General features: G+C 49.4%; 2 protein-coding genes across 5 annotated transcripts in view; both read left to right on the top strand.

The window, feature by feature from the left end:
• The first annotated feature begins 47,851 nt into the window (after positions 1-47,851).
• On the top strand, positions 47,852-101,927 carry Slc6a5 (solute carrier family 6 member 5). Its single transcript, XM_004650816.2, has 15 exons — positions 47,852-48,376; positions 50,730-50,868; positions 52,943-53,074; positions 53,356-53,529; positions 65,667-65,808; positions 67,365-67,497; positions 75,429-75,563; positions 77,958-78,061; positions 81,265-81,389; positions 86,155-86,267; positions 89,239-89,370; positions 90,334-90,433; positions 95,173-95,273; positions 99,150-99,317; positions 101,772-101,927. The coding sequence occupies exons 1-15, from the start codon at positions 47,867-47,869 to the stop codon at positions 101,925-101,927; spliced, it is 2,364 nt and encodes a 787-aa protein (XP_004650873.2). The 5' UTR covers positions 47,852-47,866.
• Positions 101,928-118,052: 16,125 nt separating this feature from the next.
• The window catches only part of Nell1 (neural EGFL like 1), a 916,515-nt gene continuing 891,447 nt past the window's right edge, over positions 118,053-143,120 (top strand). For all 4 annotated transcript variants that reach the window (XM_045145536.1, XM_045145534.1, XM_045145535.1 and 1 more), the window contains exons 1-2: positions 118,053-118,183; positions 130,765-130,893. In XM_045145536.1, the coding sequence (XP_045001471.1) occupies positions 118,096-118,183; positions 130,765-130,893 (217 nt within the window). In that variant the 5' untranslated portion in view covers positions 118,053-118,095. The remainder of the gene's footprint in view (positions 118,184-130,764; positions 130,894-143,120) is intronic.

Below are 143,120 nucleotides of genomic sequence, written 5' to 3'. Positions count from 1 at the left end.
AATACAATTTACAGTATGTAATGGTTTTAAATCTACTGGGGGCCAGGGGTGGAATGTGGTAGTTTGACTAGATGGCCCCCATATATTCAGTGTTTTATTAGTTGGCAGTTTGCATTTATAGCCACCTGGCAGGGGCAGTGTCTCTGGGTGGATTGTAAGGTGTGGGCTGGGGTTTGAGATTTCGATCTAAAGACATACAAAGTGTGCTGTGCTGTGTGGCTTCTCTCTCTCTCTGTGTTTGGTTGGACCTGTGAAAGCAGGCCATCTTCTGCCATTATAGAACTTCCCCTGGATCTGTAAGCTAATAAGTATCTCTTTCCACATAACTGCCTGGTCTGGAAGTTCATCACAGCGAACCTGAAGTTGCCTGCTGCAATATGCTCACCGTCCCAATGTGATGGCTATAGAATGTGTAATGAATGAAGCATCGCAGTACACCCCATAAGTCTGTGCGCTTACGATGAAAATAAATGGAACAAATGCCTTCCACTAGATCACACACTTCATGAAACTAATACTCTGGCTTACAACTGCATCTCTCTTCCTAGAACAATTGTGGAAGGCCACGGCCTGGAGGAGGGTACATTCCATCCGTCTTGGTTCTCTGGGGTCTTATCCTTCAGGGATGTACTTTTTGCCTCTCTGAGTTTGAGCCTCCATGGTAGCAAGCCAGAGTTGCAGGATGAGTGGCATCCCAGAGTGACAGGCTGTGGATACATCGAGGCAGGGTCAAGATGTGGGCACTTGCCCGAAACTTCTGGGGACTGTGGTGGTTTTCATCTAATTTACTGCATTTGTAATAAGTGGGCCACAAACCCAGAGAGGGGTGGGGGCAAGTGCTGCAGAGTCTGCAACCCGTAGCAGCCACTGTCAACACTGTCGTGAGCATCAGGCATTTCTCTGCATGGGTGCCTATGTGTGCATGTGTTAGGTTAGATTTACAGCCCTAAGTGACAGCAAGGATGTGGCTGTCAGTCCCCTCTCCTATAACAGTTGGGCATCAAATTCTCCACAGGACCTGTTCCCATTCTATTCTGTCTTATTCCTCTACCTCATAGTCCAGAGGACACTTCATTCCAAGAAACAGAGGAGGGAATAAAATGAGGGTGCAGGAGGCATGCAGAAGGAACCATCTGCAGAATAGGTCACCTATCATCTCATTGGCTTGAACTAAGTGACATGGCCATGCCTGGCTGCTAGGGACTTGGGACATGTAGCTCTTGTTCTGGAAGCCATATGTCCAGGTAAAACTCCAGTTACCATGAAAAAAGGGAGGAATCAATATGCAGGGACAACAGGAGTCTCTGTCACAGTGTATATGCAATAATGCAAAATAGGAGCATAGAGACAATGACAGAGATGAAGGTACACCTACGCTCTATCTGAGCCACTTATTCCTCACTTCCCCTGTCTGCAAAGTAGGTAATAAACAGAACAAGCGGGTAGGAGGGATGGCTTAGGGGTTAAGGCATTTGCCTGCAAAGGCAAAGGACCCAGGTTCAATTCCCCAGAAACCCATGTTAGCCAGATGCACAAGAGGATGCATGTATCTGGAGTTCATTTGCAGTGGCTGGAGGCCCTGACATGCCCATTTTCTCTCCCTCCCCCCCCCCTCTTTCTCTGTCAAAGAAATTAATAAATAAAAATAAAAATGTAAAAAAAAACAGAGCAAGGCTTTCTTAGGATTGCTGTGATGATGAATGAGTTAATGCTTATAAAGGGTCAGAGTGGTGCCTGACGCAGGCAGTGCGCTGTCAGAAAGTGAGCTGTTGTATTCTTTTCGTTGTTGTTGTCTATATTTGCTTGCTTGTTTGTTTGAGAAGGGATCTCACTCTAGTCCAGCCTGACCTGGAACTTATTCTGTATCCCAGGCTGGTCTTGAACTCATGGTAATCCTTCTTCCTCACCCTCCCAGGTGTTAGGATCAAAGGTGTGAGCCACCATGCCCAGCTTGAGCTATTACCTTTTCTTAGCATTTCCATTATTTTATATGCTAACAGAGGAATAATTTTTTTTCTTCTTGAGGTAAGGTTTCACTCTAGCTGAGGCTCACCTGGAATTCACTCTGTAGTCTCCGGGTAGCCTTGAACTCATGGCAATCCTCCTACCTATGCCTCTCGAGTTCTGGGATTAAACGTGTGTGCTACCACGCCCGGCTTCAAAGAAGTAATTTTATAAAAATATTTCCTGTGCTAGAGGGATGGCTTAGTGATTAAGGCATGTGCCTGCAAAGCCAAAGGGCCCATATTTGATTCCCCAGGACTCATATTAGCCAGATGAACAAGGGGGCACACACGTCTGGAGTTTGTTTGCAGGGGCTGGAGACTCTGGCACAGCCATTCTCTCCCTCTCCCTCTCCCTCTCCCTCTCCCTCTCCCTCTCCCTCTCCCTCTCCCTCTCCCTCTCCCTCTCCCTCTCCCTCTCCCTCTCCCTCTCCCTCTCCCTCTCCCTCTCCCTCTCCCTCTCCCTCTCCCTCTCCCTCCCCTCCCTCCCTCTCTCTCTCTCTCTCTCTCTCTCTCTCTCTCTCTCTCTCTCTCTCTCTCTTGATGTCCCTTCTCTGTGTGTGATAGTGTAGAGTTTAACTCGGCTTTATGAATTTGAGGCAAGTGCTCCACCACTGAGCTACATTCCTAGCTCTGTTTAAGTTGCTTCACAGGATTGGCTCTCTAAGTTTGTCAGGCTATCCTTGAACTCAATATGCAATCCAGGCAAGCTTCAGACACACCATCTTTGTATGTTGGTGTCCCAAGTACCTAGATTATAGCTACTCCCCCCGCCACACTTAAATATACATCTCAGGTTATCTATTTTTCTCTTTTTTGACAATTTCATGTCATAATGAATGCAGTGTATTTTGATCATATTCACCCCATTACTCTTTTACCTCCTCCCACACCTGCTGAGCCACTTCTCACCTAGTATGGCTCCTACTTCCGTGTTGTGTGCACACATGTGTGTGCATGTGTGTGTGTGTTTAACTATGGTTGCTTTCATTTGCATGAATATGTGCCACATTTTCATTATATGGTCATCAGCTGAGGAACATCTAAGCTGGTGCCATTTCCTTGCTATTGTGAATAGAACAGCAATGAAAATGGAGATGCAAACATCTCTCTAATAGGATTTGCCCAACTTTGGGAATATGCTCTGGAGTGGTATATTTGGGTTGTATGATGGTTGTTTGTGTGCATGCATGCTCAGGCATGTGTGTATGCAGAGGTATGTGCCCTTTGCATGTGCATGCAGCAGCCAGGTGGACACGTGATGTCCTTTTCTGAAGCTCTTCCACCTTATTTCTCTGAGGCAAAGTCAGGAAACTTGGGCTCCCTGGTTTTCAATTAGAGTGGCTGGCCATGGAGCACCAATGATCCTCCTGCCATCACCTCTTCAGAGCTGGGGTTACAGCTATGTCTGGCCTTTGCCTAGGTTCTGGTGATCAAACTCAGATCCACGTGCTTGCACACAAGAGTTCTTACCCTCGGAACCATTTTGTCAGCCCCAGGAGTTCTATTTTTAGCTTTCTGAGAAAACTCCACATTGATTTCCATAATGGCTGCACAAGTTTACACCCCTATTATCAGTGAATAGGGGTTCCCCTTTTCTGCATCCTTACCAGCATTGGTTGTCATTTGTTTTCTTAAAAGTAGCTGTCGTGGTCAGCTTCATGTTGCTGGGATGAACTTCCAAATCAGGCACACTTTATGAGAGCAACAGGATTTCCTGAAGCTTATAGATCCAGGGGAAGTTCCATAATGGCAGAAGAAGCTGGCCCCCTTTCACAGGTCCACACAGAGAGAAATACCACCACCAACACTATAAGCAAGCACACCCCAGGAACCCTGGGACCCTGGGCAGAGCTCAAGCGCTCTGCATACTTTTAGGCTGGAATTCCAGATTGGTCCCCAAACACAGCTTAGGGCTCGACACTAGGATCCGCCCACCGTGACTTGTGTTTTGTGGGGTGGAGAGAGTCAATGCACTTGTGTTCTCCCTGTTAGTAGGAGGCCTGCTCTGAATGTGTCTCTTCTTATCATGTGGGATGTCGGCTGTAGGTTTGTCTGGCATAGCATGTCTGCAATTAATCCAATCTGATCAGTGAGTGATTTTGTCTGTCTCATGAGTGATTTTTTTCAAGGTAGGGTCTCACTCTAGTCCAGGTTGACCTTGAATTCACTCTGTAGTCTCAGGGTGGCCTCAAACTCACAGTGCTATTCCTACCTCTGCCTCCCAAGTACTGAGATTAAAGGCATGTGCCACTACGCCTGGCCTGAGTTTTTTGATGTATTCTTAAATTCAGTTTTCAAGCATCTTATGGAGAATTTTTATATCTGTGCTTATTAGAGAGATGTGTCTGTATTTTTTATGCATGCTTATGTCTGGATTCAATCGGAGGCTGTCGGGTTCCTGGTGGTTCCCACAGTCGGAACCAGATCCCCACTCTGCCTGGTCCCGCAGGCTGGTGCTTGTCAGCGCACATCCAGGGGTGATCCCCTGCCCTCCCTGACGCAGCTTGTTTCCTCCAGTCAGAGTTCTCAGTTGGTGACATTTTGTATTGTTTTGTGCCTGCTTCTCTGGTGCTAAGTTTGTTTGCAGAGCTGTTTCTTCCGGGAAATTGATGATCATGTACAGTCTTGATTGTGTTCTTCCACCAGATTTCACTGGTGAAGCTTCTAGTCCACCTTCTTACCCACAAGTATTCTTTGAATTCTTTGAATATTTAAAATTTTGTTTTTGTTTTTGTTTTTCAAGGTAGGGTCTCACTCTAGCCCAAGCTGACCTGGCATTCACTGTGTAGTCTCAGGGTGGCCTTGAACTCATAATGATCCTCCTATCTCTGCCTCCCAGGTGCTGGGATTAAAGGTGTGCACCACCACGCCTGGCCTCAAATATTTTTTTTTTTTTGAGGTAGGGATTCACTATGTAGTCTCAGGGTGGACTTGAACTCATGGTGATCCTCCTACCTATGCCTCCTGAGTGCTGAGATTAAAGGCGTGAGCCACCACAGCCAGTTAAGGGTTTGGTTTTGTTTTGTTGGGTTTTTTTTTGGGGGGGGTGTCTAGATTTTCATCTAATTCTCACTGAGGTCATTATGATGGAGTTGATAATTTTGGGAGAAGACACATTCTCTTGGCTTTTCATGTTACTTGTGTTTTGCATCGGGGCTTGTGTGTCTGGAGTGACCCCACTGCTTGAGTCTCTGGCAGAGTGAAACTTTGCATTGGCGTTTGGTCTTTTCTCAGCTCAGCATTCCTGAGCTGTTTGAGCAGCTGCTCTAGGCTAGCCTTGTGCATGATGCTAAATGAGTCTAGAAATAATCCCAACCTGCTCTGCTGTAAGGGGAGAAATAACTGCCAGAATTTGTGGAAACAAACGTCAGATGCCGGGGAGATGGCTGAGCAGCTAAGGGGGCTTGCTTACAAGCCTGCTGGCTTGGGTTCAGTTCTGCAGTCCCCATGTCAAAACTGGCGCATCTGGCCTTTGATTGTAGCGGCAAGAGATCTAGGCTTACCCACACCCACACACATGTGCAAATAACTAAAAATATTGAAAAGCAAAACAACTTCAGGATTCTGGGTGCTGATGACCACAGCTTGATCTAGGTGTGTGTCTGGGTTTGTATGAAGTCACCTGGCCTGTAGATCTAAAACAGGTGCAAGGGGTGGGGATGTGGGTCCAAGAAGACAAGCATGTACTAGGGAATGTGTTGGTAAAGCAGGGCGTGGGAGGCTAGACCACATATCCTGAAGCCAAAGCATTTAGGCCTAAATCTTGGCTATGCTTATCCCCAGAGAATGGCCTTTCTGGGCTTCCGCTTCCTCACCTTGAAGACGTAGGAAGAAGGAACACAGCAGTCTGAGGCCAGGCTCCTGGAATGCAGAAATCACAGGGTGCAGCAACACCAACGGCCTTTGCTTAGAAGTCTTCAACCAAGACTGAGGTTCTCCAGCCAGTATCATAACACCCTCTGCCCAAGGCATCCCTATTCAGCATTCAGCAAGGTCACTGACAACCTCCAAGGAGACAGGGCTAAACAACAGCCCTGTTCAGGCTTCAGGGAACAAGGCAGGGATTTCCCATTAAAATCCTACACCAAGAAGCCAGTCAAGCTACAAGCTAACCTGTGCTGTGCGGAGAAGCACGGAGTGATCCCAGAGGACTTGTCAGGTACACTTGCAGAGAAGAGGATCACAGAGAGTGACAGGTACAGACCTGAAATTGAGGCTTCCAGGAGGTGCAGGCATTGGGCAGGGGCAGGAAGAAGCTGGAAGGGCAAAGAGCTGTGCACAAAAGCCAGAAGAGGGGCTGGAGAGATGGCTTATTGGTTAAGGTGCTTCCTGTGAAGCCTAAGGACTCATGTTCGAATCTCTACGTCCCATGTAGCCAGGCATACTGTGACATAAACGTGCAATGTTGCACATGTGCATACATGTCTGGAGTTTGTTCACAGCTGCTAAGGCCCTGGCATGCCCATTCTTTCTCTCTCTCTGTCTCTCTCTCTCTCTCAAAAATAAATAATAATATTAAAAAGCTGGAGAAGGGGGCTGGAGAGATGGCATAGTGGTTAAGCACTTGCCTATGAAACCTAAGGACCCCAGTTCAAGGCTCAATTCCCCAGGACCCATGTTAGCCAGATGTATAAGGGGGCACATGCGTCTGGAGTTCGTTTGCAGTGCCTTGAAGCCCTAGCGCACCCATTCTCTCTCTCTCCCTCTGCCTCATTCGCTCTCTGTCACTCTCAAATAAAGAAAAAAAAGTTTTTTTTTTAAGCCAGAGAAGGGTAAATTCCTGGAGGAGGAAAGGAAATGAGAGCATTATACAGCGAGGGTCCAACTATGTTCTCATCACTGAGACTAAATACCTGACCAGAAGCAGCTTGTGCAAGAAAAAGGGTTTGATTTGGCTTATGGTTAGAGGGTATCATGTCAGGGGCAGCATGGCAGGAACAGAACGCTGGAGTTGCATCGTCATCAGCAAGGAGCAACTAGAGAATTCTGACTGCTTAGCTAGCACCCTCTTTAGATAGTCCAGGGACCCAACATACGGGATGGTGCCACCCACATTGACCATGGATCCTTCCACTTTAACCTAATCATCTACAAAATTACAGACATGACCAGAGATTTGTTTCCATGGTGATCCTGAAGTCGGTCAAGCTGGCATCCAGAGACTAACCCTCACAGAGGGTAACAGGACGCTTGGAACGGAGAGGCAGACAGGGCTCTGGAACAGAGGTTCTCTGTCCCACATAAAAAGTATGGGGACCAAGTGTCATCGTGGATACCTTTGTGGCTTCTCCAAGGCCTCCGATTTTGCTCATCACAAAGTGCTTCTCTCCCAGCCAGCATACTCAAAGTTGTCCTTGGACGTGTCCCCCAAACTCTCCTGAGACTCGGAAACCCCCTACTTGCCTCCTTACTAGGACTGTTTCAAATAAACAGCGTTGGCTGAGCTCCTTTGACAGGCCAAGCGATGTCTGAGCCTTTGACCCCCGTGTCTCCACTCCGAACTGCCCAACACTGTGAGGTGAGTAGCGTGTTCCTCTGTCACTTAAAAACTAGAGACTTGGGCCTCAGGCAGCTATGGAATGCTGGAGTGGGGCTTCTGAGCCCACAGCCCTGATCGCACCCTCATGATGCCCAGACCACAGAAGGCCTGCTGACCCTGCCTGCGCTCGCCGCAGTCGCCAGCAAGCCTCTGCTCTGTGCAGACGCAGCTTCAAGCAGCAGAGCTGAAAATGGCAGAAACTTCTCTTCAACCCAGTGAGGATCATTATGCCGCAGGGAGCTCGAAATGTTGCCAGCACTGCAAGGCAGCGCTGTGCTCCCTGAATAAAGGTGGGGGCCAGCGCCCATTCCTGAGAAGGTGAGTGAGTCTCCACTGCCTGAATGCTGCGGAGAAGCATCCTCCGCATTTGGCTTCAGTTGCCTCAGTCCCAAGTTACATCACTGCTAGTGAAATGATTAACAAAATCATGGTAATGATACCAATGGTAAATTAAACTGAAATAAAAGGAGCTCCGCATACTGTCAATTTCCCCCATGGGGACGACTCCTAAGCTGTGCTCTTAGCTTTCCAGCAAGAGTCCCCCGTGGAAATAAACATGCCTGGTTGAAACCCCAATGCGTGTGTGGTGAGGGCCAGAAGATTGTCTTGGGGCTGCTTCCGCCCCAACACACAGGTAGAGAGTTCCCAAGGCGAGCATCACCGAGGACAGATTTCCCTTCATCAAATGTTCCAGTGAATTATGTAGATGGAGACAGACACCTTCCAGGACTGACCTCGGCCACAGATTTTGACATCCCTCTGGCCTTGCCAGGCCAAGTGGAAAATTGGATTTAAAATAACAGCCAGGAACTCCATTATAACCCAGATGCTTCATGGTGCCTGGACTCTGACTGCTGCAAATCAGCACAGCCCACGGAGGGACACCTCCACAGACGTGACAGGAGTTGACAAGGCTGCTGGGGTCCAGGTCACACCATCGGTAGGTTCTTGTTTCACCATAGCCCTTTATTAGGATTTCACTGACGATCATTTATTTCCCTAATCAGATATCTTGTGATGAGAGTGAGGGCCTTACATGTAAAACCCAGCACTGTCTCTCATCTTTTGGATTTTGGTTTTATTGCTGATTTATGAAATAATCTGAGCTAAATAAAGTTCTAAAACCCTCAGAAGAATATTAGGAACAGATTTTTCTAATAATTAGGCAACACGTTTTTCAATACAACAATAAGTTCACAAGTGATAAAAGACAGACAAGTTGGGATTTGTCATAATTTAAATTTTTTTATGCTCAAAGAAGGCCATCAAGAAAGTAAAGGGATCCAGGGCTAGAGGGCTGGCTTAGCAGTTAAGGAGTTTGCCTGCAAAGCCAAAGGACCCAGGTTCGTTTCCTCAGGACCCACGTAAGCCAGATGCAGAGGGGGGTGCATCCCTGTTTCTCTCTCAAATAAATAAATAAATAAAATATTTTTTAAAAAAGAAAGTAAAAGGATCCAGGCATGGTGGCATACACCTTTAATCCCAGCACTTGGGAGGCAGAGGTAGGAGGATCACCATGAGTTGGAGGCCACCCTGAGATTACATAGTAAATTGCAGATCAGCCTGGGCTAGAGGTGAGACCCTACCTCAAAAATCAAAACAACAACAACAAAAGAGAGAGAGAGAGTAAAAGGGCTAGAGAGATTGCTTAGTGGTTAAGATATTGGCCTGCAAAGCCAAAGGACCCAGATTCAGTTCCCCAGGACCCATATAAACCAGATGCACAAGGTAGTACATGAGTCTGGAGTTCATTTGCAGAAGTTGGAGATCCTGGTGTGTCCGTTCTCTCTCTCTCTTTCAAATAAATGTATAAAAATAAAAATTTAAAAAGAAAGTAAAAGACAGGAGCCAGGTGTGGTGGCACATACCTTTAAAAAAAATAAAAATAAAAATTTAAAAAGAAAGTAAAAGACTGGAGCCAGGTGTGGTGGCACATACCTTTAATCCCAGCACTTGGGAGGCAGAGGTAGAAGGATTGCTGTGAGTTCAAGGCCACCCTAAGACTACAAAGTGAATTCCAGATCAGCTTGGACTAAAGCAAAACCCTACCTCAAACAAACAAACAAACAAGCAAACAAAGACCGAGCCGGGCACGGGCATGGCGGCATGTGCCTCTGCTCTCAGTCTAAGGAGATTGAGGCAGGAGGATTTTGGCAAGTTCAAAGCCAACTTGAACTACACAGGGAGTCCTCCTGTCTCAACCTTCTCTACCACATCAAAATAAACAGGTATGGTGCTGCACACCTGTAATCCCAGCCCTTGGGACATGGAGGCAGGAGGATCAGGAGTTCAAAGTCAATTGTAGCTAGTTAGCAAGTTCAAGGCCAGCTAGAACAACCTGCAGAATGGTGAGGAGTGTTTATAAATCACAGAGATATGAAAAGTGCTTGACTCTGGAATAAAGAACATTTATAACCCAACCCAAAAGACAGCTCATTCTAAACATGGGCAACAGAAATGAACAGAAATGGCTAATGAACACATGAAAAGATCACTGAGGTCACGAGTCATCAGAGAAAGGCAAAGCCAGGCCCTACTGAAGAGCACCTCGCAGTGATTCCACCAGGATGCTGTGACAGCTGGGGGAGAATGTGGGGACGTGGACCTCCCCCCCACATTGTTGGTGTGCCTAAAACAGTGCAGCCAACACTCATGCATTGCTGATGTGTGTGCAAGAGTGTGGCTACTGTGGGAAAGCCCGACAGGTCCTCACAGGTTAAATACAAAGTTATCACATGATCCCACCCTCAAACATGCTAGTGTGTGTGTAATGTGTCACTATAGAAAAGTACCGCAGGTTAAACATAGAATCATCACATGGTCCAAAACCCCACTCCTAACTCACTGAAATGAAAACATGTTCTCTTAAGAACTTTGATCACCCAGGCCCAGAAAGCCAAGGGCCACATGTTCTCCCTCATGTGTGGATCCTAGCTACAGATGACTGGGCTTCTGCGTGAGAAGGAAAATACTTAGTAACAGAGGCCAGTAAGTTAAAAAGGAGATATAAAGGGAAGAGAAAGGAAGGGAGGAGGGTACTTAATAGGTTGGTATTATATATATGTAAGTACGATGATTGAGATGGGGAGGTAATATGATGGAGAATGGAATTTCAAAGGGGAAAGTGGAGGGGGGAGGGAGGGAATTACCATGGGATAATTTTTTATAATCATGGAAAATGTTAATAAAAATTAAAGAAATAAAGAACTTTGATCATTACAGCCCACAGACAGGAGCTCCCCTGAGGTTTGTCAGCTGATGGCAGGCTTTGACAGTCTTAGGCTGACCCTCCACACAGTCTGTGGTCATATTTTTGGAAAATGTTCAGCACTGGCAAAGCCACAGAGACAGGAAGTGGGTTAGCATCCGACTTCAGGTGGGGAGGAAAGGCCGAGGAGAATGAAGAATAGTTGATAACAGCTCTTTGGGTGGTTGTCAGTGGAATGCAAGTTGATCATGTAATGATGGGTTTAGTAAATATACTTTAAATGCAGAACTGTACACTTAAAAAGTTACCAGTTTAAACAAAATGCTTTACTTGGACTTGGCCCACGTTGACGTCTTACAGGGCTGAAGCCCACGTGCTGTGGGGCGGGGGCCGCGGGCAAGCGGGACTGCGCGTGTTAGTGCCCTTGTGGGGAAGGGGTCACGCTGCTCAGCCAGTCCGCACTGGAAATAAAGTTCACGGAAGCCATTGTTCTCCTTCCCACACCGGGCCCAGGAGAGCAGGGCAGACCCTCACGGGGTCAGTCACACTCGCTGGGTTCTTATGAGGGTTACTTGCCATGTTTCTGCCACCATGACTTCACCACAGCAATGACTATATTTTCAAACCGTGAGTCACAGTAAACCCTTTCTTCAGGGGCTTTCATTGGGTAATTTGGCACAACAATGAAAAAGTCACTAATACAGTTCCTTGTAATTGAACTCTAAGTCAGATCAATTAAAAAATTATAATAACCCCCCCAATAACTGACTGCTGGTCCCACAGTGTATAAACTACAGCCCCATGAGGAATACCTGCAACCCACTGAGGAGCACCCCCAATGGAATGGGGGCAGGGATGAGGGAAAAGAGGGGAGCAACACATGATGTATCCACATGAAACATCTTACTAATGATAATAAACATTAAAAGATCATAATAAGCCGGGCGTGGTGGCGCACACCTTTAATCCCAGCACTCGGGAGGCAGAGGTAGGAGGACTGCCATGAGTTCAAGGCCACCCTGAGATGACAGAGTTAATTCCAGGTCAGCCTGGACCAGAGTGAGATCCTACCTCGAAAAACCAAAAAAAAAAAAAAAAAAAAAAAAAGATCATAATAGGGACTGGAGAGATGGCTTAGCAGTTAAGGCATTTGCCTGCAAAGCCAAAGAACCTTGGTTCAGTTCCCCAGGACCCACATAAGCCAGATGCGTAAGGTGGAACATACATCTGGATTTCATTTTCAGTGGCTGGAGGCCCTAGTGCACCCATTCTCTCTCCCTCTCTGTCTCTCTTTCTCTCTGTCCCTCTTTCCCTCTCTCTCTCAAATAAATAAGGAAATAAAATTTTAAAAAAGATTATAATAATCTACCTATAGAATCCAAGCATAGTGAGACCCTGTCTCAAGAATAAGAGAAAAGAAGAAGAAATGATGTAGAATATTTAAAACAATCAGTTAAAAAGGAGTCTAAGCCAGGTACGGTGGCACATACTTGGGAGGCTGAGGTAGGAGGATCATCATGAGTTTCAGGTCAGTCTGGGCTACACTGAGACAATGACTTGAAAAAGATAAAAATTTAAAATAAACAAATAGAGTTCTGGCTCATAGGCATGAAGATATCATGATGAAACTCATTATTTTGTGTTCAGATCTAAAATATTAGTGAAATAAAAAGCCAGATTATTACTGGAAATTTTTCAGTGCCAAGGATGAGATACTCAACAGTGGATAATGCGAGCCTTAAATTTGGCCAGCCAGGCCAAATGAGCCGATGGCTTGCAATAGTGGCACATCTGTTATGGGGGAAACCAATGGCTCTCTCAGTGGACTGGAGGCCCACTCCATGGGAGGGACTAACATCCCTGATACTGAGAACCTACAACAGGAGTAGTCATGAGCCCTAGGGGTGTAACGTCTGCTGCTGTCTGGCTAAATGTATATATACTATGCTCACCAAACTGCCCAGTAAGCACTTCTTTTAATGTTCATACCCATATATTAATGCCACTCTCACTTGAAGAACCTTCTCTTTTCAGATGGCAGTAACCTTGGGATGACTCCGAAGGCACCATGGTGCTGAGAAGAAGTGACAGAGGAGTGCTTAGCACTGAAATATCTCTATCACACCTTCCAAAGCTCAGGGTGGTTGAAAAACTGTAAGAGCCAAAGGAAGGGTAGGACTCCTTACAACGTGCTCTTCCAGACACAAAATGGCCTGGATATCCATGACCTCATAGTGTCTGACACTACCTACACAAGATAAAAATAATAGAAGGAAAAGATCATGACATCAAAATAAAAGAGAGACTGACTGAGAGGAGGGAGGAGGGGATATGATGGAGAATGGAGTTTCAAAGGGGGTAGGGAGGACGTTACCATGGGTTACTGTCTATAATTATGGAAGTTGTCAATAAAAAATAATAAATTTAAAAAATAAAAAGAATTAGTGGAGTGAAAACTAGAGTCTTGTTTGTTGGCAGGATATTCACCAGTTTCAAGGAAACTAACTGAAAAAAACAGTCCATTTTTGTTCTCTGCTCTGCTCTGCTCAGCCAAGAGGAACACTGATTCCATTTTAAGAAGATGTTGCTTGATGGCAGAATTATAAATAGCAGCCAGGTAGACTCTTGCTTTTTTTAAATTTTTTTGTTTATTTATTTGAGAGTGACCGAGAGGGAAAGAATGGGCATGCCAGGGCCTCCAGCCACTGCAAACAAACTCCAGACACATGCACCACCTTGTGCATCTGGCTAACGTGGGTCCTGGGGAATTGAGCCTTGAACTGGGGTCCTTGGGTTTCACAGGCAAGCACTTAACCACTAAGCCATCTCTCCAGCCCCAGGTAGACTCTTGAAACCAAGTTTGTTGTGATTTTGTCTTTTAACAATGGTCACAAAACCTCAACAGTCTATTATGGAAATCAGCTAGCTCTCACATCAGCTCCACATCACCAGCAGATAGTTGCGTGTTTCATAGCTTCTGAGGCTGTATTGTTAGTGTGTGCCTGGCCTTGCCCTGAGCGCTTTCCGTGGATCTCATTTCACTCTCACGGCAGCCCCATGGGGCTTCTGGGCTCAGAGCATTACAAAGCCAGGAGGCTGATGCCAATGCAGGTAGCCTGGTGCCCTGGCTCAGACCTTTTCCTCTGCCACGTGCCCCCCTCTGCCTCCCGTTGCTTTTCCCACAGGGCCACTTGGGTGTGTGATTTGTCAGCAGTGAGCAAGCATTTAAACAACGCAATTCAAACTAACCTCATCATTTCTTGTTCTGTTTCTTAAAAACATAGGTTGTGGATTTTTTTTTTTAAGTTCCTCAAGGTAGGGTCTTTCTGTAGCCCAGGCTGACCTGGAATTTACTCGGTGGTCCCAGGCTGGCCTTGAACTCACAGCAATCCTCCTACCTCCTGGGTGCTGGGATTAAAGATGTGAGCCACCACACCTAGCATGATCATTTTTTTTAAATCCTGAATTCAGATTTGCCTCTTGCCCAGGCTTCCTGGGCAGATGTGCTTGTCTTATCTAAGCCAGTCTGGCTGGATTTCTTCTCTGTGGCTGACATCCTGCAGCTTCCCAGCAGGATTCTGGAGCCCTGCACAACTCTATACCTGAGAAGTCTGCTGCAAGAGCTCTGAAGATTCCACATTCCAAATGTCTGTTATTTGTTTTTCCTCTTGCTTCTGGCCATAACACTGTGTGCAACATAGTAATTCTCCACAGCTCATGATTCCTTCATCATAAACGCAGGGGATGACTCCAGAAGTGTGCAGTGGTAGATGACGAATGGGCAGCGCGGCCGTCACCGCGGGCTGGTCCCCACAGGCTGGTCCCCAAAGCAGCCCCAGCTCCTCCCGCACCCGCTGGCAGCCCAGCTGTGATGTTGCTCCCGAGTGGAGGCTGCCCAGGAGCAGCCGATTATCTTCTTTTAACTCAAGTGACCTCAATTCGACCTTGGAGCTCACCATGGGAATATATCAGGTCAGTGTCCAGCTTTGGACAAGGTCTCTCAGGCCCCATAGTGGACCCAAGTCTTTCAGGGAGACACTCAGCTGGCCAGGTGGATCTCATGAGCTCTGTGTGGACACAGCTCAGACGTGTTCTGTCTCCTCCTGAGTGTTGGACACAGGCCAATCGCGGAGGCGACCGCAGGCCAAGGAGCAGGGTGTGGGCAGCTTGGCTGGACGGCGTGCTGTCGGTCCTGAAAGTCACTCTCAGGAAATTCAGACAACGGGAGATTGCTGGTTAGATGAGTCCCGGTTTTGAAGGTGGGGTGTCTGGCTCCAATATCCAGTACGCAGGCTATGGTTCTACCCAACCTGTGACAGACGCGGGTGGGGGTTGGGGGCTTCCCTCTGCAGTGCGACGCTGCTGAGCCCACAGCAGAGACGGTCACCGTGCCTGGCACGGGCCGGAGGAAGGGCCAGGCTTGGTGCAGGTCTGGGACAAAGAACCACGGGAACCCAGAAAGTTCAACCTAGGTGAGACGCCAAAGGAAGACAGAAGCAAGAGGCCAGACAGGGACGTGGTGCTGATGGACAAGTCCCCAGACAACAGATGCCCGGCTGTGCCTGATGAATGGCCCTGACCAGTGAGCAGGGGTGCGCTGCCCTGGCTGGCACCAACACCTTGCCAGTACTGGAGCAGGAGTGTGCCAGTCCCTGAAGGAGGCTGGAGCCCAGCAGCCTCCCAAGCCTGTTGTATCACCTGGTCTCCTGAAGCACCCATTGCTCTGATTGAAGGGATTGAGCCGGGGCACAACGTGGTCTTCACATACCTGCCTCCTGATCACAAAAGCATGCTTACCTGAGAGGGGCGGGCAACCCCATGGGGCTCACACACTATCTAAGATCCGGAGCTGCGGAGTCTAGTGACCAAGAATGGGGAGTCAGACAGGCCTGGGCTTGGATCCTGGGGGTTCTGATTCTTGGCCTTTGGGTCCTGAGAAAGTTGCTTTCCCAAGGTCATCGTTCTCATCTCTCCATGGAATTTCATCTATGGGATGTTGTAAAGAGCAAGTGAACATTTATTTGGCTTTTCAACATCTGTTCATTTCTTCCTTCACTGTGAAGTAGCCATGCAATTTAGAAAGAATCGCTTGTGCCAGTGGCTGTATCAGTTGGAACATACCAAATCTTATGTGACCTTGGGAGCTGAGAGGGCTGGGTTTGGTGAGGGGGAGGGAGGGAGGAAGGGTAGCCCATATGCAAAGTCCAGGAGCATGTCTTGGTTGTCCCAGTCAGGATAACTCCAGTCTTGTGGCTATAGCAATGGTTTAAGGGTAAGCTGCCTGAGCGGTGCCTGTCAGCGTGATTAGACAGCACCCGCTTAGCCCATTCTGTCTGGTCAAAGCTCAGAAATGCTTGGTGCTGGAGCTCCTCTCTCCCCTTCCCTGGCCCATCCCTCTCGTCTTCCTTTCTCTTTCCCTCCTTATAAAAATGAGGGATTGTGTGGCCCTAGCTTCTGCCACAGACGAAGTAAAGCTAAGTCATAAAACAGGGCAGCCAGCCCACAGACACTAGTCACCCATTCTGCCTGCTGGCATACCCAGCCTGGCCCTGCTGCAGGGCCTGAGCGCAGTTTCTTCATTCTGAACTCTTGCTTCATGCCTGCCTGGGATCCCACCACCTGCCGGAACTCTAAGCAGTTCACTTGGTCCTTGCCTGGTGCCAACACAAGTCGCCGTTCACACAAAGGTGAAATGATAGCTCCGTCTGACTTCAGGGTACAAAAGGAGAAAGAAACCCTACACCTTCCTACCACAGCTTTGCTAGCCCTGCTTTCCCATCTTTTCACTTTTATTTATTTATTTTTTTTTAAGCAGAGTAGTATTCACTTAAGAGAAAAAGTGACAATGTGGCACTGGACAAGTAGAGGTGACAGTCTTCCCTCCACTCCCTCAGCCCCGCCCCAGGCAGACAGCTGGAGTCCAGCTGATGGAGGGCGTCACCGTGTCGCACAGGCACAGGAGGCAGTCACCGGATCCAAAACTCAGCCTGCTGCTTACTTAGCTATGGGCTTTGAGCACCCAGCTAGGCTTCTCTACAGAAGTAAGTCCTGGCGACAGTACAGGAGTTACAAGGCAACGGCCCCACTTGGAACAGTGGCCAGCACTTGGCTGGAGCTTAATGAGTTCCGTAATCACGCCAAGTGTGGCTCCTGCCTGTCATCTGATGAAAGATTCTGAATCTAGAGAAGGGTTTGATCCCACAAAGATGCAGGAGATCCCAAGTCCATGGACCCTAACTTTTAGGTCCTTGTTCAAGTTATCAAAGAATTGAAAATGCAGACTTAGAAAAGGGCAAATTATGAATTATAAGGTTTATTTTGTTAGGTCCAGAGGGAAGGCTAGCAGGGAGTTCAAGCCAAAACAAGTTTTCACCCTTCCCAGCTGGGAATGGAGAGGGGAAGCAGAGAACACCTTCCTTTACCTCTCTGAGCAGACACCTCTGGGGAAGGCATGGATACTGGCGTACACACACACACACACACACACACACACACACACACACACACACGAAAAGCAAAGCAAAGCAGGACAGTCCAGGCCTTGCACAGGATATCACAGAAAACTAAGAGATAGAAAAGAACTTAGAGATTGCATACGTAGCAAAGCAGGAAACGGCCCAGACAAAAAGAGATCTTGCCCTTCCTACCCAGGCTGGGGCGGGGTAGAGGAAAATGAGAGAGCGGGCCCACATAGGGAAGAAGCTAGGGCAATGAGGCAGGAAGAGGCAGAGAGACTTATACATGTGGGGAGAGAGAATATAAGTGAGAATTCACACACGGGGTTGGGCTTATGACCAGACTCAGGTGTGCAAGGAAGAGACCTGATTGGTTGGCGGACTCAAGAGGCTGACTCAGCAAGAGCCAGCCCACAAGTATGCTAAGCCTGGGACGACTTGAAGAAGACAAGGAAGCTGTCTCGGGAGTGGACGCTTGCAGCCATCTTGGATGAGGCTGAGTCACACACCAGCTCTAGGCCTGCCAGGGCAGGCGAGGTGGCGTTGCCTTGGGCCTCTGTCCCTGGTTCACTGCCTATTTAAAAAGCTACTTTGCCTCTATTCTGTATCAATCCCAGCACTCAGGAGGAAGAGGTAGGAGGATTGCCATGAGTTCAAGACTACCCTGAGACTACATAGTGAATTCCAGGTCAGCCTGGGCTAGAGTGAGACCCTACCTCGAAAAACCAAAATAAATAAATAAATAAATGAAATTAAGGGCTGGAGAAGTGGTTTAGCAGTTAAGGTGCTTAACTGCAAAGCCCAGGGACCCAGATTTAACTCCCCAGAATCCATGTACGCTAGATGCACATGGTGGCACATGCATCTGGAGTTGTTTTTTTTTTTTTTTTTCAGTAGCTAGAGGCCCTGGTGTGCCCACTCTCTCTCTTGTAAATAAATAAAATAAATAAATGAAATTAAACTCACTTTTATCATTATCTACCTTACTTCTAGAAACAGCTCTAGAATTCCAGTGTGGATGCATTTTAGTTATAAAGTCATGTATAGATTTTCTGTCCTGCTACTCTGAATGCATGATCCAACACCAAGTGTTTGCAACCTGAGCAAGGAACACCCAGGACATCTGGTTCGGTTTTCTTATTGGGGTCTAGTGACACTGCACACCATGGGGCTGGTGTCCATGTGCTGGCTGGATGGTAGTCATCCTCTCTCCCTCCCTCTCTCTCTCTCTCTCTCTCCCTCTCTTTTTTGAGGTAGTGTCTTGATCTACCCCAGGCTGACCTGGAATTCACTATGTAGTCTCAGGCTGGCCTCGAACTCACAGAACTCATAGTGATCCTCCTACGTTGGCTTCCCTAGTGCTCAGATTAAAGGCGGGCGCCAACGCACCAGGTGATGGTTATTTTCTAATGAAGGCCATTTTTTTTCTTCCAAGCTTACTACCTCAACCTGGCCACCTTTTCCTTCTTCCTGAGTCCTGACAGCTGGTGGCCAAGGCACTGACATCTTCGAGCAGAGATTACCAGCAGCTATAATGAGAGTGGTTTGCTGTCTGATTTTCAACATGCCTGGCTGGCACAAAGCCTGGCTTCCTCAGAGTTTAAAGTGACTGCCCAGTGCCTCAGTGTGAATAGTACTCTCTACTTGAGAAGAAGGGAAGGAGCCAGATGGATCTAAATTGAACACGCTTTTCTCGGCACTTAATTCCCCTTACGCAAAACACAAGCAGCCTTCTGGGAGTACTTCCCAGCAGTGCCTGGAGTTGTAACCGTCCAAGAGCCATTAACCACGCTGTATCTCGCAGGGCTCCGCTCCCCACCACCACACAGGAGCCCAGTCAGAGCTGCCATTTTCCCTGGTAAAACGTCCTGTAAGTAGTGCCAACCAATCTTCCCCGTACAAGCAGACCGCAGGCAATGCTAGTGCCGCACAGCCTGGTCTGCAGAAGCAGCTGTGGGCAGGACAACTCGGCGCAGTGCCTCGCCAGCCAGTGTGCCCTCTGCCGATTAAGACGTGCATCCCTTCTGTTAGAGGTGCTGTTCATTAACCATCGCGGGGTCAAAGCAGATCAATGGGAGGTGGAGTCCTTGGACAGCGGTCCTTCCCATCCTAAATCCAATCAAGTCTACTCTGTGTTGGGTCTTCATTTAGTCTTTTAAGACACAGTCTCACTGTGCCATCCAGAGTGATCTTGAACTGGCATCCTTGAGCCTCCGCCTCCCAAGCGCTGGATTTCAGGTGCACATCATCACACTTGGTTGTGAGCACATGATATAGTTTGTTTGGTTTTTTGTTTTTATAAACACAAAGGAAATAAAAGAGAAGTTTCAACATATGTGACATATGACCTCTGTAGAACATCACTTGTTGGAATCTATGCTAAACCTATTGACTCGAAAACCAAAACTAGGACAGAGAGATGGCTCAGTGGTAAAGATGTTTGCTTGCAAACCATGACAGCCTGGGTTCAGTTGCCCAGGACCCACGTAAGCCAGATGCACAGGGTGGTGTGTGTCCTGAACTTATTTGCAGTGACAGGAGGCCCTGTCATGACTATACTCTTTCTGTCTGCCTCTTTCTCTGTCTCTTTCTGTCTCAAATAAATAAATACTTTTTTTAAAAGAGAAAACTCAAAACCAAACAATCATTTGCTCGCAATGGTGTGAATCTATAATCTGGGCTGCCTTCAGGTGGCCGGGTCTGCTGGAGTATTAATGGAGCTGGCTCATTTCCAGTCAGCTGGAGGTTGTGGGCTCAGCTGGGATGGTGGCTTTCTTTCTCCATGTGATCTCTTGCCACTCAGAAGGGTAGACTCTAGCTCCATGGTAGAGAACTTGCCTTCGCATATGCAAGGTGTTGCATTCAATCTCTAGCAACACACACACAAGTTGCAGAAGACTAGAATTGTCATCATATGAGTCTCAGTGTCTCATCTAGGAGTAACTGTCACATGATCACAGAGGAGCAAACATAAGGTTGTAACAGATACACACTGACACAGGAAAGCTCAAAGGAGGGATTTGTGTACAACTACAATGCAAAGTAAAGTTACACAAGGAGAAACCTAGGTCCTACCTTCCTTAGAGATCAAGAAATCACAGGATAAGCCAGGCGTGGGGGTGCACGCCTTCAATCCCAGCATTCAGGTGGCAGAGGTAGGAGGATCACTGGAGTTTGAGGCCACCCTGAGACTACATGGTGAATTTCAGGTCAGCCTGGACTAGAGTGAGATCCTACCTCAAAAAAAAAAAGTTTTAAATTTTATTTTAGAGAGAGCAGGAGAGAGGGAGAAAATTGGTGTTCCAGTGCCTCAGCCATTGCTGTCAAATTCCACACACACCATGTAGTGGGCATATGTGACCTTGTGCTTGCCTGACCTTCTGGCTATGTGGGATCTGAAGAGTCAAACCTGGGTCCTTAGGCTTCTCAGGCAAGCACCTTAACCACTAATCTATCTCCCTAGCCCATGGTCCACCTTTAATCCCACCATACTTAGGAGGAAGAAACGGGATCCTCAGAGCAAGTTGGCTGGATAGATTAGCCCCATCAGTGAGCTCTGGGTTCAACTGAGACACTTTTCCTCAGCAAATAAGGTGGAGAGCAATTGAGGAAGACACTCAATGCCAATGACAGTCTGGCCTGGGCATGCACATGCACCTGTAAACACATCTGCCCCCCCCACACACACACATGCACACCGCATACCGCCCACATGCGCACATCAGATGAATTGTGTTAGTTAGAAGTATGAAGCTAAACGTGCCCAGAAGATCAGGTGGATGCCTTGGTTAAGCAGCAACTGTCCCCAGGCAGCGGGTCTTGTGACCTCTGTGTAGACACTCCTGGACTTACTGGTTCTGGCTATGATTTTTAACTCCACCATCATAAACAGCAACATGCATTCAGTAGAAATGTGTTTCAACTTTGAGTTTTGATTGCCCTCCCCCAGGGCTAAGGGGTAGGGGATATGCTTGATAAGGTGGGCACTTGCCTCCAGGACAAGGCAGAAGCTTCCAGCTGCAGCTCCAAGTCAGCACATGATCCCAAGGTCAACAACAGACCCTCCACAGTGATTGTGTGGTAAGATGATGATAAGCTGACAAGCTTGGCAACTGAGCTGCATTAAATGCATTTGGCTTCCAAGATTTTCAACTTAGGTTCAACATGTAACATATGCCCATGATAGATTGTTGAACATTTATATAACAGAATAAAATTCAAGTTAAAAAATAAGGGGGGACTGGAGAGACAGTTCAGTTGCTTTCCTCACAAACCTGAGGACCTGGGTTTGAGCTCCAGAACCCATGTTAAAAACAAAACAGATGAGCATGGTGGCACCAGTTTATAATCCAGGAAGAAGAGACAGGAGGATCCCTGGAGCTCACTGGTCAGTCAGTCTAGCCTAACTAGGTAAGTTCCAGGCCAATGGGAAATCCTATCTCAAAAAAAAGTAAGGATGGGGCTGGAGAGATGGCTTAGCACTTAAGGCACTTGCTCTGAAGCCTTCTAGTCTTCAGATCCCCAGACGCACAAAGGTGAGGCAAGTGCAAGGTCGCCAATGCCCACTAGGTGGCTCAAGTGTCTGGAGTTCGGTTGCTGTGGCTGAGGCCCTGTTATAGCAATTCTCTCTCTGTCTCTCTGTCTCTTGATCTTTCTAAAAAAAAATAATAATAAGGTTAGGAAGTGCCTGAGGTATGACACCTGAGGCTATCCACACACATGTTCACATGTGCGCTTGCACATACATACACAGACACACACAACTGGATTCTATGATTTTTCTTCTGTAGTAATTGCCAATTCAGTCTCATGGGCTTGAAATTCAGGCCTGTAACTCAAGGTCCTCCTGCTCCAGTCTCTTGAGTGACAGTCACGTGTCACCAACCCTGGTTTAGCAGCCATGCTTTTTGTTGACATTGTTTTTATCTTTTCTTTTTTATAATGCAATTTTTTTATTGACAACTTTCATAATTACAGACAATATGCTGTGGTAATTCCCTCCTCCCCCACCTTCATCTTTGCAACTTCACTTTCCATCATACCCCTTCCCCTTCTCAATCAGTCTCTTTTATTCTTATTGTTGACATTGTCTTCACTTGCGAAAATGCAAACAATATTTATCAGTGTTTCTCAAGTTGCTTAGACCCTTGTTGGCCAAACCCACCATCAGGTCGTTGCTTTGAACTCCCAAAATGGCCGTCCTTTCTATGCATCGACAAGCCTCAGTAGGAAACCAGGAATCCATTCTGCTCTCCTGGACCTTCCCCTCTGCAGCTTCTCTGCCTTGCATCTTTCTTCCTGTTTTCAAGCATTCTTCACAGAGCTGCTAGAGTAACGTCTCTTTTTTTTTTCTCAATTTTTATTAACATTTTCCATGATTATAAAAAGTATCTCATGGTAATACCCTCCCTCCCCCCACCCACTTCCCCCTTTGAAATTCCATTCTCCATCATATCCCCTCCCTATTTCAATCAGTCTCTCTTCTATTTTGATGTCATGATCTTTTCCTCCTCTTATGATGGTCTTGTGTAGGTAGTGTCAGGCACTATGAGGTCATGGATATCCAGGCCATTTTATGTCTGGAGGGAGCACATTGTAAGGAGTCCTACACTTCCTTTGGCTCTTATATTCTTTCCGCCACCTCTTCTTCATTAGACCCTGAGGCTTGGGAGGTGTGATCGAGATGGAGTAACATCTCTTTACCAGATGCCTCAAGTCCTTGCCCTGTCTAAGGCCTGTCCTGCTTCCCATCATCTTCAGGGTCAGGGTGAGCTTAAGATGGGGGTCATACCTTCATGCTCTGAGCACCCCGTCTCATGTGACCTCCACCTCTTGCCATCGCTCCTGCTTGTTTCTGCCACTGGCATGTTCTGGTTAATCACCAAGTCCTCACATGGGTGGCTATGTAGAGCTTTTTGCCAACAGAATCCTAGAGATCCCTTGGTCTTAAGGAAGGAAGGCCCACCCTGGTCTAGCAGTGAGTAGATGACACAGTTTCAGATCATGTCTGTCTCCTTTCACATCAGAGCATGGTGTACAAGCTAACCCTTCAGCCCTGTGAACCCCCAGTTTTGCCAAGGAACTGGTGAAAGAGGAGGCTACTGGGAAAAGCAGCAAGAGAAAGAAAGAGGCTGCTGCCCAGAACCCAATTCCTGCGTCATTTCTAGGACCAGAGCTAGAGATTGCTTGCCACCAAATATTTGCTATGTAGAAAAGACCCCTTAGTAACCTGTGTAGAAAATGTCCCTCAGTCACTTGTGTAGAAGATGTCCCTCAGTCACCTGTGTAGAAGATGTCCCTCAGTCACCTGTGTGGAAGATATCCCTCAGTCACCTGTGTAGAAGATATCCCTCAGTCACCTGTGTAGAAGATGTCCCTCAGTCACCTGTGTAGAAGTTGTCCCTCAGTCTCCTGTGTATAAGATGTCCCTCAGTCACCTGCGTGTAAGATGTCCCTCAGTCACCTGTGTAGAAGATGTCCCTCAGTCTTCTGTGTAATCGATGTCCCTCAGTCACCTGCGTAGAAGATGTCCCTCAGTCACCTGTGTAGAAGATGTCCCTCAGTCACCTGTGTGTAAGATGTCCCTCAGTCTCCTGTGTAGAAGATGTCCCTCAGTCATCTGTGTAGAAAATGTCCTTCAGTCTCCTGTGTAGAAGATGTCCCTCAGTCACCTGTGTAGAAGATGTCCCTCAGTCTTGTGTGTAGAAGATGTCCCTTAGTCTTCTGTGTAATCGATGTCCCTCAGTCTCCTGTGTAGAAGATGTCCCTCAGTCACCTGTGTAGAAGATGTCCCTCAGTCACCTGTGTATAAGATGTCCCTCAGTCTTCTGTGTAATCGATGTCCCTCAGTCACCTGTGTAGAAGATGTCCCTCAGTCACCTATGTAGAAGATGTCCCTCAGTCTCCTGTGTAGAAGTTATCCCTCAGTCACCTGTGTAGAAGATGTCCCTCAGTCACCTGTGTAGAAGATGTCCCTCAGTCACCTGTGTGTAAGATGTCCCTAATCACCTGTGTAGAAGATGTCCTTCAGTCACCTGTGTAGAAGATGTCCCTCAGTCACCTGAGTGTAAGATGTCCCTCAGTCTCCTGTGTAGAAGATGTCCCTCAGTCTCCTGTGTAGAAGATGTCCCTCAGTCTCCTGTGTAGAAGATGTCCCTCAGTCACCTGTGTAGAAGATGTCCCTCAGTCTTCTGTGTAGAAGTTGTCCCTCAGTCTCCTGTGTGTAAGATGTCCCTCAGTCACCTGTGTAGAAGATGTCCCTCAGTCACCTGTGTAGAAGATGTCCCTCAGTCACCTGTGTAGAAGATGTCCATCAGTCTTCTGTGTAATCGATGTCACTCAGTCATCTGTGTAGAAGATGTCCCTCAGTCACCTGTGTAGAAGTTGTCCCTCAGTCTCCTGTGTATAAGATGTCCCTCAGTCACCTGTGTAGAAGATGTCCCTCAGTCATCTGTGTAGAAGATGTCCCTCAGTCACCTGTGTAGAAAATGTCCCTCAGTCACCTGTGTAGAAGATGTCCCTAAGTCTCCTGTGTAGAAGATGTCCCTCAGTCTCCTGTGTAGAAGATGTCCCTCAGTCTTCTGTGTAATCGATGTCCCTCAGTCTCCTGTGTAGAAAATGTCCCTCAGTCACCTGTGTAGAAGATGTCCCTCAGTCTTCTGTGTAATCGATGTCCCTCAGTCACCTGTGTGTAAGATGTCCCTCAGTCTTCTGTGTAGAAGATGTCCCTTAGTCTTCTGTGTAATCGATGTCCCTCAGTCTCCTGTGTAGAAGATGTCCCTCAGTCACCTGTGTAGAAGATGTCCCTCAGTCACCTGTGTATAAGATGTCCCTCAGTCTTCTGTGTAATCGATGTCCCTCAGTCACCTGTGTAGAAGATGTCCCTCAGTCACCTATGTAGAAGATGTCCCTCAGTCTCCTGTGTAGAAGTTATCCCTCAGTCACCTGTGTAGAAGATGTCCCTCAGTCACCTGTGTAGAAGATGTCCCTCAGTCACCTGTGTAGAAGATGTCCCTCAGTCACCTGTGTGTAAGATGTCCCTCAGTCACCTGTGTAGAAGATGTCCCTCAGTCACCTGAGTGTAAGATGTCCCTCAGTCTCCTGTGTAGAAGATGTCCCTCAGTCTCCTGTGTAGAAGATGTCCCTCAGTCTCCTGTGTAGAAGATGTCCCTCAGTCACCTGTGTAGAAGATGTCCCTCAGTCTTCTGTGTAGAAGTTGTCCCTCAGTCTCCTGTGTATAAGATGTCCCTCAGTCACCTGTGTAGAAGATGTCCCTCAGTCACCTGTGTAGAAGATGTCCCTCAGTCTTCTGTGTAATCGATGTCACTCAGTCATCTGTGTAGAAGATGTCCCTCAGTCACCTGTGTAGAAGTTGTCCCTCAGTCTCCTGTGTATAAGATGTCCCTCAGTCACCTGTGTAGAAGATGTCCTTCAGTCATCTGTGTAGAAGATGTCCCTTAGTCACCTGTGTAGAAGATGTCCCTCAGTCTCCTGTGTAGAAGATGTCCCTCAGTCTTCTGTGTAATCGATGTCCCTCAGTCTCCTGTGTAGAAGATGTCCCTCAGTCACCTGTGTAATCGATGTCCCTCAGTCATCTGTGTAGAAGATATCCCTCAGTCACCTGTGTAGAAGATGTCCCTCAGTCACCTGTGTGTAAGATGTCCCTCAGTCACCTGTGTAGAAGATGTCCCTCAGTCTTTTGTATAGAAGTTGTCCCTCAGTCTCCTGTGTATAAGATGTCCCTCAGTCTCCTGTGTAGAAGATGTCCCTCAGTCACCTGTGTAGAAGATGTCCCTCAGTCTCCTGTGTATAAGATGTCCCTCAGTCACCTGTGTAGAAGATGTCCCTCAGTCTCCTGTGTAGAAGATGTCCCTCAGTCTCCTGTGTAGAAGATGTCCCTCAGTCACCTGTGTAGAAGATGTCCCTCAGTCTTCTGTGTAGAAGTTGTCCCTCAGTCTCCTGTGTATAAGATGTCCCTCAGTCACCTGTGTAGAAGATGTCCCTCAGTCACCTGTGTAGAAGATGTCCCTCAGTCACCTGTGTAATCGATGTCCCTCAGTCATCTGTGTAGAAGATGTCCATCAGTCACCTGTGTAGAAAATGTCCCTCAGTCACCTGTGTAGAAGATGTCCCTCAGTCACCTGTGTAGAAGATGTCCCTCAGTCTCCTGTGTAGAAGATGTCCCTCAGTCTTCTGTGTAATCGATGTCCCTCAGTCTCCTGTGTAGAAGATGTCCCTCAGTCACCTGTGTAATCGATGTCCCTCAGTCATCTGTGTAGAAGATGTCCCTCAGTCACCTGTGTAGAAGATGTCCCTCAGTCACCTGTGTGTAAGATGTCCCTCAGTCACCTGTGTAGAAGATGTCCCTCAGTCTTTTGTGTAGAAGTTGTCCCTCAGTCTCCTGTGTATAAGATGTCCCTAGGTCACCTGTGTATAAGATGTCCCTCAGTCACCTGTGTAATCGATGTCCCTCAGTCATCTGTGTAGAAGATGTCCCTCAGTCACCTGTTAGAAGATGTCCCTCAGTCACCTGTGTGTAAGATGTCCCTCAGTCTTCTGTGTAATCGATGTCCCTCAGTCACCTGTGTAGAAGATGTCCCTCAGTCTCCTGTGTATAAGATGTCCCTCAGTCACCTGTGTGTAAGATGTCCCTCAGTCACCTGTGTAGAAGTTGTCCCTCAGTCTCCTGTGTATAAGATGTCCCTCAGTCACCTGTGTAGAAGATGTCCCTCAGTCTTCTGTGTAATCGATGTCCCTCAGTCACCTGTGTGTAAGATGTCCCTCAGTCTCCTGTGTAGAAGTTATCCCTCAGTCACCTGTGTAGAAGATGTCCCTCAGTCACCTGTGTAGAAGATGTCCCTCAGTCTCCTGTGTAGAAGATGTCCCTCAGTCTCCTGTGTAGAAGATGTCCCTCAGTCACCTGTGTAGAAGATGTCCCTCAGTCACCTGTGTGTAAGATGTCCCTCAGTCACCTGTGTAGAAGATGCCCCTCAGTCTCCTGTGTAGAAGATGTCCCTCAGTCTCCTGTGTAGAAGATGTCCCTCAGTCTCCTGTGTGTAAGATGTCCCTCAGTTACCTGTGTGTAAGATGTCCCTCAGTCTTCTGTGTAATCGATGTCCCTCAGTCACCTGTGTAGAAGATGTCCCTCAGTCTCCTGTGTAGAAGTTGTCCTTCAGTCTCCTGTGTAGAAGATGTCCCTCAGTCACCTGTGTGTAAGATGTCCCTCAATCTTCTGTGGAATCGATGTCCCTCAGTCACCTGTGTAGAAGATGTCCCTCAGTCTCCTGTGTAGAAGATGTCCCTCAGTCTCCTGTGTAGAAGATGTCCCTCAGTCACCTGTGTAGAAGATGTCCCTCAGTCACCTGTGTAGAAGATGTCCCTCAGTCTCCTGTGTAGAAGATGTCCCTCAGTCTTCTGTGTAATCGATGTCCCTCAGTCTCCTGTGTAGAAGATGTCCCTCAGTCACCTGTGTAATCGATGTCCCTCAGTCATCTGTGTAGAAGATGTCCCTCAGTCACCTGTGTAGAAGATGTCCCTCAGTCACCTGTGTGTAAGATGTCCCTCAGTCACCTGTGTAGAAGATGTCCCTCAGTCTTTTGTGTAGAAGATGTCCCTCAGTCTCCTGTGTATAAGATGTCCCTCAGTCACCTGTGTATAAGATGTCCCTCAGTCACCTGTGTAATCGATGTCCCTCAGTCATCTGTGTAGAAGATGTCCCTCAGTCACCTGTGTAGAAGATGTCCCTCAGTCACCTGTGTGTAAGATGTCCCTCAGTCTTCTGTGTAATCGATGTCCCTCAGTCACCTGTGTAGAAGATGTCCCTCAGTCTCCTGTGTATAAGATGTCCCTCAGTCACCTGTGTGTAAGATGTCCCTCAGTCACCTGTGTAGAAGTTGTCCCTCAGTCTCCTGTGTATAAGATGTCCCTCAGTCACCTGTGTAGAAGATGTCCCTCAGTCTTCTGTGTAATCGATGTCCCTCAGTCACCTGTGTGTAAGATGTCCCTCAGTCTCCTGTGTAGAAGTTATCCCTCAGTCACCTGTGTAGAAGATGTCCCTCAGTCACCTGTGTAGAAGATGTCCCTCAGTCTCCTGTGTAGAAGATGTCCCTCAGTCTCCTGTGTAGAAGATGTCCCTCAGTCACCTGTGTAGAAGATGTCCCTCAGTCACCTGTGTGTAAGATGTCCCTCAGTCACCTGTGTAGAAGATGCCCCTCAGTCTCCTGTGTAGAAGATGTCCCTCAGTCTCCTGTGTGTAAGATGTCCCTCAGTTACCTGTGTGTAAGATGTCCCTCAGTCTTCTGTGTAATCGATGTCCCTCAGTCACCTGTGTAGAAGATGTCCCTCAGTCTCCTGTGTAGAAGTTGTCCTTCAGTCTCCTGTGTAGAAGATGTCCCTCAGTCACCTGTGTGTAAGATGTCCCTCAATCTTCTGTGGAATCGATGTCCCTCAGTCACCTGTGTAGAAGATGTCCCTCAGTCTCCTGTGTAGAAGATGTCCCTCAGTCTCCTGTGTAGAAGATGTCCCTCAGTCACCTGTGTAGAAGATGTCCCTCAGTCTCCTGTGTAGAAGATGTCCCTCAGTCTCCTGTGTAGAAGATGTCCCTCAGTCTTCTGTGTAGAAGATGTCCCTCAGTCACCTGTGTAGAAGATGCCCCTCAGTCTCCTGTGTAGAAGATGTCCCTCAGTCTCCTGTGTAGAAGATGTCCCTCAGTCTCCTGTGTGTAAGATGTCCCTCAGTTACCTGTGTGTAAGATGTCCCTCAGTCACCTGTGTAATCGATGTCCCTCAGTCATCTGTGCAGAAGATGTCCCCTCTCTGCATAGTCACCTGTGTGCTAGGTTTCTGCTGCTTACTTTATGTTGGGTGCACTGCTTGTCTTGCAGGGTTTTGCAGTCACACCCTGGACCCACCTTCACCAGTCTAAAGAAATCTGTCCTCCCTTATCATGTACCTGGACCACCTTTAATCATAGCAAAATGACTGAATGTATCTGTTCCAAACCAAATCATGCAGATTCATAGCCCATCATGTCCCGCTTGTAAGCTGATGACCGTGGACAGGTTACTAATCTCTCTATGCTTCATTTTAAAAATCTTTTTATAGAAAACATCAGCATTATGGTGGTTCACATTAGATGTCCCTCACCAACTCACAACTCATGTGTTCTGGATGCTAGGTCCCCAGCTGATAGCAATTTGGAAATTGGAGCCTTGCCGGAGGAGATCGATTGTTGGGGGAGGGCTTATGGCTGTTACAGCCAGTTTCTTCTTGCCAGTGTTTGGCACACTCTCCTGCTGCTGTTGTCCACCTGGTGTTGGCTAGGAGGTGATGTCCACCTTTTGCTCATGCCATGGTTTCCCCTGCCATGTGGAGCTTCCCCTCGAGTCTGCAATTCAGAATTAGCCCTTTCCTCCTACAATATACTTTTGGTCAGGAGCTTTGTGCAGCAATAAAAAAGAAACTGCAATATGTACACATGCACAATGTACCACAATCATGATTCCTTCTCCCCACTCTCCCTTCCCCTTCTGAATCCTCCCCGCTGAATCCTTTCTTCTTTCCAACTAGTCTCTCTTCATTTTGATGTCATTTTTTCCTTCCTATGCTGCAGGTCTTGTGTAGGTAGCATCAGCCACTGTGAGGTCTGTGCCTCAATGTTAAATGGAGATAAGTATATGAGCAACCTTATCTTGCTGTCATAGGGATTAGGTGTGCTAATGTATGTTAGTGTACTTTGTACCAACTCCTAACAGCCATCAGATTACTGTCTGCTGCTGTCACCTGGAGCCTCATTGTACTCTTAACACAATGGCCTCTGGTTCTCCCTGGTAATCATGAACTTAACGAAGGCATCAGCTGCATCTGTCCACTTTATTGGTATATCCTCAGAGACACCTGACCCAGAGATACTGCCCAGTAAATGTTTGCTGAATAAATAAGCATGTTATCACATGATGTGCGTAGTGTCTGTAAAGTCCAGCATGATCCCAAATAGGACAGATCTTGTGTGTAGGAAACTAGTGAGGGGAGTGAGTTCTAGAAGGTAGTGGCAGGAAAATTCCCCATGGTTGGCTCTCAGAACAAAACTCCCATGTGTGGGCTAATGAGCTTTTATCAGGAAAAAACCACTGAGCAGAAGACGCTCCGTGCCAGCATCCACCGCCTCAGCCTTGTCCCGGCCTGGCCTTGCAGTGGCTGGAATCAGACAAGACAAGGGAACTGGTGATCAACAGTGTGCACCAGACCCAGATACGTGTCCTTCTGCGACTCTCATCTTATTTTTATTTACCCAGATTTGTCTTTCCATTAAGCAGGGCAGCTGCTCTCTTGGCCTTCTAGCCCAGCCTTGCACACCCTTGTCTGGAACTTCGTGACTCAGTGGTTCTTTGCGGTGGTTGTGGACGGGGGAGGGCGGGAGAGAATGGCTGTGGACCGGGGGAGGGCAGGCCGGCGGGTGGGCGGCTCAAGACTGATTGTCCAGGACTGTGTTCTGGCAAGCAAGCAGTTTTGTTCTGTCAGGCCTGGCAGGTAGAATGGGAAGCACGTTCCTGCAGTTTTGGACCCCCTTCCCCCATTGGTCCTCTGGATAATTGTTTCCTTACCTGTCCCTTTGCCTCCCCTTGCGCAGTCGTGGAATCTCTCTTGGAAGAAATTCAGTCATTGGAAAACTGGCTTTCAAAACTGGTTAACTTTTTCTTCCCTAAAGGATTTTTTCTTTTCTTATCACACAGAAGGAGGAGAGCAAAGGTATGCATTTTAGTGAGATTTCAAGTGTGAAAATTGAATCTAACATTCCCATTTGTTACCTGTCAGGCAGGATTTGAAGGACACAGGAGGAATTTGACTTTTTGGTTATTACAGAGCTGATTTTCCCTTATACTATATTTAAAAATAACTTGTATCATCTGAGCTGCTTTTAACATACCCATGTGAGTGAGTGTCAGCTACAGAGATCACTACACAACTAGGAGAAAGGGTAATTCTGAGGGCGGCTCACACTTCCTAAGGAGTGGACTTGGCATGTTAGTTCATTCTCTCCTAGTTAATCCACGAGGTAGCTTCATGCTATAGATAAATGGGGTTGCCTTCTCCAGTGCTCATGCTGGGGTTCAATCTTTATTGTGAAGTATTACTAGAATAAAAACAATACAATTACAGTGTTTACAGGTGGAGCCTTTTCAGAGGTTCTAAGGCCTCTGTAAGACCATAGGGAAAATACACTGTGGTTGAATTCTGGGGTCTATAAGAAGAGGGGTAGTGGGCTGGGGAGAGGGCCATACTTGCCATGCAAACATGAGTATCTAAGTTCAGATCCCCAGCATTCACATAAAGCCAAACACTATGGCACAAGCATCTGTAATCCCAAGTTCCGGTAAGAAGGGAGGAGGAGACAAGAGAATCTCTGGAAGCTCAAAGGCTAGTCACCTGGCAAACACATCAGTGAACAAGAGACCCTGCTCTGCCTCAAACAAGAGGAAAGCCAGGACTGATGCATGAACTTGTGCTCTGGCCTCCATATGCATGATGTGGTATGCACTCACCTGATAATGCAAATACACATATAATACAACACAAATACCAAGAAGAAGTAAAACAGGAGAAGGAGGAAGGAGGGAGCAAACAGACCAGAGGAAACAAATATGAGGGCGTCTCCTGTCCATCTCTTGGCATGTGATGGAAGTATCATCCTAGGATTGTAGAAAGCAGGCAACTGCCAGGTGCAGCCTTTGGACCTTGGACTTCCCAAACCAGGAATGTGGGTAGAATGGTATTAGTAATAGAACATGGCCTTGGACTTCCCAAACCAGGAACGTGGGTAGAATGGTATATTAATAGAACATGGCCTTGCTGCCTCACTTACAGAACAATGGGCGGAAACTTAGAGAGATAGAAAGCAGCTAGCTCCCCTAGTGAGGACAGGAACTGAGGACCCACCTAAATCTAGTGAGGGCAGGAGCTGGGAACCCTCCTAGATCTAGTGAGGACAGGAGCTGGGGACCCACCTAGATCTAGTGAGGACAGGAGCTGGGGACCCACCTAGATCTAGTGAGGACAGGAGCTGGAAACCCACCTAGATCTAGTGAGGACAGGAGCTGGGGACCCAGCCTAGGTCTAGCTCAAAACCCACAGTCTTCACCTCTGTGGGAGCTGGCAGAGCTTTCAAAGCTGCCTCTGGTTTTCTCTGGGATTCTCTTTCCTAATTGTTTGTGTTTTGGGAAGCTCTTTGGTTCAATGAGACAGTTCAGCTGGCGCAAGCATCCTGCTTTATGTGGGAATACAGGCATGCAGCTCCACACCCTTCCACAGAAGTATTTCCAGGCCATGTCTCAGGTGGGTTGTGTACTTCCCAACAGTGCTTGGAGTGCCCTGTTCATTTCTTTTCCCCGCATAACCGCTGAGGGTCCTTCAGTTTGCACTGTTAGATTCTCACTCTGCCCAACAATGGCACGTTAGGACCCAACACCCTCAGGGCCAGTCCTCAGCTAGCAAGGTTTGCGAGTGCCAGGATAAATCTCCAAGCTGCCCTACCCTTTGGAGGACAGTTCCAACATGTTCCCTTCTAGATGGTAATTGGATATTAGAAAAAGGCTCACAGAGAACTCTTAAACTGATTTCCGGTTGTGTACATCACTTACATCACACATTTGCCCCGCTATCTGCAGCAGCTGCTGCTGAGCTGGGATTACCGTGTGTGTGTGTGTGTGTGTGTGTGTGTGTGTGTGTGTGTGTGTGTGTGTGCGCGCGCGCGCGTGTGCGCAGTGCACACCCAGCCCCTTCCTGAGGCTGCATGCAGGTATGCAGGCTCCTTCCGGATTCAGTCCCTCCCTCCATGAACTAAAAGGCCTGGCTTCTCTCAGGGGTTTTGGGGTTTTCCTCTTTTCAGCTCTTGGGCTGTTCATCTCCCGTAGCTGAGGCCTTAACCATGGGTAAGGCTTTGTCCAGCAGTCAAGCTGCCAGGGAGGAGTAGGACTGGACCATGTGGAGGTTTCCACTCTTTTTTTGTTGTTGTTTTTTTTTGGTTTTTCGAGGTAGGGTCTCACTCTGGTCCAGGCTGACCTGGAATTAACTCTGTAGTCTCAGGGTGGTCTTGAACTCGTGGCGATCCTCCTACCTCTGCCTGCCGAGTGCTAGGATTAAAGGTGTGCACCACCACGCCCGGCGGTTTCCACTCTTTACCCTTTGGTTCCAGGACTTTTCCTTTGAAAGTCCCTGAAAGGGAATCAATGTAGTGATTTACAAAAAGCACCCTCAGTTTGTTTTCTCAATTCTTTGTTAGAATAGACACGAGCTCAGGTGTGGAGTTTGCATAAACCTCCCCCCCCCCCAAAAAAAACCCTGTCACACCGTGGTACCTCAGAGAGCCCCACTTGCCCCTGACTAACACTGTCTTCATGGCCTCTCTCCCTGGTGTTTCCTGGGAACCCTGCCTGACCATCTAACCACACCCACAGCCTCATCTCAGGGTCTCTTCCCAAAACCAGCTAGAGCCAAGTTGTGCTCCCCTGTAATGTAATCTGTAATTGTTTGTTTTCCCAGGTAGGGTCTCACTCTAGCCCAGGCTGACCTGGAAGTCACTATGTAGTCTCAGGGTGGCCTTGAACCCATGGTGATCCTCCTGCCTTTGCCTCCCAAGTGCTGGGATTAAAGATCTGCACCATCACACCCGGCTGTGATCATTGTTTAAAAATATATTTTATTTACTTATCTGTAAGCAGAGACAGAAGAGAATGGGTATTGTAGATGCTGCAAACAAACCCCAAAGGCATGCGCCACTCTGCATCCAGCTCTACGAGGGCACCGGGAGTCAGACCTTGTTTGCTGTGTTTTGCTGGCAAGTGCCTCGACGGCGGAACCGTCTCTAGCCCTGCAGGTGTCATCTGAGCATGGGAACCCACAACTCTGACAGGAATCCTACGACCCACACAGAAGAAAGTGTGAGACAGAAGAAGTAACAAAGTTGACACAAAGAGAGGCTCCTGATGCTATGGGCAGCTTGGCATCCAGCTACCCTAACATCAGCTCCATTTTCACCTTGGCTTGTCCACTATGTGGTCCCCTCAGAACTGGTCGGCTTCAAATTGGATTTCTGTCCCTTGTCATCAGAAGAGTCCAGATGAGGGGTGTTTCTTTTCTTTCTGCTTATAAAAGATGGTGATACCAAACATAATGACAGGGCTCTATAAGCAAACAAAGCATCTGGAAAACCCTGGCCAGCACTGCATTGAATAGCCCATGTGGGGCACGGCCTACCTTTTTCTTAGTATCAGTGAGAACAGGCCTTCACGAGACAATGGGAGCGCTGAGCCGTGCCCTGTCGCAGGCTCTCACTCCCGCAGCACTGCCACACGGTCAGGACAGGGGCTTCTCCTTTGTTGGCTCCACCAATCACTCAGACCCTGGAGAGGCTGGTGTGTAGCTCCTCATTCGGTCTCAAAGCTGTGCTCAAGTTAATGACGTGGAAAACGTGTCGTCATCACAGTCTCCAGACAGCAGAGCCGGGGGTCGGGCATCTCCACTGCAGAGGGCACGTGCACAAATCCTGCATATTTCCACAGTGTTTGCATTATTTCTCAAAACTTTAATTAAATCCTGTGTAAATAGATGGGCTCATTTGTTTGGCCCTAATAGCTGTAAGTGTGTGTATTGTGCATACTGACACTTACAAATATTTATATTTACCTAGTCATATTCTTTCCATTAAAAATTCTTTTATTCTGAAGAGAAAATGGGTTTACTCTTCATGGAAACACTGAGGCTTTTTGTTCCCACAGCCTTTTGCCAGGCACAGATATTCACAGGCTGCTCACATCTCTGGGAGGAGGAATGAAAGAAAGTGAGTCACAGAGCCCTGTGCCCCTCGGGGCTTGGATGCATCTCCACACATGTCAGCATCTGGAGGCAGACATCAGAACACACTAACAAGATGGGCTCAGCTAAGAGGGATCCAATGACCAAGTGTGTTGTTTCCACAAGTAGTCGTTTCATGTTTAGGGTCCTGTGCTCAGGATCCAAGTCAAACATGGGAGCAAAGGTGCATATGGCTGGGGCTCAGGAGGTGCCCAGTCAGCAAGGGCATGAGGCCTGGAGATTTGAGCTTCGGCACCCAGGTGAATGCCAGGTAGGCCTGACAGAGATGGGAGATCCCTGGCGCAAGCTGGCATCTAGACCCAGTAAGCTAGAGAGCTCTGGGTTCACATCAGAGAAGCTGTCTCAATAAATAGGATAGAGTATGAATGAGGAACGCATCTGACCTCAACCTCTGGCCTCCACACATGTGCCTACACACACACACACACACACACACACACACACACGTGTATGTGTGTGTGTGCTCACTCATGTGAACATGCATACATGGCATACATATAAGACATAAGTAGAGATATAAAGGCATAAAATGCAGTACTATTTATGAGAAGTATTGGGAACAGTCCTACTGCACAGTAACCAGCTAAACCATGGTCTGTTACTGCCATGAAAATCTACTGGCAATCACAAATGACAGTGCAGGGCTGGAGGTGAGGCTCAGTGGTAGTCAAACATATATAAGGCCCTAGGGTCCAGGATCCATCTCTAACTGCAGGGGAAAAGAAAAGTATTTACATTTCATGGCACTGAGATAGACCTCTATCAATATATTGTAAGTGGGAAAAATGGTTAGGAAAGACTATGGGTAGCATGGCCTCAGTCTTGGGGAAACAAAGCTATGTCTCTGCATATATGAAGGCCTAGAAGAGTTGCTATGAGGATGCTCCACAGGGCTGGAGAGATGGCTCAGTAGTTAAAGGCACTGGTTTGCAAAGCCTACTGGCCCAGGTTCAATTCCCCAGTACCCACATAAAACCAGATGCACATAGTGACACATGTGCCTGGAATTTGTTTGCAGTGGATAGAGGCCCTGGAAGTCCCCTTATGTCTCTGCTCACAAATAACTAAAAATATTTTAAAAACATTAATCAGATACAAATTTAAGGGTACTATAATACATATATACGTACACTCATACATACATCTTTCTCTGAGCTTTTTCAAACTTTTCATATTGAATAGATATTACCTTTAAAGTCAGATAAAAATGAAACTAATAGTAAAATATGGTTTAGTGAAGGCAGTAAGATGACATAAAAATCTAGGAGGTGTTTTATTCAAATCATTCAAAAATATTGAATATATGGGCTGGGGAGATGGCTCAGCAGTTAAAAGCACTTGCTTGCAAAGCTTGGGTCGAATTGTCTAGGGCCTATATAAAACCAGGTGTGAAGTGACACATGCATCTGGCATTTGTTTGCAGTGGCAAAAGACTCCTGGTGCACCTCCACATACATACATGCATACGAATAAATAATAAAAATTTTGAGGACCCACTTACATGTGAGTACAAATTGGAAATATGAAGCTCAAAAACATCATGCCCTCTATCTTTGAAGGAAGTTTAGACTGGGACTGAACAATAGTTTTCTACAATGTCAGAAATGTTCTCTGCACTGCCTAGTGTGGATAGCTGTTGGACATCAGGAGCTTATTTACTATGACTGAAGGCTAGGATCTTACATCTAATTTTATTTTAATTAATTTAAATGCAAGTAGGAAAAGACACCCCTGGGAGTGAATCATTAGGATGTAGTAGATACCAGAGAGACTCGGAGTCTGGATGAAATAACTGATCATGGGAGACTTCTGTGAGCTGATGGACTTGGACAGTTAGTCTTGAGGTGTGGGTGGGAATTCCCTCTGGAGGGAGGAGTGTTTCAGTGGTTCCTGAATTTCAAAAACTCAGAGTTAAGGCAAGGCCTGGCATTTCAAGGAGGATGAAAGACATGACAGAAAAGCAGTAAACCTTACATCTCATTGAGAACGATCAGGGGCTGCTAGGGCGTAACTCAGTCGGTAGAGTGCTGGCTTAGAATCCATGAAGCCCTGGGTTCAGTGACGAGCACTGAACAGAACCTCACATGGTGGTGCACGTCTATAGTTCCCGGATTCAAGTGGTATAGGAAGGACAATCAGAAATGCAAGGTCATCCTTGGCGACACAGTGAGTTCATAGCTAGCAAGGGCTACATGAGACCCTAACAAAAGGAAGGAACAAGGGATAAAAGGAGGACAGGAGGGAGGAAATGAAGGAGGAGTAATACAACACAGCTCTGAGGAAACGGTAACTTCCAAATCCATTATGTCAGGGCAGGAAATGCCTTTATTTGATGGAGATGCACACAATCCATCTTATTTGCGCACAATAGTAAATCTATTTTGCTGAAAGAAAAGCTATGACATTGTGACTGCTGATCTCAGTTGTCAATTAACAGTATTTAGAATCAATATGCAAACGAATCTCTGCACCTGTTTGTGGGTCAGTTTCTAGATTAGGTTAATTGAAGTGGGAAGATGTTCGTTACATGTGGGTGCTACCAGTCAACGGGCTGGGGTACCAGACTGAATACAAAGGAGCCAGTGAGCTGAGGACCAGCATTCATCTCTCCTTGCTTCCTGGCTGGGTATGCAATGTGCCCAGCTGCCTCACATTCCTGCTGCCAGGCCTTCCGCAGCCAGATGGACTGTGTCCCTGAAATTCAAGTAAGCCCTTCATCATCATTATCATCATTCATTTTTCAAGGTAGTCTCACCGTATCCCAAGCTGACCTGGAAGTTACTACATAGTCTCAGGCGGGCCTCCAACCCACATTGGTCATCTTACTGTGGCCTCCCAAGTGCTGGGATTAAAGGCGTGTGCCACCACACCTGGCCTTCCTTCTTTAAGTTGCTTTTGTCAGGTAATTTGTCACAGCAACAAGAAAAGTAGCTAAGTGCTGAACTTGGTTCAAATTCATCACTCCTCCCTAAGCTTGAAGCTTTGTTCTTACTAATGACAAAGAGATCTAGATGAAACAGATTTCAAACCCAGACATTGTTCAAAAAGATGTCATTATCATTCCCAAGCTCTGCTGGTGACCCCTGTGGGGACAACTACCACCTCTATGATTAACTGACTCTAGGTGTCCATCAAAGATGGAGGGTCTGGCTGGACTTCTGGGCCATCTCTCATTCTATGGCATGCTGCAGATTATCAGAACCAACAGGCCCCAATTTGGTCCTGGTTTCCATAGCCCCACAGGTCTCATCTACAAGAGCATTTATTAGTTTTTTTTTCAAGGTAAGGTCTTGTTCTTGCTCTAGCCCAGGCCTACCTGGAATTCACTATGTAGTCTCAGGATGGCCTTGAACTCACAGTGATCCTCCTACCTCTGCCTCCTGAGGGCTGAGATTGAAGGCATGTGCCACCACTCCCGGCCTACAAGGGCACTTCTGTTGACAAGATGACAAGGTCCCGAAGCCCAGTCAGTGCTGTCTGACAGTTCCTGGGGAACTTCTAAGGCCCTGGCCTGGAGTGCACTGTCCTGTCCTTCCCACTTTTCTGAGCCTTCTTCAGATTTCCTGCAGTCTCCATGGTTAGCTCCATACATAGCCTGTCCACTGAGGCCTCCCGATATCCGTTCTGCTCTATTTGGGGGAATTCCTGTGAGGTTTGCCTAGTGGTGAACTCAAAGTTTTCCCCAGATAACTAGGACAGCAAGAGAAGACCAGTAATGGCTGGGGAAGGAAGCGTGCTTACAGTACTGCAGACAGCAGTATTGCTGATGCATTAGAGATTAGTAAGCATGAGTGTGACTGAGATGCAGTCTCTTCTAGAAGGTGCTTCCCTCTACTTTTATAGTGGGGAATTGAGTAGATGGGTCTTCACAAAGGACTTACAACAGGAAAATCACTAAATAGTTACCAAAGTAAAGCAGTGATATAAAAAAAATGCTAAGAAAATGGAGCAGAGCAAGGAGTTCAATATATGCTACTTACCAAAAATTGGTCAATGTGATCCTTATGGAAAAAGTATAGAAATTTTTAGCAGAGGGTGGCCTTAATTTAAATTGTTTTTGTAGTTCAGTGTACATTAAAGGGTAATGGGAAGGGAGCACAGCAAAGGCTGGCTTCCTTCATAGCAGAGCCAGGAGATGGGACAAAAGGACTTAAAGAAGTGAAGTTAAAAAAGAAGAAGCAGACTTAGGGCTGGACTGGTGCTCAGAGGGCACAGTGTTTGTTTAGGGTACAGTGAGCTCGGGGCTCAGACTCCAGCGCAACACAAAACTGTGAGCAGTGGTGCATGCCTGGAGCCCTGTGCTCAGGAGGTAGAGGCAGGAGGGCTAGTAGTTCAAGGACATCTTTGGCTACTTAGTGGGTTCAAGGTTAGCTTGGACTGGGGTAGCAGAAATTCAACAAAGAATCTAGTTCCAGATTATACTCTAAAACACAGTTTCTATTGTACAAGCTTTCCCAGGGAAACAGCATGACTCTGTCTCCTCCGTATCTATGCAGCTGCCCCCTGCTTGTATGCTCTCTGCTTAGTGCAGCCATAGACACAAACACCCCTGAGCAAACCATTCTCTGGTCTACATTTGAGCTTTCTTATCACTGACTGATTGCTAAGGAATTTTCTGTTTGTGCCCCAAAATCATGTAACCTTAGAAACTTATAACCCCCCAATAGTGCAAAGAATTCAAGGTGACTTTGGGTAGAGAATCTTCTCTTTTCAGATGGCAGTGACCTTGGGACGACTCAGAAGGTATCATGGTGCTGGAAAGAAGTGACTAGAGTACCGAGTAACATCTCGATCACACCTTCCAAGGCTCAGGGTCTAATGCGGAAGAGGTGGCAGAAAGAATGTAAGAGCCAAAGGAAGGGTAGGACTCCTTACAACGTGCTCCCTCCAGACATAAAATAGCCTTGATATCCATGACCTCACAGTGCCTGACACTACCTACACAAGACCATCATAAGAGGAGGGAAAGATCACGACATCAAAATAAAAGAGAGACATTGAGATGGGGAGGGGATATGATGGAAAATGGAATTTCAAAGGGGGAAAGGGGGGAAGGAGGGTATTACCATGGGATATTTTTTATAATCATGGAAAATGTTTTTAAAAATTGAGAAAAAATAAAATAAGATTATAAAAAAAAAAAAGAATTCAAGGTGACATCAAACTGCCTGCCATACTGTCTATAAAACCTCTTAGCCATCAGAGCTCAGGACTCAGGCATTGGAAGCTATTCCCCTGAGACCATGTTGACATGAATAAGTTTTATGATTCTCCACTCTGTCTCTGGTGCCATCTGTGTGTGACTCAGTTTCCCATAACAGAACTGCGTAAAACCCTGCCTCAAAAAAAAAAAAAATGAAATAAAAGAAAGAGAATGGGTTAAGTGTGGTTCTTTGGGGACCATAATTAACTGACTTCACTTTTCTGACCTCTACGCCTTGGAGAAAGACATGGAAGTGGGTGTAGCCTGGGACTTCTCAACGACAGCCACTGTCTGGCGAGTGTTCTCACTAGATGCAGTAGATTTTACTGCTGAATTTATTCTTTAAAAGTTGCATATAACATTTTTGGCATCAATCTGTAAATGTTATAAATATGTGGGCTGGGGAGATGGCTCAGTGATTAAGAGCATTTTCTGCTTAAGCGTGAGGGCCTCTGAGACTAGAGACCATCAAATATGACTCTCTAATGTCACAAAAAAAGGGCTAGAGAAATTGCTTAGTGGTTAAGGCACTTGCCTGCAAAGCCTAAGGACCCAAGTTCAATTCCCCATGACCCACATAAGCCAGATGCTCAAGGTGGGGCATGCATCTGGAGTTCATTTGCAGCAGCTGGAGGCCTTGGCATGCTCATTCTCTCTCTCTCTCATCGATCTATCTTATCTGCCTCTCTCTTTCAAATAAATAAATAAAAATAATTTTAAAAATAAAAAATAAGCACATAAAAAGTTAGGTATGACCATGCATGCCTATAACCCCTGCTCATGGTGAACAGAGACCTGAGAATCATTGGAGTTTCCTAACCAAAAATGGCCAGTCCAGGTTCAGGGTGACACTCTGTCTTAAGAAGTATGAGGGTAAATTTTAAAAGAAGGACACTCTTTTGGCCTCCATACACATGTGTGTGCTACACACACATGGGCATACATCACATATCACACACACCACATCACACACATTCTCAACACATGTGTACTCAAAAATATTAATGATTATTTAAGTTCAGTCTTTTGCCTCTTTGGGGGGAGATTGGCCCCTTCTTCTGTCCCCTCCTCTCTTTTCATAACAATGCCCACATTATTCACCAGCCATCCTAAGTGTCACCTATTATGTGTGCATCCACATCTTGCATCAAAACACACACTGAAGACTATCACTTATTTTGACAAAAATTAAGATAATTTCTTTTTCTTTTCTTTTCTTTTTTTTTTTTTTTTTTTTTTTTTTTTTTGAGACAGGTTCTCATGCAGCTCAAGCTGACCTCAAACTCACTACCAAGGATGGCCTGGAACATCTGATTCTCCTATCTCACCTCCAAGTACAGGAGTGTACCACCGTGCATGCTTAATTATTTTCTTTTGGTTTGCTGAAGTAGGGTCTCGCTGTAGCTCAGGCTGGCCTGGAAGTCACTATGTAGTCTTAGGGTGACCTCAAACTCTGCAATCCTCCTACCTCTGTCTTCCAAGTGCTGGGATTAAAGGTATACGCCAGTACGCCCAGCTCCCCTGCATGATTTTTATGTGGTGCCGGGGGTAGAACCCAAGACATCATGCATTCTAGGCAAGCACTGTACCAACTGGGTTACATCCTAGCTTCCAGAATCACCTTACCCATGTTAGTTTGCTAAACTCTCCTGTGTGTGCACTGGCACCCACCGTCCTGGGAGTTACCACAATGCACTGGTTCTCCCCTCTGCTACAGACTCAGCAGCGAGTCTCTGGATTTTGGACCTACACTTGGCACACAGATGAGTTCTTTAGCCGGACCACTGATTACTATGCATGGACACCTCTGGGATGCTGTGGAGAAGAAAGCTTGCCTTCGTGGGCTCGTGTCCTCTGGCATCTGGAGTTTCAGTGAGAACTGACTGCTGAGCTGCAAGTATCTGCTCACGTTGAACTGCACCTTAGCAGAACATGGTATGGGAAGCTGGATGTGTGAGACTCTGTCCAGGGTGAGTGCTCCCAAGTTTTAAATTACAAACGTTTGATTATTATAATGACCAAGCAGGAAATGGGTGCATAGTAAGTACTATTTTTCAAAGGTTTGTGCTCTTCATGTGTCTAACTAACAGAACCTTCTGAACCTGGAGCTGGGAGAGAAGCTAAATCTTTGGGGCTTCAAACATGCCATTCATCTGAACAGAATCATCTCTGTGCTTACTGGAAGCAGAGCAGGCAGCCGGCTTCAACCCAGGCACTACATGTGCACAATCCTAAATCCTGCCCCTCCCCCATGCTCATTCTTGAGATCTTTTAACAGATCAGCAGTGTCCTTCAAGGTCACAGAACCAGGCGGTGCAGTTTGTCTGCAGAACCCAGCACCATGCTGCCATGGAGGTGAGCCGTGGTAGACAAGTGAGACCGCAGCACAGCAGGCAGCGTACCCGAAGCCCACCCTGGGCCCTCACGTCTATCACCCAGCCATACTTTATGGTAGCGTTCTCATGTCAAAACCCACTAAACACAGGCCGGCCGGCCTCACGTTTAGCTGTTCCTAGGTAGTGGAGCAGAGTCAGCAGACTTGGGCTATAATCTTGGCCGTGGCCTGTGGACCTTAGGCCAAATCCCTTGCCCACCTTTCTGTCCTCTTTCCGGCATGCTGTCCTGAGGACCAGCAAAAGCAGCTGGCCAAGTACAGATCAAGTCTTGCAATAAAACACCCTTTCAGGCCAGGGGTGGTGGTGCACGCCTTTAATCCCAGCACTCAGGTGGGAGGCAGAGGTAGGAGGATCGAGGCCACACTGGGACTACACAGTAAATTCCAGGTTAACCTGGGCTGGAGTGAGACCCTACTTCACAGACAAACAAACAAATGAAACAAAAACAAAGCACCCTTTCCCTGCTCTCTCCTTCCCTAGGGCAAGGGAGGGCAGCAACTTGACTGAGCATGTTGCCCCAGGCTCTTTGGGGCAGTTTGCAGCTGTCTTGGTACTTCATGGCCAGGGCTTTTTTCCATAGGTTACCCTGAATAGTCTAGTGAGTGGTGGATTCACTCCATCTTTCCAAATAGCTATTTATTTGCTTATCTTCAAGGAAGGGTGAGGAAGGGGGGTGATGGAGGACAAAATCAATTACTATTTTTCATCTTTGACAAAGTAATTAAGGCCGTAGTGACTGGCTAATTCTGACCGAATGGCTGCGCACGGTGATGGATGCAGATTTACAGTCTGCCCAGATTATCACTCCAAACAGGCGGCCAGGAGCACCGCGCCGCGCCTGCCTGTGCGTGGGAGGGCGATAGCTGCTTTCCTCCCCACATGCCTCCCTCCCCACTCTTTCCATTTTTTTTCTCTCTCTCTCTCTCCCTTCCTTCCTTCCTTTTCTCTCTTTCTTTCTTATTAGTTATGGACATACTCAGTATGTAAACAGTTCTTCTTGGTAACATCTTTACCCTCATCCCTGCCCCTCCCCTCCAAAGGGACCCTTTGGGGAAGCCAGTTATCCCCATGGGGATTGTGGGTTGCATTGTGGGGGTAGCCATCAGTTACCGGGGACAGGCACTATCTCTGTGACCCATAATGTCCCAACTTGTGGCTCTAACAATCTTTCTGCCTCCTCTTCCGCGAAATTCCCTGATGTATGTTGGATTCGTGTTAGGTCTACTTCAGTGATGGGCTCTTAGGAGCCTCTGGTCTCTGCTTTGGTCGGTGTTGAGTGTCCTCAGTGTCTGTCTCCTTCACCCTAGTGCTGATATCAGGTTCACAGAGAAAGCAGCACTCTCGCTCATTTCCCCAATTCCTCTATGGTTTCAGCTGGGGTCTTTCTTCTTTTTTAATGCGCCTGCGCTATCCTCGGCTTGGCAGGCTTGAACACACCACTGGGCGCATGACGAGCCGCCCTAGGGCCTGGCTCAGGTGTCCCTGGGGCCTCTCGTCTGATGCCTGTCACTGCCCTCCGCGGACATCAGGACGACAGCTCTGGGCCTCTGGGCTCCAATCTCTCTCTTCGCTCTCCCTAGACCCCTCCTTTCCAGAATCTTGCGGCTGGAAGAGGGGCGGTTGATGCACCACGCACGTCACCCGCCTCTGCAGGGCCTGACGCACCGGGCCGCACTCGAACCCAAGTGCGCACTTGGTGAGCAGGGTCCGCAGCTGACGCGTCCTGTCCAGAGACGGAGTGGGGGCATCGCTCACGCCCTGCGACGCAGCTGGGGGGAGGCGACAAAGCCAGCACGACTCTGCCACCTCGGGGCTGCCCTCCTCCCACACTGGCCACGCGCTTTCGTGCGTCCTGCACCACCTCGCGCAGTCTTAGGCGGGGGATGCTCAAATTCAAATCTGGAGATGGTCCAGAACCCTTAAAGTCGTGACCGTCTCCCGTGGAAGTGAGCCAGGGGCCGCAGATGGAGGCTGTCCTCAACTAGGGGCACGAGTCCAGGCCAGGCTGGGCTCTGGCCTTGCCTTCCACACCTCTCCATTCCCGGCCCCAGTCTTCCTTGAAATTGAAATTCACGAAGAAAAGCCAGGGTTCTGGGGCGGACCGTTGGTAGCCCCTGCCAGCCAGCCTGGCGTGCTCCCCTTGGCATCCCTACCCCGCTCCCCAGCCTTCCCCGGCTGCGCTCCGTGGCGGGAGAGCGAGCGGACCACGGGAGGAGTAGCTGGCTTCTTCGGGGTTCCACGGAGAACTGGCCCCGCTTTAAATTGGGGTCGATTCTGAAAGGCTGCGGCAATTTCAGCGGGAGTCCCTCGCACAAGGCGCGATTTAACGTTAGTTCCAAAGTGTAATAAACAGAGCGCCTGAAAACCCACAGGGCGCTGGACAAGCAGGTCCGGGGGGGCTTCCCACGCACCCCCGAAATCGTGCAGTCCTGGGGTCTCTACCTGGCTGTCCCGGGAGGGAGGGAGGGAGGGAGCAGAGGCAGGCAGAAGCATCCGGCACTCTCGGGGTGTCGGGGCCGGCGGAGCGGGAGCCCCGGCGCTCCGCAATCTGCTCTGCGGCCTGCGCGTGGCCGCCGGGCATTGTCCTCCGCCGCCCGCGCGGCCCGACGCCCAGCCAAGTGCGACGGCCGACCCCGAGGCGGTGGGCCGGGCTGCGGGCCGCCCGGATGGCACCGCGCACTGCAGACCTCCTCAACCCCGAGGCCAGGCGTCCCAGAGCGGGGCCAGGCAAGGAAGGAGAGTGGGAAATGACATCTCTGAAAAGGCATTTTCAATTCCCTTATGATCAGAACCATTGTTGTGTGAGGGCACGAAAACCCACAGTTCATCTTTTAGCTGCCCAGCCCGCGGTGCGGTGCAACCTCTCCTGACGATTTTACAGATGGCCTGCCCTGCCCCTTGGTTGCTAGGGAACCTGATTTGGGGTGAGACCCTGCTTTCCAAACATGCCTGGCTCTGGAATTTTATTAAAAGCATTATGGGAGAAAGAACGGGGTTTCTGTGACTTTGAAAGTGGCTGGAGTAACTAAGTCAATGTTAAAATAATTTCTTAAAAATCTTTCAAAAAACCTAAAATACAATGAGAAAACATCAATTGTACTTAAAATTTTCTGATGGTGTCAGGAGAGTCGAAATAAGAATGCAAATATCTCATTGTTTAAACAAAAATCCAGGATCCCTTCAAGACTGGTTTTCTGGAAGGGTAGAAACACAGGGCTCTGAAGTGCACCCACTGGGCAGCTGGGCACACCCTTACCCATACAAGACCGGTGCGTGGAGCATTACAGAGCTCGACCCGCAGACAGACCCACCATCGTTCTCTTGGTCACATTTTGGAATTGGCCGAACATTTAGGGAATTTAGTGGAAGAGAGAGAGAGAGAGCTGTGATTTCACCCACTCCCTGCACCAACGGAGCACTCATTCCATTCTGCTGGCCTCTGAGCCTCGCCTTGGCCGCAGTGGGACGTGTCCCTCCCATGTCTCTTTTAGTTAGGAGCAGGCAAACTTCCCTCGTCCCCTCCCACTGGCTTTGGTTTAGTAATCAGACCCACATGAGTCACACCAAACACACAGCCCCCTCCTGCCAGAGTGACAACTGGCCAGCGTACTCCAGGCGGTTGTCCCTTTAAAGCCTGAACCAAAGGGGTAATGATTTATCAAACTTGTGTTATCAAGACGATGTCAACCGAAGGGCACCTTGCTTCGCACTGACGCAAAACCCGGCCTTTCCCAAGAAGATATAGAAAGCGCCTCTCCTGCCAGAGCCAAATCTAGCCTTCTCAACACCAGGTTGTACTCAACTGGTTCACTCTGGCTGATGTCAGACATGGTAAGTGGTCGCTTTTGTTCTTCTAAGAGGAAAGGGGGCTGCAGGCATGGGGGGTGGCAAGCTCGTTCTGGATAGTTCTTTCTTTGGAATGTCTGTGTACTTGGTGAGAAGGTAGGGGGACAACGTGGGAAGGCTCGGGTCCTGTTATTTGTACTTGTGATCACAGAGCTCCGCCAGAGGCGAGGAAAGCTCTCCTGGGTTGTGTAGTTGAGAGAGAGGTCTCCAGGTCCCAATCTAGATTCCGGGCGCTGTCCTTGGTGCTGGGAGGCGAGATGCCAGCACACGGGCGAGTCGTGCTGGGCTCCGAAGGCTGGGAGGATGCGGGCAGAGGTATTAGATTCGGTACAAATTAATATGCTCTGGTCTGTCCGTTTTGTGAAGTGGGTTAGATGATAGGTGTGGGGCCGAGGTCAATGTAATCTATTTCTAAAGGATAATAACTATTAGTGTGTGGAATGCGTGGAAGCCTTAAAAGATAAGAGGAGAAAGTATATGCAAAAAGCCCTTGCATCTAATTCTTTTTATTTAAAATTCAGTTGGGAGGAAGCAAATGAAAATTATTTGTGAGTTTTGGTCCCCAGTCAAGAGTAGAGAAAAGGAGGATATCAGACGTCTGGGGGTAGGCATCAAAACCACATAAATACACTTTGCAAGACCCTTTCACATTTCTGGGTATCTGAACGAATGGGCGCAGGCCGTGTCAGGTATCAAAGCCAGTCTCTCCTCCGCCTTGAAGTCTGGTTTTGTCGCTGCGGTGGTGGGTTTGTGGGTGTAGGTGGTGTTTCTTCCGTAATCCCCAGCCTTGCCTCCGCTACCTGGCCTGCCCCTGTGGGACGCGAGCGCAGAGATTTGCACAGGCCCCCTGGTGCCAGGGCATCAGCTTTGTGGTCACAGCTTGTCTATGGGGGAAAAAGAGCAATGTTCATTGTTGAATGACAAAGGAAATGGGGCGGAAAATTAAAGAATCTTTCCACAATGGTGATGGGAATGAGGGCACCCCACCGTCTTGATTTGAAATCCAAAAAAGGTAGGGAGCTCGTGACCGTAGGGCTGTTTCCAAACTCCTTCCCCAAACATCCCTGCCTCCTTTCTTCCACCGCCCTCCGTCAGGGAGGAAGAATTCGCTGCTCACGCCGTCTGATTACCGGCAGGACTGGCAAATTAAGAAACGCGATTGCAATGATTGTAAAAGGAAAAACAATCCAGAGTCCATTTGTTCCTTTGGCTATAAATTGTCTGGACCTGGCATGTGGACGTTTCCGTAGGTAGATGCAGGTATTTTTTTTAAAGCCATTGTGACTTTTTCTTTTTTCCGCACGAACTTGACATTGTGTTTGCAGGACTGCAGAGCTCCCAAGGACATGAATCAACAATCAGCTAACAGCCTGGAAGCCTCCGCGCCACCGCCGGGCCAGCGGGATAGCCCGAGCGCGCCCAGGACGAGCCCCGAGCGGGAGCTGCCCGCCTCGGCCGCCGGTCCGCCGCCGCCACGAGTGCCCAGGTCTGCCTCCACTGGCGCGCCAACTGCCCAGCCCGCGGGCGCCAGAGCCTGCGAGGCCGAGCGGCCCGGCGCGGGATTTTGCCAACCGAGCGGCCCGCTGGTGCAGGCGACCTCCGCGGCCCTCCGGGACTTCGGCCAAGGTCACGGAGCGCAGGCCAGCCCCCCTTCGGCGGGCAACGCGCTACACTGCAAGATCCCAGCCCTGCGCGGCCCCGAGGAGGATGCGAGCGTGAGTGTGGGCAAGGGCAGCCTGGAGCGCAACAATACCCCGGCTGTGGGCTGGGTGAACATGAGCCAGAGCACCGTGGTGCTGGGGACCGATGGCATCGCGTCGGTGCTCCCGGGCAGCGTGGCCGCCACTGCCACCCAGGTAAGCAGGACGCACGCTGCCTGATGCTCTGCAGCCGCGCGCGGGCCGAGAGGAGCCCGGCGTGGCGGGTGCACGTGTGCTGATGGGGGACGGGTTGGCCATGCCAGGTGGCGGGTGCTGGAGGCAGCTTTGGGGCTTCTGAAGCTCGCGCTGCGCTGGGGTGGTTTAGTTCAGTGTGAGAGGGCCAGCGTGACCCCGCCAGAGGTCCTCAGTGTAGTGGGAATCCAGGTGCAGATCCCAAAGGAAGCAGAGAGATGCCTACCTTTAAGCCACATGGCTCCCCATGCTATCAATGGCTAGGTTTCCCCTTCCTTGAACACAATGCCTCAATTTAAAGCAGCAGAGAAGAACCCCATGTGTGGGTGGGAGGTGGACGGTAAACGTTCGGAGTCCTGTCGCTGTCATTAGCCTTGCCACTGGCGAGCACATTCCGTGTGAGGCAGGTTTGCATGGGGCTGTTGAATCTTAGGCTTCAGGGCATCTTATCCCGACCCTTCCCAAACTAAATCTCTAATTTCACCATCATAATTCTGTATTTTCCCCCATGGTGTCCTTCTCACCCCCACCGTGCATGTGCCCATCCACCACGTACATGAAGGCCACACGGAGTGACCCCACCTCTGCACTGCGGATCCCCGCACTCCCCGCCCCGCCCCAGAGTACGCCTCTGTTTCCACGTCTCTAACTTCTTTCTTCCGCCCTGTTTCACCCACTTCATTGCTTCCCTTCCCATTTCTGCTCTCCTTTTCCTCTCTAACCCTGGTCTCAGGGTCTAGGCCCTGTCCACAGTGGAGGCAGGGGTTGGACCAGAATATCTACTTGGTACTTGGCGCCATGTAGGGTTATGTGGCCCTCTGTTCTTATCTGTTCTCTAACATTTACACACACACACACACACACACACACACACACGCCCGCTCTCTCTCCCTCCCTCTCTCTCTCTCTCTCTCTCTCTCTCTGTCATTCTCTCAGTCTCTCTCTCATTTACCCACAGGACCACATAGCAGGAGCTCAGCTATTGGGACAACTAGAAGCAAACATAACTTTATTTATTCCTTTCAAGCTTTAGGGGTTTGTTTCTCAAGCATCGTTCTTTGTGTGTCTGGTGCTTTTGACAGGGTGTCCCTAATAGCACGTTCCCAGGCAGAGTGAAACACGTGTCCCCTGCTTTACCTCCGCACTGCGGCAAAGTGCTGCCTCAGCCTTCAGCCCTGCAAGGCCTGGGGTGGGGTTAGGGGCTGAGGCAGTTTTCCTGGGGAGGCCGAGGTGATTCCTGCTGCACTTATTGCTCAGCCCGCCCTGCTTTCTGATGTGGACCAGCCCTTCTTCTCCCACCCCAAGGCCTCCCTTCTCCTGTCTGGAGGGCCCCGTGGGACATCTCCAGGTGTTGCTGGTTAGGTGAGGGGAGGCTGAGGAGGCCGAAGGGTCTGGGTGTGTGTCCTAAGCACTTCAAAGTCCATCTGAGGTACCCTGACCCCAGCTACTGCTCCAAGGAGCATCTTTCTGTGAGCGTGGAGAAGTGCGCCCCAAGGGCATGAGCCTCACAGGACAGGCATTCCGAAGCTCACATTCCAGGGACAGGATGTGACACCCCAGTGATGGCTTTCCTGGGATTGTCTCTGTTCATGGAAACATCTCCCCAGAGCTCAAGGTTTCGGTCTGTCCCTCACATCTCAGCCTCTCTGCTCTTTCTGGTTTCAACTCTATGTTGCCCGCCTCCCCAGCACTGAAGAATACCTCCCCTAACTTAGGACGAGGTTCTGCCTGCCCATAGGCCTTGGCAGAGGAAGTGAGGGAAGGGGCTCTGGCTGGCTTTGAGCATTGTGGCCTTTTTTTTTTTCTTTGTGGCATTGGCACATATTTCAAGGGAAAGGGCTGAGAAAGGGGCTCAGTGAGGGCTTTGGGGGACAGTGGGGGGAGCTGGCTAGGAACTTGCTTGCTCGGAAACTTCAGGCATGATGTGTGTGGGGGGGGTCTGCTTGCCAAATGAACTCTGGTGAGGGGTTGGGTATGGAGGGACTTGCTTGCCATCAAACTACAGGAGGAGCGGGGGAGGAGGCTGCTTGCTGGTGAGCCCCAACTATAGAATTTGGGAGCCTGGGTCCAGGTGTTGAAGTAGGGTGTTTAGATAACAACTGGGGCCTGCTTGCTGAGACATTCACGGTTGAGGGTGAGGGCTCTGCTTGTAGATGCATCCTTCTTTAAGACTGGGATCCTGCTTGCCGATGCATCCTCTGTGGAAAACTGGGGGTCTGCTTGCTGAGAAGGACCCTCCGTTGGGTGGAGGGAGGAGTGGGGCCTTCTCGAGGAGCTACTCGGGTCTGCTATCGACAATGTGCTTTTCCGCCCCCAGGAGGACGAGCAAGGGGATGAGAATAAGGCCCGAGGGAACTGGTCCAGCAAACTGGACTTCATCCTGTCCATGGTGGGGTACGCAGTGGGGCTGGGCAATGTCTGGAGGTTTCCCTACCTGGCCTTCCAGAACGGGGGAGGTATGGCTTTTCACCTCTTTCCGCCTGCGGTGTGGCTGGCGGGCGGGCGGGCGCTGGCGGGGTGCGGGGACTGGAAGGAGGCCGGCGGCGGGGCTGGGGCGGGGGAGCGCTGAGCGGCCTCCGCAACGGAGGGCGCGACCCGGAAGGCTCCCGAGCAGCCTGGACCCCACGGGCACTGGCCCACAGGGCAGGCTCTTCGGGGGTACGGGCCCTCCCTGGAGCCCCCCCGATCCAGCTTGGAGAACTGGCTCCCCAGCCAAGTGGATACGACGCGGGGAAGTTCGGACTCTAGTTAGAATCAAGCGCAGCACCCCCTTGCAGCTGAACCACCCGCGGCCTCTTAAGGTTCTAAGTTGCAAGTTGAGCCTGCGAATGCGCATTGGGTCTGTGCGGAATGCAGGGAGTCAGTGAACTGCAGGGGGGGCGCGGAGGTCCTAACTCGAGCCGCCCCGCGGAGCCACCCCACCCCACCCACCTACCGCTCCCCTTCCCGGGGGAAGCAGAGGTAATTCTCAGTGGAGCGAGGTCATCGAGCAAGGACCATTTCCTTGTATGTGGCCGCCCTGGGTGAAAGCTGCGGGACCGCCAGGGACTTCGGATTCCCTGTCGTGCACGCGGAAGGGACCCAGTGCATTCCGAGTCCCTCGGCTAGCCGTCCGAGGGGAGTTGTCCAGGGGCTGGCTGCCGGCCCCACGAGTGGACAAGTGGCCCTCTGGGAACGGAGACCCATTCATCAGAGCCCATAGCTCCCTCCCCGTCTTGGGTTGCTCCAGGCAGGGGAAATTCGAACCGAGGAAAAACCTAAGCTGCAGCCGGGAACGATTAAATTACCAAGGAAAACAAACGAGCCCCTCCCCCAGCGCCCAGTTGGACGCGGTGACAAGTACTGATGAGCGCCGCGGAGCCTTCGCAACCAGGGGTGTCCTGGGAACAGGAACAGTGCAGAGGCACCCCAGCTGGGTTTCCATTGCGCAGGAGTCCTGAGTCCCGACGCAGCCGGCGGGTGGAGGTGCCCGCCTGGGGCGCTGGGGGTGGAGGTGGGCAGGGCTGGCGGTGGGGGCGGCGCGCGGGAACCCACCACCACCGCCGCCGCCGCCACGGCCATCGGCCATCGGCAGCGCAGAGGCTCCAGCAGGGGAACGCACAGGCGGGATGCGGAGCGCAGGGGCCGCGTTGACGTACTGAGGCTGCGGTGTCGCGCAGCCCACAGCGGGTGGAAGGGTTCTCGAAACCCCATGTAGAGAAAGGAGGTGAAGCAAGACCCCTTGCCCCGGCCGACTCCCCAGGGGCCCGTGGTTACTGCTGGCCGTAGAGAAACATCTCCAGCCTGGCCTCTGGTGTCCCTAGACCCCGGACCTCCCCTGCACTTCCTGGAGGCTCCCCAGGCCCCTCCGGAGCCGGAGAACCCTGATGGGCTTGAAGGGAAAGAGTAGCAGAGGAGCCGGGAAGCCCACCGAGGCCCGCCGGGTGCTGTGGCCCGGACTGAGCCTCCTGAAGAAAAGGCTCTCCTGGGGCTCATGGTCAGACCTGAGGCCCACGGACTTTATGGGGAGACTGGTGTCCCGGTCAGGCTAGCGAATCTATGAGGAAGCCATAGCAACCGTCTCCCCAGAGGAGGGCTGACCCTGGAGGACCCTGTGCGATGGCAGGGGTGGGGCGTGGGGGGCACCACCTTGCCTGGCTGAGGGCGTCCCAGGAGGGCGTCCGGGCTAGCAGAGCAAAACTAAGGTCCCTGGAGGGCCTAGACCTCCCTGGCTGGTACTGCACCAAAAGCTGGGGTTTACCACCCCACCTCCCCCCTGACTTTCCCCCGCCCCCCAACCCCCTCCAGAGCTGGAGACAGCAGCGGACCACTGCATGTGAGCCCCGCCTTCCTGTCTAGTGGAAAAGGTCAACAAAGACCACATTCTCCCACGTATCCTTATGAGGTTTGGAGGGAACCCTAACACGTCCCGTGGGTGCCCGTTTATCAGGAGCTCTTCCAGAAAAGGAGCGAACTCCGCCTCGAGCTTTCTGAGTGGGAGCCCAGCCCCCAGGGCTTTGCCTGAGTCTCACTTGCTGCTCTCTCCCCAAGGCGCTTTCCTCATCCCCTACCTGATGATGCTGGCCCTGGCTGGCTTGCCTATCTTCTTCCTGGAGGTGTCACTGGGCCAGTTCGCCAGCCAGGGACCCGTGTCTGTGTGGAAGGCCATTCCAGCTCTGCAGGGTGAGTCCAGTGGTCAGCCCCTTTGGCCCGTTCTTGGCCACCACCAGCTTGAGGGGGGGAGAACTGTTCGCGTGGTGCGCAGAACGCCTGCCCTTATTTGATCAATGTCCTGAGATTACCTCTGCCATTGTGAAGTTCTTGGCAGAATGCCTCATTGTCCTTGTTAGACAGATCCACTCCCCTGTTAGGCCGAGAGTCAAGACCTAGGGCCCCACTCTGCCTGAGGTAGGCAGTAGGCGTGTATGGATCTCAGGGCCGATGTCAGGACTTTGGTCTTGCAGGCTGTGGCATCGCGATGCTCATCATCTCCGTCCTCATTGCCATATACTACAACGTGATCATCTGCTACACACTCTTCTACCTTTTTGCCTCCTTTGTGTCTGCGCTGCCCTGGGGCTCCTGCAACAACCCTTGGAACACGCCAGAATGCAAAGACAAAACCAAACTCCTGTTAGGTGAGTGCTGTTTGCTTCACACACGCTGCCCGTCCTGAGCTGCTCATTCACCTAAGGCTTGCCAGGCTCCCTACTAGGTTCTGGGGCAAGGAGTTGAACTCACACAATCAAATGTGCATTTAAAAGGCTCATAATGATGTGGGGCTGGAGTCCTGGGGGGATTAGATACTCATACAAATGCAGGAGACCTCTGGCCAGTGAACCCCAACTTTACATTGTTGTCCAAATTATCAAAGAATTAAAGTGCCAACTCAGAGAAGGGAAAATTATAATTATGAGATTTATTTTAGGGAGAGTTAGGAGGGAAAACAAAGCAGGGAAGTCCAAGCCCAAAGCAATGCCTCCCTCCCTGCCCAGCCCGGTTGCATAGACCCAGGGGAGCTGGAGAAAATGCCACTCACTTGAGGAAGGTCCCTATCAGGGAAAGCCTCTGGGGAAGGGACACATACACACATACACACACATGAAGCAAACAGAAAAGCACTCAAAAAATCAGAGAAATGGGCTGGAGAGATGGCCTGCTTAGTGCTTAAGACACTTGCCTGCAAAGCCCAAGGACCCAGGTTCAATTCCCCAGTACACATGTAAGCCAGATGCACAAGCTGGCACATGTGTCTGGAATTCATTTGCAGTGGCTAGAGGCTCTGGCCCACATCCATTCTCTATTTACCTCTCTGTCTAATAAATAAAATGTGAAAACATAAATTAAAATAAAAATAAAAAGCAGGAAAATGCCTAGGCAAAAGGAAGTTCTCCCCCTTCTGGTAGGGGAGACCAAGAAGATTCCCCTCCCCTAGGGAAAGAGCAAGCTAAGAGAGCAGGGGATTGGCCAAGAGGGCAGGCATGCGCACGCACACAGATGCACACACGCACACGCACACTTGTGCCTGAGGTCCATTGCTATTACTCAAACATTCACTTAGGATGAGCCTCCTCAGCAGACAGGTGTGATTGGTTGGTGGACTCCAGAAGGCCAGGCCACAGGTGTGCTAAAAAGAGAACCATCTTGGATTAGGGTGAGTCCCATGTGGGTGTGGTCTTGCAGAACAGGCAAGATGGCATCCATGTTCTGTAGGCCAGGCCCTGGCTAACTACCTATCAGAAAAATGGTTCCCTTGCTTCTCACACATATCAGTAGCTTCAGTGGGAGAGGAGGCCAAATTCTTGTTGGCTCATAAATAATGGTTTTTTTTTTTAAAATGCAAATTCACAGTCCTACCCGAGATAGAGTTGGCTTTATTAGCTCGTGAAGGGCCAGGAAATTTGCCTTTTTACCAAGCCATGTAGGGTCTTGTTTTACCCAACAGACTGTTTGTCAGGCTAGTCGTGTGTCCTAGGAGGTAGTTGGAAGTCCTTCCTGTAAGTTTCCCAAAGCCACAGTGCAAGTCCAAGAGAGGGACACACTGATGCTTTAAGCCTAAGGTGAATATAAGACCAGACGCCAACCTCCACCTGTGCCAGGAATTCTCATGGGGCAGGCCTGGGGAGAGGGCGTTCTGCTGGGGAGCTGAAAGTCACTGTAGGGGTGCAAGCCACTGGGTGTGTGGGAGCCAAGGAGAATGCTAGAGTGAGCAGGGCAGAATGGGGGAAGTCTGTGTGACCTAGAAGTTGTGTCTTCCAGTGACTGTATGTCTAGACCAAGTAACTCCTCTCTGCATCTCCATTTTCCTCCAGAGAGATGCAGAAAAGATTATAATCTGCACTCTACCTATCTCTCCTGGCTGTTGAAAACAGGAAAGACAGGAGGCATACAACAAGTGCAAACGCTCTACAAATAGGATGTGGTAGCATCAGTCAGTATGGGAACTCTGGTCATTGAATAGGGACCTATAAGGAAGGGACCTCCCCCAGGAGGCCCAGTGTTCCCTGCAGGCAGGCGGGAGCCAGCTGCCCCAGAGCCCTTGGGACGGGCTCTTCATGGTCACCTTTCAAACTGCTCTTCCCCTATAGTCTGCTCCTGGCAGAATCTGACCCTGTGGGTGTGGTGATAGTAGAAGATGAATTCTTCCCCTCCCATAGTCCCACGAGAGTCATACCTAGTGACAGTAACTCAGTTCACTGCATGTACACACCACGTCCATCTTCCACCTGGAGAAACTTTGAATAGGCTGAAAGAAAACGCAAACTAGAGACAGGTGCACACTGCGCGTGGAAGTGCTCAGGAACGGGGTGAGGGCTTACGATGGTCACCCAGGGGAGTCTTTAGCTTCATGACCACGAGTAAGTGTCCCTCCACCTCTGGGTCCTTGGGGTCCTCACTTCAGTTTCTCTCCTTTATTTTAAAATATTTCATTATTTGGAACTGGAGACATGGCTTAGTGGCTAAGGCACTTGCCTACAAAGTCAAAGAACCCAGGTTGATTCCCCAGGACCCATGTAAGCCAGAGGCAAAAGGTGGTGCATGTATCTGCAGTTTGTTTTTAGTGGCTGGAGGCCCTACCAGGCCCATTCACTCTCTCTGACTCTCTCTCTCTCTCCCTCAAATAAATAAAAACAAAATACTTTAATAAAATATTCATTTATTTGATAGAGAGAAAGAAGGAGGGAGGGAGGAAGGGAAGGGAAGACAGAGGAGAGAATAATAGGAATGTCAATATGAATAGATACACCAGGTCCTCTTGCCTCTGCACACGAACTCCAGACACATGTGCCACATTGTGCCTCTGGCTTTACATTGTCCTGGGGAGTCAAGCTGGAGCCTTCAGGCTTTGCAAGCAAATACCATCAATCGTGGAGCCATCTCTCCAGCCCGACATTCCATTTTGATGGTTTCTCATGGTAGAGCAGTGGTCTGCCTGGTGGATACAAAGCCTGGCTGCAGCACAGGACAATCACCTGGAAATCAAAAGAGCATCCTTCACTTGGGGTACTACTGACCAGTTAAATCTAGACACTGGGGAGTGGAGGTTAGAAGTACTTGTTTGAAAGGTTTTTCATGTTTGAATCTGTGTGGGAATCTCAAGGATGGAGAGTGCCCACATCATTTTTTCTTTTTTTGAAGTAGGGTCTCACTCAAGCCTGGAATTCATATGTAGTCTAAGGATGGCCTCAAACTCATGGTGATCCCTCTACCTCTATCTCCAAAAATGCTGGGATTAAAGGAATGCAACACCTTCATTTAAAAATTTTTTCTTGGTGCCAGCGATTGAAACCAAGGCCTTCTTCGTGTTAAGAATTTGGGCTACCACTGAGCCACACCCCAGCCGCTCCAGAGCCCTTCTCTACCACTGAACCACACCCACCCCTCCAGAGCTCTTCTCTACCACTGAGCCACACCCACCCTTCCAGAGCTCTTCTCTACCACTGAACCACACCCACCCTTCCAGAGCTCTTCTCTACCACTGAGCCACACCCCAGCCGCTCCAGAGCCCTTCTCTACCACTGAACCACACCCATCCCTCCAGAGCTCTTCTCTACCACTGAACCACACCCATCCCTCCAGAGCTCTTCTCTACCACTGAGCCACACCCACCCCTCCAGAGCTCTTCTCTACCACTGAGCCACACCCACCCCTCCAGAGCTCTTCTCTACCACTGAGCCACACCCACCCCTCCAGAGCTCTTCTCTACCACTGAGCCACACCCATCCCTCCAGAGCTCTTCTCTACCACTGAGCCACACCCATCCCTCCAGAGCTCTTCTCTACCACTGAACCACACCCATCCCTCCAGAGCTCTTCTCTACCACTGAGCCACACCCATCCCTCCAGAGCTCTTCTCTACCACTGAGCCACACCCACCCCTCCAGAGCTCTTCTCTACCACTGAGCCACACCCATCCCTCCAGAGCTCTTCTCTACCACTGAGCCACACCCACCCCTCCAGAGCTCTTCTCTACCACTGAACCACACCCACCCCTCCAGAGCTCTTCTCTACCACTGAGCCACACCCACCCCTCCAGAGCTCTTCTCTACCACTGAACCACACCCATCCCTCCAGAGCTCTTCTCTACCACTGAACCACACCCATCCCTCCAGAGCCCTTCTCTACCACTGAGCCACACCCACCCCTCCAGAGCCCTTCTCTACCACTGAGCCACACCCATCCCTCCAGAGCTCTTCTCTACCACTGAGCCACACCCATCCCTCCAGAGCTCTTCTCTACCACTGAACCACACCCAACCCTCCAGAGCTCTTCTCTACCAATGAGCCACACCCATCCCTCCAGAGCTCTTCTCTACCACTGAGCCACACCCACCCCTCCAGAGCTCTTCTCTACCAATGAGCCACACCCATCCCTCCAGAGCTCTTCTCTACCACTGAGCCACACCCATCCCTCCAGAGCTCTTCTCTACCAATGAGCCACACCCACCCCTCCAGAGCTCTTCTCTACCACTGAGCCACACCCACCCCTCCAGAGCTCTTCTCTACCACTGAGCCACACCCATCCCTCCAGAGCTCTTCTCTACCACTGAGCCACACCCATCCCTCCAGAGCTCTTCTCTACCACTGAGCCACACCCATCCCTCCAGAGCTCTTCTCTACCACTGAGCCACACCCATCCCTCCAGAGCTCTTCTCTACCACTGAGCCACACCCACCCCTCCAGAGCTCTTCTCTACCACTGAGCCACACCCACCCCTCCAGAGCTCTTCTCTACCACTGAGCCACACCCACCCCTCCAGAGCTCTTCTCTACCACTGAGCCACACCCATCCCTCCAGAGCTCTTCTCTACCACTGAACCACACCCATCCCTCCAGAGCTCTTCTCTACCACTGAGCCACACCCATCCCTCCAGAGCTCTTCTCTACCACTGAGCCACACCCACCCCTCCAGAGCTCTTCTCTACCACTGAGCCACACCCATCCCTCCAGAGCTCTTCTCTACCACTGAGCCACACCCACCCCTCCAGAGCTCTTCTCTACCACTGAGCCACACCCACCCCTCCAGAGCTCTTCTCTACCACTGAGCCACACCCACCCCTCCAGAGCTCTTCTCTACCACTGAACCACACCCACCCTTCCAGAGCTCTTCTCTACCACTGAGCCACACCCACCCCTCCAGAGCTCTTCTCTACCACTGAGCCACACCCACCCCTCCAGAGCTCTTCTCTACCACTGAGCCACACCCACCCCTCCAGAGCTCTTCTCTACCACTGAGCCACACTCATCCCTCCAGAGCTCTTCTCTACCACTGAGCCACACCCATCCCTCCAGAGCTCTTCTCTACCACTGAGCCACACCCATCCCTCCAGAGCTCTTCTCTACCACTGAGCCACACCCATCCCTCCAGAGCTCTTCTCTACCACTGAACCACACCCATCCCTCCAGAGCTCTTCTCTACCACTGAGCCACACCCATCCCTCCAGAGCTCTTCTCTACCACTGAACCACACCCATCCCTCCAGAGCTCTTCTCTACCACTGAGCCACACCCACCCCTCCAGAGCTCTTCTCTACCACTGAGCCACACCCACCCCTCCAGAGTTCTTCTCTACCACTGAGCCACACCCACCCCTCCAGAGCTCTTCTCTACCACTGAGCCACACCCACCCCTCCAGAGCTCTTCTCTACCACTGAGCCACACCCATCCCTCCAGAGCTCTTCTCTACCACTGAGCCACACCCACCCCTCCAGAGCTCTTCTCTACCACTGAGCCACACCCACCCCTCCAGAGCTCTTCTCTACCACTGAGCCACACCCACCCCTCCAGAGCTCTTCTCTACCACTGAGCCACACCCACCCCTCCAGAGCTCTTCTCTACCACTGAACCACACCCCAGCCCCTCCAGAACTCTTGTTGACCTCTGAGCCACACTCCAGCCCCTCCATAACTCTTCTCTGCCCATGAGCCACACCCCAGCCACAACAGAGATCTTCTCTACCACTGAACCACACCACAGCCCCACCAGAGCTCTTCTCTATCAATGAGACACACCCCAGCCCCCGCAGAGCTCTTCTCTACCACTGAGGAACACCCCAAGCACTCCAAGCTCTTCTCTACCACTGAACCACACCCCAACCTCTGCCGAGCTCAAATCTACCAATGAGCCACACCCAGCCCCTCCAGAGGTCTTCTCTACCACTGAGCCACACCCCAGCACCTCCAGAGCGCTTGTCCACCACTGCATCACACCATTGCCTCTCCAGAGCTCTTGTTCACCGTGGAATCACACCGCTGCCCTGCCAGACCTCTTGTCTACCATTGAACCACACCGCTGCCCCTCCAGAGCTCCTCTCTACCAATGAGACACACCACAGCCCCTCCATAACTCTTCTCTGCCAATGAGACACACCCCAGCCCCTCCAGAGTGCTTCTCTACCAATGAGACACACCCCAGCCCCTCCAAGCTCTTTTCTACCAATGAACCACACCTCAGCCCCTCCAGAGCTTTTGTCTAAGTGGTCCTTAGCCACTTGGGACTGGGTTAACCTACCTTCTTTGCTCTGCACAGCTGTCAGCCCTGAAAAGCTGCTGGCTGGGAGAGGTCCACTTGGATTCTCTTCACGGAATCCTAAACAACAGTCAGTTGCCAGAATAGCTTTTTGCCAATGATTGCCAAGTTTAGGCCAATTGCATTTCCAAGGAGTGCAGTCTGGCATGGGTTGTACCAAATCACCCCCGAGCCCTGCTTGTCCTTCCAAGATTGTGCCTGGTAGGGAAGTCATTTTCTGAGTGTGTCTGCTGGAGCAGGATGCTGCTTCGATTGGGCCTCCAATCAGATGCTCCTGGGAACTTGCCTAAGGGCCCACACACATCAATGTTCAGTGTCCAGCAACTGTCCTCCAGGAGGGAGCCCTTCAGAAACGCCATTCTCCTCTACCAATAATGTCGTCTAATATTTGTGCAGCACTGAGCACTTGTTAATAATCACCAGTGCCATGCGTTGAGCTGGGTGGAGCCCTCTCATTGGTTTGCCTATGTTCAGATGGACACTCAGGGTCTTAGAGACAGCCATCTGGTAGATCTGAGGCTTGAACCCAAACGTGCCTTCCTTCTCACGCTGTGGCCCTCACACTTTGCTTCATGCCACCCAGTCTGCAAGTAGCTTCATAAATGATGTCATGCTTTAAAGGAGCCCCATGAGCTCCAAGTGGCAGGCGACACGATCACTATTTCAGGCCATGAAGCAGACTCTGAACTCAACACTTAAGCTCTAACTTGCAAGAGAGGTCCAGGGCTGGAATTGGGGTCTTGTGACCCAGATTTTCTGCTTATCTAGGGTCCTTAAAGAATCACTGGCCCATGTGTTCTATCCCATACATCCCTGCAAAGGGATATCATTTGGGATGCTCTCTCGTTGATGTTCATGGTTGAAGTTCCATGGGACAAAAAGAAAGCAAAAAGAAAACAGTAGTTTAAATTAGCGATTCTACTTCTAGGAGTCTGCATTAGAAGAAAATTAGAGGCTGGTAAGCACTAATCACAATTGCTAATTGCAACCATGTTCACAATTCTGTAAAACAGTAGGAACACTTAAATGTATGATAAAAATTTACTTAATGATTGCGAGTTCTACAGTTCAAATGAATTGTGGTTCATTCATAGAATAAAGTAGTGTATAGTCCCTAAAATATTCATAAAGCATGGGAAAATCCTAACCATATTATTTTAAATGTAAGATCAAGATATGTCTGTAGTATTCTTCCATCTTTACTAGCAATATGTATGAGAATAGAAAGCCCAAGAATATTAACAATGTTGGATTTGAGGCCATTCTTTTCCATATTTTCTGTCATGGTCAATTATTTATTTTATAGTTTATGCATGTACTTACTTTTGTGTGTGCATGTGTGTGTGTGTGCACATGCATGTGGAGACTAGAGGTTAAGGTTGGATGGGTGTCTCCCTTTATTGATTTCCACTTTTTTTTTTTTTTCGAGGTAGGGTTTCACTGTAGTCTAGCCTGACCTGGTATTCACTATGTAATCTCAGGGTGGCCTTGAACTTATGGCGATCCTCTTACCTCTGCCTCCAGAGTGCTGGGATTAAAGGTATGTGCCACCATGCCCAGCCACCATATTTTCTGAGACAGGGTCTCTCACCGAACCCACACCTCACTGTTTCAGCTGCACTAGCTTGCAAGCCCAGGGACCTTCCTGTCTCTGTAACCCCAGGTACTATAGGAATGCACCCATGCCTGGCTTTTCCATGGCTGCTGGGGGTGTGAACTCAGGTTCCCCATAGCAGACGCTTCAACTGGACCATGTTCCCAGTGCCCTATTTACCTTCGTAACAAGTAACCTGAGCAGGTTGATGACAGGCAATGGGAGAGGTCCCAGGAGACAGGAGACAGGGTCTCGTGTGTCTCCAGTCAAGCAGACTGGAAGTCAGAGTGACCACTAGCACAGCTAAGCTCGTGGTCCTTGAGGACTCACGGGAGAACTGTGAGCTCAGAGTACAGAGACAATTGGCACTTTTCACCCTGACTGTTACCTCCGAGCAAGCAGACAGGCTAGTAGATCTTATCCTATGCTTAGCCAATATTTTATTTTTTGTATTAAACTAAATGGGGTGTCAGCTGCCATCTGTCACCTCTGTTATCTGCACTCATATGTGCTCTGTTCCTGGGGTCAGGTTTGCTCCTTGGCAGTGTTGATCGTGTGTGTGTGTGTGTGTGTGTGTGTGTGTGTGTGTAGTATATGCACAGTGTGTACCCTGGGTTCACACATATGGAGGCCAGAGTAGAATATTGACTGTTCTATTGTTTTCCTTCTGTGTTTGAGAGTGAATGAACTTGGACTCTTTTGGTCAGACTGTCTGACCAGAGAACCCCAATGATTCTCCTGTCTCCATCCAATTCAGGACTGGGGTCTCAGACGTGTGTGACCATGCCTGGCTTTTTATGTGGGTGCTGGAGAGGGAACCCAAGTTCAATGGCTCTTCCCAGACGGGGTCCCCTGTGGTGAACGCACTGGGTGAGGCTTCTTGGGAGATGGAAGCCTTCCTTCCGGGTGTACCCTCCTCCTCAACCCTGCAGTGAGCACGACCCCCCCTCCCCAGCCAAGATCCTCCCAGGAAATGGGATAAATGAATGTCCTGCCATTGTGACCTTTAAACATAGTGGGTGAATGTCCCATGTCGCGCCCAGTATTGCTGGGAACACGCAATCTGGGAGATGTCTCCACTTCAGACCTACAGACTAGCCCCAGGTTCCCAGCTCTGCCCCTCTCCCCACCCGCTCTTTCCCTTCCCGCTACTCCCCTCCCCGCCTTTCCCTTCCCTCTTCTATCCTCCTTTCCCTCCTCCAGGCCTCGCTTCTCTTTGCCTGGTATTTTCCAAAGTTCAGGTTTCAGGAGAGGTAGTCTTTAAGACTGCTAAACCCTCCGGGTGTCTGCAATGGAGAGCGATCCATCCGTGCCCTGCCAATGAGACCAACTCGTTTGGAGCTGGGTCAGTTCAAATGGGAACAGCATAAATACCATTTCTATTTCTGGACTGGCTTAATTTTCATTAGAACTTTAATTAAATGATCCCTTTTCTCCCCGGTCTTTCATGTGCTTTCATTTATTAATAATTGCCTTAGTAAAGAGAATCCCGTTCCAACAGCTTTCCAATTTAGCACGATCATTATCGCTGTCCTTTGTTCGGGGTTGCTGGGCCGCAGCGCTCTGATGAGAGCCCGTCCTTCCTTCGCTGGCCAATGAAGGGCCAGCTCTCTGCAGCGTGCGCCCGCCGCCCGGTGGTGGGAAGCGGTACTGCACGGCGGCGGGGACCAAGCGGAGGTCTGAGCTGCGCGGCCCGCCTTGAACTGCGCGGCTGGCCGTGGGCCTCAGCCCTCCTCACTGCGGACCAGGGAGCTCTCCACTCCACTTTTCGCAGGAGCTGTAGAAATAACCTTCATCCAGGTTGCTTCTGGGCGAAACGAAATCTTCCCTGGTAAACACTTGGTAGCTGTTAGCTAAAGAAGACAACATTGGGGCTGGAGAGATGGCTTAGCCGTTAAGCGCTTGCCTGTGAAGCCAAAGGACCCGGGTTCGAGACTCAGTTCCCCAGGACCCACGTTAGCCAGATGCACAAGGGGGCGCCCGCATCTGGAGTTCCTTTGCAGTGCCTGGAGGCTCTGGGGAGCCCATTCTCTCTATTTCTCTCTATCTCTCTTTCTCTCTCTGTCTCTTTCTCTGTCGCTCTCAAATAAATAAAATTAACCAAAAAACTTTAAAAAAAGAAGACGACATTGACTAGGAAGGTAGAGACAGCGAAAAATGTTCTCAACCAGCGATTTGACGGGTGTGTGTGGGGGGGCACACAGCAATGTCCAGTGGCATTTTGTGGTTATTGCAACTCAGAGAAGGGGGCGCTCCTGGCACTTAGTGGCCAGTGGCCAGGGGTGCTTGGCACACAGGACCCTGATGGTCATTAGTTCTTCCCACTACTACTCGAAGAGCCAAACAGGCAGAGATTGGTGAGTGCTGTTTGAAATTTTGCCCAGTGTTCTGAGCTACTCTTGGGTGGTGTGGGAGGCAGCATGGACTTACTTGCCGGCCAGTGGGCTTGGAAAGGTGACAGTAGAGAGGAGAGTTGTTCACACCATGAAAAGGTGTTCTCTCCTGAGTTCTTGGGACCAGGGGAAACCCACTGTGTTCCCCACCTGCTTCTGCATTCCACTAGAGGGCATGAGATGGGAGACACACACACACACACACACACACACACACACCAAATCTTCTCTCGCACATGGGGAAACACTTGAAGGAAAGACTTTATCTCTGATTCTTATGCATCTGCTGACAAAGCGTCGGGACTAGCCTGGCAGCAGTTGCCCAGATCACTCTGTCCCCACTTGTCCCATCCTTCCTCGCTCACGTCAGCATCCTGGAGTGTGAGCTCATGGTCCCCTCTCTCTACTTCAGGGCAGGGTGGATATGGGCATGGGTTCCAAAGAGAGGGTGCTGTGTCCGTCCCAGCTGCAGCTTCTGGTGCCCCGGTTTTCTCTCTCTCTAACATAGTGATGGAAGTACAACCCCGAACAAAGAGGGGTAGTGCCAGGCTTCAAATTCTCAACCCATATGAAGAATTTAAGACACGGGACATGTCATTTGCTATCACTATTTGCTACCTTATAACAAGTAGTTTTTAGGTGCCCTGAAGGACTAATTAAAATATCTGTCAGTTGTCTGTATTTAGTATACTCTTTTGTGTGTGGGGGGCAGGGCTGGGCTTCCAAGTGGAGCCTTGTGCGTGCCAGACAAGTGCCGCACCACTGAGCACGTGCCCAGCGATGGGTCAGTGTTTGCTGTGCAGTCACAGAGCACCGCACTGTGCTCAGAGGGACGTCAGCTTCTTCCTGCTGAAGGGAAGATAGCAGCATACACCTGCCGAACATCTCAGCAGCCATAATCCCACATACTAACACTCACGGGGCCGACTTTCCTTACCCCTGGCCTTCTCAGCCTCAGCACTGTTGGTGTTTTGGACTGGGGATTTTCTTTTTTTGTCATGGAAGATGACTTGTGCCTTGTAGGATGCTTAGATGCATTCCTGGGCTCTGTTAGTTATTTCTTTTTAGAGAGTGAGAAGAAAGAATTGGCATGCCAGAGCCTCAAGCCACTGCAGCCGAGCTCCAGACACTTGCGCCACCTAGTGGGCATGTGTGACCTTGTTGCTAGCCTTGTGCATCTGGCTTACATGAGATCTGGAGAGTCAAACATGCGTCCTTAGGCTTCACAGACAAGCGCTTTCACCACTAAGCCATCTCATCAGCCCTCTGTTAGTTTTTTGATTCCAGTAGCACCTGGTTGCTTTGATGTGAAAGTTAAACATGTCTCAAGATGTCACCAAATGTCCTAAGGAATCAAGTTCACAGAGATCAAGTTCACAGAGAAACACTGCTAGGCGTTGTCAGAGGCTTGTGGGCACATGGTGTGGCCACTGTGTCCGCTATCCCATGTGTGAGCAGGATGTGCACAGCACAGGTGCCTCAGAGGAGGACATGCACACAGGTATTTGGCGTACTTCCTGTGGGTCCACGTGATACCAGGAAGTGGGGAACGTGGAACTTGTTTCAGACAGTGGTCTTAATGTTGCCCATGCTGTCCTTGACAATTCTGTAGTTCTTTTGCACCTGGGCTTGCTCTGTTAACCCTTTCCCAACTCGTACTCCCCAGTACTGACTGTTTTCAGACGCCATCTGTAAGTGGACAGAGAGACATGTATATTTTCTGCACACACCTCACCATTTCTGTTCTGTCCTCTCCCAAACAGATTCCTGCGTGATCAGTGAACACCCCAAAATTCAGATTAAGAACTCAACTTTCTGCATGACAGCCTATCCGAACTTGACAATGATTAACTTCACTAGTCAGGCCAATAAGACGTTTGTCAGTGGGAGCGAAGAGTACTTCAAGTAAGATGGCTGACTCTGGGGAGTTTTCGGAGAGGCCTGGTGTGGGGGTAGGAGGCGCATGTGAATGACTGGGGCGGGGACTTTGCCCAGGTGCGGCCTCCAGGAGAAAATGAGGGGTGGCCATGGGATGGCTTTGGGGACAAAATCAACGCTGCTAGAATCCAGGTCACAGCCCTGCGACCTAAGCACAACTGCAGTTCACCAGGTCATCTACACTTGACTTTCTACAGTTCACCAGGCCATCTACACTGGACTTTCAGGGAAGAGAGGTTAAAAGTAAGAGAAGAAGCAATGGCCAAACTTATATTTGAAATGAAAAGACATTTCTCTCTCTCTCTTTTTTTCCTTGAGATGGGATTTCTAATAGCCCAGGCTTGCTTTAAACTCACTATGCAGTTGAGGATGACCTTGAACGTTTAAAATTTATTTATTTATTTATTTGCAAGGAAAGAGAGAGAGAGAGAGAGAGAGAGAGAGAGAGAGAGAGAGAGCGAGCATGCCAAGGCCTCTTGCCAACCACAAACAAGCTATGCTACTTGGCTTTATGTGAGTACTGGGGAATCGAACCCAGGCCAATGGCTTTTCAAGCAAGTGCCTTTAACCACTGAACAATCTCTCTTGACCAGCCTTGAGCTTTTGATCCTCCTCACTCTACCTCCCAGGTGCTGGGATAACAGTGTGGGCCACCACTCCTGGTTTATGCAGTGTTGGTGTTGAACCCAGAGCTTCGCATGTGCTAGGCCAACACTGTCTATACTGAGCTACATTCCCAGCCCTGCAGTTTCCATTTTATGAGAGAAATTTGATTTTGATGTGATCTCTCCCATTTTAACTGTTGACAAAAGAAATTCAAATGAAACACTGGCACCAAATAGAACATCCATGCTCATGGACTCCAAGCTTGAGACCTTCACTGAGATAGTAAATGGTCCCCTGACCTTACTCTCCCTCCTGTTTCCATTACCTCTTATTTTGGGGGATCTCTTCTTTATGGACTCTGAAGGTACATCGTTGCACCCCACTGGGCTGGATGGAAGGGAGAATAAGGCTGAAGGATGAAATAATCCTTTGGAAGATCTGTGCTATGAGAGGTAGAGTGGATGTGGTATGAATTCCCCCTGAGCTAGTCATTTTGCAGAAGGTCAACCCCACTCCTATTTATTTTTAAGATTTTTAAGTCTACCAAACACTGCCTGAATACATCCTAGTGGATCAGAGCACTGCAGAGAAACTTGAAACCTCTGGCTGCTTAGACTTCTGCTATAACGACTCCAAATGATGTGTGCTGTCTCCCACAAAATCCTGCCCTGGGCTCACATAGCTCCCAGCGTGTAGTCGAGAGTAGAGGGAGACGCCTTGGAAGGCCACTTGCGAGCCAGGCTAGAGCCCTCAGTCCTGTCTGCTTGGGTCCCGGGTAGGGCGGCTGTGGGAGGTGTTGGGTGGGCTTCAAACTCCTGAGCCTGAGGGGACATTAAAACCTGCAGACCCTCATGTCTTCTCTCTCTTCCCTCTTTCTGTTCCTTCCCTTCTCCTCTTCCTCCATCTTGGATTCTTAGGTACTTTGTGCTGAAGATTTCTGCGGGGATTGAATATCCGGGTGAGATCCGGTGGCCCCTGGCCTTCTGTCTCTTCCTAGCATGGGTGATCGTGTACGCATCCCTGGCAAAAGGAATCAAGTCGTCAGGAAAAGTAAGAACTTGGGTTCATCTCAGCGTGCTCTGAGAGCACCGTGTGTGGTTGTATCATGGGGCAGGTGACAGAGGCCTGGGAAGGGTCACCTCAGGGTTTATCTCATTCCACGGGTCACCAGCATCCTACGGGTGACCAGCAGCCCCTGATCCACCTGCGTGCCGTGGGCACAGCCCCTGCTCATCATGTATAGTTGTATCATAGGGCGGGCAGCAGGGGCTTGGGAGGAGAGTCCATCCTGTCCCTGACCCTCAGCGGCTGTGGACTGCGGGAAAGTGGCTTTAATGTGTGACCTGGAAAGTGGGGAGGGTGAGATCCTTCTCACGCGTGTTTTAAGGAGTGAGTACAGACAGAGCTTGGGGGGCGCCCAGACTAGCCCCCCTCCTCTCCTGCGAGGTCTGGACGCCCAGGAGGTTTGTCACTGCCTGTGGGTGCACTCAGGCTGCAGCGTCTGCATCTTGGCCGCCAGGTCAGCTCAGGCTTCTGTCAAGAGGCCAGGGGAAGATGAGAACGAGGGAGTCTGGCTGCTGGCTGTATTGTTTCACAGCCATCCTCTAGTCCCTAGCCCAACCTTCCTCCAGCCCTGTGGCCCAGCCCTGAAGGACAGCCCTGCAGCGGAATTTGGCCGGCAAGCACGTCACTGGTCTTTCAGCTGGGCCTTTTGGGGATTGGTGGAACTCCCTTTCCTGCTCACTTCTGTCAAGGCAAGCTGTCTGGCCAACTCCAGACCACACAACTCATTATTGTTGGGTCACCTCAATCCTTTCCACCTTCTTGCTGTCTTAGAGAACTCCACTAAAGAGCGAAACCATCACTTTTGTATCAGTTCTGCTGGCTGACCCAAGAGGACTTTGCATGTTTCAGGATGAGAAGGAGTGTCTTTAAGGCTCCAGCACACGGGTGCAGTGGAGGGAATTGAAGGCATAGTTTGTGCAGTTGGATTTGGTCCAGTTGGCCCATCCAGGGTTTTCTGTGGTTATTCCACAACTAACCAGCTGGGAAGAAACAGGTCTCATGGGCAGCTGGTCTTTCTGCCTGCACCCCAGAGTGCTTTACACCTCACACTGGGCACTGCTTAACCTCATGGATCCTTTTGTCCCCCACCAGGCACATGGCTGTGTGGCAGGTGCCCTTGTCACGGTCTTTCTGGTGTTTTCCAGAGCCTCGCACTCTAGTGTCACGGGGACTTGAGTGGTGGACGCTGGCAGGCTGGTTAGCGTGACCTGAGGTGGGTGCTGCAGCTTAGATCACAGAGCTAGGGAGCAAGGAGTGAGGTGACCTGGACTCCTGTCTTCAGGGATGACAGTAACCACAGCAGCCTGCTCCTCCCCTCTGCCTCCTCCTCCTCTGCTCTCTTCTTACTTCTTCTCCAGACAGAAATGCGCTGCACGCCCCACGCTGGGCTCAGACTCATGCTTGCACGCAGCTCCCCAAGTCCCCAGTGGCTTCTGGTGATATTGCAGGGGGTGCTTGCACTTACAGGCAAGGGACCTGGTGGAGCTTTTGATCTTCTCTGAGCTTTTCTTTAGTATTTCACCCCCTAAAAAAACTGAAAAGCAGATTTCCTCATCTCCGCTATTTTGGGAGATGTGTGTTTGCTCATTTAAAGGTGATGGTCACCGGAGGGGTGATGTCTTGTGCCTGTGTTGAGGCAGCTGTCAGAGCGCCTGGGCTTTCCACTTTCCAGCCTCCGTGGGTGTCCCCATCTGTACAGTGAGAGTCAGGATCAACTCCGAGGACCCTGCCTCTCAGAATGAGCATGTGGGGCGGGGCTGGTTGGTTTACTGAGGCTGCAGAGGGAAGGCCTGTGCTGCAGGGCGGGGGAGGGGGTTCAGCATCCCTAACACAGCCAGGAGACTGCGTCGTGCAACCAGCCAAGTGCCTGCTCAGATTTCCATGAGCAGAACAGCCTCTTATGGCTGGAGACGGAGACAATGTGGTCTAGCCATGGTCCAGTGACAAGGCCAGAAGGAGTTTGGCAGAAGAGGTGATGGCAGCCTTTTTGGTGGCATGAGGAAGGAGACCTGGTGGATCCAGAACCAGGTTAAGTGTTGGAGGGATGGCTCATTGGTTAAATAGTGCTTCCTTGCAGTCTGACTGATTTGACTGATTTGATTTGATTCCCTAGCACTCATGTAAATTGTAATACAGAAAGTAGCACATACGGCTAGAGTTTGTTTACAGCGTAAGGAGGTCCTTGTATGTTCATTCTCTCTCTCTCTTTCTCCCTCTCTCCTTGTCAAATAAACCAAAAACAAAAAACCACTGGGGATCAGATTAATCTCAGTTTAAAAACTGGCTTTATCACTTTCTAGTTGTGTAACTATGGCCAAGCCACTTACTCTTGGAAGCTGTTTATCACACTAACTGGGGAGAGCAGTTTGTGTTGTACAGGATGCCATAGGAGTAAGAGAATACATGGAAGACGCCTGCATATGGCCGGTTCTTTGTTGATATCCGTGCCTTTCGTCTTCCTTATCATGAGTGCCTGATGGGTCCGGTGACAGCTCGAAGGAAGTGGCCTTGTTGGATGGTGGGAAGAGCTGGCAGCTTTGTGCCAGGCTGTGCTGACTGCTACACAGGCATTGTTGATTCCTCTTCACAGACCTGCTAGGCCAGCCCCCTGGTGGCCACTTGACAGGCAGAGGGGCCACCGCTCATGGAGTGAGAGCAAGCTGCCTGATGTCACGCAGCTTTTATGTGTCAGGGCTGGGATTTGAACCCAGGTCTGGCTCACTGTAAAGCCTGCTGGGAATGGGTGGGAACATGAACCGAGTTATCATTTGCCTGAAGTCAGGAGCCTGCACTCCGCCCAGGCTCAGCTGTGTCTAACCACAGGCCTGTGGGCAAGGCCTAGATGCACCACAGTTTTATTTTGCTTATTTGCTATATGCAAGGCTAAAGTAAATATTTTACAACATACTGTGTGTGTGCGTGTGCCAAAGGTCCACACAGACATCTTAGTCATTCTCTACCTTAGCTTCTGAGGCCGCAGTTTCTCTGGGTGAACCTGCAACTCATCGATTGGACTGGACCATGTAGCCAGGGAGCCCCGAGATTCCACACCTGGCATTTATGTAGGGTCTGGGAACTCAAACCAAGCTCCTTATGTTTGTATAGCAAGTGCTTTATCTGCTGAGCCATCTTTCCAGCCCTTCAAAATTCTTCTGAACTTTGTTTTCTTTTGGGTTGGCATGGCATTATAGACAACTCTTTAAAATGACTACAATTTAGTCTGAATACTACATTTCATAGGCTCTTTGGAGCAGGAGGCTTAACACAGTCTGGAGTAGTAAGTTTGGTAAGTTTGCCATTAACATCTCCAGCTTAATTCCTCATTCATGAAGAAAGGCTTCCAACCAAACGTCAATGATAACTTTATCTACCACCAGAAATAATGACCCACAAGTTTTCAATCTGCCTGGGCTGCAGGGCTCCTTGGAAAGCTACCTGAGAGCCGCAGTGGGGCGGAAGAGGGTCTGCGGTGGGCACCTGAGAGCCGCAGTGGGGGGAACAGGTCTGCAGTGGGCACCTGAGAGCCGCAGTGGGGCGGAAGAGGGTGTGCGGTGGGCACCTGAGAGCCGCAGTGGGGGCAGCAGGTCTGCGGTGGGCACCTGAGAGCTGCAGTGGGGGGAGCAGGTCTGCTGTGGGCACCTGAGAGACAATGAGGCAGGAGCAGGTCTGCGGTGGGCACCTGAGAGCTGCAGTGGGGGGAGCAGGTCTGCGGTGGGCACCTGAGAGCCGCAGTGGGGCGGGAGCAGGTCTGTGGCGGGCACCTGAGAGACAATGGGGCGGGAGCAGGTCTGCAGCGGGCACAATGGTGGCTCCTCTTTGATGGGACTCCCACACACTCTCCCACGCGTGTGCAGCAGAGATGGCCTCCTGCTCCCACAGTGTCCTCAGTCACCCTAATGACACTGGTGGCACCTGAGGGGACAGAAACGGTCCATTGCTCCCCTGGAGACAGAGGCCTCTGAGCGGCTAGAACTACTGGCAGCTGAATGTCATATGAACCACCTGGCCTTGGGGAGGCTCTGCCTCAAAGTCCTGGCAGCAGCGTGAGGCTGACCTAATCAGCCAGGGCCTTGACATGTGCGCAGGGCTCCTGCTGTGCGGAGCGTCTCAGTGCCCCTCCTGCCAGACATAGTTCATTACTGCTCACGTTTAATTCCTCTGACAGCCCATCCTGAAGCAGGTGCACTCACAGCCACCCGACACAGGGAAGCAGCAGGCCAGAAAGCCTCTCGCACACCTCGGGCAGCCCCAGGGTTTACAAGCCAGAGGTCCCTTTCTCAGTTCTCCAAGAGGACCATCTGCCCCTGCACAGGAGGCACACCCAGGGTGAGGCAGGCAAGTTCCTGAGGTGAGGATTTAAGGCAGCACTCACTCTCAAGCCCCACAAGTGCAGGGACAGCATCTGCAAGTAGTACCTCCTTAAATCTCACACCCACATACCTCACTGTGTCCTCTTAGCATTCACCTAGACTTTATGACCTTTAGCCCATAGAATTTCACTAGAGAAAAGATGGCCTTGCAGTGACTTCAGGTTTTGATCTTGGCGCAGGCTGGGAGTTTGTGAATGAGATATTGAAGCCCTTGTGAATTGTCTTGAGCCCAATTTTTCTCTGCAAAATGGGACCAATGTACATACTGTACTATACTATATTAATATAAGTACCATGCTAATGTACCTACCACGCTAATACACCTACTATGCTAACACACCCACGATGTGGATACTAATAGACCTACTATGCTAACACACCCACTATGTGAATACTAGTACATCTACTATGCTAACACACCCACTATGTGGATACTAATACACCTACCACACTAATAGACCTACTATGCTAACACACCCACTATGTGGATACTAGTGCACCTACTATGCTAACACACCCACGATGTGAATACTAATACACCTACTATGCTAACACACCCACGATGTGAATACTAATACACCTACTATGCTAACACACCCATTATGTGGATACTAGTACACCTATCACGCTAATAGACCTACTATGCTAACACACCTACTATGTGGATACTAGTGCACCTACTATGCTAACACACCCACTATGTGGATACTAGTACACCTACCACGCTAATACACCCACTATGAGGATACTAATACACCTACCACGCTAATAGACCTACTACGCTAACACACCCACTGCGTGGATACTAGTGCACCTACCACGCTAATATACCTACTATGCTAACACACCCACTGTGTGGATACTAGTGCACCTACCACGCTAATAGACCTACTACGCTAACACTATACTAATATAACTACTATGCTCATGCACATACCTACTATACTAACTCACCTATCATATTAATACACCTACTATACTATTGTACCTATTATACCAACACACCTACTATGCTAATATACCTACTTGTTGTAGTTACTTTCTTGTTGCTGGGAGAAAATACCTGACCAAAAGCAGTTGATGGGAGAAAAGATTTGATTTTGGCCTCCAGTCTCAAGGGGAAGCATCATGGTGGCAGGGAAAGATGGTAGAGCAGAGGCTGACAACACTTCTTGCCTTGGCAGGTGGAAAATAGCAAGATAGTGAGCTGGTTGAGCTCTGGCAAGTTGGAGCTGAGTGTAACTCCCCAAAACCCATCCCCAGAAATGTTCGTCTTCCAGCAAGGTTCTCTCTCCCAAATAGCCATCGGCTGAGGACCAGGCCTTTAGCAGGCCTGGGTTTCGGGGAGCCACCTGAGTCAGACCACCACACTGCTGCCCTGCTTCACTAATCACAGGCCCGCCACACAGGGGGCTCTAAGAATGGGGAAGCCGAAAGTCACTCACAGTCCCATGGAAGCAGCTGGCTGCACTGGCTGTAGGAGAGAGGGAGGAAGGAGTCTCAGCAGCTCTTTGGAGGCTTCTGTAATCTAGGGCAGCTCTCCCCGACTTCCTTCTTCCATAGCTTTATGTTCCCATCGGACCCCAGTCAGGTGGGCCTCAGTTTCTCCTCCCTCCTCATTGTCTCAGTGGGATGGGGAATCAGCCTGATCAGACCATGCCCACCTTGTAGGTCTCCTCTCCCAGCCCCATCTCTCAGCTGGGTGGGCCGCCTGGGGTTTGGTGAGATTCCAAATGTCCTTGGGCTTAGCAAGAATGTCTCTGTGTGCAGAAGGTTCACTTTTCATTCAGATTTTAAGGGGACATTCTTTGGGACCAGGAGGAAGGGGAGACTGCTGTCTTATGGGTAGGACAGAGGCATCCTGGTCAGTGTGAAGAAAAGCAGTGGCCAGTTCTCCTTTGTCTATAGTCCGAAAGTGAGAAGGCCTTGAGTGTAGCTTGAGAAGAGAAGTCGCTTCCCCATTTCCGTGCTTGGCAGCTCCTTTTCGGTATGAGGAAGGAACTTTGGAGCCTCCTAGATCCCCTCTGTGTCTCATACTGCTTAGTGTCCCCAGTCCTGTTTCTCTTTGTGGGTCACCCATTGAGCCCCTCCAGCCAACTATGAGTAGCACACTGCTGTCACCTCTGACGCATGAGTGGGTAAGCAAGCCATTTCCCAGTATGGCCCAGCTCACAGGTGGAGGTGTCCGGATTTGAACTTGGGCCCCTGTGATTGTAGAGGCTGAGCTCTCAAAGCTGACAGTTTCCCCATCTACCGAGTCTCCATCCCCTGCCCTTCCTTCACCCTGAGGCAGGGAACAAAGTGCCTCCCATCAACTCCCAAGACAACCCGTCCTCAATTCTACTGATGTCTCCACCCAGGTGTTCCTGGACCCAGTCTCCCCCTCTTCCAGAAGAGTTTGGGAGTCTCTTCTGTGTGCATGCAGGGCCTCCCATGCTAGGACCTCCCCAGGGTCTCAAGCCACCCTGTGCCCACCCTTGGCTTATCTTTCTACTCTCTTGGTGGTGAGTGGATGTTGCTTTGCCTTCACCCTCCCACCTTGCCCGCTTTCTCCGGTCACCCACCCGCGTTGCCAAACACCTTGTAGCTGCACTCATCCTCCAAGACCCAGCTCAGGAGTCCTTGTTCCACACTCCCAGGACAGGCAGAGTGTCCTTCCCTGAATCTCCTGTGTGCAACTGCTTTAGTCCCCTATTCAGACATTGGCCCTGGGTCTTCTCCACATGAGTCCTTTTTTTCTCTCTGTGGCTCATCCCTGGCAGAGCAGCTGCTCAGAGGAAGTCCTCAGAGGAAGCCCATGGAACATAGCTGCACTTAATGATCATCATCAGCTCATTGACTATGCACACAGCATCTCAATCCTTAGGGCTGCTTCTAGAAAAGGGTTTTTTATCCCCCCTTTCCAGCTACAGAAATGGACGTTCAGAGAGCTTAAGAGTCTGTCAAAGGCCACCTCCACGTCAGAGGTTTGGTGCCATTTGAAGCCATGTGTCTACTTTTAAGATCATGGTCTATTTCTTCATGAAGCTGCTTCACTTAGGGGGTCTGTGTTAGCAAGGATCATAGGTTTAAGCTGAAAGAGTCAACTCTAATGGTGAAATATGGATCTCCCCCAGAAGCTGGGGAAAGTTTGTACACAGAGCCTCCCTCCCTCCCTCCCTTGTGGCTGCTCATGTAGTTGTTCACTCAGGGGCTATGAAGGGAGATATCTCTCCCAGCCTCCTGCCTGTAGACCGCATCACCTGCAGACCTGTCCTTCTTAGAGTCTGAATTTCTGGCTCTCACCTACCTTCTCATGTCCTGAGTCCTGATCCCAATCCCTTCCTTCACCTTAAGGCTCGATAGACAGGTAAGGGTGAAAAGTACTTCTAAACTTGTCCCTACCTGACCCTGGTCCCAGCACCTTCCCTGCTTTGTTTCCTAGCAGAGCCTGCAGGGAGCTCTTTCTCTGGATTGCGTGCCGGGTGACACAACCCTGTCACCTGGGGCAGTGGTCTCTCCCAGGAACGTGTGCTCAGCTGCTTCCCTCTGTCCTGGCTCCTGTAGGTGGTGTATTTCACGGCCACGTTCCCGTACGTCGTGCTGGTCATCCTCCTCATCCGAGGGGTCACCCTGCCCGGAGCTGGAGCTGGCATCTGGTATTTCATCACGCCAAAGTGGGAGAAGCTCACCGACGCCACAGTAGGCTCCCTTTCTGTCAGCAGGCCTGGGAGGGCTTCCCCACAGTAGGCTCCTTTCCCTCACAGCAGGCCTGGGAAGGCTTCCCCACAGGAGGCTCCCTTTCCCTCACTTCAGGCCTGGGAGGGCTGTGCCCACAGTAGGCTCCTTTCCCTCACAGCAGGCCTGGGAGGGCTTCCCCACAGTAGGCTCCTTTCCCTCACTTCAGGCCTGGGAGGGCTTCCCCACAGTAGGCTCCCTTCCCTCACAGCAGGCCTGGGAGGGCTTCCCCACAGGAGGCTCCTTTCCCTCACTTCAGGCCTGGGAGGGCTTCCCCACAGTAGGCTCCTTTCCCTCACAGCAGGCCTGGGAGGGCTTCCCCACAGGAGGCTCCTTTCCCTCACTTCAGGCCTGGGAGGGCTTCCCCACAGTAGGCTCCTTTCCCTCACAGCAGGCCTGGGAGGGCTTCCCCACAGGAGGCTCCTTTCCCTCACTTCAGGCCTGGGAGGGCTTCCCCACAGGAGGCTCCTTTCCCTCACAGCAGGCCTGGGAGGGCTTCCCCACAGGAGGCTCCCTTCCCTCACAGCAGGCCTGGGAGGGCTGCTGCGGCTGGGGTGCTTGGGGTTGGGCTGCGCTCCAGGGGGCCGCTTGGCAGAAGAGACTTGTCTTGCTCTCCCGGGGAACCCTCTGCTCTCGCAGGGTTTTGGTGGCCTGGGTGAATGATGCTCCTAGGATATGCTTAATGACAAGTGGGCAGCAGAGCGATTTTGGGTCCCGCGCTGGTGGCTCTGCAGCTGGAGTAGTGGGACAGGCGCTCATGAAGACAGAATCCCATCCAGTAGCTCTGGTTGGTTATGGTCACAATCCTCATGTGTTGGAAGGAGGGTTTTACTGTTTGGAAAATAACAGCACAAACAGTCTTAGCCCTTTAAAGGCCTCAGATACCTTCGAAAACATCTTGCTCTTGGACCAGCAGACCCTTGAACTTTGCATGTTCATCAGAGGAACATGCTAATCATCAAATTCACAATCCAAAAAGCTCCAAACAAGAGTGTGAGTAATGAGAGACGGATCTTCTCGCTGCAGTGAAAGCTGTGCCTTCGCACAGCATGTGAAGAGCGTTGACTAGGGCTGAGCTTAGCCGCTCTGAACAAAGCATTTCCGTTTAGCGTCAGCCTACACAAGGTGACAGTTTACTTCACGCTTGCGGCAGATAGTCAAGGACAAGTTGAGTGGCCCATGATGTCCCCACAGACTCAGGCTGCGATCCTTCTGACCACCATCCTTAGAGAACAATCTCCCTGGAACTGCCGGTGCCCAGTGCATCGCACCAGCATTCCCAGGAGCACAAAGGGGCGAGGGTAGAGGTGGAGAGAAGGACCCTTCCTCTTTTAATTAAAAAAAATATATTTTATTTATGAGATAGAGAAAGAGGAGGAGAAGGAGAGAGAGAGGCAGATAGAGAATGGGTATGCCAGGGCCTCTAGCCACTGCAAGTGAACTCCAGATGCATGTGCCACCTTGTGCATCTGGTTTTAGATGGGTACTGGTGAGTTGAACCTGGGTCCTTAGGCTTTGCCGGCAAGTGTGTCAACTGCTGAGCCATCTCTCCAGCTCTCCCTTCCTCTTTTGCAGAGGAGAGATGGCAGAAGTCCCACCTGAGTTGTTTTCCCACAGTTGGCCGGACCCCGTGCTGTGACATCTCCCGCTAGCTGCGCTCTTCCAGCTGGAGAGGCTGGACGCGCAGCGGCCTTTCAACCTATCACAGCTTTGTTTCTAGGGGACGAGGAAGAATGCGGCCGGATGGGCACAGACCCTGCCAGCCACACACTTGAACTCTGCCTTTGTGTTATTCTAAGCACCATTTAAAAACCAGATTCAATTTAAAAGATTGGAGGGCCATTATCTATACTGTGCACATCTGCAGCTCGAATGCTGGGTGACCTGGAGTTTGAGGACAGTCAAGGGATCGCCAGGTTGAGCGGAGCTGGGGAGGGCATGGCGGCGTGGCATGAAGCTTGCTCTGCTGGGATGAGGGTCCAGGGACTTCCGGTCTTCAGTACCAGCTGCTGTAATCCACTGGAAAGTCAATTGAAAAGATTTTTACTTTTATGTTATTTTCATTTGTACTTTGCTGCTGTAGATTGTGCCTTAGTGTGAGTCGAGAAAAAGGGCTCTCCAGTGTGCACACACAAGGCAGGACAGGCAGGACACGGGCAGTACTTACTGCACCCCTCACTTTGCATTGGCTTCTCCAGGTCATTTACTGACTTTGGTTCAGGCACAAGGGAGGCGCCTTTTCCATTTGTTTCGGTGTCCAAAGCCACGGTGCGCCTGATTGTCCAGGAAGCCGGTATGATCTTGTCCCTGAGGTCCTCGCCTTCAGTGACCTCACCTGTCCTCTCCTGTTGCTCTCAGGTGTGGAAAGATGCTGCCACGCAGATCTTCTTCTCCCTGTCTGCGGCCTGGGGAGGGCTCATCACCCTGTCTTCTTACAACAAGTTCCACAACAACTGTTACAGGTGCGTGCAGCCTCCCGAGACCTGGGGGCATCTTGGAGTCACACAGAAGGCATTTGATGTTGACTCTCCTGCAAGGTGCAGGCAAAATGTCTTTCTCTGGGCATCGTCTTGACATCTATAAAACAGAGTATGAGATTCTTGTTGTGAGGCAGGAAGTGATGCAGGCAAGGTTCCAAGAGCAACATTTAGCCCCTAGTAGGCATATAATAGTTTGCACATAGTAATGTGTAATATTCAGAGCAGGTACTCAGTAAGTGGCATCAGCTATTATCATTGTTAATGCTATTATTATTTAAAAAAAATTTGTAGGAGATATTTTGTTAACCAAGAAAAAGACAGGAAAGTTACAAACTTGTCCTTTTCTTCAAACACTTGGTGTCCAGGTGATGAGTACGGTTTTTTAGCTCAGATTGTCACATTTATAAGAGAGTGTATTGAGCAAGTTTACTTGGTATTAAGGAAGAATAAAGGGCTAAGGGAGATGGTGTAGTGGATCAAGGGCTTGCTGTGCAAGCATGTGTGCCTGACCTTGAATCCTCCGGGCCCACGCACAAGCCGGATGCTGCAGCAGGAGCCTGCAATGCCAGCATGCCTATGACAAGGAGTGAGCTGCAGACAGGAGAATCATCCAGAAGCTTGCCGGCTGGTTAGCCTGGCAAACACAGCAGTGAATAATGAGAGACCCTCCTCCAATAAGGTGGGAGGTAAAGACCGACACCCTAAGTTGGTCTCCGACCTGCACATGTACGCTGAGCCTTTCAGGCACCTACCTGTACCTGCATGCATGAACGTGAACACACACGCGCACACACACACGAATGTAGAACTGAGAACGTGCTCCGTGCATACTTACTGTACTCTGCAGACATCGGTCCCCCAGACTCAGTGTCCCAAGCACTCGATAACACACCTCTGGGAGTAAAGGGCTGTGCTGAGAGCCAACACAGCGCTGGCCACATTAGATCAGGGCTGTCCCTAGGCTCACGTGCCTCACGCCATCCATGTGGACTGGTCAGCCCTGCTTCCGTTGGTTAGGGCAGCCATGGCTCACGCATGTGGGGTCACGTGAAAGCAGTCTGAGCCGCCAGGCACGCCTGGCTGGACGGTTCGTGTGGGCTGCCACCACAGCAACGGTGTGTTGTGGGAGATTTCCAGAGCGTTGACAAGGGAGGGCCGAGCTTTCCTCAGGCATCTCTGAAGCCACAGCAAGGGCCGCGGAGGCAGCGCTGAGGTGAGGTGCATAGTGGGCGCACTCCCAGAGCAGCGAAGGGAGGGGAGTGCCTTTCCCACGGCACCAGGGGCGCGTGGAGGGCGCAGGCTCGTCGAATGGGGCAGCCGTGTGCGTGCGGGGCCGAGGGCATGGGCCCCAAGGGGCAGCTGAGCTGGGCTGGAGAGAACCTGTGGCCAACACTGCAGCCTGGCAGGCTTGTCACCCACACTCGGTGGTTCCCGGTTTGGCCTAGAAGTCTGAGAGCCAGGGTCAGAACCGGCTTGTCCGGAGATCTCTCTTCTTGGCGTGTGGGTGGTTTTCTTCTAATGTCCTCACCTGGGCTTCCCTCTGCCCGGCTGCACCCTAATCACCTCTTCTTATGGTTGGTGGGACCCCACTGTGGCCTTGCCTTAACTTGGTTCCATTTTAAAGACCCTCTCTCTTAGTGTTGCCTCGCTCTCTGGTATGACATATTCTACATATGACATATTCACAGCAGCCTCGAGCCTCCGATGCTAGACTTAGTGTTTGAACTGCTTTGGTCACATCTCTCAGTAGCTGCCAAGGCCGAGAGGACTGAGCCCCACCCAAGGGTGATGGAGTGTTGTGTTCCTTACCAAGAACGAGGCTGTGTGGTGTGGCGGAAGAACCCAGGCTGAGAACTGGGAAGTTTGCATTCAAATTCCAACCCACCATGAAGTAGTCATGGTCTTCCCCTGAGCCTCAGTTTCCAAATAAGTAAAGTCAGCAAGTGTGTGCCCCTTGTGGGTGCTCCCTGCACACCTGCTCAGTGCCAGGCTGAACAAGGGGCAGGCAACGTTTTGTTCTGTCTCACAGCAACCTAAGAGAGGAAAGGCCGCCATTCAAAGTCAGATGTCTGAGGACCGAGCCAGCGATGAGGAGGAGGGCGACTGTGGCGGAGATGCCAGCCTCTTTCCTCTCCCCCTTGTCAGCTACTTCTCTTGTTGCTGTGACAAAACAGATGACAAGAGCAATGTAAAGAAGGAGTGCTTATTTTGCCTCACAGTCCATCACCGCATGGCGAGCGCATGGCAGGAGCTTGGGGCAGCTGGTCACTGCGCCCACACGGGCAGCAGAGAGACCCCCACGCTGGCGCTCCGCTCATGTCCTCCTCCATATGTAACCCGGGACCCCAGCTCATGAGACGCTGCTGCCCGCATTCAGCATGGCTCTTCCCGCCTCAGTTAAGCAAATCTAGAAACTGCTTCAAAGACATGCCCAGAGGTTTGTCTCGGAGATGATTCTAGATCCTGCCAGGCTGACAATGGAGATTAACCATGGCGCCTCACTTTTCCATCTCCACCTCATGTGTCCGCCCCAGGCGGCCCTCCCTCCCTAATGTCACTGTGCTCTCCCTCTGTTTGCTGTTTTCTTCCCGGGGCTCCTCTCTTAGCACCTCCATTTCCGCTCTGATGGATGGATCGTCCTTTGCCGCTGGGATGGCCTTAGTCAATCTGGCTGCTATTCCAACCTATTTTGGGCTGGGGAGTTTATCAACAGCAGTCATTGATTCAGGTCCCAGAATATTCCATACCTGGTAGGGCTCCCCGCCCACTCCAAAGGTGGGCCGCATGGCTGCAGCTTATTTTATTCGGGTGTCGGTCCCTGCACAGAGCAGAGGCTCCGGCATCTTAGTCCTTGAAGTGCTCCTCTTGTCACCCCTAATTACGTCACCCCTTAGTTACGTCTTGGCGCAAGACTTCTCAGAAGACAAAACATCTAACCCTCAGGAATCGAGGCCCAGCTCTCGGCCAGGGTTGGGCGGTGGATGAGTCTCGGGTGCGTCTCGGAGCCACTTTTGGGAGTCTGTGTGTGGGCAGCCTGCCTCTGTCCTCACACACGCATATCTGGAGGTGGTGTGTCCATGGACACACATGCACATGTGTGCACGAGTACATGGCATGGATGCACTCTTCCCCTTGTCCCTCCCGTGCACGAGCCGTGTGTCATGTCAGACTGCTCTGTCTTCCAGGGACACCTTAATCGTAACCTGCACCAACAGCGCCACAAGCATCTTTGCTGGATTTGTCATCTTCTCCGTCATCGGCTTCATGGCCAACGAGCGCAAAGTCAACATTGAGAATGTGGCTGATCAAGGTACCTGTCACCCTGCTGTTAGGAGCTTATACCACCAGTTCCTAATTTATGCCAAGCTGGGGGGTTAACCTTCTGGGACAGGTGGAATGTGGGGCGTGGGGGTCCCAAGTGCCCTTGACCAAGACAGGCTCTGGTAGGACGCCCAGGCAGAGTTGAGTGAGTATCTTTCCCGGAGAGATGGCTTGGGGGCCAGCTTACCCCCCTCTCCTCTCGTCTGTCTCCCTTGCTCTCTTGGTTTTGCTCCAGCTGGCGAGAGTCAGAGCTGGACCTGTCCCCCCAGACTGGGACAGGGAGGGCTCTCAGGCAGACCAGTGCCCAGAGCCTCTGTGGGCAAGCTGCTGTGGGACGGCGGGCCCTGGAAGCGAGTGCCGGCGCAGAGTGAGCACAGACCTCGGGGTGCCTTTCCTGACTTCCTTGCTGGCTAGGTCCCTCATGTCCCCAAGGTCGCCTGCTCAGCTAGCAGTGCAGACTTGCAGATCTCCCCACCCCAGGGGGAGGCTGGGCGATGGGAGGATGTGTCTGTGGAGTGAATGTTACCTTCCAGCTCCATGACCCCAACATTTGCACAATGCTCGTGACTCTCAGAGAGCTCTCATTTCACACCAGGAGTCCTTATTTCTAGGGTGGCATTTGTAGGGCGAACACTTAAGATTTTGTTAGCTCTACTCCCCCCTTTCCTGGTGCTACGAAGGATTAGGGTATTTATAGGGTTTCAGTAAGGTGGGGGGCTGCACTGTGGTTTTTCTTTACCTGTCTGGTCTGAATCTCTCTAATCAGGCATCTAAGGATGATGAGACAGTGATGAGATGCAGAGGGACATGGCTGTGAGCCATGGGTCTTGCTGGGGACCCGCCTTCTCCCAGGGCCTCTCTGCTGTCCTCAGGGAGTGGCATAGGGCCAGCATGGGGGCACCAAGCTCTAGAAACATCACCTTTCTGGCAGCTGACCGGCTTCTCCTGGCTTCCCAGGGGTAACTAATTACTGCTTCCTGATAGGAACTCAAAGCGTTAAGGAACCAGCCTGTTGGGGGGGGTGTCATTATCTCTCCCGGGAGTGACAGTCCCCAGGGATCTTTGGTTCTGCAGCAGGGCACTGAGTGTGAGCTGAGCCGAGATTTCTCCCCTTTCTCCAGTTGGGAATTCTCCAAGTCCCTGGGAGGCAGCACAGACAGGAAGAAGGCTTCGTTCTCAGAAGTGCCTGAGCTGCCTCCAGCTGTCCTATGGCCTCAATTCTTCCCAGCACAGTTGCTGAGCTAGACAACTTCTGTCCCACTTTCCAGCAGATCTGAGGCATTTCACGTGAGCGTGTGTGTGTGTGTGACACCACTGAGCCTGTTGAGAACCAGTGCCTGAGCTGCCAAAAATAGTGATTGGTGACATGCAGGCCATATAAGTTCACTGTTTAGAGCTCTTTCCTGGCCTAGCAAAGGGACTTGGGGGGGTTGAAACCCAAACAACATTACTGAATTCTCTATGTGCAAAGCAGCCTGTATTTCCCTGTGAAATCCCCCTTCCCACTAGCATGCATTTCCTCTGCCTTGTCTAACAATGGGCTTGAACCAGGTGTGTTAATGGTCCCTGGCGTCATCCCCTGGAGAGAGAGCAATGAGCCACAAGACCTACCAGACCCCTTGGGGAAGTGGCTCATACTGTAGCCTGTAGTTTACAATCTTACTTCTCTCCCCAGGCTCAAAGGAGGCTCTGCAGGGTATAGGCAGGTATCTGGGGTGCACCCCACTCTGGCCTAGCTGGGCAATCCTATTAGCATACAGACATGTAGGAAAGCTTTGCTGACTCAACACTGGTAACTAAGCTTTGGTTGTCAGTCAAAACCAGTGTCTGGGCCTAGGGAGATGGCTCAGTGGGTAAGAGTGCTTGCTGAACATGTGGGAAAGCCAGAGAGGGTTTGAGGCAGTCCGAATTCGATCTTGAGTACCACATGAAAAAGGTGGGCATGGCCACTAATACTTGTAACTCCAGCCTGCGGGGAGCAGAGATGGGGATCTCTGGGGCTCACTGGTCAACCCGTGTGACTGAAAGCAGTAGCTCCTGGTTCAGGGACAGACCCTACCTCAAGGAAACAAGGTGGAAGAGCAGTAGAGGAGGCGTCCTGATGTCCGTCCTCCTCAACCTCCACGTGTGTGCGCGTGGGGCACACACATGCATATAGCACACACACCAGACCACATTTACTATACATGGAGCACTCACATGCACAAAACCAAAACCCAAGTGTCTCTTTTATGGTCTGACCTTACTATGTTTTGTTTACCACTTCCCTCTCGGGGAGACCATTCAAATTACCACCCAAATCTCGGCCACATCAGAATTTTAGGGGACGGGGATAGAGTTGGCAACAAGACCTGTTGTCCACTGTACTTATGAGAGACCATGGGGAAGGGACACATGCTCCTCTTAGGAACCTTCTCGAGAGAAGCTGCTTCCAGGGGAGTCTGTCAAAAGCTGCCTCTCACCTGTGTGTGACTGGCAGTGACTCACTTCCAGAATATATTCTGAAGCCCTACAAAGATGCTTCTCCCGGGGCAGAGGGACAGGTTCAGCTTGGGTGACAAATGCAGGTGCGCATGCTCTCTGCACTGGTTTGTGACTCAGTCATCCCGACAAGGAAGGGCTGCTCCCCAGCAGAGACTATGCCGATGAACGCCCTCTCAGACCACGTGTCCCTCACCGGGGCCCCAGCCTTTCACTAAGGCACAGCAGTGGAAGCGCACATTCTTGGAGAATGTGCCTGTGACAGGTGTTACCACAGAGCGGACACCTAAGCAGTGCACTGGCCGGAGCCCCTGGCTGCGGCGTCAGCGCTCTGTGATGAAGGAGTTTCTCACCGCAGCATCTCTGGAGTCTGTCTGCAGCAGCCTGCTGACATCCAGAGTCGTGTAGATCCCTGCTTTCATGGGAAGAGTGCTAATAGCCTATGTTCCTGAGTTTCCAGTATATTCTAAGCCCTCATTGACACAGTTAAGCCTCCCAGAACACCATGAGGGCAGCTTCTGTTATTCTCTGTATCACATGAACAGGAGACTTGCCTGTGCAGATGGAACAAGAGCCTCACCCATGGCCCCACAGCTAGGAAGAGGCAATCCTTGTGCAGCTGGCCCTTGGGCCACTGGTGGCATTGCCTCCTGATGGGAAGGAGGAGGAAGACATGGCTCAGCCCTCATCAGACAGGCCATACACGCCTGTAAATATTCAACAGTATGATTCATGTGACATCACGACTCTCCAGACTCCTTGACCATGTGGTATTTGCTGTCACATCGCTTGCAGAAGGGGTTTTCACATGAGTATTGGGAGGTGGCTGAGGAAGCAGGCTGAATATTTTGAATCAGTCCCAAAGTAGGATCCAGAAATGGCTGATTTGTGTTTAAGCAACCCACCAAAGTCCTGTGGTGGTGACCGTTCAAGACTGTCCTGCCAGCTTTCTGGGCCTGACTCTTGCCTCAGCATTATGCTGGCTTCCCCACCATCTGTATTTTAAATCTGTTTTGAACAGAACTTTAGTACAACCTTTTCTTTTATGGTTCACATGAGGGGCCTTTGGAGGCTGGCTCTGGAATCTGTTCAATAAGTGACAAGGTGGGGGAAGGTCTCTTAGGTGTTCGAAGATTTAGATTTTAAATACTTTGAGGCTCTACACGATAATACTAGGAACTATCCCTGATAAATTCCAGTCTTAAAGAGTGCTAGTCTGGGGTTTCCAGGTCCTTCCTGTGCCACATTATCACTTAGCTTTGCTCACAAGGGCAGTCTCTAGGTGTGTCTGGCAATCTAGCAATCTTCCCAGTGAGGCTGGGAGGCAGGTGGGCAAGCTTTACAGCAGCCGAGTAAACAGAGACTCACATATCCCACCCAGGCCTGCATGCAGCATCCATAGGAAAACTTGAATTGGAACCTCCAGCTGCCAAGGTCATTCATTGTCCACTCATGAGCAAAGCAATATTCTGTGAGTGTTGGTGACGTTCATGGCTCTGTGCTTGGCGCATTGCCTGTTTAAAACCACACTGTAAGCTACTGCTGTTCCCATTTTATACATGTGCAAAATCAAGTCTTAAAGATTAAGTAGCTTCTCTAAGTTTGCAGAGCCAGTAAGGGTTGAGTCTGGATGGGGAACCGATCTGACCTCCAGACCAAATGCAGCCCCAGCCATACTTCACCACCTCTCTTCCTCAACCAATTCCCAGTAGATGAACATAGCCCTGTCTTTACCACACAGGAGAAATAGCTCAAAGTGTTAGATGTTCACGTGTCAGTTCAGCTTCTCCTAGAGAACTGGGCGGGAGGAAGAGCAGCTGAAAGGGAGAAATTGTGTTTCTGGCCCATGAGTGGGATTCGGAGCTCAGCACCGATGGGTCTCTTGCTCGTGGGAGGCAGTCCTCTGCAGGGGAGGGTGTTTATTGTAGCTCCCTGTGCTCTGTGCAGCACATTGCCGGCTGTGAGAATCAAAACTGCCTCCAGACGCTGCCGAGGATCCCTTGGGGTCAATATCTACCACCATGCCAGAGCTAATTATTGTACTGGTATCCAGCTCAGCCAACAGAAGGAGAGAGTCTCCCATGTCATCTGAATGGGAGGTAGCCTGGTCTAGTTGGGGAAATGGGCAGAGGTGACAGAAAAATGTAACAGACTGTGGGGCCAGCATATAGCATGTAACAATTCAGGCTCTCAGGGAAGAGATGGCTCTGTGGGATCTGGAGAGAAGGCTTTGAGCTGGGCCCGCCTGCCACCATCTGTCTTGTTCCTTCTAGGGCCTGGCATCGCATTTGTGGTTTACCCAGAAGCCTTGACCAGGCTGCCTCTCTCTCCGTTCTGGGCCATCATCTTTTTTCTGATGCTTCTAACCCTTGGACTTGACACTATGGTGAGTCCCTTACCCTGCCTCATATTCCTTCTGAGGACCCTCTTTCCTGAGCCCCTTCCCTGCCCCATACCTGAGGACCTCTTTCCTGAGTCCCTTTCCTGTCCTATACTCCTTCTGAGGACCTCTTTCCTGAGTCCCTGTTTCAGCCTGCAGCAAAGGAGGCTGACTGTTTGTATACGTGTTTCTCCTGAGCAGTATGGGAATGGTGAAGTACCTGTCTAGGGCTCACCATAGACTTGTTTCATCTGTTTAAGATGAAGTCTTGTTACAGAGCCCAAGCTGGCCTTGCGCCCGTGATCCTCCCGCCTCAGTCTCCTGAGCCTGGAATCACAGGTGAGCTCTGCCACTCCCAGGTCACACTGACGTGCTTGGGTGCTGTGCAGTGGTGAAGGAGCCGTGCACTCTCCTGCTTCCCCTCTCTTTGTTCTCTGTACAGAGTTTTAGCCTGTATATTTCCTTCTCTGGCATCATTTTGCCAAAGTCAATTCTGTAGGCTGGATAAGGGATAATAATATGAAGTCAATTTTCAGGAAAGTGCTGTGGGGTTGAGCCTGCTGCAAATCATGCTGATAGGTGCTCAGAGTTTCGTTGTTGGGTGCAAAGAGGGGTTTTTCCCCCTCAACTAGAAGATCAAATGCAAGGTAACTGGAGGAGAGGAATTTACATCTCATGAATGCAGAATCAGGCTGAAAATTCCCTGATGGACAAATATGAGTATATCCGCTGGATTGCTCATAGGAGGCTTCTCTTCTCCTGGCTGGCTCTGTGGCTTGGAGCCCCATAAGGTGTCATCCAAAGGATGCCATGCTAAAACCCAGGCCTAGTCCAAACACAGCTTTCCTGGTGTAGCAGTCAGGTTCACATTGCTGGCAGAAATCATCCAACCAAGAACAACTTGTGGGAAAAAAGGATTTATTTTGTCTTATAGACTCAAGGGGAAGCTCCATAATGGCAGGGGGAAATGATGGCATGAGCAGAGGGTGGACATCACCTCCTGGCCAACATCAGATGGACAGCAGGAACAGCCGAGTGTGCCAAACACTGGCAAGGAGAAACTGGCTATAACACCCATAAACCCACCCCCAACAATACACTTTCTACAGGAGGTGTTAGTTCCCAAATCTCCATCAGCTGGGAACCTAACATTCAAAATACATAAGTTTATGAGGGATGCCTGAACCAAAACCACCACATTCTGACCCTGGCCCCATAAACTGATAACCATTTGTGATGTAAAATGCAATACATTCAGTCAAACTTTAAAAGTCCCCATATTTAGAATTTGCCTGTAAAATGAATTATGAAACCAGATGTAAAATCTTCTCCCTGAAAATGATGGCATAATAAATAAAATTCATAATTATAAAAATGTCCCCATATTAAAAATTATTTATTTACTTATTTGAGAGAGAGAGAGAATGGGCATGTCAGGGCCTATAGCCACTGCAAATGAACTCCAGACATGTGCACCCCTTGTGCATCTGGCTAACATGGTTCCTGGAGAATTGAACCTGGGTCCTTTGGCTTTGCAGGTAAGCACCTTAACCGTTAAGCCATTCCTCCAGCGCAAGTTCCCATATTTTTAATCAATCCTAATGATGTTCAAGCATCCCCATAATCCAAGGTCCTTTAACTGAGCCATAATACCAAAAATTTTCCCCAAAACCCATAATGGCACAGAATACACACCCACACTGCAAAAGATGGCATTTGGAGCAGCAAAACATCAAACTTTGTAGTTCCAAGTCCAACAACTCTACTTAGTTACAAATCTTCAAGTCCAATAATTCTAACCAATAATAATTCTACCCTTCCAGCTAGGCTACTCACAGTCCTGGAAAACTTTGTTCAGAGTGGCAGCTCTTCTTAGCAGCCATCTTGTGGTCCTGGCATCTCCACTGGGTCCCCACTGCAACCCACAGTTCATCCTCACAGCTCCATCAGGTCTCCATGCAGGCATCCAGCAAACCACTTCACACTTCCCCATGGCCATTTCCAAATCACAAGACCATGTTGTAAATTCAATGACCCTCTCTTTCCTGCATTTCTTATCCTCCACAATACCAGGTATGAGGCATATTTGTTAATCCATGGGGAAATAAAGCAGACTTTGAAGAACAGGACACTCCTTGAGCTGGCACAATCTCAAAGGTTGTTATCTCTCATATAATTGCAGCTGAATAGGCAGAAGTTTCAGCCCAAGATTTCATTTCTGTGCCATATCCCTCTGCCACCAGTCCATTTTTACACAAAGCAATCTTGCACAAGTTCTCAGGACATGGCCATAACAGCAAGCCTCTCACATAAACTTCTTCTAGCCCAGTCCCTTTTGCTTTCTCACCCTCACAAGCCACACCTCACAGTCCATAGTTCTTACCACATTCAGGTCTTTGAACTCTGACCAGAATAGTCCATCAAGCTGTACTTACAGCACTGCAAGGCATCTCTTAGGCCAAGGTTTCAAATCCTTCCACATTCCTATTGAAATTCAGCTCCAAAAGGCCAAAGCCACACAGTCAGGTGTCTAGCAGCAAATGACACCACTCCTTGGTTCCAACATTACTGTTGCAGTCACATTCACATTGCTGGCAGAAATCACCTGACCAAGAGTAACTTGGGGGAAAAAAAGGTTTATTTTGGCTTACAGACTCAAGGGGAAGCTCCATGATGGCAGGGGAAAATGATGGCATGAGCAGAGGGTGGACATCACCTCCTGGCCAACATCAGGTAGACAGCAGGAACAGGAGAAAGTGCCAAACACTGGCAAGGGGAAACTGGCTACAATACCCATAAGCCCTCCCCCAACAATACACTGCCTCCAGGAGGCATTAATTCCCAAATCTCCATCAGCTGGGAACCTAGCACTCAGCACACCTAAGTTTATGGGGGACACTTGGAGACACATGTGAAGGGCTCTGGGGGATCTTTGGGGGCCAGTTGGACTCAGATGCTTGTGTCCTGGACGTTCCAGTTTGCCACCATCGAGACTATAGTGACCTCCATCTCCGACGAGTTCCCCAGGTACCTGCGCACACACAAGCCCGTGTTCACCCTGGGCTGCTGCATCTGCTTCTTCATCATGGGCTTTCCGATGATCACTCAGGTGAGAGCCGGGTTGGGCTGGCATGCGGCAGGGCGGGGATGGAGGGCCGCCCCGCCTCCACCCTCTGTCCTTGGTCCGCATTGCCATAGCCAAGTCATTGCTGTCTCTGCTGGTGGCACGTTCTGTAGTGATTCTGGCCACAAAGGGAAATATGTCATCTTGCTAGGGAAGCCTGGAGCATCTTTGTAATTGAGATGTAGCCTCCTCGAGCCAACAAGGCAGCTGTGTCCTACTTAGGGAAGATGGGAAGCATAAAATCCAAATTTATCAACTGGATAAATGTCCAAGATGTCACTTAGTACATACAAAAGTCTGTGGTCTATTAGATTTCTTGTAGACCTGAATGAATGACTTGGTAAATTGCATGTTAGCTCACTTAGTATACGTGTTCCTCTCTCTGTCTCTGTGACCTTGAGTAAGTCAGTGCTCCTGGTTTTAGTTTCTTATCCGCACAATGATGGACTGGAATGAGTGGTCTCTGAGGCTCTTCTGTCACAGGGAGACTTAAAGAGTAAGGCAGACATTCAGGAGGATGTATAAGGAATGCTGGGAGATAGCTAACGGTCACATGAAGGTCAGTTCAGGCAGACACACGAGTGGAAGCGATCATGGATCGTTTCCAGCAAGCCTGTCCCGCCCCTCCACTGCTCTCACACAGCCACATCGTTACATGTTGACCTTTGTCTCTACAAAGTAAGTTGTCAAATCACTTTTTTTTCTGTGCTAGCTTTATTGATTAACTCACTCAGAGTCTGTCTGTCAAGGGATGACTCTGCTGACCTGGCCATATCTCCAGTTTACACTTCTGAGCAGGTGTGAGTTCCCGCTGTGGCAGGGACGGGAGGCCCTTTGACTCTCGTCTGCACCTGCTTGCTGCTCCTCAGGAGACAGGATTGGCAATTGGTGGGAGACAGAGCGCATCTCTAGGCTCGCTTGATTCTGGTGGCTTCTCTCTCCTGCTAGGGTGGGATTTACATGTTTCAGCTGGTGGACACCTATGCTGCCTCCTACGCACTCGTCATCATCGCCATATTTGAGCTCGTCGGGATCTCCTACGTGTACGGTAAGAGCCCCTGCTGCTGCGGAGAAGCTGAGCTCATGGGAGGGACCCCTGGCCAGGGAAGATTGCACACTTCAAGATCGGATTGCCTTCATTTCTGAGCTTGTCTCAGGATCACTAGGAGCAACTCAGCTGATTCAGTGTCAGAAACATGCAGGACTTTGGGGAGGACGGGAGGGTCTGGCATGAGCAGTTGTTACTGAGGACAGTGGCCAGCTAGGACAGGAAGGCTGGTGGGAAGTTACGTCAAGGTCTTGGCAGTGTCCACACCTCTGAAGTGGAGGTGAGGGTGGCTTTGCAGAGGGTCCATGCACACTGGTGAGAACAAACAGAGACATGCACACTGTGTCACAGCAGAAGATCTCTGGACACTAGTGAGAACAGACAGAGACATGAACACTGCATCACAGCAGAAGATCCTTGGTCACTGGTGAGAAAAGACAGAGACATGACCACTGCATCATGGTAGAAGGCCTCTGCACACTGGTGAGAACAGACAGAGACATGACCACTGCATCATGGTAGAAGGCCTCTGCACACTGGTGAGAACAGACAGAGACATGACCACTGCATCACAGCAGAAGTTCTTTGGACACTACAGTGAGAACAAACAGAGACATGACCACTATGTCACAGCAGAAGGTCCCTGGACACTGTGAGAACAGACAGAGACATGACCACTAAGTCACAGCAGAAGGTCCCTGGACGCTTGTGAGAATAGACAGAGACATGACCACTATGTCACAGCAGAAGGTCCCTGGACACTGTGAGAACAGACAGAGACATGACCACTGCATCACAGCAGAAGGTCCCTGGACACTAGTGAGAACAGATAGAGACATGACCACTGCATCATGGTAGAAGGCGTCTGCACACTGGTGAGAACAGACACAGACATTACCGCTGCATCACAGCAGAAGTTCTTTGGACAGTACAGTTAGAATAAAAAGAGACATGACCACTAACTACATCACAGCAGAAGGTCCCTGCACACTGTGGTGAGAATAGAGACGTGATCATTGCATCACAGCAGAAGGTCCCTGAACACTATGGTGAGAACAAATAGAGACATGACCAGTGTGTCACAGCAGAAGGTTCCTGGACACTGGTGAGAACAGTGAGAGACATGACCACTGCATCATGGTAGAAGGTTACTGGACACTGGTGAGAACAGAAACCATGATGTCAGACCATTCAGAGACTTGGTTAGCACCAGGGGAACTTGTGATCCAATATTACACTCTCAAGATTTTTCAGGAGTAAACTCAGTTCCCTGACAGTTTACTCTTTTTACTGTCACCATAGCAACACCTTCCCCTCCTCAGAGGAGTTATTACCAAGAGCAGCAGGAATGGTGAGCCATCAGATGCCATCTTTGCCCATTGTACAAAGACGTGTATCCTTGAGCCTTCAACAGGTCACCTTCTGGCTCCTCTGTGCATTGCCAGTGCCCACAAGAAGCACAGTTTTATTCTAGTCCCTACAGATTCCTCTGTGCCTGGCTGTCTTCTTAGAACTGCCTCCTTGGTACAGAAACGGCCTCTAGAGCAAATACATGGGAAGTAACACTTTCCGGTTCACATTGTTTAATTGTATTTGAATTCCCCAAAGAGACGGTAATGTGAGAAAATGGATTCTGTGTGGAATGTGAGGCACAGGTGTCCTCAGATGTGCCACCGGGAGCCCAAGGAAAGAGGGTTCAGACTGGTGTCTGAGCTCTGAGCTGAGGTCTGGAAAAGGTACATGGTACCAGCACCTTGGTTTTCATGTAACTACAAGCCTGGACATGCCCAAGGACCTCTTGCTTCTTGGAGAACTCTTTAGAATGGACAAGGCTGGGCAGGAATCAGATTATAAAACAGAAGTCTTCATGCACAATGTGGAAGAAGCAGGAATGGCCCACAGTCAGCCTCAGGCATGGGTTGAAGAGTTTTTCCACCCTAAACACAGGGAGGGTGTAGTTTCTGGCAAGACCAGTGGGTAAACATGCTGTCCGGATGAGTCCTGACACCAGCCTGCCTGTACTCCTGGCCGATCAGACAGACCAGGCTCGGAAGTGATGCCTGATTGAAGACTGGATGCCAGGGGCCGGCTGTGTCGGAGCGTTCTCCACCTCAGCAGGGCATGACTGTGGGCCGTAGCAGTGAGGATACCCTTCTTCCCAGGTGCCAAAGACCAAGACCTTCACTTAGCAGGGGAAGAAGAGGCCTTTTGGTCTCCCTACCCTCCCCTGCAAGGTCACATGTTAGCTGTGATCACCAGATGGTCTCTTGGGAAAGCCAGGAAGGTCCTTCATGTGTAGAGTTCTCCCCTTTACCTGTTCCCAGTTGTCTGCTGGATGCTGGTAAAGGCTCATTTGCAAAGTGCTTTCCAGTTCAGCCGGGTTTAGAGGTACCATTTAGACAGAAGCCCGTTAACAGTTCTGCTTTTAGAAGTTAAACTGCTTCCATCTAGATCCGATCCCTTGGTTGTGAAGGAATAAATAAATCCCAAATGCTCCAGTCTTTGGGCTAGGCTATTTTCCTTTATTTATTTATTTATTTATTTATTTATTTATTTAAGAGCCACAGGCAGACAGAGAGAGAAAGAGGGAGGGAGAGCGAGTGAGCGAGCAAGCGAGCGAGCAAGTACCAGGGCCTCTAGCCACTGCAAACAAACTCTAGATACATGTGCCACCTTGTGCATCTGGCTTATGTGGGTCCTGGAGAATTGAGCCTCTAACCACGGTCCTTAGGCTTCGTAGGCAAGACATAACTGCTAAGCCATCTCTCCAGCCCTAGGCTATTTTCTTTCTTTCTTTCTTTCTTTTTTTTTTTTTTTTTTGGTTTTTCGAGGTAGGGTCTCACTCTGGTCCAGGTTGACCTGGAATTAACTCTGTAGTCTCAGGGTGGCCTCGAACTCTTGGCGATCCTCCTACCTCTGCCTCCCGAGTGCTGGGATTAAAGGCGTGCGCCACCACGCCCGGCCTCTTTCTTTCTTTTTTTGGTCTTTCAAAGTAGGGCCTCCCTCTAGCTCAGGCTGGCCTGGAATTCACTAAGTAGTCTCAGGGTGGCCTCAAACTCACATGATCCTCCTACCTCTGTGCTGGGATTAAAGGTGTGGGCCATCATGACTGGCTGGTCTATGCTATTATTTATGGCGACAGGAAATCATCTGGTCCCCAAGGTACTGGACCATATTCCAGAATCAGGCTGATTGTGATGAGCTTAGGCTAGATTTGCATCTGATGAGGTTTTAAGAAAAACAAAAAATCAGTCAACCAATCTCTCTCTATTGCTTTCTCTCTCTAAGCACGCGCACACACACGTCATGCTATATATGTGACATGAAAACAAAGGGGACACTAAGTTTGACCATGGAGGGAGGCAGAGAAGGCAACAGGGATGAATATAAGCAAATACAGTGATACGTGTGTGAAAATGTATCATGAAAACCATGTAAGCTAGCTAAAAACAAAATTAAAAGAGAATTTCCAGGGAGAAATAACCAAGATAAGTTAATATTAACTGTTAGAGAGGAAAACAAGAGCAAGTATAGTGAGGCAAACTGCATCCCCAAGAGCAGCACATTCTTTCTTCCTACAACCGGTCCTGAGTCAGTGCGGGTGCCCGTGGGCATGAAGTCTGGCTGGACCGACGTGGGTCGAGGAAGCCCTTCAAACACGTGCTTATGGGAGTTTTGGGGTCTTTTCTGTGAAGTAGCTGGAGCTCTGCCTCAAAGGCTCATCTCCAGGTTGGGGTTCCCCCCGTTAAAGAGTGGAACTCTAGCTGGGTGTTGTGGTCCATGCCCACAATCCCAATCCTTAAGAGGTAGAATCAGGAGAGTCAGGACTTCAAGGTCATCCTTGGCTGGCCAGTTAGAAGCCACATTTAGAAAAAAAGAGAAAAAGAAGCGGTACTTCTCTACATTTTACCTTAGTGACATCGCTGAGTGACCAAGGGGACAGCAGTCTTTCTGTTCCAACAAAGTGGGCGACGACCCCTGGGAAGTTACAGTGGTTTTGGCCTGGCATAACATCTTACCCAGAGCAGAGATATATGGGCTCACTGCAAGAGTGCTTTTGGAAGTGTGGGTAAAACTCACTCTCAAAACCCCTTAAGCCTTCATGATATACTTCTTTATGGACCCCAATATTTTCAAATTTAATTTATTATTTTATTTTAGAGACAGTGAGAGCAAGAGAGACAGAAAGACAGAGGGAGAGACAGAGAATGGGCGCACCAGGGCCTCAGCCACTGCAATTAAACTGTAGATGCTTGCACCACCTAGTGGGCATGTGTGACCTTGCACTTGCCTCACCTTTGTGCATATGGCTAACCTGGGATCTGGAGAGTTGAATGTGGGTCTTTAGGCTTTGCAGGCAAGCCCCTCAACCACTAAACCATCTCTCCAGCCCCAACCACAATCTTAATTGCTCATGTCAGACTTGACACTCAGCACCTGAAGCCACCTCACAGAAAAGCCGTGTGCATGAAGACACTAGTGCCAAGACCCCAGAGCTGAGCCGACACTGGGGACTGAGCCTCAGTGCAGAGCAGAGTTAAAATCCATTTAACTGCCTAGTTTGCCCTAATCCTCCCAGTGGCGAGCCACTTGTCTGAGGTCTCCCTAAATAATAGGGTCACGTTGGCACCAGGCTGGGGCTGACCCTGACCAAAGGTGCTTGTGTGAGGGGCTCCAGTGCCTGTTTCTCCCTGTGTCCCTCCCCGCACCTCAGATGCACTCTCTGCTTGTCTCTGCAGGCTTGCAGAGATTCTGTGAAGACATAGAGATGATGATTGGATTCCAGCCCAACATTTTCTGGAAAGTCTGCTGGGCCTTCGTCACCCCCACCATTTTAACCGTAAGGGTCCCATACTTCTTGCAGAAAGCCCCTGGCATGCTTGTTATGTTGCCTGTGTACCTGTGTGTGTCTCTTTCACACCACCTGGGGGCTGGCGAGGTGGGCATTGCTCCTCTTTCAGACGAGGAAGCTGAAGTTCAGAGAGTGAAATAACTTGTGTATTGCATCCTAATTGCTCAGGGACAGAGCTGGGCCTGAGGATGGGTCTTCAAAACGCCAGAGTGGAACATATTCTTTTTTAAAAAATATTTTTATTTATTTACTTACTTGACAAAGAAAGAGGGAAAGAGAAAGAGAGAGAGCGAGAGCGAATGAACGGGTGCACCAGGGCCTCCAGCCACTGCAAACGAACTCAAGACGTGTGCACCCCCTTGTTCATCTGGCTAACATGGGTCCTGGGGAATCAAATCAAAACCGTTGGCTTTGCAGGCAAATGCCTTAACCACTAAGCAATACTTCCAGCCCTTTAAAAATATATTTATTCATTTATTTGACAGAGAAAGAAGGAGGGAGGGAGAGAGAGAATGAAGAAGTATTCTTTATACCTGCTGTCTTACCTGCTGACAGTGGGTAACGGTCACGTGATAACCATGTTTATGGCTCTGTTCTAGGTGTTTGTATGTGAGCCTCCTTTCTCTCAGCAGCCCTGTGAGGTTGAATTACAGTTACCTTCACTTGCAGATGAGGAAACTGAAGCCCAGAGGTTTTGTGACAATGTCCAGCATTGCACACTCAGTCATTAGTAACAGCTTGGATTCAAACCCAGTCAGTCTGGACCCAGAGCGCCTGTTCCTAATGTGGACATCTGCTCTCCAGTCAACACAGCATCCGTTATACTTTTATTGCCAGCTTTATTGCTTTTTGAGGACTTTGTCATCCTCTAGTGCGAGGATGACATTTTGGGATCATCCTGACATTCATTCTTTTAAAGATCAGAGCTTTTCATGCCAGTCATCTGCATAGGGGCTTAGAGCCATATCCTGTCACCCTCGTTATTATGCCATAAGCTGCCAGTCCGATTTCACTCTGCTTTCCAGCCATGCTAATTACAGAGAATTTGCCTTTCCTTCCCTCTGCCTTGTCCCTTCCCTCTTCTGGCCTGTGTCCTGTTGGCAAGCCCAGAGGAAGTTGTCTGTAATTTTTGAGTGGTCCAATAGGTGGCGGTAGACACCAGATTAACAGTCTCCTTTAAATTCCCCAACCCCAGCTTGGTTTAAGACATGCTGCAGGATGGATAAAGCACCTGTGCAAAGAAATGCATATCTCCTTCATTTGTTTCCCTTTTAAAAAACCACTACAGACTATGCATCAATCAAAATGCCTCCCTTTCTACCTGAAAAGCTAGAGGTTTACACTGGAAACCCACTTTGCATTCCTCACCTCTCTTCCACTGACCTGGACAGTTTACTCACGCCCACGCCCGCATTTTAGAGTCTGCACTTGGTCTGAAGGTCACAGCAGAGTTGGGCCATGAGAACTGGGAAGGATTAGGACAGGCGTCCAGTTTCTTGTGTTCAGGGCTGAACTGTGTGGGAGGAGCTAGGTCTCACCTACTGGGAGGACCCTGCCTGGGGGACAGGCTGCATGTGATACCCCCTGGCACACCTGAGGTTTGCCTCTTACCCCACTTCTCCTGGCACTGATTCTCAGCCCAGTCAGTGTGGGCATCTGTTCTAGATCCTGCCCTCCATTTCCTCCTGCCCTAGAAGATACCATGCTCCAGAGAATGTCAAATTTTGCAGAAGTCCAGTGGCCCAGCACAGACTGTGCAGAGGTCCTTGGGGGCAGGCATTTCCTCGGTGCCGTCTCGGAACTTCATGACACTGGCTGTGTGGCGGAGGTTTTCTCCTCACAGCTATGTGTGCCGAGGTTAAGAAAGCTGCTCAAGGTCACCAGGCTTAAAGAGTCCCAGACAGACTCCAGGGCTGCCAAGGCTTACGCCCGAGCCCAGGCAGTCTGAAGCTAGCTCAGGTTCTCTCCCAGTGGAGAGTGACCCATGTGGGTTAGTCTAGTCTTTAAAAGCAGAGAAGAGCATTTCCAGGGGCTTGTTTTATATTTTATTCTAAAGCTCATGTCAGAAGTGTGGAGAGGCCCAGGGAGAATGTTGGGGCCAGCTCTGCAGCTGCATGGGTTGGACACTCGGGACGATTCCATCCTCACAGTCAGCAGTGGTCTCTCTGCTGGGCCTGCTGTGTGGCCACCAATCAATGGTCAGGGGCCTGGCTTGGGGGTAAGTCACCATCTCCAGTGGCCAGGCCCGCCCAAAGACAGGGTTCTAACAGGGCCAACTTGGCAGAAGGAAATTCATGGTAAAGAACAAGTTTGTGTAAGAGTTTGGGTTGATGTTTGTATAGTTGGAAATGCATGTCAGAGAATTAAACCCTGCTATGTTTTGGCATTCACCCTTCTGTAAAATGACTACTTGTGATGTTCTGGAGTAGGCTAAGTTGATGGGCCCCAGAATAAAACTCATCATTTTTTTAAAATTTTTGGTTTTTTGAGGTAGGGTCTCACTCTAGCTCATGCTGACCTGGAATTCATCTGCACTCTCAGGGTGGCCTCAAACTCACAGCAATCCTCTTACCTCTGCCTCCTGAGGGCTGGGGAAAACTCATCATTTTTTATATGTGCCTGCATGGAGTTTTAGAGCCATAAGAAGTCTTCATGCATTGTTGTATATGTAGTCCGGTCACGGAGCTGAGCTACACACCCACACAAGCAGACACACTGCTGTCTGTACAGAAAACTGAATAGCAGCTTACCCCAAGGACAGCAGGCCATACTTTGGATGGACGGGCTCACACGGCCTATATTCTGGGGGCGAATGCAGACCTTTCTTCTCATAAAGCCTTGTCTCATGATGTTTAAAATGACATACCAAATTTTCGTTGTGTGTAAACAACTCCTTGCCCAGTGCTTGGTCCCAGTACGTGGGCTTCGCTACAGCCATGCCAACACTTCACGTTTGTATGGTATTTCCTGCAGTTCCAGAACACCTAGACCTGTTATGTTCCCAGACATAATGACTCCAGTCACTTTTGGGGAAGTTACTTCACAGCTCAATCTAGCATGAGAGAAGTGGAGCTGGGGAAAGGAAGGGAACTTGGGGCTGCTGTCAGCCCACATGTGTGATGATAGCAGGTAATAGTTACAAAACATCGTGACCTTCCTTAAAATCGAGGGGCGTTCAGGTAAACAGCGGACTCTCGTTCCCAGAGCATCCCTGCTCTGTGTATCCACCGGGTGAAGTCCATCCGTCTTCTAGAACAGATGCCGGATGTGAAGCTCCCCAGGTCGTTAGCCACTGGCCAGGCTCGCGGCCCCCAGGCCCTGGGCTCACACCCTGGTGACAAGGGTGCTCACTCATTATAGGACACAGGCTTCCATTCAGTCACTGCTTGGTGACCGCGTTGAGTCTCACACAGCCAGCTTTAGAGCTTAGAGGCAGCTCCTGGACATGGACCATTCCCTGTTGAAGGAGTAAGCCAAAGGGCTACAATTTTAAAATAAAATTAAAATGCACAAATTTAACCTCATAACAAAAGCTTGCTCATTTCTGATGACCACTTCTTCAGAGCTACCAGCATTCACTGCCCTCTCACCCTATCCTCAGGTGAGCTGGGCTGCACGCTCTCTCCCGAGCACGTGTCTCAGTGCCTGTGGGATGGCAAATGGTGGCTGTGTACACATCATCTTCATCTCTTTGAAATTCACTCTCTTTATTTGGAAAATCCAATTTCAGGTGGACATGGGATAAAATGAGGTGGCCGAAATGAAAGCATCCAGTTCATCCAGCAGAGATTCAGGGGTACCTGTGGAATGATCGAATAACTCACATCTCCTCTAACACACCTGCTTTCTCTCCTCCCTCCCCAGTTCATCCTTTGCTTTAGCTTTTACCAGTGGGAGCCCATGACCTATGGCTCCTATCGCTACCCTAACTGGTCCATGGTGCTCGGATGGCTGATGCTCGCCTGCTCCGTTATCTGGATCCCGATAATGTTTGTGATCAAAATGCATCTGGCCCCTGGCAGATTCATCGAGGTAATTCTATTTGCTCTTTCCATCTCCTACCCCACTGCTCCCAGAGGTATCACAAAAGCTTTGTGCATTAGAAACACGATTCCATAAACTTACTCAATGGGGAGACTCACTGATTAAGTAAGTGACTGAAGTTGTTACCGATTCTATTAGCCCCCTTTTTAGTATGCCTGCCTTCTCTAATGGAGGGGTCCAGCTTGTGCTCCGGCTGGGCTGTTCCCACGCTGCTCTGTTGGCAGCTCTGGGGATAAGCGGTAAGATCAGCTCTTCTTTCCCAGGACACCTCTGCTCTCCCTCAGCCACTGTTCACATCTCTGTGTTTGCTTTTTACTCACACGTAGCATTCCCCCTTTCCTAGTGGTCTTCTCTGTCCACGCCTCCTTTCTCCCCCAAACAAACATCTATTATGATTAATCATAAAGCCACCCCCCTCCCGGTAACCCAGGACTGACGGAGGGGACAAACTCACGAAGGTGGCACTCTTCAGCACAGGGCTCGAGTAAGGAGATGCTTATCTTTCTTTATCAATCCATCCTTTTCTAGACCCTTTTCCTTATAATACAAGTGTACCCCACCTTTACCCAGAGGGTACGGGAAGGGAGCAGCTACCTGAAGAACCACACAGCTGAGGTTACAGATGAAAAATAGCTTACTCGGGCTGGGTGTGGTGGCTGTGTCTGTGGTCCCAGCATTTATGAAGTGGAGGATCAGGAATTCAACTCACTACAGAGTGAGTTTGAGACTGGTCTGGGCTGCACAAAGGCCTTGTGTCAAAAACAAAAACAGCATGCCAACCAAAAAAAGCCAAGCCATTCCTTGCTCACGTGTGCTAGGAATTAAGCAGCTCTCCCTCCACCCTAATGATCTGGGACTACACCAGTTCTACTTGGCATTGGGTCCAGGTACCACTGGGAATTTGCTTCAATGGTCAAGTTCTGGCAGCTCCGCTGAGCCAGTCTCACTGCCTGGTGGCTCCGATGCATGTTCAGCATTGAGAGCTAGGTGAAGGTCCTGCCCACAGCAAGCAGAGGACAACGCTGAGAGCTTTGCTTGTGGGGAGCTTCTGAGGGAAGAAGCAGAGTTGGAATAAGGAAGGGCACAGTCCGTTCACAAGCCCGATATCCACTTGGGGCAGGTAGCTTTTGTTTTCTGTGACCTATGGATGGAGACAGCAGGTGAGGGGAGGCCCAGGATCCTTCCTTCTAAAGCAGTGTTCTTTCCTACATCCTGCATGCTCTGTGCATTGTTCCCTAGTAGAAAATGGACACAGGCCCCATCTCCCCCAGGAGCAGCTCACTCCTGCCCCAGAGCAACCTTCCCTCCCAGAAATCTCTACCCCCACCAACAGAACCTGGTTAGCCTAGGTTGCTGTTGTGGTAGGCTCAAATTCTCTAAACTGATGAGTTGGCTGTAAAAATTTGTTATGGTTGATCTGGGACACAGACATTGCAAGCCGATGATTAAGGGGGAGATTAAACTAACAGTTATAAGAATGAGCCTCACTCTAATAGGTAATAAACATATAATTACCCCATCTTATGTAGTTGGAAATATGTTTTCTTTTTCTAGAAGATGTTTCAGTCAAAATATGTTTCCCATAGAAATTTTATTTGAGGGCCTGGAGAAATGGCTTAGCAATTAAGGTGCTTGCTTGCAAAACCAAAGGACCCAGGTTTGATTTCCCAGGACCCATGTGAGCCAGGTGCACAAGGGGACACATGCATCTGGAGTTCGTTTGCAATGGCTAGAGGCCCTGGAGCACCCATTCTCTGTCCCTCTCTCTCTCTTTCTCTCTCACTCTCCTTCTCTACCTGCCTATTTCTCTCTCCCTTTCTCTCTTTCAAATAAGTAAACAAAATAAATTAAGAACATTAGTTGAATGACTGGAGATACTCCCGTTCTTTTAAGCACACTTACAAGAATTCATACTACTGAACCAAATTGGAAACGTATACTTTTATCCACAGATTATTAAAATCTCTGCTCACTCTTGGCAAGGTATCTTTGGGGTTGATTCTTTTTATTCTTGATCATTTATATTCTTTTGGGAAATACACTAAACAAAATCCAATTACTCTGACATAGCAGGTCACCATGGGGACCACAGAGCAAATGTAATGAGCACGCGTCTTTTGCTGACTGTGTTTGGAAGCAGAAACAAACGCTCATGGCCTCTCTTCATGTGGAGGGAAAATGTATAATTAAAATCTGGGTCCTTTATCTGCTATTAATCTTGCACAAGGCAAATGTGGAACAATTGTAATATTGCTTGCGGGGTGATGTAAATAATTTCAAGTGAACACAGTGAGTGTGCTCTTTGCCTGATTTTAACCATCTCTCTTGTGGGGAGCCCCTTGGCTCAAGTAAGGGCTCTGGAGCAGTGGGGAGCCGTTGGGGAATGGAAGGTTCTGGGGAGGAAGGCATTTCGTGTAACCATGTGGTCTGACTTTGTTGCAGAGGCTGAAGTTGGTGTGCTCGCCACAGCCCGACTGGGGCCCGTTCTTGGCTCAGCATCGCGGGGAGCGCTACAAGAACATGATCGACCCCTTGGGGACCTCTTCCCTGGGACTCAAGCTGCCAGTTAAGGATGTGGAACTGGGCTCCCAGTGCTAGTGACCTGTGGTGGTCCCAACCTGCTCCTGGTTCTCCTGTCCGTCTCCCTGACTCTCCCCTCAGCTTATTCCCAACCTTCTCGTTCTTTCAACCCACATCTTGGATGGTTCACAGCCCTGCATGAAAGTGTTCCATGGAAAAGTAGGATATAGTGTCGCATGCCATAGCGAGAGCCACACAGACCACTTGACACATGGTGTGTCTGAGGTGCCAGCCTCTAGGAAGGTTGGTTCCCACCAGGTCTTCAGCCTGTGGGGGTGAGGTGAGGAAGGAGCTGACCAGGGGAGCGCTGGCAGGTGTGTGGTCTGGGCAGCAGAGAAGTCCCTGCTGCATGTTGTCACTGAGGGCAACAAGCTAAGCATGCACAGGATGCAGAACCCAAGACTGTTATCTGGACTCACAGCCTTGGCCATCTGAACTGAGCAACACAGACATTTCATTGAGATGTAGGGAGTTCAGGACAGGTGCACTTAGAGGGCTAGCAGTGGCCACGGATTGTTTGACTTAAGACAAGGCTGGAGGTAGTCGGATATGTGCTCTCTTTATTTCTGTCCGGCATGCCAGGAGCTCAGAGGCCTCACCCTTGTGAGCTGTGGGTCTGAGGGAGCTGCTCATTCTTTCTCCTCAGCCATGTTTTTGTTTGAACAAGCAGCTTTGAGATTTCCTTTGGTCTTCCACTTCTGTGCAAGAAGCCATGCTGCCATTTGTGAACTCTGTTCTGGCTCCCGTGGCGCTCAGCGCTCCCGCTTCATGCCTTCTTGTAGGCAGGTGTCCCTTGTCTTCAGTCTCTGGGAAAGAAGGCCTACCCTCGCTCTGTCTCTATGTTACTTATATGGGACGCCGACTCTTAAAAGATACTTTCTCAAGTTTTACTCGAACTTTTTCATTCATGATTAATGCCAATTGTGGCCATAAGGAAATCAAAGAGATAAAGAGGTTAGTTGAGAGTAACTGCGGTCTTAACACTCTGGTAGTGCATCTTAGGTCACTGTACTTCCAGAATTTTCTTATAAATGCAGCTTATGTAAGTAGTGAGTGAGCCAATTAAGACTATAGCTTTTAAGACTACATTTAGTCAATTCAGTGTTCAGAGTTCTCTGTTCTCTGTATTCGTCGTAACTGCACTTTAATGAGAGCGAGCCACGCGTCTGCAGACTGGCAAAGCTGTGGCCTTTATCATCTTGTATCCTGAGCGTGTCTGTGTGAGGCTTGCAAACCGTGATGTGTGCTCCTGCAGTGCGCTCGCTGTGGTGTTTTCTGTCCCAATAAATACCTTGTGAGGCACGATGGGGACGGCGTGCTTAGGGCGCTATAGTCTGAGCTTTTGATTTTTTCCCTCTTGCAGTATTAATCTCAACCGGAAATCGTTTCCTTTGGGGAAGACCATTTCAATCACTTGCTTATTAGTTTGTCTTCATATTACGGGGTCTCAGGCAAAGTTTTCAGCTCAAATATTTTATATCGACATGGCATTTTCATCCAGCTCAACAGCCATGAAACCTCAACAGCAGACTTTAATGCATCCTTTTAAAAGATGACTTCATTTGTGTAGAGGTGTCTCCCTTTTCCAGGGCACACATCACACTACTTGCCAGCAATGATGAGAGGGTCCCCTCTCCCTGAGAGGCCTGTGACAGGCTTCAGGCATGGGATAAGGCAGAGGTTGGAACCCGGGTTTTCATGCTTCCACCTGCTCTGTTTCCTCTCTTCCCCCTTCCCCTTCCCATTTTTCCCAGAGGAGATCTGACTGGGCTCAGACACAGAGATCAAGCCCCAAGTTTCTCCTAAACTTAGTGTAGAGCTGAGCAATGCCCTCATCTGTCATTACCTGTCCTTAGCTCCCCCAAGAAAGCCACATCAGTGAGGATCCCCCATTCCCTCTCCATCACAGGCTGGACCAAAACTTCACCCATTAAAACTGTTTGTGTGTGTATGGCTGGGGGATAAGTCAGACCTGGGAATGCCCTGAGGTCCCACCAGCTTGCAGGGTGTGGAGCAGAGCCCAGCTCCATTTGCACCACATGTAGGATGCTGTGTGAGCATCAGCAAGTTCTGGCTTCCCTCTTCCCTCTTGGCGGAAACCAAGCGTGGTGTTGGATGCTAACCAACTGTCTGTTAACTTTTGTTGCTGTGATTAAAAGAAGGGGTGGCAAACCCTTGGATGCTGTCAGGTACAAATTGAAAGTTGACTGAACTGTTCAGAAGAGAGACCTCCCCATCAGCTAGTGGTTAGTGACATGGCTGGGTTGGGGGGACAGGCAGCTACAGTTTCGTGTAGTAGGATTTGTCCAGAAAAGGCCCCAGGGCAGTTGTACATTTTCATGGTCACTGTGTTTGTTTTTCTTTTCCCTACAATTTTCAAGTATCATATAAAATCTCTTAAAGAGGCAGACTTAGGTAAAGGGGTTGTGACTGACCTGGAAATGGCTGCCTTTCAAATTTAGTTCTGTCAGTTTCTATAGCCACATTCAATTTCTAGGCTCTCCCTGGCAGGGAAGAATTGTGCCTGAACTTTTCCCAGCCTTGCTGTGTCTATAGGGGTGTGCCTCCCCAGGACCCAGCTGATGCCAACAGCCAAGATGTATACGACCAGATTTCCACGCTATTAAAGTGTGCACAATTAGAAGAAAAAGAAATGAGTGGACAGAAAAAAACGGAGGTGCTGTCATACGCTGCCACCTGAGACGTTCGTTCCCTGCTAACTGAAGAGAAGGCTGAGTTGCTTACGAAAGACTTTCATTGGCTCACTGTGCAGAGCGGTGGGGATTTTCCATTTCTGAGATTATTTCATACTACTAACAAATGCCAGAAACCCATTCAGAGAAAAACAAGCCATATGTGAAAAATAGTAACTCTGTAAAATCCTTAAATGAGAAAAAAAATGTATATTTCTTAACTGTTGGTGTTGTGATTTCTTATGCAAATATTTGTCTGTTTGTCTTGCACACTGGATTTTAATCCCTGTAGGGCTGTGTTTGCTGCCAACAAATATGTCCAGCTCTGGTCTCTGTCGTAGTTGTCTTTTTCCTTGGCTGAATTTATTTACTGCATGGGATGTGTGGTCAGTGCTAATACTTGATAACCTCACTGTCTTTGACATTTTCAGTGTGATTTTAACTTGTGAGAACCGAAGTCTCCCCGTGTCTCTGTGAACAGCACTTTACGGGGAGTCAACACCCACTCTTGCAGTGGGCTTGGCTCGGCTTGTCTTTGAGCCAGGGCGGCTCCGGGGCTGAGCTTTGTTTCTGTTCTTTCGTACGCGTGCCTCGGCGCTTTTGTCTACCTGCTGTCAGCATGGTTTTCCCATGCCTTAAATTAAGCTTTTTCTTTCCTCTTTGTTCTCTTGGCCACCTGTCATTGTCCTCTTCTTATAGGCTAGCACAGTAACTGTCACTGGACGTACACCGTGATGGCAAGATCACCCTGCTGCTGACACACCTGGGCTTCAGCTTAGGATGATGAGCTTCTCTGAGGCAGTGAGGCAGGCGAGGGGTCCTGGCACGGGAGGTGGAGGCCAGCCACGCGCTCCTCCCACATTGGGCGCTGCGCAGAAAGCCCAGGGAGTGCGGGTGTCCATGCCACTTCCCACAAAGGGGCCTGGGGTTTGGGATGTGAGGCTTCCTGCCCTTCTCTGCTGTGGTTTGCTTGTCCAGAAAGGCCGTGGTGACATGGCTTCAGCTCAGGTCCTTTGGAATAGTCTGCAGAGAAGGCGTTTTCAGATCAGGTGTTCATCACCTCTGGAAAGCAAGCAGAGGTTTGATTTGCTACTGTGGGTGACGCACACCTCTGGGTGTCTTCCTGTCAGATGGGGGTGTGACTGTTAGGGTGATACTTAGACATCAACCGGGACTGCTCCGTCTCCCATTCATTGATCTTCTTTTGCACTTTATTATGGACCTATCAAGGGATAGGCTAATTCTTAAATTGTACGCTTGGCTAATACCCTAATTGCAGGTGTCTTATTGGGTACTTGTGCCCTGAATGAAGATACGTTCCCTAATTAGGTCCTTATATTTTTTCATCAGCTGTACATGAAGAAAATATATTATGTTACAAATGACACATCATATATATATATATATATATCTTATAGAATACATATTATATATCGTGTATTATTCATTGAAGAAGTCATTACTCTTGAGGCCCTACCTCAAATTTTGTATTTATGTGTATAAATGCAATTGTATTATATATTTGCCTATTACATACTGATACAAATTAGAATTTATCCCAATAATGTATGAGTCCACAAAATCCTAAATAAATGTCAGTGTTTAAAACGTAATGGTTGCAGTTGTGTATATTACAAACAAACCCGTTACCGACCATCCTTTCTTCTTAACAAATGAGCTTCATATAGTCCCAGGATTATCTGTTTTACTGTGAGGAACCTGGAACAGCCATAGAAAATTGCCCTTCTGGGAAAACGAGATACTGTGCTGCTGTGGAGACAAATACCAATTAAATTGTTATATTTGTAGCCATCAGAATACACTATTGTTCACTGAATTATTAATTATCCCTCTCAGGCAGGAGAGGAAAATGGGAAAGACAGAGAGAGGGAACATGAATGATAATCTGAGCAGATTTGAGATCTAAACACAGGAACTGAGCTAGCACAATCCTTGACTATATTTTAATGATCATCTTGTCAATTTATTTTTTTTTTTTGTTTTTTGAGGTAGGGTCTCACTCTGGCCCAGGCTGACCTGGAATTAACTTTGTAGTCTCAGGGTGGCCTTGAACTCATGGCAATCCTCCTACCTCTGCTTCCCAAGTGCTGGGATTAAAGGCATGTGCGACCATGCCTAGCCATTTTTAAAAAAATTTATTTATTTATTGGCAAGCAGAGCTAGAGAGAGAGAGAGAGAGACAAAGAGAGAGACAGAGCTAGAGAAGAGAGACACAGAGAGAATAGCCACTGCAAAGGAACTCCAGACGCATGTGTCCCTTATGCATCTGGCTTACGTGGGTCCTGGGAAATCAAACCTGGTCCTTTGGCTTTGCAGGCAAATGCCTTAACCGCTAAGCCATCTCCCCAGCTGCTGGCCAATTTTTAATTTCAGTTAAATTCAGCAGACATGAACATAGATCCTGACTTGCACTTGGCCCGGCATCACTGTTCCCAGGAAGAGTCCAAAGCCTCGTGGAAGGGCTGCGCCACACAAACCTGCCTGTCTGCCTCTGGTGGGTGACGGTGCGCTGTGCGGTGAGTCAGCTCAGAGGCTTGACCGCCTTCTACTTCGTTTTTTTGTGTTCATGTGCGCATGCGCACGTGTGTGTGTTGTGCATGTGTGCACGGGCACTTGTGTGGGAGGGTGTGTGCTCACAGGTGTGGGGGTACAGGCCAATGTGGGGGTGTGTTCTTCAATTGATGTCTACCTTCTTTTTTGAGATAGGGTCTGTCCCTGAACCTAAAGCTTACCAATTTGGCTAGACCAGCTAACCAGTGCGTCCTGGAGGTCCTCTCCTCTCTGCCTCCCCACTACTGAGGTAATAGGTGTGTACCACCACGCCCTGTTTTTATGTGGGTTCAGATTCTCAGGTCTTCATGCTTGTGCAGCAAGCACTTGACCCACGGAGCCATCTCCTCAGCCCCTTGACTGTCTCATAATGGCATCTTGATTCAGGTTGTGCTCTGTCCTCCACTTCTGTGTTAGATGGGTGCGGGAGCCATGAACTTGACTAGCCCTAAGTGGACTTCAATCCATGTGCATAGAACCTATCCTGTGGTCAAGACATAGCCAAGGAGAGGCCTGTGAGATTCACACACGCCGGGCGGGTCATGAAACTGTGCATTGGCTCCGGGTATGGAGCCACGGGTACCAACTGCCAAGCCAAGGTGCTCGGGCCAGGCATTCTCAGTGGAACCTAGCTTGGTGTTGAGTTAGCTCCGTTCTCAGATTGCTTTTCCAATTACGGTTTCAAAGCTTTTTATTTTGCAAATTTTCACTCATACAGAAGACCCAAGAGCATAGAAGGAAGAACTCAGAGTGCACATCACTCGGCTTCCACAGTTACAGAGCCCTGTCGAGGTATCTTTCCTGTGTTCCTCCCCCACCCCGAGCGGGAGCTTTGGGGAATATTTCACAGTAGGCATCGGGCAGAATGGGGTTCAGCTGGGAGGCTCTATTGTGTCATCATTGCCCTCCTAAGTGGGAGCGAGGACACTGTGGGAAGCCTGGAGCCCCATGTCCCCAGCAGGGCCAGCCTGGGCTGGGCCGTGGAGAGGAGGGCTGCCAGAAGCAAGGGAAGGCCTCGATGTCTCTGAGGACCCATCTGGCTTTCTCCATCCAATGCTCATCTCTTTCCATTTGGTGGCCATATGTCTCCCGTGGTAAATCTCTTACCAGGAGATTTGCATATACATATTATATATCGTGTATTATTCATTGAAGAAGTCATTACTCTTGAGGCCCTACCTCAAATTTTGTATTTATGTGTATAAATGCAATTGTATTATATATTTGCCTTTCTTCAAGCTCCCTGCCCTTCCTAGCTGCTCCCCTGCAGCCAGATACAGAACAGAATGGTCATACAAAACTCGAGATCATTTACTCAGGCCTTGCTGAGACATGAGCTCCTGCACCAGGGCCTGTCTTGTGGGACTTAGGTTTACATAGCAATGCCTGTGGGATGCGTCGTCACCATGCAAGGCTTCTCGGCAGGCCCTCGACAGCAGCCCCTCCAGGGCCTTTAAAATGGCGTAGCTCTACCAGCATGGATTCACTTTTCTGTCAACACTTTCCACTGGGTGAAGCAGAGTCCACATGTGGTTTGGCTTTTGGTGAAACCTGTAATTTTACAAGCATTTTGGTATCGCCAGCCATCAAACCGTCTCATTCCTATTCCAGAAAACCTCTTCCTACAGATTATAGTAGGGCTGGGAGAGAACAATGACCAGAGTGTGGTGCTGACCAACAGCGAAGCAGAGCTCCATTCTCAGCACTCACGCATCCCCTCACCATGTAACCCATGCCACATTCAATGTCCTAACTACTTATATGCTGCTGGTGCCTAGAAATTGGTAGCACTTAGTAGAAACTCAAAAATACACTCTTTTAGTTGATCAAGCAAACATTGAGTGTTGGCTCTGGACAAGGTACAGAGCTTAGGGTTACGATGTGCAGAGAACCAGGAGGGAAGCAGGGCTCTTCCACCACACACACACACACACACACACACACACACACACACACACATACACACACACATACACACACACACACACACACACACACACACACACACACACACACCCATAGCATGCCACAAATGGGTTCGTAGAAAGACTGTATCTAAGGAAACCACGGTGAGCACTCTCTCTAGTTGAGAACACTGGTCAGGACTTCGTCCCATGAGGTGCTGGTACATGGGGTAGATTTGAGGATTGGTAGGTAGGGTGTTGGGATGGGTTTCCAGTGGGATAAAAGTGAATCTATGACAACTTGAGAGAAAGTGAGACCATCTTAGTAAGTGATGGGCAAATTTGAAAAATGGGTATGTTGACAGAATACGGTTAAAATGTCTCCTAGTGCTTAACTGACAGATGCCTTCTGAGGCATCATGCTGTTCAGAGGCCCTTTGGCAGGTTACAATACAGAAAGCTGTACTAGTGGGCTGTTATTTCCGGGTAGAGGCATTTGAGATTAATTTGGTCTTTTTTGATTAGACCTTTGAGAGAAACCAGGTCAAACATCCTTCCTGCCTCACCTGCTCAGTGGTGGGAAGTCCCAGGTAAGCACAGGCAGGGAAACCTTGATGGTTACCGTGTCTTTGCCTGCCTTCCTGTGAGAGGCTCTAACCGTACCATGTGCTGCTGTGAGGGAGAGGATGACAGAGACGTGCACTAGGAAAACACTGATCTCCCACACAGCTGGCACACCATAAGGGGCACTGGGGAGTCTGATACCTGTCTGTGATCTCTGTTCTTCCCTTCTGTAGTGTCGCCTCCTGCTCTAGCCTTGTCCCTATCTCAAACATGACATTCCAGATCCCCTTATAGCTAGGTGTGTTAGATTGACATGGCTTCATTTATTTTCCGTGCCCAGACTTCGCTTTTGCGAGGGACTCATCATGGGGGAGTACCAGTCTTGCCCCTTGAGTCTGGGCTTAGCCACACACCTGTAGCCTATAAGCAGACATGGTAGGGATTCAGGTCTCTGGATCTTAAAGGCCTCACCTGTGTCCTTTCTGGTGCTCCACTGGGCTTGTAGGAGAACATGTCTGGCTGGCTCTTAGCCAAGGAAGGGGGAAAGTGGGCGCGACAGCGTCTCTCACTCCCTCGCAGAGGGAGGAGCACCAGCCCAGAGCTGCCCATGTGAGGTCAGCCTGGACAAGCCGACCCTCTCACCCTACAGATGTGAAAACCCACATACTGGATATGATAACAATTTGAATTCTCCTCAGATATTTACTTGTCCAAAAGGAAAGCTTCATATCATATGCTACAGAATTTGTATGCTTAAGTTTTAGGCTGCTGCAACAAGTAACATACCTAAGCAGCAGCTGTGACTAGGTTCTCTGCCTAAATTAAATATAAGTGGAAATGATATGTGAGCCTCCCAGACATGCTTTCTCCTTCACTTCCACCCTTGTGCTATGTAGAGTGTCGATGCAATGGCTGGAGCAGAGCAGCCACATTGAGCAGCAAGGCCAAGAATTCCATTTTCAGGTTGCTGGAGAAAGGATCCAAATGTGTTCTATCTCCCCAAAGACTTCACAGAGCAAATTAGCCTTGAACTGTCCTGCTCTAGAATTCTTTTACCTGAAAGCATACAGTATCTGAGCTGCTACCATTTGGGAGTTTTCTTGTTACCTGACCCCAGGTAGAGTACTTATTGGCACGGAAAGAAAGGCATGCAGAGATGAGCAGGAGGCCCAGGGAACACTGGGAGGCATGAAGGGGCTGCTGTCACTGTCAGAAAGAAGGAAGCTTTTGGCCTTCGGCTCTGGGGAAACGTGAAAGCTTTGGAAATGGCCCTTTCTGTTTGATGCTGATAGATGCGCAGAACCCTTTGCCATGAACTGATGTGGTTTAAAGCCCATAACAAGAGCAGACACCATCATCCTGTCTGGAAATCTCTGCCTCACAGTGCTGTCCTGTGGTCTGGAGTTCCCTTGGTAGATCCCACTGCCATGGATCAACAGGCCTGCTTGTGAGAGCCACACTTAAAAAATTATTTTATTTATTTACTTAGAGAGAGGCAGAGAGAAACAGAGAATGGGTGCGCCAGGGCCTCCAGCCATTGCAAGTGAATTCCAGATGCATGCACCCCTTGTGCATGTGGCTTACATGGGTCCTGGGGAATCGAACTGGGGTCCTTAGGCCTCACTGGCAAACACCTTAACTTCTAAGCCATTTTCCCAGCCCAGCCACGCTTTTTAATTGTATATTTTACTTTGTTGAGTGGGGATTCAATCTAGGGCTCTACCAATGAGCTCCACCGCCAGACTTACAGCCCTGTGTCATGAGGGTGGGGCTGCACCCTCCCTGACTCAGCATGGGCTGAAAGCAAGGCGTACTCCTAGTTTCCCTGCAGAATGATGGTAAGGGTACTTCTAGTAAGAATAAAGGATGCAGTTAAGGCCTGGAAAAGAAGACCTGGGTGAATGCTGTGTGGGCAGCCCCGGGGTTCTGGTGATAGATGGAGCTTTAAGGGGCAAAGTTGAAGTTGATCAAGGTGACCTCTTCTTCCTCATTTTTTCAGTTCCTATCATGAGTGACTATTCTTCATTATTCTTGCAACATTTAAACCACTCCCCACACTTTTCCTTCCTGAGGAACAGATAGCTGTTTGGTCTTCCTTTCTCACTGAGGTCTCTTCTGCTTTCCGTCCTCGTCCAGCTCAGTGGACAGATGGCTGTGATGAGGTCCAGCCTACAGGGAGGGCAGATAGCCAGCTCATTTTAGCTCTCGCAGAAGCTGTGCTCTTCTGGCTCTGGCTCTGCACGAACGAGGGTGCATTTGGGCTGCCTGCTGGATTTTCTTCTTTCTTGATGGTTCGGAGCTCAGGCAAGAAGTCGGGCTGCTGTTTGTGGCTCCTGTGTCAGGCCTCAGTGAGCAGATGATGCACTGCTGAACTGACAATCCCGGGACACACAGCGCAGTCCAGCAGTGCAGTACAGGCTGTAGATAGCCTGCTTGACCTCAACGGGGGGCCCAGCTACTTATTAGGCCCCTGGCTCAGTTTCTGCATCTTTACATTAGATGTAACAATCCCATTAACTATGTGTTATTTTGAGGTGCATATGAGATAGTTCATGGAAAGCACATGGAGCAGTGATCCCATACCCCCGCTGTGACCACCCTTGATAACGTAGCCAATACCATTGGGCAGAATGGCAGAGGCCTCTTTCTCAGGTCTCTTGGTAGCAGTGTGCCTTCTGCTTTTCTGATGTGTAGGAATAGGCAGTGCATACTTGCCCATCATTCAATCAAACTAGATACGTGTACCCCTTTGTTCTGTCTGCAGAAGCCTGAAGTTCTCCCAAGACACCAATGTGATGGGTTGAGGCAGTTTTGCCCAATGGCATTACAAGGAATCCTTAGTTATGTGTGTGTGCATAGATTTTTGAGTGTGCACTGTATTGTGGAGTATGTGTCATATAGGCACATGTGTGTGTAAATCTGTGTCCCCTTTGTGCATGTGTGGGGAGGTCAGAGAAAATGTGTGGCATCTCTCTTCCACCTCTTGTCTGCTTGTTTCCTACTGATTCTAGAACTTTCCAGTTTTGCAAGCACCAGCGATTCTTCAATCTCTGCTCCCTCCAGGACTGGAGTTACAGGTGTACATGGCCACAGCCGGCTGTCTATGTGGGTGCTGGGGAGTCAAGTTCAGGCGGCCTCAGCCCCCTCTAAGCCACTCTGTTTGCACCGTAAGTGCTCTGTAACCATCGAGCAATTTAAAAATCTATTTTTCCTACAGATGTTGAGCAGCTTTGCTGTGAACATATCTGAAGTTCTAAGATGGTCAGCTTAGCAGTGTGAGCTCCTCTGAGGTGGTGTCGTTGGACTCAAAAGCTCAGACTCCCAACAGAAAAACACACATGTGTGCGTGCACACTCACACACTCAGCCTGAACTGGAAACATTTACTAATCTCTCCCACAGCGCCCTGGGTTGCTATGTCTGCCTGTGTTTCCACACTTCCTTGGCTCCACTAGTAAATTGGTGCTTTATTAGTTTCCTAGGGCCATCCTGACAAAGTGGTATAAACTGCTATCTGAGGTCAGAAGTCAAGGGCAGTGGCCATCCTCCTGCCGGTCCTCTTCTGGTCTCTGGTGACCCTGGAGTTCTCTGATGTCCCCTTCAGGTGGCCTCCATTATCACATGCATTAGACCTGGGGTCTCGTCTGTTTATGTTTATTTATTTATTTGAGAGAGACAGAGAGAGTGAGAGCAAGAGCGAGACAGCAAGAGAGAGAGGGAGAAAACGAGTGTGCCAGGGTCTCCAGCCACTGCAAACGAACTCTAGGTGCATGTGCCACCTTGTGCATCTGGCTTACATGGTTCCTGGGGAATGAAGCCTTGAACTGAGATCCTTAGGCTTCATAGGCAAGTGCTTAACCCTTAAGCCATCTCTCCAGCCCTGACCTGGGTTCTCTTCTGACTGTTTCCCAAGCACATTAGTCATGCCCACTCTGATGACCTCACCTTAATGTCGGTATATGCGCAAGAGTCAGTTTCCAAGGAAGGCCACATTCTCAGGTGCCAGGGGTCAGGACTTGAAGATAATCTGCTGGGGCAGAGGGTGGGAGGTTGGTCTGGTATATACTAACACGGCCTTCTCATTCTCTCCAACTTTATAAAGAAGCTTGTCAAATGCCCACAGCATGGGCATGTTGAGGGTGTTTGAAGGAGGAGAGTGGCTGAGCGAGGGAGGCTTGGACAGCAGCAAATGAAGCGCACGGCACCTCGGGCTGCGACCTGCCCTGTGCTGTGACTGAGCTTATGTACTGAAAGCGAGCCTTCCTCACGCTTCCTCGGCGGGGCCCACCGCACCACAGAGTCGGCGTGGCTCATCTCGGAGTATGGTAGGACAGGCAGCCTGGCTGTTGCTTTGGTGGCCATCCGTGAGAAGAGCCAGTTCTCCGTGCGGCCTTGGCCAGGCACCTATTGCATCATACAGTCGCCAAGCAGCCATGGAGCTCCTACACCGTGCCAGGCACCGCTCTCGGTGGAGAATACAGCAGTGGACAAGAAAGACAAACTTTCTACTTGTGGTGCCCATGTCACAGTGGGGGAGACAGAAGCACAGCGCAGACGAGCGAACACATAGTGATGTCATTGCACACAGCCACAGCACTGAGAACATGAAGCAGAGAACACTGGGAGTGAACACGGTAGCTTATGTGGGCAGAGTCTCTGCAAGGAGCTAACTTCTGAGGGGAGATTTGAGTGTCCCAAGTGAGCCATACAGAGGCCCATGGAAGTAACATTGCAGGTAGAAAGTGAGGAAAGCACATGGCCTGCAGGGAAGGCTCGGCCTGGAAAGTCTGAGGACAAGCTGGCCTGGAGTCTCCAGGGTGGGCACACTGAGAGAGATAGAGATCGACGGCGTGGGGGGAGGGTGCTGAGAGCGTGTGCATGACCTGGGAAGGTGCGGGGGGGGGGGGGGTCTTGAAAGGCGGCCAGACTGTTTCAAACTGTCAGCAGCTGCTGGACTTAGGGGTTGTGACTAGACTTATAGTACCAGACAGGAAGTCATTCCCATAGAGAGGCTCTCAAACCCAATCCAAGGGCAGTTGGTCACTCCTGCAACAGACACGGCGCTACTGCACCAGTAGGCGCACGTTGCTGACTCCTCATTTGTCAACTCTATTAACAGCTTGAAGTACTGCTTGAAACCCCCTCTACCAGTGAGTGAAGGCTGCAGTTTCTCCACAACTTTGCCAAACTCTTATTATTTGTCCTTGTGATTCTGGTCACCGGAGTGTGTATAAAGTGACACCTCATCTCACTACAGGTTTTGTTCAGTTGTTGTGCTGATACAGGGCCTTTCAAGGGAGCCCATTGTCCTTGAAGTCATGACCCCTCAGCCTCCCAGACGCTGTGCTGGCAGGCACGTGCCGCCTCACACTGGTTTTGACTCACACCTTCCAAGTGGTCAAGGGTGCTGGACATCTTCCCACTTGTTTTCTGGCCACGTGGATATCTTCTTTGGAGAAATATGTGTTCATATTCCTTGTCCATTTCATTTTTTGTTACTATTTAGTTGTAATAAATTTTAAGAAGATATGAGGCCCAATTAGATATATGTTTTGCAAAAATTGTTTCCTGTCCTGTGAGGTGTGTCCTTTGAAGCACAAATGTCTGTAATTTTGGTGATGAGTCAATATTTTACCTCATCATTATATTATAATATATAATTACATATATTATATATAACATTATGTTATTATAATATAATATAATATAATATAATATAATATAATATAATATAATATAATATAATAAATATAACATAACATATTATAAATAAAGGGTCCAGAAGATAAGTTGGGCTGTAAATCCACATTTGCAAGTCATTTATAGATATTTCAATCCAGGCACCTGGAGAGGGTGATAGGAAGAAAACACAGAGAAAGGGCTGAAGCGTTGGGACTCACCAGCGCCTAGGGGTCAGGAAGAAGGGGATGGATGCTCAGCCGAAGCTCCTGAGAGACGATGGGCTTGTGCAAGATGAGCCCTGTGGCAGCCCCGGAGCCCAGCACTGTCTGTTGGCACACTCCTCTGTCAGGATGGTGCACAGCCACGTGGTCCTCCCTGAACTACACAACTCTGCTGGGCTAGTCTTGATGGTCCAGCAGGCTGGCACACTTCAGAGCCCCACTCACGATGTGCACTTTACTGGAGGAGATTGAAGTGCCTAGTTACCTAGTCGAGATTTCCGACCTTGGTGAGATTAACTCTTGTTACTAGTAATGGATTTCAAACCACACAGCTATGACAGAACATATGCCTCGCTTTATGTTTTCAGCACAACAGGCCAAAAGCTCCATCCCACAGGGCAGCTAATTCCACAGAGACTTGAACATGAAGTGTTCTCATGGTACTTCTCAGGCCACCTTTCCCTCTGCTGGGGCCACTGTGACCTTTAGGGATTCTGGGTTTCTGAGAGTAATTAAGAGGCCCTGGAAGCAACCGTCCAAAGCCACTAGAGGTGCACTGAGAGCGGGCAGAGGAGACACGCTGGGAGTCTCACAGGACAGCTTGGTGTAAGTATGGCGTCCTTGCTCGCTGGGCCCAGGCAGGCTTGGGAAACCCTATTTTCTGCAGCGTGTGTGATTTTAGTATTAGCTCCAAACGCAACCAGCTTGGGGAAGAAGGAAAAGTCGTGACTCTGTAATGCACAGTGATAAGGGGAAGAGGTAGCCTCTGGGGCCAAGTTGACTCTCAGTGAAGCTGAGGGGTTGGTTGAGTCGCCTCTCCGGATCCAGCTCAACGTCTGCTCCCAGAGGCTCCTTCTCAGGCTGGAGAAGCTTCTCCTCTGTCCTCTTCACCTGCCGAGGGACAGCAGTGTACCGAGCAAGTGGAACAAGGGCTCACATACGGAAATATTCAGAAAATTAGGCACAGACCAGAGGAGCTTGTGGGTAAGGCCTTCCTTCGCTGTAAGGTTCATTTGGGGACCTTCAGTGGTTTCCTGGGGTGGGAGTGTGTAGGGGCTCAGGATACAGTGTGCACAAAGGGACCAAGGGGGCTCTTAGGGGCCAAGAGTATGCTGAAAATGAGGGAGGAACTTCCTGCTTTCCTGGGGGACGCCAGATGGACCACAGAGGCAGTGTTGGGGGCTGGATTCCAAATGGAGACCAGAGCAAGCTGGGGGTGGGGTGGGCTTTAAGTCTCATAGTCATTACATTTGATGTCAGGGGTTCTGACCCATCTGAGTCCATGAGGGCTTTTCAGTCATAAGCAACATCCCTGGAGGGAGTGGGCTGAGAGCTTCAACCTGGGAGGTCTGCCTGGTGGGGGTACTCTAGAGGGCGGAAAACTCTCTTCTATCCATCCACAGGCTGCAAACAAAAGCCCAGGTTTTTTTTTTTTTTTTTTTTTTGAGGTAGGGTCTCACTCTAGCTCAGGCTGACCTCGAATAATTCAGTATGTAGTCTCAGGGTGGCCTCAAACTCATGGCGAGCTTCCTACCTCTGCCTCGCGAGTGTTGGGATTAAAGGCGTGCGCCACCAGGCCCGCAAAAGCCCAGATTTTTATCCTCTAGAAATGTGATGGGGTGGGGGTCCCAGGAGAAAGGTAGGGTAGGCCAAAATTGTGACTATGCCAGGAGAGTGGGTCTTGCACAAAACCATCAAGAAAGTCAGGCAAGAAAAACAAAATGGTTAGGAACTTCCCCTATGTGGCAGCATCTGCCCTGCAGAACAAGGTTTGCCAACAGACTCCCAGCCCTGTCCTTAGATCACTGCAGCTTGGGACTCTTCTCCAGAGCCTTCCGCCTGGGCGCCCACTTCAGCACCCCTAAAAGCCAGTGTCCAAGTTACAGGGGCCTCTCAGAGACAGTAGACCGAAAGCACAGGTGGCCACTGGAGTCACCCTCCTTAGGTGCCCAACCTCTGTTCCCCCACCCACTTGCCAGAGCAAATCGCAAGTGACTGTTTTCCGAGGAGGGGCCGGGCACGCTCCGTGGCGCAGCCTGGGCCTGGGATCTCCGAGGGAGGGAGAGAAAAACCCACCCGCCAGTCAGGGCTCGGCGGCTTTGGGGTGGGCGCGGAGGAACTGTGGCAACTTGGACCGTTCGCACCGTGGCGCAGAGGCAGCGGCGGCTCGGCGGGGCCCGAGCGCGTGAAGCAGGCCGCCTCGGGCGCTCTCCCGGGACGCGGGGCTCAGCTGCGCGGGCGCTCCGCAGGCGACGCGAGCCCGCTCGGCCCCCACCCCGCGCCGCCGAGGACAAGCTGCGGGAGTGGCCGAGCCCCGCGCCCCCGCCCGGCTCTGGGCGAGCGCAGCCGCAGCGGGGCCGGGGCCCGAGCCGCGCGCGGGGGGCGGGCTGGGGGCGGGGCGGCGGGGCGGCCACCCGGCTGGGCGCGATCCCCGAGCGCAGCGCCCGCCGCCGCCGCCGCCGAGCCACCTCCCCGCCGCCCGCCCTCAAGTTTGGCGCTGCAAGCCCGGCGCGCCTCGGCTCCCGGGCGCCTCGCTTTCTCCTGGGCTCCGGATGCGCCCTGCCCGGCGGGGACCCGCGGGAGCCATGCCGGTGGATGTGGTTTTAGTTTCGTGGTTCTGTGTGTGCACCGCCAGGACAGGTAGGCGAGGCTGGGCGACTGGAGGGATGCCGGGGGCGGAGGGGTCCCCTCCACGGTGCCCGGCGCCCACCGCGGCTTGAAGAGCTGGAACGAGGGGGTGGGGGTTCTGCTGGGCGAGGCGAGGGTGGACGCGGGGTGAGAGGACGAGCTCCGGAACTCCTGGGGAGGAGCTGTCCCCACCAGCGTCCACCTCCTAGCCCGCGGACGAGGCTGCGGGAGCGAGCGCGGGGCGCGGCAGGGCGGTCGCCCCGGGCTGGTAGACCGGCTTCGGCGGGGTCCCCGCGGCAGGGCGGTCCGCGAGCCGCTCGGTCCTGAACTTGGAGGCGCGGCGCCCTGGCCCCCCGAAGCTCTCCGGCCCCTCGCGCCCGCCCACCGAACCGCTGGGGCCGGCGGGCGCGCCCAGGCCCGGAGCGCACCGGCGCGGGTGGGAGAGGGCTGCGGGGACCCCGAGGTCTCTTCCGCCGGCCCCCAGCTCTCCACCGGGAACTCCGAGAGTGTTCTCCGCCCGCTCCACGCCCAGGGCTGGGCGAGCATTTCTTTGGGGAAATGGAGCGGTGGAAACCGATTTTCCCCACAGGTCGCAACCGTCTTTCACAGGTTGTGGAGCGGAGCGAGGACGCGGGGCCAGGAGAACTGGCGTGATGGTCTCGAGTCCCCACTTGGTTCTGAAGCACGCTTCCTTCTCCACAAGGCTTCCCTGTCCCCAGGTCCACCGGGGTGTAGAGAATGGCTTTGTCACCACCTTCCTCCAGGACCTTGCAGTGGATGTCAGGAGATGGGGCGAGGCGAGGCGAGGGGGTGGGGTAGGCAGTGGGCAAACTGGGCCTGCTAATGGGGGAGAGTGGCGAAGGTCTTCAGTTCCATGCCCGCCACCCGCAGTACTCGTTGTCCAGGGACTTTGCCCCTGAGTGGACGCGAGGTTGCTTATTCCCTCTCCCCGTACCGCGTCCCGTTGAGAACTCTCATTTCTCCCCCCAGAGGCACAGCCGTCCACACAGCCCGGGGAGTCGAGGGACTTATCGGAGGGGCCGAGGAGGGGCTCCGGGGCTGGGCGTAAAAGTTCCCTCCACTGGCGCCAAAGCGCCCTTCGTGGGCAGTCCGGCTGCTGCGCGAGGGTCTAGGGCGTCTGGGAGCTTCCAGCGGGCCCTTCCCAGCTCCCCAGCACCCAGGGGACGGCCTTCCTTGGCTTAGTGCCAGAACCTCAAGGAAACATTTCTCTAGGGACAAAAGAGCTCTGCACCTTTCCGGTCTCCCGGAGCTTCCTCTTTTGTAGAGACTTAGGCCTCGACTAGCCAGCGACCACAGTGGCTTCTTGATTTCAGGCTTCTGGGGATGGATTCGCATTTTAAAACCTAGGACGCTTGAGAAGGAACCTGCCCCAGGAAGATGGGGGCAGGCGAGGCTACTGCTGGGGGACCAGTTCCCAATTGGAAGAAGATGGGGAAGAGGCAACCCTGGGTCATTTTACGTCTTCAGGTGTACATCACCGCCCAGATGTTTCAACCTTTTGTTCTTAGTACGCCTTTGAAAAGTTGCCAAAAGTGCGCTGGGCGTGTTTTCAGTGGACTTTGCTAATGAGGATAGCTTTAGGAACAAATCCCCCTAGGGGTCACTGTTCCTTATGTCCTGTAAAAATTTGGTTGTAGGCATTCATGTAATGACGTTTTCGTTCAAAAACCAGTTGAGGGCCATACTGAGTGCGGGCTAACTTAGATAAAGAGGATGTGCCTTGGCTCATGATCACTGGGGACTTCCCGGCTCACAGACAGTCTAGATTGAACCTGGAAAGCATTTTTTATTTCACAGCCCAATGTGGGGGAGACGAAGGATTGGAAGTTCTTGTTCAGATACACAGAAAAGTGAAGGTGTGTGAGTCCACTGTGCAGAGGGGTGCCAGTGGTGAGGGAAGGCTGTACTTGGGAGGTGACTTTTGTGAGCTGTGTCGTAAAGGCTCTGGAGGGCTCAAGTGGGGCACACCGCAGGGGGGACCAAGGGAAGGTGTAAGGGTGTGACCCACTGGCTCTCACCAGAGACAGCTTATTTCTTCTACAGAAGTGATGGACAGAAGCAGGGAGATGGAAGAAGTTATTTTTCTTTGTACATTTACAGTTTCTTATCCCTTGAGGGGGGTCTCTGCAGTGGATCTGAGCCAGCTTCTCTGATTTTGCCCAGGAACCCCATTCTCACATCTCATAACTATCTCCCTTAGGTAGCAAAGGCTGCCCTGGTGATGAGTGTATCAGGATCCAAACAGCTGCTCGGAAAGTTTATCTGTTAAGCGAGAGATTGTTGTGTGGGCTCCAACAGCCCTCAATGAAATAAGCATGTGGTTCACTCAGTGAGCTGCTCAGATATCACCGCTCTTAATGGAATGAATAGATGCTATCAGACACATTTTAATTAAAGCAAGGCTGCAGTGCGGGGCAGGTTTGGAGGAAGGAAAAGATCAAATGATAGGTGTCAGGAGGGAGCTGCTCCATGGCTTTTGTTCGGAGAACGGAGTTTGTGTGCAAAGTGGAGTCAAGAGGGGAGGCACTCTTCACCCGTCTAGCTCTTAGTTCTGGAAGAAGAATCCTGTGGGTCTTTCAGGAGCTTGGCTAACGAGGAGCTGGTTGGACGCACACTGCGGCCCTGAGCTCCCTCCTGTAGCCTCAGACGCGGTGTGACCCCAGTGCTTGGACCCCTCCTTGCTCTCCGTTTGTTCTGCCACCAGAGTTGAGAACGGAGGGACTGCAACATCAACACCCCAGGTGCCCAGTCAATGCTGTTTGCTGCCACCTGAGGCAATGGAGAGATTTCCTCTTTGAAGCAATCCAATTAATTAGTTATGAATTGTGGAATAAAGTAGTGCAGTGAGCCCCAACCTCCACTGAGCCTGCAAATTATCGACCAACTTGAATAAGCTAACGAGTATTCTTGAAGAGAATTGCTTTCAGGGAGTAAGAAGGGATGACGTGGTCATGAAACCCTGTTGGTCAATGAAGTCTTAGAGCATGCTGCCAAAGTCACTTTCTTCAGTGTGGACTTGAAAACAGATGCCGCCAAGGCCCATGAACCGGAGTATATTTGAAGTGAGCTGGACCCAGGGAGCCCTGCTGGGGAGCGGAGGTCCTGGGCACAAAGATGGGCTGTGGGCTGATGGGCTTTGTGCTGGGCGCTGGTTGGGCAAGGCTAAAAGGTGACCAGGTGTCCTGGTTAGGGTGGTGGTTCTGAATACCACCACAAGGCCTCAAGTGCCTCTGTGACATTGACATAATGCCTCCAGGTTTAAAAAATATTTCCTCCCCAGGAGTTTTTAAAAAAACATTTATTTATTTATTTGAGAGAGGGAGAGAGAACGGGCATACTGTGGCCTCTAGCCAGTGCAAACAAACTTCAGACGCATGCCCCACTATGTGCGTCAGGCTTATGTGGGTCCTGGGTGAATCTAACCTGGGTCCTTAGGCTGCATAGGCAAGCACCTTGACCACTAAGCCATTTCTCCAGCCCCCCCCCCCAGGAGCTTTTCATGTAATCTTAGTTTTAGCCATTTGTAGAGCATTATGTCAAAAGCAAAACTCTAGTAAAGCTTCCTAAGAAAGGGCAGGAGCTTTATGCTTGGACAGGAAGCATTAAAATACAATGCTTACTAGACCCAACCTCTCGCATGACCCAAGGCCAGGTCGATGTGGCCTTGCCAGCAGGCTGTCAGGTCCCCTGGGCAGGATGCAAAGTGTCACCCACTTGGCCTTGGGTGCCTCCCTCCTGAAGGGGCCAATTCAAAGGAGAGAAGAAAGCTGTATCTGGGAGCCTGGTTGATGCCCCCTCTCTTGTTCTGTTTGATGGAGTGTCTCCTTAGCTGGGTGCAGGTGGCCATCTGCCTCTCTCTCATTTATTCCCAATGTGTTGAGGACTAGGGCTGGAATGTTCTAGAGAGCTAGTCTTATGGAAGACAGGTGAAGCAAAGCCAAGCTGAACACCCAGTGTGTCCATGCCGGGTTGCTGAGTGCCACCCAGACCTCAGTGGTTGGGAAGGAAGTGCTGTCACCTCCCCTCGCAGGCGAGGACAGCAGGCTGAGGAGCCGTGCTTTCTACAGACACGTGATCTATAGCAGGAGGAGATGCAGCCGAAACTCGTTTTCACCTTTGTGTTTCCACAACATGGTTTCGACTGGAGGCACTGTGTTCTGATTTGGGGATGGGGACTCAAGGACACTGTTGTGTTCTGTCGGTAATACGGGCTGGTTTGGGTACTTTCTAGGCGTATCCTCTTGCAGGTTCCCTGGCCTGGGAGATTTGTGTGTTTTGACCATCACTGTGGACCTCTGGCTTCTGTGTTGGCTGATGCTGCCTAGTACAAACCACCAAGCACCGTGCCTTAGGCAGCAGGCCATTATTGCGGCTCGCACACATGTAGGTTGGTCTGGTGGTGTCATGGCCAGGCCGGGTCTGGCTGAGCTTCATTCTGACCTCAGACAAGGTATCTGCGCTCCAGGAGCCTCAGTCACACCGAGCAGTGCACCACAGGGTTGTGCATTTCTCCACATGACGCGGAGGTTCTGGGATGCACATTCAAGCTCCGCCAGGGCAAGTCACTTCACCTGTGCTCCTGTGGTCAAGACAGTGCACACAGCTAAGCATACAGTGCTTAGTTGAAAGCCAAGGAAGAGGGAGGGAGGTTTTCTGTCTTGAAGAAGGAAATGCAAAGTCACTCACTGTTGCAGTCAGGTTCTCATTGCTGGCAGAAACCACCCGACCAAGAGCAGCTTGTGGGAAAAAAGATGTTTATTTTGGCTCATAGACTTGAGGGGAAGCTCCATGATGGCAGGGAACATGATGGCATGGGCAGAGGGTGGACATCACTCCCTGCCATCATCAGGTGGAAAATAGCAACAGGAGAGTGTGCCAAACACTAGCATGGGGGAGCTGGATATAACACCCATAACCCACCCCCAACAATAACCACATCCAGGAGTATTTAATTTCCAATTGCCATCAGCTAGGGAGACTAGCATTCAGAACACCTAAGTCTATGGGGGACACCTGAATCAAACCACCACATTCTGCCTCTGGCCCCATAAACTGATAACCATACATGATATAAAATGCAATGTATTTATCCAACTTTAAAAGTCCCATAGTTTTTATCAATTCCAATTATGTTCATATATTCCCATAGTCCAAGATCTTCTAACTGAGCTATAATACCAAAAAATCCCCCAAAACCCATAATGGCACAGAATAAACACACACACCGCAAAAGATGGCATTGGGCATAGCACAGAAATATTCAACCAATACAAGATTTAAACGACAAACATCAAACTCTGTAGCTCCAAGTTCAACAACTCTAACCAGTGACAACTCTCTAAGTCCAGTAATTCTAACCAGCAACAAGTCTAGTCTCTGGAGTTCCAATTCCTCCCCTCTAGCTAGGCTGCTCACGGTCCTGGAAAGCTTCATCGGGCCAGCAGCTCTCCTTAGCAGCCATCTCATGGTCCCAGCATCTCCACTGGCTCTCCACTGCAATCCACGGTTCCTCCTCATGGCCCTATGGGGTCTCCATGCAGGCAACCAGCAAACCTGCTTCACACTGCCCATGGCCATTTCCAAAACACAAGACCGTGTTGCAAACTCAATGACTCTCTCTTTTTTGCATTTCTTACACTCCACAATACCACAGGTAAGGTGCCAATTGGTTAATCCAGGGGGGAATGAAGTAGACTTTGAAGAACAGGACACTCCTTGAGCTCTCAGGCCTTTTCAAAAGAGTCTATATTCTTTCTGTTGCCCCAGTACAGGTCAGCTGGCCCAATCTCAAAGGTTGTAAACTCTCAATTGTAGCTGAATGGGCAGTAGTTCACCCAAAGATTTTTTTTTTCCTGTGTGCCATATCCCTCTGCTCATACCAGTTCATTTCTACACAAAGCAACCCTGCACAACTTCTCAGGACACGGGCATACCAGCAAGCTTTTTACACAAACTGCTAGCCCAGCACAGGCAAAGCTCTTTCTCACCCTCAAAAGCTAACCTTTACAGGCCATAGTTCTTACTGCATTCAGGTCTTTCAACTCTGACCAGAATAGTCCATCAAGCTATGCTTACAGCACTTCAAGGCATCTCGTAGGCCAAGGTTTCAAATTCTTCTACATTCCTCTTGAAAATCAGCTCCAAAAGGCCAAAGCCACACAGTCAGGTGTCTAGCAGCAATCCCACTCCTCGGTACCACTTTACTGTTGCAGCCCGATTCTCATTGCTGGCAGAAATCACCTGACCAAGAGCAGCTTATAGGAAAAAAGAGGTTTATTTTGGCTTATAGTCTTGAGGGGGAAGCTCCATGATGGGAGGGGAAATGATGGCATGAGCAGAGGGTGGACATCACCCCTGGCCAACATAAGGTGAACAACAGAAATAGGAGAGTGTGCCAAACACTGGCAAAGGGGAAACTGGTTGTAACACCTATAAGCCCACTCCCAACATAACAGTGCCTCCAGGAGGCTTTAATTTCCAATTGCCATCAGCTGGGGAAACTAGCATCCAGAACACTGAAGTTATTGGGGGACACCTGAATCAAACCACCACACTCACCACTGAGGGTGGATATAGGATGGGTGTTTGTTTTAAGTGTGTGAATATGAGTGTCATGCATGTGTGCATGCACATGTGTGTTACTGTGTGTGTGTGCACACTTGGAAGTTAGACTGCTTGGGTGTCTTGTTCACGAACACTGAGTCTCCACTATTTATTTATTTTTAAATATTTTTACTTATTTAAGACAGAGAGAAAGAGACAGAGAATGAGAGAGCATGGGTGTGCCAGGGCCTCCAGCCACTGCAGATGAACTCTGGCGGCATGCGCCCCTTGTGCATCTGGCTCATGTGGGTGCTGGGTACTGAACCTGGGTCCTTAGGCTTTGCAGGCAGGTGCCTCAATTGCTAAGCTGTCTCTCCATACCTATTTATTTATTTTTAAAAAATATATTTTATTTATTTATTGGAGAGAGAGAGAAAGAGGAAGAGAGAGAGAGAGAATGGATGTGCCAGGGCCTCAAGTCACTGCAGATGAACTCCAGATGCATGTGCCCCCTTGTCCATATGGCTTACGTGGGTCCTGGAGAATCGAACCGGGATCCTTTGGCTTTATAGGCAAATGCCTTAACCACTAAGCCATCTCTCCAGCCTTTTTTATTTATTTTTTAGACAAGATCTCTCACTGGCCTCTCATTGTGCTATAACCAGACTGGCGAGTGACCCCTAGAGGTCCTCCTGTTCCACTGCCCAGGCCTGGGTGAAAACACCTGCCACTTTTTCATGGGTTCTGTGGATCAGACCCCAGTCCTCATGCTTGCAAGGCCAGTGCTTTACTGAGTGGTCTGTCCCTAACCCTGAGTGGGTAAAGTTTCGAAGCCAATCATCCAGTCAGCCGTGGTCCCCTCAGCAAGTCTCCTTGGCCTGTCTGCCATGTCTCGTTAGCCTCCTGAGTTGCGCATATCGCACTGAGGCCTTTCCTCCCAGTCATGACTGTATGCTCACTGTTGAGGTGATGAATCAGGTCCTGAGTTAAGAGCATGTCATGTCAGGTCCTGGGAAAAGCTTTAAGGACTGTGGTGACACTTTCTTGTCTTGGCGTCACACTGTGGAGAAGGGCCGGCTTGGAGGTCTTTGCTGTAGGTGCAGAATGCTGTTGATCAAGCCGAAACATTGGTGTTCCTTTTCTGTCTTTTCAAGTTGACCAAAGGGCTGTTGGCATCTTGACCGCAGGCTCATGGTGCTGTGACTTGGGTGACGGAACTGTCTCTCAGCTCTGTTTTGCACCGAGCAGCCACTGTGAACGGAGGTTTTGTGCAGTTGCAGGCAGGCAGCAGCTGAAAGTTAAATCAGCCTAACCTGTCACTCGGAGCATATCCCTCCCAGCCTTCCCTGAAACACAAACCTCACAGCCCTGCTGTAATAGCACATTAGAAATGAAATAGAGCCCAATGTTGTGGAAGAGGAGATGGAAAGAATGTAAGAGCCAGAGACGGGCAGGCGTGCTGTTCACCTCTGCTTTTGGACATAGCCTGGCCGTGCTTTTGCGGGCTCTCAGTGGCCATCACTTCCTGTGCAGGCCTGAGCCCATCGAGGTCTCCTCAGGGACGGTGGAGGGCTCCTGAGCCCTATGCTGAGCAGCCGTTGGCAGTTCATGGTTCCTGGGACAACCTCAGACCGGAAGCAGCTTATGGGCTGATGGGTTTACCTCAGGCTTACTGATTCCAGGGGAAGCTCTGGTGTCGGCTCACTTCCGCTGTCACACATCCCAAGCGGAGAGACACCACTTACAGCTAGCATCACACGCAGCCAGGGCTCAGCTGACTAGGAACTCACTTTGTAGGGCTGGGATGAAGATCCACACCCCCAAACAATAACACACCCCTTGTAGCTGTGGGGGACTTAAGTAGGAAGTTTATTCATTTATTTACTTTTTGGTTTTCGAGGTAGGGTTTTTGTGCTAGCCCTGGCTGACCTGGAATTCATTATGTAGTCTCAGGCTGGCCTCGAACATCCAGTGAACCTCCTACCACTGTCTCCAGAGTGCTGGGATTAAAGGCATATATCACCACACCCAGCTGGCAATTTAGTCTTAATCAAAAGTGCCTGAGTTGGGGTTGGAGAGATGGCTCACTGGTTAAGGTGCTTGCCTGCAAAGGTTAAGGATCCAGGTTCAATTCCCTGTTACCCACATAAGCCAGATGCACAAGGTAGCCCCTGTGTCTGGAGTTTGTAGTGACTACAGGCCCTGGGTACCCACTCTCTCTATCTCCCTGTTTGTCTCTCTCTTAAATACAAAAATAAATAAATAAAATATTTTAAAAGTGCCTGAGTCTAAGGAGCCATGCATTCATACCATCACACTGGGAAAGTGGGAGACATTTTCTTCACTGATACACTCATTGGTCAGTTGCCATTCTCCGGTAAGTAACTGTCATCACACTCATGCAAGCAACCCTTAGGGAACTCAGTGGCTACAGTGAAAGTGTGAGGTGGACACAATAAGCACTATGCTATAGAAACTGTGGCACCATCTGGAAACAAGAATGGGTTTACTGGGAGGAAGAGGGGAACAAATGAAGGTAAAGGGGGTGAATGTGCTCTAAATGCATGATATACATGCATAGAAATTGTCAACTACTAAAAAAAGAAAGTGATATCCAAACTCCTTGACACACACACACACACACACACACACATAAAATCTGGCCTGTTGCCACTCCCCACCTGGCCTATTCTGCTACATCCACACCCGTACGCGCTGTTCCCTTGGCCACTCCAGGTGTGATCCTGAGGCTGTGGGGGACATTGACAATCAAACCACCACATATACACTGTTCCTTAATGTGCTCAGGCTCATCATTTCCCTGGGGCCTTAGCCCTTTGAGTCATTTAGATTTTAGGTCAAAACAACCCAACTCCTCATGTAACTTGGGCCCACACAGGTTATTTTCCCCCCATTACTCTCTTTTATTTTCTTGATATTCATTGCCAAGTTGTTCACTTTATTTGTTTATTTCTTGTCCCTTCCTGGGAATGCTTCACCAGTTCATCGTGGAGCTCAGGGACATGTGTGACGCATGGCGCACAGTGAGCACTGGGGGGGTCCCTGCTGAGACCCCCTGGAGGAGTGGGTGCAGCCGGCATGGAAGAGCTGTCTGTGGGATAATGGCCCATCTCTGGCTGATTTGGAAGGAGAACAGCCGCCCCTCAGCTCGGGAGACAAGGCGGAGCATGACAGGGAGCTGCGCTCTGTGCCGCCAGCTGCCCGTCCCTCCCGGCAGTGACAGGCTCCTGACCAGCGCCTGCTGACTGAAGCCTCCGTCACTGCTGCAGCGGTTTGCTTCCTAGCAGACAAGGAGGACGGAGCGGGCACCTTTCCTTCCCCTGCTCCGTGCAGCTGATGGTGGAGGTGGGAAGATGGGGAGGCTGTGGTGGCTCACGCTGCCCCGATGAATATTCACTCAGGCTCCGCGGGACAGATCGGGAGCTTGCTCTCTGAATCCTGCCTGGCGACTGCATTGCTGTCAGAGGAGAGTGGACAGCTGCTTCTGATGAAGACATTTCCAGCTGCGCAATCAGAATGGCTAAGTGTAGAGGGGCAGCCTTTGTGAACGGCTTACACACGGCCCCTTATAGTGTGCTGGAGCCTTATCGCTATATATATACATATATATATATAATTGTTAGCCACTTTGCAGTCATGAATGAGTCACTCCACAGAACAATCTCTGGGCAAGACCCATGTTTCAGCTACTTTCTTGTTGCTTGAACAAAATACCCGTCCAGAAGCAAAGGGTTAATTTTCAGCTTGCAGTTTTGGGGTAAAGTCTGTCAGGGAAAACATAGCAGGAGCAGACGACCAGCGTCACACCTTCATGGAGGAAGTACTGACTAAGAGCAGCGCGTGGCGTGGGCCAAACTGTGAAACCTCCAGGCCCACCCCCAGTGACACATTCCTCCAGCAAGGCCTCACCTCCTAAAGGTTCCACAGCCTTTCCAAACATGCCACCGCCTGCCTGGGGGTTATGTCTTGAAACACAGCAGTCCATGGGGTACGTTTATATTCAAACCACTACAATATACCTTTGGGGATTTGCCTTTCTCAGATAAGAGAGTAGGGGACTCAGAGCCCTGTTCTCTAAGAAATATCAGGAAATCAAACTGTCTTTAAAAAAATTATGAATTTGCATAAGTGTACTTGTGTATGTCAATATGTGTGTATGTGCCAGGGTCTCTTGCCACTGCAAACTAATGCCCATCTGGCTTTATATGGGTGGCTAGGGCACTGAACCTGGGCCAGCAGCCTTTACTAGCAAGCACTTTTAATCACTAAGATATCTCCCCAGCCCTAGCTTTCTTTATTTCTTAAAAAGAAATATTTTATTTTCCAGACATGACGGCACGCACCTTTAATCCCAGCACTCGGGGGGCAGAGGTAGGGGGATCACTGTGAGTTTGAGGCCACATAGTTAATTCCAGGTCAGCCTGGACTACAGTGAGACCCTACTTTGAAGACCAAAAAAAATTATTTATTTACAAAGAGAGAAAGACAGACAGACAGACAGACAGACAGACAGACAGACAGACAGACAGACAGACAGACAGACGGAGGGAGGGAGAGAGAGGGAGGGAGAGAATGAGAATGAGTGGGACTGGATGTACCAGGGACTTTTGTCATTACAAATGAGCTCTTTATACATGCATCACTTTGTGTGTCTGGCTTTACATGGTTACTAAGGAATTGAAACCAGGTTGTCAGGCTTGTAAGCAAGCACCTTTAACCACGGAGCCATCTCCCCAGCTCCTTAGCTTTCTTTTTAAACATTTCATTTATTTGTGTACATGTACGTATGAACACGTGTGTGTATGGGTGTGCCATGAGTCTCTTGTTTAAGTTGAACATCAGATGCTTATATCACTTTTTCATTTCGCTTTACACTGGTGCTGGGGAAATGTACCAAGCCCAAGTCCCTTTAGTTTCTGAGCCTTCTCCCCAGTCCCACTTTTTAAAAGTAAAAAAAGTAAAAGTTCTTCCTTTGTTGGTGCGTGTGTGTGTGTGTGTGTGTGTGTGTGTTCGTGTGTGTGAGCACACGTGCATGCATCTTATGGAGGTCAGAGGACAACTTGCACATCGGTCCTCACCGTCTGCCTTGCTGGGGGCATGGTCTTTCATTGCACTGCTCTATTCCCAAGTGCCCAGGCATTTTCCTGTCTCCACTTCCCTTCTTGCCCTAGGTGTATTGGGGTTGCAGAAGCCCACCGCAGCTTCCAGCTTTTTATGTGGGGGCCAGAGGATCTCAACAGGGGCTCAGTTAGGCAGCAAGCATCCACTGATGCATCTCCCTGCCCCAGGTACCTAATTTTCTGTCCAGAAATCTGTGTAATGGGAACATACATCTGTTACCTCAAGCATTTCCTGCTCCCCTTCTCCAGTAGGGGCAGGGTCCCTCGTCATTTTCTTCTTCTACATCGCAGGAGCAATGGGGCTGCCCTGTGCAGGGCTGAATGTTGTGGGGGGAGGGGTGTCAGATTTGGCATTCGTATCTGAGGCAGGTAGATTAGGACCACAATACTGGATTTGCAGTTCCCAAACTTAAAAAAGCTCAGACATCCAACATTTCTGCATAATTCTCCAGCAGCAAAACTATCCTGAGGCGAACTCATTTGGTAGCAAAACTTGACCTGAACAGATATAAAACTATTTATAGTTATTATGCCAATTAGAAGAGAGCGTCATACTTTTCCTACCCAGAAATACAGAATCTGATTACATGGCACTTGCTGACTGAGAGTTTGCTGAGGGTGTCACATAAAAGTAGCGTGCAGACCACTTCACTTTCTAACCTGGGATGTGCTCTGAACTTCGAGATTTCTCTGGCCCCAGAGATTTTGAAGGAGGGTTAGCGCTCTGTAATAGGGCATACGTAGGCTGGGGAAAGGGACGGAGGTGTCATCGCAGGACAGAGCTGCTCTCTGTTGGGGAGTCAATCCTGTCCCTCCCTACCTCTGTGATCTGCTCTGCTTTGCGTTAGCACTGTACCTAAGACCAAATGGCTTTATGTTTCTTTCCAGTGTTGGGCTTTGGGACGGATCCTGACCTTCAGATGGACATTATCACTGAGCTTGACCTGGTCAACACCACTCTCGGAGTCACCCAGGTGGCTGGGCTACATAACACCAGCAAAGCATTTTTGTTTCAAGGTAAAGACACTTCTCCAGTGCATGGGGCAGAAGTTGGGATGAGGGTCTGTTGGGGGTGTTCACCTGGGGGACATGTGTGTTATTTTTCCTGTGTTATTTTCCCATAGAATACATAGTTATACCATGAGTGTTCTGAGAAGGGGCACTGGAAAGAGATCTGATTTGACAGTGAAATGTTTATCTGTTGTGGTTCCAGAGTGGACTAAATTTGCAAAATTCTTGGAAGATATTGGCCTTAATGCCGTTTTCATAGGATGGCTTGCCAGCAGTCTCTGTCTCTGTCTGTGCATGTACCTGACATCTGTTGTACATGAATCTTATGACTAAATTTATTTATTTATTTTGTACTCGAACTCATGGCAAGCCTCCTGCCTCTGCCTCCTGAGTGCTGGGATTACAGATGACTACATTTTTTTTTTTTTTGAGTACAGCTTCCTTGCTCTGCCCTCCATAAACCTGACTACATTCCATGAAACTCTTTAATAAGTCTTCATAATGACAGCATATCATGAAGCTCGGGCTGTGGAGACTGATGGGCTGGGATTGCTTTACAGTTTCGCGATTTTGTTTTAAGTAAATTCTTTGCTTCTTTGTGCCTCATTGTACTCTTATTGAAAATAACAAATCCTTGCAGCATCTGCCTCATGGACCGAGGTAGCAGTGTCTGGCACGTAGTGCGGGCTTGGTGTAGGTAGCTGTCGTTTGGGAATTCCTTCAGCGCACCAGCCAACATTCTAATGATATACGGTTTGGGGTGTCTTGAGAGCTTGAGAAGGTCAAATCCTTATCTCAACTCTTGGGAGGGCTATAATAACTCAGGAGTTAGGATGCTGGAGAAGTCAATGGTCACACAGAACTCAGTGGTCACGCTGAGTCAGAGGCTCCAGGCTCTTGTTTTAGGAATTCAATGAGTGAAATCTACAGACCAGAGGATAAGGTTCAGAAAGATTTTATTGGATTACAGGTAGGAAGCAAGGCAGAACTGTTGCTCAGGAAGGTGAGAGGGGTTTCAGAAACCCACTTCAAGTCTCAGGTTGGGGTCTTTTATGTGAGCCTCGTGGTTGGGCGGCTGGTCTAACCAGTTAGTCCTGACATCAGGTGTCTGGGGTCAGGAATTCTGAGAAAGAGCAATCTTCTTTGAAATCTTTTTAAAAAAGTATTTTATTTATTTATTTGAGTGGTGAGGGGAGAGGCAAATAGAGAATGGGTGCACCAGGGTCTCTAGCCACTGCAAATGAACTCCAGATACCTGCACCACCATGCACATCTGTTCTGGGGAATCAAACCTGGGGGTCCTTGGGGTTTGTAGGCAAGCATCTTAATTGCTAAGCCATCTCTCTAGCCCCTTCCCTGAAATCTTAATTCTTCAGGAAGGGTCTTCTCGTAAGGGAGTTGAAGGCCTCCCCAAGGGGCAGAGATGAAGAAAGGCCAGACACTAGACCCTTCTGAGGTTCCTGATCTGTAGTTAAGTGAAATGCCCTAGACGTTCGCCTACAGCCAGAGATAATTCCTGTGTTTAGCCAAGAGAAAGCTCCTTACTATGGGGTCCTGTTGCCCTAAGATGCGTAGCTAATTTCTATCTCTTATTCTGCACTAAGACTGTCATTGCTAGTAAGTGTGGACAAGATTGATGTAGCCCTGTCCTAAAATACAATGTGGGAAGCAACCTAGCATAAACCATTGTGAGTGAAGGACGGAGTGTACAGCTGCCACGGAAGAGCAATGCAGGTGGTCGGATTCCGCTGCAGCGGGAGATGTGGTCGTCCCGCACCCAGCAAGTGGCCTGCCAGCCGACACGTGGAAACGAGTACCGTGCCTGGTGGTGGAGGAGGGACCCTAACCCTAAGAACGGAGGAAAGAATTTGTATAAAGGTCTTTGACAAAAACCAGCAGTGAAGAGTTGTAGCATAGTGGCTGAAGGGCGACACAGGTTGGATGCCTGGACCGGTAGTCAGAGGTTTCATTCTGCTGACAGGCCTGGGTTCGAGTGTTCGGATGGCTTATGGCTGGTGTCCACCCTGATAGGAGAGAGGCCATGCTCTTGTTACCTGCTGTGTACCTCACCCTGCCTGTAGGCCATATCAGTACTTCTGAACTTTAATTTCATAGCACTGGAGGCCTTTGCAGACAGTAAAGTGATCACATAAGAAAACCATTGGTTTGTTATTTCTCTTTGATAATGGTGGTTTTTTTTTTTTTAATTTTTGAGGTAGGAGCTCACTCTAGACCAGGCTGACCTGGAATTCACTATATAGACTTAGGCTGGCCTCAAACTCACAGCAATTCTTTCTTCTACCTTTGGCTTCCCAAGTGCTGGGATTAAACACATATGTCACCATGCCCAGCTGACAAGGTTCTTTTAACAAGGGTCTATGAAGACAAATGTATCTGTCAGATTTTTCATCATTCTGACCAAATTGGCAAAAAAAAAAAATTAAAGGAGGGAAAAGTTTACTTTGGCTCACAGTTTCATCAGGTTTCACCCGCCATGGCAGGGAAGGCACAGGGGAGCAGCTCACATCATGATAGACAAGGCCCCGAAAAGGACACTGGAAGGTGCTTGGGGTAGTGGACCTCCGATGGCCCACCTCTTGAGTGAACTGCTTCCCAGAGCTAGGCTCCATTTCCTGTTTTCACAACTTTACCAAACAGTGTTACTAGCTGGGCATCAAGTGTGTAGAACACAAGTCTGTGGGAAACATTTCATATTTGAACCACATAACAAAAGGATTATATGGAATCACTGAACCAATATTACAGAATGTGGTATAGATGTTAACTGTGTAACTTATGCAGATAACTTAATGAGTGTTAATCATGCATAGCAAATCTACAGATATTATATGATGGTTTTAATAAACAGTTGGTAAGTTATTTAAGCTGGGTACCATTCAGAAAACACAGCTGGATCTATCTTAGTATTTTTTCTTTGAATTGTATAAGCTGTACTCAGTTTCTCCCAGGAGTCTTTGCTACTCTTTGTTTATTTGTGAATATCTCTAACAACTATATAATATATTTTGATTATATTCATTTTCCATTACATTCTCACTGCTATGGTCCTCTGGTGTGTGTGTGTGTGTCTGTGTGTGTGCAGTGCACATCTGTCCACTAGTTTAGTCAGGGTTGTTTGCAAGAGCAGGGATAGAAGGTTATTTACTCAAACGTGAAGAATTTATCAGTGGCTACACCATTGGAGAAAATGTCTTTGCCATCCTCCATCTGAGCAAGGCTGCTATGGAAACTTCAGTGATCTGTGAGCTTTGGGAAGGCAGAGCTCCTTCCTGCCTTTCTAGATGTTTTAGATCCTCAGAGCCGGCTATGAGCCCAGGCCACAGTAATTGACTGATGCAGATTTGAATTGGAGTAAAATCTTCTCTGCCCCGTGCACCTTAGAACCGGCTTTGTCCTGCTCTACTCATTACCCGTTCATCCCACCACTGGGCTGACGGGCTGGGCTCTGCTGTCCAATCTGTTCGCTTTTTCTGTCTGCTCTCGCTGGCATGTCTGGCAGGCTGCAACAACTGGGAGGGGCTGTCAGCTTCTTGAGTGGCAGAGTAACTCTATTTTGGGAATTTGAGGGGCATCTTCCTCTATCCTGGGCTCTTGCGCTGGTAGTGTGCCCATCTGGGTAATCCATGGAATGCAGTGTTAAGATCTGCCTTGGGGCCACATCTGCGAAGTCTCTTTTGCCATGGAAGGTGACAGAGTCACAGGGTCTGGTGATGAGCTTGTGCGTCTCTTTTGGGAACCATTCACTCGTCCGATTACCACTGACTTTGCCCCATGGCCTCCAAAGCGTCACGTCTGTCCCACAGGCAAAAGAGAGTCATTTTATCCCAATACTTCTGCCATCTCTAAGTCCTAAATCTCCTTTGCTGTCTCAGCAGCTGAAGAACTTCAAAGATCACTGTTAAAATAATTCAAACTCTAAAATTGGTTCGTATGAATGCATGTTGTCTCTGTGTTTGGGCATGTGATTGCAGGTGTGTGTGCTCGGGCATGAGGCCAGAGCACACCATTGAGCCTGTTCTTACTGTTCCATCTTGCTGATGCAGAGTTTCCCTCAGCTGTGCTAACCGAGGGCTTCTGGGAAATTCTCCTGCCTTGGCCTCCTGGTGCCCCGTGGAGCACTGGGATGGCAGAAGCCTGCCTTGGCTTTGGCTTGTTTTTCTTTTTCTTCCTTTAACATGGGGTCTGAGGATCAAATTTAGCTCAGGCTTCATTCAGTGCTGAGCACTTTGTCCCCAGAGCCATCTCCCTAGCCCTATTTAAATAACTGAAATCAGGTGTTGGTGAGACCCAACTCGGGAGAACTTTCCCCTCTATCTGCAGTCTCATAAACTAAAAGAAAACGTAATCTGCTTTGAAAACATAGTGGAACATACATAGATACATACATGCACACACACACGCATACATGCATACATACATACACATATGTGGTAGTAGACAGCCCTGTTAAAAAATGGAAGAAAGAGAAGAACGAGGACCAGGCCCTGGCAGTGTAGAATCCAGCAGCCCAACTCCATGGAGTATTTGAGGATGATCTGCGCCACCGTTGTGGCGCAGGCCTTGGGGCCGTCTTTGCTGTGGATGAAAGGCAGCGTGCACTTGCAGCTGTGCAGTTTCATCAGCTTGCTTCCTGCCAAGAGAACTGGGCTTGTCTGCCCTCTTTCATGTCATTCTTTTTCTTTTCTCGTAGTTCATGTTGGCAATCTTTCTGTTGGTTTAAAATTCTCAGCAATATTGATTTTTTTTGTGCTTTGTTTTTTTTGAGATAGGGTCTTGCTCTAGGTCAGGCTGGCCTGGAATTCACTATTTAGTCTCAGGGTAGCCTCAAACTCATGGCAATCCTCCTACCTCTGCCTCCAGAGTGCTGAGATTTAAGGCGTGTGCCACATGCCTGGCCCCTCCCTTACCCTCCCCTCCCTTCCCCTCCCCTCTCCTCTCCTCTCTTTCCTTTCCTTGTCCTACTGTGTTTCTCAGGCGGGCCTGAAGTGGAGATCCTCTTGCCTCAGCCTCCTGGTGCTGCATGCAGGTGTGTACTTAGGAACATTTGAACGTTCAAAAACCTATGAGTCGTTTTGAAATATTCAATTAATTTTGTCAACCATAATTGTCCTGCTTGCTACAAAGAATTAGAAATGATTTCTCCTTTCCATTTGCACCCTTAACCACATTCTCTCTATCCCCCTACCTTCACAGGTTCTGGGAAACACTTTTGTACAATATTTCTGTAGGATCAGCTTTTTCACATATGATGAAGAGCTTGTGATGGCACAGTTCCTTTATGGGTTCATCAGTTGGCGTAAACATAGCTGGGTTCTGTATCCTGGCTACCGTGAAGAGTATAAATACAGATGTTTGGTTTGTCATATACTGATTTCAGCTCATTGACACAATCACCAGAAGTGTGATTAGCTAGGTCACACCATAGTGCTATTTCTCTTCTTTTAGTTTTTATTGTTAAAATTTCTATTTATTTGAGATAAAGAGACAGAGAGGAAGAGGAGACATAGAGAGAATGAGTATGGGGTCGCCAGTGCTTCCTGCCTCTGCAGATGAACTCCAGATGCATTTATGCATTATTGCATTTAGTGCATCTAGCTTTACTTGGTGTGGTTGTTTGAATGGATAGACTCAGGAATTTTATTAAAACTTCTTGGATTTTCAGTTGCCTGACTGGAAGAGGTGTCACTGTGGGCAAATTCTATGGTCCAACCATAGGCGTGTTTGGGGGCGGATCTGGAATTCCGGCTAAAGATATGTAGAGAGCTTGAGCTCTGCTTGGGGTGCCTGGAGCGTGCTTGCTCGTGGTGCTGGCAGTGGTATTTCTCTCTGTGTGGCTCTGTGAAAGGGGGTCAGCTTCTTCCACCACGATGGAATGGCCCCTGGATCTGTGAGCCTCAATAAATCCCTTCCTTCATAACTGTGCCTGGTTTGGAGGTTCATTCCAGCGATGTGAAGCCGTCTAGGACACACGGATACTGGGGAATCAAACTTGTGCCGTTGGCTTTGCAGGCAAACTCCTTTACCACTGAGCCATCTTTCTAGCCCTTCTTTTATTTATCATTTATTTTTTGACATACAACTCTTGCTGTGTTGCCTGGGCTGCTCTCAAATTCTTAAGCTCAAGTCATCCTCCTGCCTCAGCATCCTGAGCTGCTGAGATTACAAGCATGTGCTGTAGTACTTGGCTTATTCCCAGTTCTTTTGAGAACCTTCTTACCATTTTCTATAATGACTAAGCTAACTTATATTCCTGCACACAGTGTGGGAATATAATATGTTCTTGGTAGCATTTATTTTTTTAAAACCATAACCTTAACCTCTCTAGAATTTATTTTTGTTAATAGCCATTTTAGCTGTGGCAAGATGATACCTCATTGTGGTGTTCTGTTTCTTTTTGAGGTAGGGTCTCGCTCAGTTCCAGGCTCCCGTGGAATTCAGTATGTAGTCTCAGGGTAGCCCCAAACTCATGGCGATCCTCCTACCTCTGCCTCCCGAGTGCTGGGATTACAGGTGTGCACCCACACGGCTGGCTTCATTGTGGCTTTGACATATATTTCCTGATAATGAAGTGATGTTGTCACCTGTCATATGCCTGATGCTCATTCACATGAGTGTCATGCCTTCTCTTGGTGCCCGTTTGCATGTCTTCTCTTAAAAATGTATATGGGGGTCATTGGATCATTTTTTAAGCTTTTTAATTGACAGCTTCCATAATTATGGACAATAAACCATTATAATTCCCCCTTCCCCACTTACCCTCTCACAAATCCACCTCCATCACATCCCCGCCCCCTCTCAATCAGTCTCTCTTTAATTTTGATGTCATCATCTTTTCCTCCTATTATGAGGGTCTTATGTAGGTAGTGCCAGGCACTGTGAGGTCATGGATATCCAGGCCATTTTGTGTCTGGAAGAGGGCATTGTAAGAAGTCCTACCCTTCCTTTGGCTATTAAATTCTTTCCATCACCTATTTCATAATGGACTCTAGGTTTTGGAGGGTGTGATAGAGATGTCTCAGTGTTGAGCACTCCTCTGTCACTTCTTCTCAGCACCACAGTGCCTTTTGAATCTTCCCAGTGGTCATCACCACCTGAAAAGAGGAGGTTCTCTAACCATAAGTGAGTGTAGCATTAATATACAGGTATGAACATTTAGAAAAGTGCTTACAGGGCAGTTTTGTGAGCATAATATACATATGTAGCCAGCCAACAGCAGGTGTTACACCCCTAGGGCTCATGATCTCCCCACCATAGGCTTTTGACTAGACTTTCAGTACCAGGCATGTACTCCCTTCCATGGAGTGGTCCTCCCATCCAATTAGAAAATGATTGCCCCCCAAAATAGTTGTTTTCCCCATAATAGAGATGCCACTATTGTACCCATTGGGTCATTTGGCCTAGGTGGCCATCTTAAGACTTGTAGTGTCCATTGCTGTTTGCCCCTGTTGATGACTTCTCTTTCCTGTAGGGCTGCATGCAGGGAAGCTTTTTCCAGCTTTCTCTCAGCTGGTCCACAAGGTGGAGGTTTTCAGCTCAGATCCAGCTTGATTTCTCAGTGGGCAACCAAGAGCTTCAGCAATGTCCTGTAATGTTTTTGGGGCATCAAAGACCTCCCTGGCCAACAACTCACTGGAAGGTATCCCATTCCTGACACTGAATTTTTTCTAGTAACGATCCATGGCTTCTGGGTGCCCCATTATCCAAAGAAGTAGGTTTCCATATGGCTTATTAGGACTCTCTCCAAATTTGATTAACCCTTCTCCCACCCTGTATCTTTTTGTTTTCCCATTAAATCAAGTTTTTTCTTTGCTCTTGAGTGAGTTCCTTCTTTGTTCTGGATATTAGTCCTGTGTTGAAGAATAGCTTACAAGTGCTTCGTCCTTTGGGCTGTCTCATTATGTAGCTGACCATTGCCTGAGCTGTGAAAGGATGCATTACTAACTTGTCAAAGTTTGCTTCAGTTTCTTGTGCTTTGGGGATCTTGACCCATCACTTCTCATCTCTTCCAGTTCCTGAAACATTTCTCCTCTGCTTTCTTCTAGAAATTTCATAGTTTCAGGTCTTGGATTCATTTTTTTTTAATTAAAAAAATTTTTTTTCTAATTTTTAAATTTTTATTAACATTTTCCATGATTATAAAAAAATATCCCATGGTAATTCCCTCCCTCCCCCCTGACACTTTCCCCTTTGAAATTCCATTCTCCATCATATTACCTCCCCATCTCAATCATTGTACTTACATATATACAATATCAACCTATTAAGTACCCTCCTGCCTTCCTTTCTCTTCCCTTTATATCTCCTTTTTAACTTACTGGCCTCTGCTACTAAGTATTTTCCTTCTCACGCAGAAGCCCAATCATCTGTAGCTAGGATCCACATATGAGAGAGAACATGTGGTGCTTGGCTTTCTGGGCCTGGGTTACCTTACTTAATATAATCCTTTCCAGGTCCATCCATTTTTCTGCAAATTTCATAACTTCATTTTTGTTTACTGCTGAGTAGAACTCCATTGTATAAATGTGCCACATCTTCATTATCCACTCATCAGTTGAGGGACATCTAGGCTGGTTCCATTTCCCAGCTATTATAAATTGAGCAGCAATAAACATGGTTGAGCACGTACTTCTAAGGAAATGAGATGAGTCCTTTGGATATATGCCTAGGAGTGCTATAGCTGGGTCATATGGTAGATCAATCTTTAGCTGTTTTAGGAACCTCCACACTGATTTCCACAATGGCTGGACCAGATTGCATTCCCACCAGCAGTGTAAAAGGGTTCCTCTTTTTTTTTTTTTTTTTTTCAAGGTAGGGTCTCATTCTGGCTCAGGCTGACCTGGAATTAACTATGTAGTCTCAGGGTGGCCTTGAACTCACAAGGATCCTCCTACCTCTGCCTCCTGAGTGCTAGGATTAAAGGTGTGCACCACCACGCCCGGCAAGGGTTCCTTTTTTTCCACATCCCTGCCAACATTTATGATCATTTTTTTTTTCATGATGGTGGCCAATCTGACAGGAGTGAAATGGAATCTCAATGTAGTTTTAATCTGCATTTCCCTGATGACTAGTGACTAGAACATTTTTTTAGATGCTTATATGCCATTCGTATTTCTTCCTTTGAGAATGCTCTATTTAGCTCCATATCCCATTTTTTGATTGTCTTGTTTGATTCCTCATTATTTAACTTTTTGAGTTCTTTGTATATCCTAGATATTAATCCTCTATCAGATATATAGCGGGCGAAGATTTTTTCCCATTCTGTAGGTTGCCTCTTTGCTTTTTTCACTGTGTTGGATTCATTTTGATTTGTGTTTTATATATGCTAAGGTATAGCCACTCAGTGTAAATGACTTTATATGGGTATTGGAGAAATCCAACCCGGGCCTTTTTAGGATTTGCAAGCAAGCACCTAAACTGCTGAGCCATCTCTCCAGCCCTACCTTTTTATTTATTTATTTATTTATTTATTTATTTATTTATTTATTTATTTATTATTTTTGGTTTTTTGAGGTAGGGTCTCACTCTGGTCCAGGCTTACCTGGAATTAACACTGTAGTCTCAGGGTGGCCTTGAATTCATGGTGATCTTCCTACCTCTGCCTCCTGAGTGCTGGGATTAAAGGCGTGCGCCACCATGCCCGACTTACCTTTTTATTCTTTAAATGGATAAAAAAATCTAAATCTTCTCCTACAGGTATGTGTGTATGTATGTGTGTATATGTGTATGTGTGTGTGTGTGTGTGTGTGTGTGTGTGTGTGTGTGTATAAAGTAAGCCCAACAGAGTGGCCCTTTTTTATGAGTGAGAGAGAATTGGTGTGCCACGGTCTCTAGCCCCTGTGTAGATTTAATGTGATTATATTTAAGCTGATTTTTATAATTTCCATGTATTCTTTGTACCCTTTCCTGTCCTTCTGCCTGTTTTTGGACTGAGTGAATGATTAAGATTTTGTTTTCTGTCCTTTATTGATCTATTGTGACTTTTTGTTTTGTTAATTTTCTGGTTGCTTCAGGACATATAGCGTCTGTCTTCAAACATCCGCAGTGCCTTCTGGTGACTCCATATCATTTCACATATAAGGCTGTCTCAGTAGTACATCTCTGCTCTTCATGCTACCACAGTAATGCGCTTTTACTTTACTTATGTGCTTAACTCCAGACTGCGTTTTTAGTGTTATTGTTCTTTGTAGAGCTGGGAACAGAACCCAGGGCCTCGTGCACGGTAGGCCAGTGCTCTTCATTCAGGCTGTGTTCTCAGTCCTGTCTTTATCGTTTTCCATTTAAACAACCAACTGTATTTTAAACAGATTAAACCCAAAAGATCTATTGTATGTTTATAGTGACCCAGGTAGCTACTGTTTCCTGTGTTTTTATTCTCCTATGTAAACTTATATTTCCATCTGGCATTATTTTCAACTTATTTGAGGGACTTTTAGCATTTCTTAGAGTGCAGGCCTCCTGGTGATGAATTCTTTCAGATATTTATATGTGTAGAACCTTTCTTTCAGATTTAAGTGTGTAAAATCTTGGTGTTGCCCTCAGTATTGAAATATATTAATGCTGAACAGAAAACTCAGACTTCAGAGCTGGTTTCTTGCTCAGTGTCCCTAACACTGCCCAGTTGTAACCATCTCCCTCATGACTGAAGAGTCCCTCTATCACTGGTTTTTTGAAGAAATCATTCATGGTGACTTTCATGTAACTTTTACCAGGCTTCTTATGTATGGGGTTTATTCCTTAAATTTGAAAAGGTATTGCCTTTTTGGTCTTCACATATCTTTTTTTTTTGTGTGTGTCTTTCTTCTGTAGTTATTATAGTCACATTTATATTAGTTTCATTAAAATTGTCCCACAGCTCATAAATGCTCCTCATCAGAGTATCATTTCTGTGTATTGTTTGTTTTTATTTCTACTTGTTTGTTTCTTATGTGTGTGTGTATGCATGTGTGAGAGAGTGCATGTGTGTGGTGTGTGTGCTTGTCGAGGCCAGAGGTGCACGCTGGGGGTCTTTCTCAGTTGCTTTTCATCTTCCTTGTTCAGATGGGGGCTTTCTTAGCTCGGCTAGTCTAGCCTGATCAGCCAGTCTTCCTGTCTCCATCCCCGAGCACCGGGATCACAGGGGCATGCAGCCACCCTGGCACTCATGTCGGAGGTAGAGGTCTGAACTCACGTCCTTGTGCTTGCCTGGGAAGAGCTTTACCCCCTGAGGCATCTCCTCAGCCCTTGCTGTGTTATGTATTTATCTTTTTCGCTGTGTTATTTTTGGTTCTTCCCATCACTATGCTTTCAAGCCATCACAGTTTCTCTTGTTTGGCCTGTTAAGTGTCTCATTCAGCGTGGTCCTCCTCACTGTGTTTTTATCTCTGTCAGCTCAGTTTGCCTCACATACATCTTCATGTTGCTGCCTAGGCCGCTAAATGTATGAAATATGAAATGTAGTTATAGTAACTTAACACCTTTTTTAATGTTCTTGACTTAAAATTCCAATAAATGTACCAGTTTTGATTGATTGATTTTTTCTCTTGATTATCTTTTTCCTTTTTCCTTTTTTGTTTTTTTTGAGGTAGGTTTTCACTCTAGCTCAGGATGACCTGGAATTTACTATGTAGTCTCAGGGTGGCCTCCAACTCACAGTGATCCTCTTACCTCTGCCTCCTGAGTGCTGGGATTAAAGGCGTGTGCCACCACTCCCGGCTCTTTCCCTGGGATTTTTGATTGAATGCCAGGTATTGTGAAGCAAGTACCTTGTTTGGTACTGGCTTTTGCTTTGTATTCTTATCAGTGTTCTGGAGTTGTGTTATAGGACAAAGATGAATTACTGGGAAATAACCCAGTCCTTTTAGATGACTTCTATGACTAAGTGAGTGGCTAGAGAAGTGGCCGTGCTAATGGCAAAGCCCAGCTAATGATTTCCCATTACTAAGGCAAGACCCTCTTGTGAGCCGTTCCATGCCTGACAGTTTGGGCTCAGACCCTCCTTGGCTCGGTGTGCTTGCTTGCCCCCCTGTGTGTGGAGTGGCTCTTCTCTGTCCTGGGATTCTCTCACATGGGTTCAGTTGTCAGCGCCCTGCCAACGCAGACCTGCAGGGAACCGTGCTCCTCTCTCTCTGCACGTTGTCCTGTGGTCTAGGCACGTGTCATGGTCCACCCAGGCTCACCTCCTCCTGTCCTCAGCCCAGAGGCAGCTGACTCTGCCTGGGCTCCTGCTGTGGCAA

The sequence above is a fragment of the Jaculus jaculus genome, chromosome 3 (genome assembly GCF_020740685.1).
Source record: "Jaculus jaculus isolate mJacJac1 chromosome 3, mJacJac1.mat.Y.cur, whole genome shotgun sequence".
NCBI classification, from domain to species: Eukaryota; Metazoa; Chordata; class Mammalia; order Rodentia; family Dipodidae; genus Jaculus; species Jaculus jaculus.
This window is presented reverse-complemented; position numbering and strand designations above follow the sequence as displayed.

Coding starts and splice junctions, on each gene's coding strand:
- Slc6a5 (XM_004650816.2), top strand. CDS start 47,867: ATGAATCAACAATCAGCTAACAGCCTGGAAGCCTCCGCGCCACCGCCG. Junction 53,530..65,666: donor CAAAACCAAACTCCTGTTAG/GTGAGTGCTGTT, acceptor TCTCCCAAACAG/ATTCCTGCGTGATCAGTGAA. Junction 81,390..86,154: donor TGAGAATGTGGCTGATCAAG/GTACCTGTCACC, acceptor TGTTCCTTCTAG/GGCCTGGCATCGCATTTGTG.